Source organism: Arvicanthis niloticus, chromosome 23, assembly GCF_011762505.2.
Source record: "Arvicanthis niloticus isolate mArvNil1 chromosome 23, mArvNil1.pat.X, whole genome shotgun sequence".
Classification (NCBI taxonomy): Eukaryota; Metazoa; Chordata; class Mammalia; order Rodentia; family Muridae; genus Arvicanthis; species Arvicanthis niloticus.
This window is the reverse complement of record NC_133430.1, coordinates 46,493,093-46,637,271: the sequence shown is the minus strand read 5'-3', so window position 1 is coordinate 46,637,271 and position 144,179 is coordinate 46,493,093. Positions and strand designations below refer to the sequence as shown.

General features: G+C 49.3%; 1 pseudogene; it reads left to right on the top strand.

Annotated features, from left to right (window-relative positions):
• The first annotated feature begins 42,025 nt into the window (after positions 1–42,025).
• LOC143436596 (Y-box-binding protein 3 pseudogene) lies at positions 42,026–116,996 on the top strand (annotated as a pseudogene).
• The last annotated feature ends 27,183 nt before the right edge of the window (positions 116,997–144,179 follow it).

Here is a 144,179-nt window from a genome sequence, read left to right as displayed (position 1 = left end):
AGGGGGGGTGGGCATGTGACAGAATGGAGACTGGGGATGCATGGCAACAGGTCCATGTGCTGAGATTGCCCTCCATCTGGGGTCTTGGGTTACTGGCAGGATAGAGGCAGGGGAATGCACAGCGTGCATTGAGAGAGGACCAGGAGAGCTCTGGCACTATGCCTCACAGGAAGTATCTTTGCTTAGCAGACTCAGTCAGGATTGTTCTTGTAGACGCATGGGTGTTTGTGTCACACATTTGTCATGCCAGCTGTAGGAAACAAAACCTCGTGCAGGAGAGAGAGGTCCAGCAGCGGAGTCCCATGGTGGTCCAGTAGCAGAATCTCATGGCAGGCTTCTCACATTGCTGGCAGAGGGTCCCCCATTCACTCAGCTGCTGTGGGCAGGCCATCAGCTCCATCAACAAGGTTCAGGGTTCCAAAGGCTGGGAACCTGGTGGCGGCAGGCCAAGGAGACGTGTGGAGTCTGTTTTTCCAAAGCTTTTATTGTTCATGGCATCATGAATGGATGTAGATAGTCTCACATTCCCCCCAAAAGTAAGCGTACCTGGTTTTTTATAGGGAGGGAAAAAGGGGGAAGGAATAACGTAATTAGCTATGACCCCCAGCCTTTAGATATCTCATTAATATTTTAATTTCTGGAGGTGGAGAACTGCTAATCACGCCATCTACCTGTGTGCTACAAGACTGAAAGTCGCAGGTTGAATGGAGTTACCTCGTCCAAGGTTCAACAGACAGTGAGGAGGACATTCCTGTGGTGCACAGGAGGATGCCTTTGTTGTGGACAGTGGGGAGGACGTCCCTGTGTTACACAGGAGGACATTCCTGTTGTGGACATTGGGGAGGACATCTCTTTGGTGAACATTGGGTAGGATGTCTCTGTGGTGCAATGGAGGACATTTTTGTGATGGACAGTGGTGAGGACATCCCTGTGGTGGACAGTGGGGAGGAGTTCCGTTTGGTGGAGAGTGGGGAGGATATCCCTGTGGACAGCAGTGTAAAGGACATCTCTGTAGTGTTCAGTGTGGAGGATGTCCCTGTGGTTGTCAGTGGTGAGGAAGCCCCTGTGGTGGACAGTGCTGAGGACTGTTGTGGACAGTGGGGAGAATTTCCCTTTGATGGACAATGTGTAGGATGTTCCTGTGTGGTCATTGGGGAGGACATCCCTGTGGTGGACAATGGAGAGTATGTCCCTGTGGTGGACAGTTTGGAGGACATACCTGTGGTGGACAGTTTGGAGGACATCCCTGTGGTGGACAGTGGGGAGGACATCTTTGGGGGACAGTGGGGAGTATTTCCCTGTGGTGCACAGGAGGATGTCCCTGTAGTGTACAGTGGGGAAAATATTTCTGTGATGGACAGTGGGAAGTATGTCCTTGTGGTGGACAGTGAAAAGAACCATTCTTGGTGGACAGTGTTAAGGATGTCCCTGTGGTACACAGGAGGATGTCCCTGTGGTAGACAGTGAGGAGGATGTCTCTGTGGTACACTGGAGAATGTCCCTGTGGTAGATAGTGAGAAGAATGTCCCTGTGGTAGACAGTGAAGAGGAAATCACTGTGGTGGTCAGTTGGGAGAAACACCCTCTGGTGGACATTGCTGAGGATGTCCCTGTGATACACAGGAGGATGTCTCTGTAGTGAACAGTGGAGATGATGTCACTATGGTGGAGAGTGGAAAGGATGTTTATGTGGTGGACAGTGGGAACGATGTTCCTGTGATGGACAGTGGTGATGACATCACTGTGGTGCACAAAAGCACATCCTTGATTTTTGAAGTGGGGAGAATGTCTCTGTTTTGGACAGTGGGGAGGACATCTCTGGTGAACAGTGTGGAGAAAGTCCCAGTGGTTGTCAGTATTTAGGATACACATGTTGTGGAAAGTGGTGAGGAAGTCCCTGTGGTAAACAGTGGGGAACACTTTCCTGTGGTGGACAATGGGGAGCACGTCTCTGTGGTCGAAATGGGGAGGATATTGCTGTGGTGGACATTGAAGAAGACATCCCTGTGGTGGAGAGTGGAAAGGAATTTCCTGTTGTGTACAGTGGGAAGGACTTCTCTGTGGTGGACAGTGAGGAGAATGTCCCTGTAGTGGACAGAGGGGAGGATGTTCCTGTGGTGGACAGTAGTAATGACATCCCTGTGGTGGACAGTGGAGAGGATTTCCCTGTTATGGACAATGCAGAAGAAATCTTTGTGGTGGATAGTGAAAAAGACATTCTTGTGGTAGACAGTGGGGTGAACGTTCCTGTGGTGGACAGTAGGAAGGACTTTTCTGTGGAGGGCAGTAAGGAGGATGTCCCTGTGGTGAACAGTGGGGAGGACATCCCTGTGGTACTCAGTGGCGAGAATATCTCTGTGGTGGACAGTTAGTAGGACTTCCTGTGGTGCACAAAAGGATGTCCCTTGGTGGAAACCTGAGAGGATGTCCCTGTTTTGGACAGTGGGGAGGACATTTCTGAGGTGGACAGTGTAGAGTACCTCCCTGTGGTGTTCAATTTTGAGGATGCACCTATGGTAGACACTGGTGATGAAGTTCTTGTGGTACATATGATGAAATCCCTGTGATGGACAGAGGTGAGGACATCCCTGAAATGGACAGTCGGGAGCACTTCTCTGTGCTAAGCAGTGGAAAGGACATCCTTGTGGTGGACAGTGTGGAGGACTTTCTTGTGATGGACAGTGGGAAGAACTTCTCTGTGGTGGATAGTGAGGAGGACGTTTCTGTAATTGATAGTGAGTTGGATTGTCTGTGGTGGACAGTGGGCAGGACATACATGTTGTGGACAGGGCTTACGAATTCTTGTTGTGTACCATGTAGAGGACATTCCTGTTGTGCACAGGAGGACCTTTCTGTAGCGGACAGTGAGGAGGACTTCCTGCAGTGAGAGTGGGGAGGGACGTCCTCCTCACTGTCGACCACAGAAAAGTTCTCCCCACTGTCCACAAAAGGGAAGTCCTCCCCACTGTACACCACAGGGATGACTTCCCCACTGTAAACCACAGGAATGTCCTTTCTACTGTCCACCATGGGTAAATCCTTCGCACTGTTCACCACAAGGACGTCCTCACTTTCTACCACAGAAATATCCTACCCATTGTCCACCAGAGGGATGTCCTTCCCACTGTTTACCATAGGCATGTATTTTCTACTGTCCATCACAGAAATGTCCTCTTCACATTTTACCCCTGGTATGTTTGCTCTACTGTTCACCACAGAGATGTTCTTCCCACTGTCCCTCACAGGGACATCCTCCTTACTGTCTGCCACAGAGACGTCCTCCAAAATATCCACCACAGTGATGTTCTCTCCACTCTCTAGCAGAGGGATGTCCTCCACACTGTCCACCACAGGGATGTATTCCTATGCACCGCAGGGACGTCCTCTTAAATGTCCACCACAGAGATGTCCTCCTATGCACCACAGGAATATCCATCTTACGGTCAAACATAAGGATGTCCTCCCCACTGTTCACCTGTGAAATCCTCCCTACTATCCACCAAAAATGCCTCATCCTCACTGTCCACCACAGGGACATCTTTCTCAATGTCCACCACAGAAATGTCCTCACATCTTTTGACCAGAGGGATTTCATCCCCACTGTCACTGAAGGAATGTCCTTCCCACTGTCCACCACAGGAATGTCCTCCTCACTGTCCAACACAGAGACATCCATTCAATAGTCCATCGCAGGGACGACCTCTAATGCACCACAGGAATGTTCTCCTCATGATTCAACAAAAGGTTGTCCTCCCCACTGTCCACCAGAGTGAAATCATCTCTACTGTCCACCACAGGGATATCCTCAGCACTGTTCAACACAAAACGTCCTCCTCACTCTCCAACAGAGACATCCTCCCCACTGTCCACTAGAGTGATGTCCTCCCCAATGATCACCACATTGACATCCTCACCACTCTCCACCACAGGGACATCCTTTTCACTGTCCGCCACAGGGATGTCCTTTCAAATGTCCACTACAAGGATTTCCTATCCACTATCCACCACAGGGATGTCCTCCTGTGCACCACAGGAATGTCCTCCTCACGATCCACCACTAGGGCGTCCTCCCCACTGTCCACCACAGTGAAATCCTCTCCACTTTTCACCACAGGGACATCCTCCCAACTGTCTGCCACAGGGACATCCTCCTGTGCACAAAAGGAACATCCTTTGCACTGCCAACAATGACATCACCCCACTGTCCACCAAAGATGTTTTTTCCAATGTCCAACACAGTGATGTCCTCCCCACTGTCCACCCCAAGTAAATCCTCCTGTGTGCCACAGGGACATCCTCCCAACTGTCCAACACAGAGAAGTACTCACTACTCTCCGCCACAGGGATGTCCTCCCCATTATGCACAAGAGTGTCCTCACCACTGTCAACCACAGATTTGTCCTCCCCACTATCCACCACAGAGCCATCCTCCTCACTGCCCATGACAGGATTGTCCTCCTCACTATCCACCACAGGACATATCCATATCTTGTGTTTATTGATGAACAGTGTCCTTGGTTTATGCTTGACGGTCCTATCATACACCCTAAGAAATGGCAAAAAGTGGGTCGTGAACTAAATGAAAAAATTAAATGTGAAGGTGATGGTGCAGTTAATCCAACAATTTTTTCATTCTGGGTATTATTAGGGACATTATTGAGGATGCAGACAAAAATTCGGGTAAGCGCCAGCTCTTGTCGGTCGCAGAATACTGCTTATCACAATCGTGCCCTGGCTCTGCTGGTTCCTCCTGCCCGCCATCTCAGGCCTCTGTTCCTTTTACACTTATTGATATGCCTCATAAGTCTCAGCTTCCCTCCTCATCCGATTCTCCCCACATTTATCCTGATTTGTCAGCTTTGGATTCTTCTCCCCTGGCCTCGCCTGTGCGCCCTTGTCATAGTTCTGTGCCCACGGCTCCTTTGCCCCCACAATATGTGCCCTTTAGCCACTGGCGACCCTTACATCTCTCACTCTCAAACTTCCTACTGTAATCCTGTTCTTCGGAAGCCCCTCCCCCCTCGCCTCTGTGTTCGCCTTCCCCAGCTTCTTGGAGTTCCCTGCCACCCCTGCCTCCATCTCCCACCGCTGTCACCATGGCTGCATGACATTTGCTCTCTCCCCGCCCGACTTGCTTTGTCTCCGCCCTCACCCCTTCAGCTGCGGCTTCAGCGCACCCTGCCCCCGCCCCTCCAGCCACAGCTTCATCCTGCCCTGCCCCTGCCACTCCAGCGGCAACCACTTCTGATTCACAGCCTTTGAATCCTGACATTACTGCCTTTCCCACACTAACGCCAGTTCCCTCAGTTTCCACATCACTCCCTACTTCTGCGGTTTTGCCTTTCCCTGCTACCCTGCCTGTTTCTCTCTCTGACATGAAAAATCGCCTTTCTTCCCAGGTTCATGACTTGGCAGAGATCCTCCACCTTCAGGAGCAAATTTCACAGCTCGCAACCCTTGGTTTTTCCTCCTCTCCTGAGCAGGGCTCTCAATGTTTGGTTTTCCCGGTCACTCGCTCTCAAGGTATCCCTCCCCAGACCCCCGCAGCTCCTGATTCTAGCTCCTCACAGACCCCACCGCTCCCTCCCTCTTCCTGGTTTAGTACTCGGTGTCCACACAGTCACACACCTGCAGCTCCTTCTTCTTCTTTGCGACCCGTGCCCCCTTCCTCTTCACGTTCCTCTCATAAACCTTCCCAGCCTTCCTGTGCCCAATTGGGGACCAAGGCTGAGTCTTTTGGAGACGAGGATGACACAGAGCTGGAGGATGGAAGCGGTGACAAGGTTGGAGCCGGGACAGAAACTGTAAATGTGGACACTGCGGAGATTCCTACATTCTATAAAAAACTCCGCTTTAAGCAGTTAGAAAAATTAAATTTGGCTGTCAGGAATTATGGGCCCAATGCTCCCTTCACTCTTTCCCTTCTTGAAAGCCTTGGGGCAGGTGGCTATTTAACACCCAATGAGTGGTTGACAGTTGCCCAGGCCATATTAACTCGGGGACAATTTCTCTCCTGGCAGGCTTATTGGGCAGATCGTTGCAGGTCTCAGGCGCAAGTCAATCTTTCAAGCTTACGCTTGCCCTCCAATAAATGGACACTTGATAAACTCCTAGGTCGAGGGAAATATGCCTCTAACCAAATACAGCAAAATTTTTCTCTAGGTCTCTTGGTTCAGTCTTTCTCAGCAGCTATGGGTGCCTGGAGAGCCATTCCCATGAAAGGCTCTGTCCTTTCCCCATTGACTAAGATCATTCAGGGCAATTGGGAAGAATTTCCAGAATTTGTTGCCCACCTCTTGGAGGCAGCTGAGAGGTCCTTGGGGCCTGGCCAGGGAGACAATAAACTTCTTCAACAGCTTGCTTATGAAAATGCTAACTCTGCCTGTAGGGCTGCCCTTCGAGGGAAATATAAAAATAAAGATTTGGATGAGATGATTCGTATTTGCAAGGATGTAGATCTCTTTGCCCAGAGGGTCTCACAAGCAATCAATCTGGCTGTGGGAGCAGCCACTTCAGCCACTAATAGTGGGGCAAATGTATCCACCTGTTTTAGATGTGGTCAACTGGGTCATTTTGCTAAACAGTGCCCTCAGGGTAAACCCATGGCTCAGCCCCCACCTCAATGGAGGGGGGAGCATTCACTTCCAACGACCCTTTGCCCTCGCTGCAGGCAAGGCAAACATTGGGCTACTGCCTGCTGTTCCAAAACTGATATTTTGGGCAATCCCCTCCCTCCCCTTCAGGGAAATGGGATGCGGGGCCAGCCCCGGGCCCCTCAGCCAGCCTCCTCCCTGCTGGCCTCAGGGAATAGCCAGGCAGGGCCACATCAAACCTTCCATCAACAGCTCCCAAACCAGCCTCAGCCCTTTGTAGGGCCACACCAGGGAGTGCAGGATTGGACCTCTGTGCCTCCTCCAATACAATATTAGTAGCTGGAGAAGGAGTTCAGATAATCTCTACTGGTGTCTTTGGGCCTCCCCCACCCCAGACTTATTATCTTATTCTTGGCAGAGCTTCTGCCACACTCCAAGGCATTACCATCTTTCCTTCAATCGTTGATAACGATTACTCTGGAGAAATTAAAGTATTGGCCACTAGCTCCAGAGTGCCCCTTCACATTCGCCAGGGGCAGCGACTTGCACAGGCCCTTCCCCTTCCATTAGACACCTCCACATCCTCCTTGGGCCTGTCTTGGGGTGATTCCACCCCGGGGTCCTCTGATGTCTATTGGGTCCAAAAACTTTCACAAGAGCGCCCACAATTAAAACTTAAACTTAATGGCAAAACCTTTGAGGGCATTCTTGACTCAGGAGCAGACTCCACAGTTATTTCACAGGCCTTTGGGCCCTCCTCTTGGCCCTGTCAACCTTCTTTAACTCACCTTCAGGGCATTGGCCAGTCCAACAACACCCTTCAAAGCTCCCAATTGCTCACTTGGGAGGATCCTGAGGGTAATACTGGACATGTTAGACCATTTATTGTACCTGGCCTCCCTATAAACTTATGGGGTCGAGATATAGTGAGTCAAATGGGAGTTCTTATGTTTAGCCCCTCTGCAATTGATACCCACCAGATGCTGGACCAGGGGTTCATCCCTGGACAAGGCTTGGGCAGACGCAACCAAGGGATCCCCACCCCAATTGCAATTACACCAAAGACCTCACGCTCAGGACTAGGTTATGATTCAAATTTTTCCTAAGGACCATTGCTCCTCCTACACGCCAGGTAGATAAGATCAACTGGAAGTCAGATTCCCCTGTGTGGGTCGACCAATGGTCCCTCCCTCAACACAAACTTTCTGTGGCCATGCAGTTGGTGCAGGAACAATTAGATGTTGGCTACATTGTTCCCTCCACTTCCTCTTGGAATACACCCATTTTGTTATACAAAAGAAAGGGGGCAGATGGAGACTGCTCCAGGACCTCAGAGAAATTAATAAGACTATGGTTCCAATGGGAGCCCTCCAGCATGGCCTCCCCTCCCCTGTGGCAATACCTAAGGGTTACAATAAAATGGTTATTGATTTGAAAGATTGCTTTTTCTGCATTCCCTTACACCCAGAAGATTGTAAATGTTTTGCCTTTAGCCTTCCCGTTGTTAATTGCATTGGGCCATCTCCACGATTTCAGTGGAGAGTCCTACCTCAAGGCATGGCCAATAGTCCCACCCTTTGCCAAAAGTTCGTGGCTCAGGCCATCGATCCTTTTCGCATTAAATACCCTGAGTTATATATTGTCCATTATATGGATGACATTCTTCTGGCTAGCCCTTATGAGACCTCCTTGCTCAGGATGGGCCAGGAGTTGGTAACTGCCCTCCAAGACTTCGGGCTGCAGATTGCCCCCGAGAAGGTCCAGCTACAGCCCCCACATTTATTCTTGGGTTTTGAGCTTCATCCCTCTAAGGTTCTCTCTCAAAATATTGAACTTAGAAAAGATTCCTTACAAACACTTAATGATTTTCAACGCCTCTTGGGAGACATAAATTGGCTGCGCCCTTATTGAAAATTAACAACTGGAGAACTTAAGCCTCTATTTGATATTCTTCGAGGAGATTCTGACCCCTCCTCCCCTCGAGCCTTAACCCCTGAGGCCACCTCTGCCCTTAAGCTTGTAGAGAAAGCCATTCAACAACAAACTGTTACCTATTATTCTCCAACCTCCCCCTTGTGGCTATTGGTTCTTCCCACCATGTTTGCCCCCACGGGATTATTGTGGCAGACTAAACCTTTATATTGGCTTCATTTGCCTGCCACCCCTTCTAAAGTGCTACCTGTTTATCCCTCCTTGGTGGCACAGATCATAAGGATGGGAAGAGAGACCTCCCTGAAGCTTTTTGGTACAGATCCTGACCTTGTCAGCATTCCCTATGATGCCGCTCAAGTTCGGTGGCTACTTCAGACCTCAGATGATTGGGCTATTGACTGTATTTCATTTCAGGGAAAGATAGATAACCACTATCCCTCTGACAAACTTGTACAGTTCCTTGAACACCAAGCGGTGATTTTCCCTAAAGTGACTAAGAACATTCCCATTCCTCAAGCACCACTGATTTTTACAGATGGATCCTCCTCTGGGGTTTCAGCCTTTAATATAGGTGGACAGGTCTCTAAGTTTCAGACCAAATTCTCCTCAGCACAGTTGGTAGAATTGGTTGCTGTTATTCAAGTCTTTAAGACCTTCCCAGATTGTGCCTTTAATCTTTTTACTGACAGTGCATATGTAGCTCAATCAGTGCCTTTGTTAGAGACCGTTCCCTTTATAAGGCCATCTACCCACCCTTCCCCCCTCTTTTCTGAGCTTCAAGAAATAATTTTGGTTAGGTCCCATTCATTCTTTGTGGGTCACATACATGCCCACTCTGGTCTTCCTGGACCCTTAAGTGAGGGAAATGACCTCGTAGATAGGGCCACCCGAGGGTCTCCACTTACCTTGGCGACTTTGGCCTTGCCTTCTGATCCTGTACAACAGGCACAAAAAGCCCACCAATTGCATCATCTAACTGCCCAGACCCTCCAACAGATGTTCTCTATTACCAGAGAACAGGCACGCCAGATAGTGCGTCAGTGCCAGGGATGTCTCACCAGCCTACCTGAACTACATTTAGGGGTTAACCCTCGTGACCTTAACCCAGGAGAGATATGGCAAATGGATGTTACTCATTTTGCCCCTTTTGGTAAGCTTAAATATATACATGTTTCTATTGATACCTTTAGTGGTTTTCTTTGGCCTCACTACAATCTGGTGAGGCTACCAAAAATGTTATTAGTCATATGATTTCTTGCCTTGCCTTTATGCCCATACCTAAGATACTTAAGACTGATAATGGCCCTGGGTATACCAGTGTCTCCTTTAAACAGTTCTGTGCCCAGCTTAATATTAAACATGTCACTGGTATTCCATATAATGCCCAAGGACAAGGCATTGTAGAAAGGGCACATCAGACCTTAAAGAACATGCTCTTAAAATTACAACATTCAAGGGGCATTTTATACCCACAAAAGGGGAATCATAGAATTTTGTTAAATCATGCACTATTTGTTCTCAATTTTTTGACCCTTGATGAAAAAGGAAAGTCTGCAGCAGATAGGTTCTGGCATCCTACTACAGCAGGCTCCTATGCCAAAGTCATGTGGAAAGATCCATTGACATACAAATGGAAGGGTCCTGACCCAGTCCTTATCTAGGGGAAGGGACACGCATGCATATATGATTCAAAGGAACAAAACGCCAGATGGCTACCAGAAAGACTGATAAAGTTGGCTAACTCTACCCCAGGGATACCCCCTGAGAATGGTTCTTAACTGTGCTTCCTTTCAGAAAGTTGCATCCAGTCTCCTTATTTCTCCTACTCCTCCTGCTCATACTTCAGATTTATCCAACTGTGAGTATTAAATCCCAACACTTCCCATATCAGATTTATAACTTTACTTGGGTCATAATAAATCAAGCAGGAGACATTGTTAATTCCAGCTCTTCACTTGGAACCCAACCTTCATGGCCCTCTTTGGAGGTGGATCTTTGTGCTCTTGCCCTGGGAGCCAGTGCAGATTGGGGGACCCCCTCTTATTATTGGCCCCAAAGTCAGCTTGTTGATGCACCTAACCCCAATTATGATGGCCACCTTATAGGATGTAATTCCTTTGATAGGAGAGTCTCCTTGGCGAATGATCCATCTGGCCTTTATGTATGCCCTGGGCCTACTCACCGTGATCGCTCTCAAAATTATAAATGTGGCTATAGCTCTGATTATTATTGTGCATCTTGGGGCTGTGAAACCACAGGAGATGCATATTGGAGACCCCATTCTTCCTGGGATTATATCACTTTAAGGAGAAAGTTTCTACATACATATTTACAGGATAAACTAGGAATTAAGACCGCCCAACCATTTAGATCCTGGTGTGCATTCAAATGGTGTGTCCCTCTTCTTATATCCTTTACTGATGTAGGAAAGAGTAAAGACTAGACAGGCCAAGGGTATGAATGGGGTCTACGTCTAAGAGAATGCTCGACCTTTTCACTCATCTGCTCAGTCCCGGGACTCATTTTTAGAATTAAGCTCCTTAAGAGTATCCCTAAGAAAAATGTTGATGCTGTGGGCCCTAATCCTGCCCTACAGCACCCTCGGCCACCGGCCAAAGCCGTCACCAGGCCTGGAACTATTGCTCCAGCCATTTTATCTCTCCCCACCTCCCCCCAGGTTACCTTATTCCAGCCCACTATACCTGCGGGTCCTCCCAATTCTGCTGACCTTATTATTTCTTTGGCAAATGCCTCCCTTGAAGCTATTCATAATACCAGTGAATATCATTATCGAGAATGTTGCATTTGTTTTTCACCTACTCCCCCTTTTTATGAGGGAATAGCTGTTTTTACCCCTCCCTTCTTTTCTAATAATAGCAATTTGTTATTATGGGCCACTTCACCTGAGGGAGGTCTCACTCTTGGTTCCATTTCGGGCATGGGCCTTTGCCTTTTGGGGCCCTCTATGCTTCCCCCCAAGATTTGGTCCCTATTTGCAATCAGATATTGATTTTAAATAATACATTTTTATATACCATTGCATCCAATGGTACATATTTTGCCTGTGCCACTGGATTGACATTATATATTTCCAATTTTGAATTTTTAAGGACCAGAGATTATTGTGTAGTTGTTATCATTCTTCCTCATTTTCTTATTCATGATTCAGAGTCTTTTCTTAATATTCTAGATCAAGGCCCTTCTCTTAGCATCAAATGAGAGCCTCTGACAACCCTTACGTTGTCTGTCATATTAAGAATCAACACTGTTGGCGCAGGAACGGGCATTGCTTCTCTAGTCACCTCCAATAATCATTATGCCCATCTTCAGTTTCTCATTGATAAAGATTTAAATAATTTGAGAGAAGGAATACAAGACCTTAAGGACTCTGTGGCTTCTCTTTCCAAGGTGGTGTTACAGAACAGGAGAGGACTTGACCTTGTCTTCCTTAAGGAAGGGAGTCTCTGCGTAGCCCTCAGAGAAGAATGTTGCTTTTACTCTGATAAGACAGGCCTTGTCCAAAATAGACTGGACAAGGTCAAAAAGAGTTTAACGGAAAGAAAAAGAGACAGAGAACAACAAGAATCATGGTATCAAAATTGGTTCTCTACTTCGCCTTGGCTTACTACCCTATTGCCTAGTTTATTAGGACCTTTTGCTGGTATTTTATTGCTTTTGTCTTTTGGCCCTTGGGCCTTTAACCGTCTCACAAGTTTTGTTAAGAACCATATTGATGCTGCCATCAAGAAGCCGGTTGGAGTTCATTACCATCAACTGAAGACTGAGGGAGATCCAGAAGTGACTCTGCCGGAGACAGGCGCACCTGCCAGTCCCCCTGCCTCCCCCTATGGCCGACCCCTAGATTTCCACACCCTCAAGAAAGGTTCCTGGCATACCTGGCTCTGCCCTCGTTTCGTTTCTCTCACTAGGGAGCCTGGCCTCTTGATCATCCTGACAAAAATTGGCCTTTTCCCTAAACTAAGGCCTGGCTTTGATGTGGCCCTCTAATATCGGGGAGTCTTCCATTATGACAATAATACACACCAAATGACAAATGGCTGATAACCTAGACATTCACACAGGGATTAGGATGGCTGTGAGTTAGCCCAATGACGGGATTATTGTAGGTCCACTTCCCAGGGGCCCACCCAATGCAGCCAGAAAGGAGTGCGTGGTGCTGGGAGTGGGTGCAGCCTACATAGCCTAAGGCAGGGTCCTCACCCTCCTTTCACCCACCTTGGGGTCCCTTGATGTTGCCCATTGTCGCTAGCCTAAAGCCTTTGATCATCAATGTGACTCGTCTCACATTAATGTCTTGGGGTTGTGAACTCGTCTAAGACACCCCCACAATTTGACCTCCAAATTCTAAACTCATGTAGTTGGGATTGATCACAGGATGCTCTCTCCATCTAAACAGAGAAGGGGGAGATGTCAGAAGCCAGGACCCTTGCCTCTTACCCTCACCCCCTACTTCTCCCCACCTGCACAATGTCTCCTGCAGCTTCATCTCCCTAGCAACCGCAAGGTTCTGCTTGATAGTTACAAATAGATTTTTAGGTGTAAAGCAGTGTACTGTATCTTTTGAAGTAGGCAGTTGGACCGCCATTGTTTCAGGGCATAGGCCAAGAAGATTCTGTACTTTCCCATCACGTGGATCCCTCTTACCCCTCCCTTTGAAAAATGTATTATAAATAAGCACTTGGTGCCCAAATATATGACTCTTGACAAGCATTTGCTTCCTTGAGTCCATTCTCTCTCTCGCCCGTTCTTCCAGGTTGCAATCCTCCTCGTCCCTCGCGAATAACCTAGGGCCCACAGGTCGGGTCAGACATCTGTTCCACTGTCCACCATAGGGATATCCACCACATTGTCCACCACAGGAAAGTCCTTCCAACTCTCCACCAAAGAGACATACTACTCACTGTCCGTTAGAGGGATGTCCTCCCCACTGTCCCCACAGGGAAGTCCTTTCCACTGTCTACCAAAGGAAAGTCCTCCTCACTGTCCACCACAGGGATGTCCTCCCCACTGTCCTTTGTACCACATGGACATCCTTACACTGTCCAACAACAGTGGTCCTTTCCACTGTCTACCACAGGGACATCTTCCCCACTGTATACCACAGGGACATGCTCCTCACTGTCCACAACAGGGATGTCCTCCCCACTGTCCACCACAGAGACATGCTCCCCACTGTCCACAAAAATTAAATCCTCCCCACTGTCCACCACAGGAATGTCCTCCTCACTGTCCACCAGAGATATGATCCCCACTGTCCACCACAGGGATATCCTCCTGGGTTCCACATGATCATCCCCCCCAGTTTCCACCACAGAGATGTCCTCCCTACTGTCCATCACAAGGACATCTTCCCCATTGTCCACCACATCAATGTCCTCCCCACTTTCAACCACAGAACAATCCTCCCCACTGTCCACCACAGAAATGTCCTCTGCACTGTCCAACACAGGGGTGTCCTCCACATTGACCTCCAAAGGGAAGTACTACACACTGTCCAAAACAGTGATGTCCTCTCCACGGTCCACCAGAGTGACATCCTTCCAACTGTTCAACACAGGGACATCCTTCTCACTGTCCACCACAGAGGTGTCCTCCCTACTGTCCACAACAGAGATGTCCTCCCCACTCTCCACCAAAGCGATGTCCTCTTCACTGTCCACCACAGAGATGTCCCACCACTGTACAACTTAGAAACTTGCTCCCCAGTGTCCACCACAGAAACATTATCCCCACTTACCACCAAAGTGAAATCCTTCACATTGTCAACCGCAGAAATGTCTGTCCCACTCTAAACCACAGTGATGTCCTTTCCACTGTCCACCACAGGGACATTCTTCCCACTGTCCATCAAGGGATATCCTTTCCATTGTCCAGCACAGGGATGTCCACTCCAATGTCACCACAGAAAATTACTCACAGTCCACCACATGGACATCTTCCTCACTGTCCAACATAGGGACATCCTTCCAACTATCCACCACAGAAACATCCTCCTGTGGTAGACTGTTGGGAGCAATTCCCTGTGGTGCAGAGGAGGATATCCCTAAAGTGGACAGTGGGGAGGATATCTTTGTGGTGGACAGTGTGAACGATATCCCTGTTGTGATCAGTTGGGAGGATGTCCCTTTGGTGGACAGTGGGAAAATGTCCCTGTGGTAGAAAGTGGGGAGGACGTCCCTGTGGTAGACAGTTGGGAGAACATCTTTGTGGTGGACACTGGGGAAGACATCCCTGTGGTGCACAGAAGGTCATCCTTGTGGTGGACAGTGGGGAGAACATCTTTGTGGTGGACACTGGGGAAGACATCCCTGTGGTGCACAGAAGGTCATCCTTGTGGTGGACAGTGGGGAGAACATCTTTGTGGTGGACAGTTGGGAGAACATCTCTGTGGTGGACAGTTAGGAGGACATCCCTGTGGTGCACAGAAGGATGCCCCTGTTGTAGACAGTGGAGAGGACGTCCTTGTGGTGCACAGGAAGACATTACTGTGGTGGACATTAGGGAGGACATATCTTTGGTGGACATTGGGGTGGATGTACCTGTGGTGCACAAGAGCATGTCCCTCTGGTGGAAGTCCCTGTGATACACAGGAGGACGTTTCTTTTTTGGACAGTGGAAAGAATGTCTCTATGGTGAACCGTGGGGAAGACATCTCTGTGGTAAACAGTGGGGAGGACGTCCCTTTGGTGGAGAGTGGGGAGGATGTCCTTGTGGTGGGCAGTGGGGAGGACATCTCTGTGGTGGACAGTGTGGAGGATGTCACTGTGGTGGTCAGTAGGGAGGATGTCCTTGTGGTGGGCAATGATGAGGATGTTACTGTGGTACAAAGGAGGATGTCTCTGTGGTGGACAGTGGTGAGAATATCTCTGTGATGGACAGTGATCAGGATGTCCCTTTTTACACAGGAGCACATCACTGTGGTGGACAATAAAGCAAATGCCTCTGTGGTGGACAGTAAAAACAACATCTCTGTGGTGGACTGTGGGAAAGACATCACTGTGGTGGACTGTGGGGAGAACATGTCTGTGGTGGACAGTGTGAAAGACGTCCCTGTGATGGTCAATAGGAAGGATTTTACTGTGATGGACAGTGAGGAGGACATCCCTGTTGTGGACAATGGGTAGGACATCCCTGTGGTAGACAGTGGAAATGACAGCCCTGTGATGGAGATTTGAGAGGATTTCACTGTTGTGGACAGTTGGGAGGAAACCCGTGTGTTGCACAGGATGTAGTAACTGTAGGGACAGTAAGCAGGACATCCCTGTGGTGAACAGTGGCAAGAACATCTCTGTGCTTGACAGAAGGGAGGATGTCTCTATGATGGACAGTGGGGAGGACGTCCTGTGATGCAAAAAAAAAACTTCCCTGTGGTAGACAATGAGGAGGACATCCCTGTGGTGAATATTGGGGAGGAAATCTCTGTGGTAAACAGTAGGTAGGATGTCCCTGTGCTGGACAGTGAGGAGTATATCCTTGTGGTGGACAGTGGGAAGAATGTCCCTGTGGTGGACAGTGGAAAAAATGTCCATGTGGTGAAACTTTGGGAGGATGTCTCTGTGGTGGACTGTGAGGAGGATACTCCTTTTGGTGGACAGTGGGGAGGACATTCCTGTGGTGCACAAGAGATTGTCCCTGTGGTGGACAGTAAGAGGATGTCCCTTTGGTGGACAGTCTGGAGGATATGTTTGTGGTGTACACTTAGGAAGACATCCCTGCAGTGGACAGTGGGGATGCCATCACTGTTGTGGACAGTGGGAGAACATCTATGTCATAGACAATTGGGAGTATATTCCTGTGATGCACAGGAGGATGTCCCTGTGGTGGACAGTGGGGAAGAGGTCCCTAGAGTGGACGATGGGAAGGATGTCCTTGTGGTAGACAGTGATAAGGAAATCTCTGTGGTTGACAGTGGTGAGGACGTAACTGTGGTGGAAAGTGTGGAGGATGTCATTGTGGTGGATTGTGGGGAGGACATCCTTGTGGTTAACAGTTTGGAAGACATCCCTGTAATGAACACTGGGGAAAACATCACTTTGGTGGACAGTTCAGAGTACTTCCCTGTGGTGGACAGTGAGGAGGACTTCCCTGTTGTGGACAGTGAGAAGGATGTTTCTGTTGTGGACAGTGGGGAGAAGATCCCTGTGGTGGACAATAGGGAGGAATTTTCTTTAATGGAAAGTGGGAAAGATGTCCTTGTGGTGGACATAGGAAATGACATCTCTGTGGTGGACAGTGAGATGCACATCCTTGTAATGGACAGTAGGGAGGATGTACTCGTGGTTGAAAGTGGGGAGAACATTCTTGTGTTTTACTGTATTGAAGATATCCCTGTGGTGGACAGTGTGGAGGACTTCCCTGTGGTGAACAGTGGGGATGACTTCAATGTGGTGGACAGTGAGGAAGACATAACTGTGGTGGACAATATAGAGGATGTCCTAGTGGTGGACAGTTTGGAGGACTTCTCTGTGGTGGACAGTGGGGAAGACAACATTGTGGTGGACAGTGGAGAGGACATTACTGTGGTGGATGGTGGAGAGGATATCTCTGTAGTGGACAGTGGAGAAGACATCCCTGTGGTGGACAATGGAGAGGACATCCCTCTGGTGGACATTGGGGAGGATGTCATTTTGTTGGACAGTGGGGAGGACATCCCAGTTGTGGATAGTGGGGAAGACATCCCTCTGGTGGAAAGTGGGGAGGATGTCCCTTTGGTGGATGGTGGGGAGGACTTCCCTGTGGTTGACAGTGAGGAGGACCCTTCTGTGTGGACAGTGTGGAGGATGTCTTTGTGGTTTACAGTGGTGAGTATTTCTCTATAGTGTAAAGAGGGGAGGACATCTTTGTGGTGTATTATGAGAAGGAAGTTACTGTGGTGGACAGTTGAGGATGATGTACCTGTTGTGGAATGTGGGGAGGACATCTTTGTAGTTTACAGTATGGAAAACATCCCTGTGGTAGACAGTGTGGAGGACTTCCCTGTGGTGAACAGTGGGGAGGATTTCTATGGTGGACTCTGAGGAGGACATCCGTGTTGTACACGGTTGAGAGGATATCCCTGTGGTAGACAGTAGGGAAGATATCTCTGTGGTGGACATTGCAGAAGACTTCCTTTTGGTGGATAGTGTGGAGGACGTTCCAGTGGTGGATAGTGGGGAAGACATACCTCTGGTGGCCAGTGGAGAGGATGTCCCTTTGGTGGACAGTGGGGAGGACCTTCCTCTGGTTGACAGTGAGTAGGACATCCCTGTGTGGACAGTGGGAAGGATGTCTTTGTGGTGGACAGTGGGGAGGACATTCCTTTGGTGAACAGTGAGGAGGACATCCCTGTTGTAGACAGTGGGAAAAACATACCTGTGGTGATCTGTGGAAAGGACATTTTTGTGGTGGACCAGGGGGATGAAATATCTTTGTTGGACAGTGTAGAGGAACTCCCTGGTGTGGTAAGTAGAGAGGATGTTCCTGTAGTGCACAGAAGAACATCATTGTGATGGACATTGAGGAGGACGTCCCTGTGGTGGACATTGTGAAGAACCTCTCTATGTTTGACAATGGGGAGAACATATCAGTTGTGGACTGTGGGGAGTATGTCTCTGTGGTGGACAGTAAAAAGAATATCTCTGTGGTAGACAGTGAAAAGGATTTCCGTGTGGTGCACAAGAGGATGTCCAAGTTGTGGACATTGTGGAGGATGTCACTCTGGTGGACAGTGGGAAGGACACCTTTGTGCTAGACAGTTTGGAGGACATCCCTGTGGTGGTCAATGAGAAGGATGCCCCTGTGTTGGAAAATAGGGAGGATTTCCTTGAGGTGGAGGTTTGGGAGGTCATTTCTGTGGTAGACAATGGGGAGGACATCCCTGTGGTGGACAGTGAGGAGGACGTCCCTGTGGTGGACATGGAAGGGGAAGACTCTGTGGTCGACAGTGGGTAGGACATCCCAGTGGTAGACAGTGTGGAGTATATCCCTGTGTTGAACTGTTGGGAAAACTTACCTGTTATGGACAGTCTGGTGGACATCTCTGTTGTAGACAATTAGGAGGACTACTTTGTGGTGTACAGTCAGGAGGACTTTTCTATGGTGGACTGTCGGGAGCATGTCTCTGTGGTGGAAGGTGGGAAGGACATCTCTGTGGTGGACAGTGAGGAGGATGTCCAAGTTGTGGACAGTGTGTAGGACATCTCTGTGGTGGACAGTGAGATGATATCCCTGCAATACACAGAGGGATGATGTAACTGTTGTGAAATGTGGGGAGGACATGTTTGTGGTTTACAATGCGGAAGACATCCCTGTGGTAGAACTTTCCTGTGGAGAACAGTGGGAAGGATTTCTATGTGGTGGACTGTAAGGAGGTAATCCCTGTGGTGGAGGGTGGGGAGGACATTCCTGTGATAGACAATAGGGAGGACATTCTGGTGGTGGACTGTGGAAAGGACATCCCTGTGGTGTACAGTGGGAGAAAGTCCCTGTGGTGTACACTTTGGAGCAAGTCTCTGTGGTTTCCAGTAGAGAGGACATCCCTGTGGTGGACAGTGAGAAGGACATCCGTGTTTAGACAGTGGGGAGGACTTCTTTGTTGTGGACAGTGAGGAGGACATCTCTGTTGTGAACAGTGGGGAGGATATCCTTTTGCTTGACAGTAGGGAGGACATTTCTGTGGTGGAAAGTGAGGAGGATGTTCCTGTGGTGGACTGTATGGAAGACTTATTGTGGAGGACATTGAGGAGAAAATCCCTGTGTTGGACAGTGGTAAGACATATCTGTGGTGGACAGTGTGAAGAACATCCCTCTAAGGACAGTGGGAAGGATGTATCTGTGGTGTAATGTGGAGAGGACATTCTTGTGGTTTACAGTGCAGAAAATATCCCTGTGGTGTAAAGTGTGGAGGACTTCCATGTGGTGAACACTGAGGATGACTTCTGTGAGGTAGGCAGTTAGGAGGATGTCCCTGTGGTAGACAGTGGGTAGGATGTCTCTGTGGTGGTCACTGAAAAGACATCCCTCTGGTGGACAGTGGGAAGGATATCCATGTGGTGGACAGTGGAGAGGATGTTCCTGTGGTGGACTTTGGAGAGGACTTCACTGTGGTGGACAGTGGAGAGGAAGTCCCAGTGGTGGACAATGGTGGGATGTTTCTGTAGTGGACAGTGGTGAGGATGTCCCTTTGGTAGACAGTTGGGAGGACTTTCTTGTGGTTGACAGTGAGGAAGACATCTCTGTGTACAGTGGGAAGGACCTCTTTGTGTTGGACAGTGAGGAGGATTTCTCAGTGGTGGAAAGTGGAGACTACATCCTTGTGGTTTACAGTGCAAAAGAAATTCTTGTGCTGGACAGTAGGGAGGATACCCCTGTGGAGGACAGTGGTGAAGACATCAGTGTGGTGGTCAGTTGGGAGGACACCCCTGTGGTGGACAGTAGTGAGGACATAGCTGTGGTACACAGGAGGAGTCCCAGTAGTGGACAGTGGAAAGGACGTCTATGTGGTGGACAATGGGAAGGTCATCTCTGTGGTGGTCAGTGGGGAGGACATCACTGTGGAGGAGAGTTGAGAAAACATCTCTGTTGTGGACAGTTTGGAGGAAGTCCATGTGATGCACATGAGGACGTCCCTTTGGTGGACAGTGGGAAGACATCTCTGTGGTGGAAACTGTTGAGGCTGTTCCTGTGGTGGTCAGTGGGGAAGATGCCCATGTGGTGGAAAGTGGTGAGGACGTCTCTGTAGTAGTAGAAAGGAGGATGTCCCTTTGGTGGACAGTGTTTAGAACTTCCCTTTGGTGAAGAGTGGGGAGGACATTTCTGTGGTAGACAGTGAAGAGGCCAAACCTGTAGTGACAGTGAGGAAAATATCCCTATGATGGACAATGAAGAGGATGTTTCTTTTGTGGACAGTAAGGAGTATGACCCTGTGGTGGACAGTGAGGAAAATATTCCTGTGGTTTACAGTGTGGTGGACTTATCTGTTATGGACAGTTAGGAGGACTTCCCTGTGGTGGACAGAGGAAAGGATTTCCTTGAGGTGGACAGTGAGAAGGATGGCATTGTGGTGGACAGTGGGTAGGAAGTCCCTGTGGTGGATATTTGGGAAAACAGACCTGTGGTAGACAGTGTTGAGAAATTCCCTGTGGTGAACTGTGAGGAGGACATCCCTGTGGTGGACAGTGGAAAGGACATCTCTGTAATTGACAGTGAGGAGGATTTAAGTGTGGTCGACAGTGGGGAGAACATCCTTTTACTGGGCAGTAGGGAGGATGTTCCTGTGGTGAACAGGAGGATGCCCCTTTGGTAGACAGTGGGGAAGATGTCCCTGTGATGAACAGTAAGAGGACGTCCCTGTTGTGGACAGTTGGGAAAATATTTAAGTGGTAGACACTTAGAAGGATGTCACTGTGGTGCACAGGACAACTTCCCTGTCGTGGACAGTGGGGTGAATGTCCCTGTGGTACACAGGAGGATGTTCCTGTGGTGGACAGTGGTGAGGACTTTCCTATGGTACACAGGAGGATGTCCATATGGTTGAGAGTGGGGAGAAAGTTTCTGTGGTGGACAGTGAAAAGGACATCCCTATTGTGACTGTCACAAAGGCATCCTTGTGGTGGACATTTAGGAGAATGCCCCTGATGTGGAGAGTGGGGAGGATTTTTCTGTGGTAGACAGTATGGAGGACTTTCCTGTGGTGGACAGTGGGGAGGATATTTGTGTGGTAGACAGTGAAAAGGATGTTACTGTGATAAATTGTGGGAAGAATGTCCCTGTGGTGGACAGTGGGGAGGATATCCTTGTGGGTTACAGTTTGGAAGAGATCCCTGTACCTGACACTGGAAAAATGTTGCTGTGGTGGACAGTTGAGAAGACTTCTCTGTGGTGGACATTGAGGAGGACTTCCCTGCTTTGAACTGTGAGGAGGTTGTTTCTGTGGCAGATTTTTCTGGTGTAGATAGTATGGAGGAAGTCCCTGTGGTGGACAGTGGGGAGGATTTCACTGTTGTGGAAAGGATGTTCCTGTAATGCAAAAGAGAATGTCCCTGTGGTGGACAATAAGAGATTGTCCTATTGGTGGATAGTGTGGAAGATATATTTGTGGTGTACAGTGAGTGTAATTTCCCTGTGGTGGACAGTTGGGATGACATCACTGCGGTAGACAGTGGGGAAGATGTCCTTGTATTTGACAGTGGGGAGCACATCCCTGTAGTGGAAAGTGAGAATGACATTCCTGTGGTGGACCACAGGGAGGACTTTTCTGTAGTGGAAAGTTGAGAGCACATCTATGTGGTGGGCAGTGGTGAGGATATCTCTGTGGTGGACAGTGAGGACGATGTCCCCATGGTGGACATTGGTGAGGACTTTCTTGTCATGGACAGTGGGGAGGATGTCCCAGTGGTGGACAGTAGGGAAGACATCCCTCTGGTGGACAGTGGGGAGGATGTCCCTTGTGTGGATGTTGGGGAGGACTTCCCTGTGGTTGACAGCGAGGAGGAAATCCCTGTGAGGACAGTGGGGAGGACGTCTTTGTGGTGGACAGTGAGGAGGATTTCTCTATGGTGTAAAGTGGGGAGGACACTTTTGAGGTGTTTTATGGGAAGGACGTTCCTGTGTTGTACAGGAGGGAAGATGTTTTTGGTGGACATTGGGGAAGACATTCCTTTGGTGGACAGTGAGGAGGATGTCCCTTTGGTGGACAGTGGAAAAATTTTCTCTGTGGTGGACAGTGAGGAGGACATCACTGTGGTGAACAGTGGGGAGGAAATGCTAGCTTGGACAGTGAAGAAGACGTCCCTGTTTTGGTCATTATAGAGGATGTCTTTGTGTTGCACTGGAGGACTTTCCTTGGTGGACATTGAGGAGGATTTCTCTGTTGTTAACATTGTTGAGGATGTCTCTATGGGACAATAGAAAGGACATACCAGTGGTGGAATGATGAAATGACATCCCTGTGGTGGACAGTAAAAAGGACATTTCTGTGTTGGACAGTGAGAAGGACATCCCTGTGGCACAGTAGAGGATGTCATTGTTGTAAACAGTGTGGAGGATGTCCCTGTGGTGGACAGTTGGAAGGACATTTCTGTGGTAGATAGTTTGGATGACATCCCTTTGGTGGTCAATGAGAAGGATGCCCCTGTGGTGGACAGTGGGGAGGACACCCTTGAGGTGGACAGTGAGGAGGATGTCCATGTGGTGGACATGGGGGAGCAAGACTGTGGTGGACAATGAGAAGTACATCCCTGTGTTGGATAGTCAGAAAAACATTCCTGTGATGGACAGTGGGGTGGAAATTCCTATGGTCGACAGGGAGGAGGGCTTTTTGTGGTGGACAGTCAGGAGGATTTTCTGTGTTGGACAGTGAGGAGGACATCACTGTGGTGGATTGTGGGGAGGATGTCACTGTAGTGGACAGTGTGGAGGACATCTCTGTGGTGAACAATGAGAAGGGTGTCCCTGTTGTGGACAGTGGAAAAGAATTCCCTGTGGTGGACTTTGTGAAGGACATCCCTGTGGTGGACAGTGGGTAGTGAGGAGGACATCCCTGTGGTGAACAATGGGGAGGACATACCTGTGGTGGAAAGTGGGGGTGAGATCTATGTAATGGACAGTGGGGAGGATGTTCCTGTTCTGGTCAAAAAGGAGGAAGCCCCTGTGGTGGACAGTGACGAGGATTTTCTTTTGGTGAACAGTTGGGAAAACTTCCCTGTGGTGGAAAATTGGGAGCGTGTCTCTGAGGTGGACAGTTGGAAGGACATCACTGTGATGGACAGTGAGGAGGAAATCCCTGTGGTGTACAATAGGCAGGACACCTCTGTGGTGAAAAGTGAGATGGACAACCCTGTAATGGACTGTGGATAGGATATCCCTGTTGTGGAAAGTGGGGAGGACTTCCCTATGGTGGACAGTGAAAAAGACATCCCTCTTGTGGATAGTGGGGAGGACTTTCCTGTGGTGGACAGTGCAGAGGACTTATTTGTGGTGGACAGTGAGGAGGATGCCATGTGATGGACAGTATAAAGGATGTCCCTTTGGACAGTGGGGAGAACATCACTGTGGTGGACAGTGGAGAGTACATCACTGTGGTAGACAATGAGAAGATGTTCCTGTAGTGGACATTTGGGAGGATGTCCTATTGGAGGAAAGTGGGGAGGTCATCTCTGTGGTAGACAGTGGGGAGCATGTCTCTGGTGTGAACTGTTGGGAAGACATCCCTATTGAGACAGTGATTAGGACATTCCTGTGGTGGGCAGTGGGAAAAATTCTCCATTGTAGACAGAGTGAAAAAATTCCTTTGGAGGACAGTGGGTAGGAAATCTCTGTGGTAGACAGTGAGAGGGACATCCCTGTAATGGACAGTGGGGAGGTTGTCCCGGTGGTAGAAAGTGTGGAGGGAATCCTTGTGGTTTACAATACAGAAGTCATCCGTGTGGTGTACAGTGGGAAGGACCACACAGTGGTGGATGTTGGGAAAAACATCTTTGTGGTGGACAGTGAGGGGGATGTCTCTGTGATGGCCAGTGGGGAGGATATTTCTGTATTGGACAGTGGGGAGGACATCCAAGTGGTGGACAGTGGGGAGGACATGAAAGTGGTGGAAAGTGGGGAGGATGTCTCTGTGGTGGACTGTGAGGACGACTTTCATGTGGTGCACAGTCAGAAGGTCTTTTCTGTTTTGGACAGTGGGAAGGAGGTCCCTGTGGTAGACAGTGAGGACAATGTCCCTGTGGTGGACAGTGGAAAGGACTTCTATGTGAAACCAGTGAGGAGAAAGTCCATGTGATGGACCATGTGGAGGACGTCCCTGTGGTGGAAAGTGAGGAGGACGTCCCTGGGGTGGACACTGGGGAGGACATTTCTGTGGTGGATAGTGGGGAGTATTTCCCTGTGGTTTACAGTGAAGAGGACATTCCTGTGGTCTACTGTGAGGAGGACGTCTTTTTGGTGGACAATTGGGAGGATATCTCTTTGGTAAAAAGTGGGTAAAACATCCTTGTTATGGACCATGGGGAGAACGTTCCTGTGGTGCAGAGGATGTTTCTATTGTGGACATTTGTGAGGATGCCCTTGTGTTTTACAGTGAGAAAAATGTCTCTCTGTTGGACAGTCGAGAGGACATCTTTGTGGTGGACAGTAAGGAGGACATCCCTGTGGTTGACAGAGATGAGGACGTCCCTGTGGTGGACACTAGAAAAAAGTACCTGTGGTGGACAGTGGGAAAGATATACCTGTGGTGGACAATGAGAAGGACATTCCTGAGGAGGACAGTGGGGAAAAATTTTTGTGGTGGACAGTGGGGAGGAATGCCCTGTAGTGGAGAGTGGGTAGGATATCTCTGTGGACAGTGAGGAGGAAATCCATATGGTGGTCAAATGAAAGGATGCACCTGTGATGGACAGTGGGGAGGAAATTTCCTTGGTGGCCAGTGGTGAGGATATCCCTGTGGTATACAAGAGGATGTCGATGTGGTGAACCGTGGAAAGGACAACCCTATTAAAAACAGTAGGTAGCACATCTCTGTGGTTGACAGTGGTGACAACATACCTGTTGTGGACAATGGGGGGAATGTCACTATGGTGGAGAGTAGGGAGGACATGTCTGTTGTGGACAGTGTGCACGATGTTTCTGTGGTGCACAGGAGGACATCCCTGTGGTGGACAATGAGGCAGACATTCCTGTGTTGGACAATGGGGAGGACATCATGTGGTGAACATTGGAATGGAAGTCCCTGTGGTGGACAGTAGAAAGGACATCACTGTGGTGGACAGTTGGGAGAACTTCCCTGTTGTTGACAGTAGGGAGGACATCACTGTGGTGGAAAGTTGGGAGGACATCCCTGTGTTGGATGGTGGAAAGGACTTCCCTGTGCTGAACAGGAGGTCATAGCAGTGGTGGACAGTGGGAAGAATATCTCTGTGATGAACAGTTGGGAGGATATCCCTGTGGTGCACAAGAGAATGCCCCTATGTTCAACAGTGGGGAGGAGGTTTCTGTGGTACAGAGGAGGACATTCCTCTGGTGGACACTGGGGAGGACATCTCTGTGGTGGACAGTGTGGAGGACATAGTTGTGGTGCACAAGAGAGTGTCCCTCTGGATGACAGTGGGATTTACATCCCTGTGGTGCACAGGAGGACTTTCCTGTGATGGACAGTGAGGAGAACATCTCTGTGGTGAACAGCGGATAGAATATTTCTCTGGTGGAGAGGGAACGACATCTCTTTGGTGGACAGTGGGGAGGATATCTCCATGGTGGACAGTGGTGAGGACATCTTTGTGGTGGACAGTGTGGAGGATGTCCCTGAGGTGGTCTCTGGGGAGGATGCCCCTATGGTAGACAGAGATGAGGATGTCCCTTTGGCACAGAAGAGGACTTCCCTATAGTGAAAAGAAGTGAGAATATCCTTATGGTAGACAGTGGGGAGGACGTCCCTTTGGTGGTCAGTTGGAAGGACAGCCTATGGGGGACAGTGGTGAGGATGTTCCAGTGGCACACAAGAGGATGTCCCTGTGGTGGACAGTTTTGAGGACGTACCTGTGGTGGACAGTGTAAATCAGGTCCCTGTGGTGGAAAGTGGGGAGGATGTCCCTTTGCTGGATAGTGGGGAGAACAACACTGTGTTGGACAATGTGAAGGATATCCTTGCGGTGGACAATGTGGATGATGTCTCTATAGTAGACAGAGGGGAAAACATTCCTGGGGTTCACAGGGGGTTTTCTCTGAGGTGGAGAGTGGTGATGATGTCCCTGTTGTGGACAGTGAGGAGCATGTCCCTGTGGTGGACACTGTGGAAGGACATAAATATGTTGGACAGTGGAAAGGACATCCCTGTGGTGGACAATGAGGAAGACGTTCTGTGGTTTACAGTGGGGAGAACTTCCCTCTAGTGGACAGTGGGAAGCACCTCTCTATGGTGGACTGTGAGGAGGACATACCTATGGTGAATAGTGAGAAGGGCATCCCTGTTGTGGACAGTACAAAAGATTTCCCTGTGGTGGACTGTGTGGAAGAATTCCCTGTGGTGGACAGATGTTTGGACATCTCTGTGGTGGACAGTGAAAGAGACATCCCTGTAATGGACAGTGAAGATGATTTCTTCTTGGTGGACATTAGGGAGGACATCCTTGTAGTTCACACTGTGAAAGACATCCCTGTAGTGCACAGTAGGGAGGGCATCCTTGAGGTGCACAGGGAGAAGATTTCTCTGTGGTGGAGAGTGAGGAGGATGTCTCTGTGGTGGATAGTGGGGAGGACATCCCTGGGGTGGACAGTGGGCAGGACATCCTTGTGTTGGACAATGGGGAGGACATCCCTTTGGTGGACTGTGATGAGGATGTCCCAGTGATGGACAGTGAGGAGGACTTCATTGCAGTGGACTGTGGGAAGGACATTCTTGTGGCTGACATTGAAAACAACATCCCTGTTGTGACTGTGGACTGCTGTCCTTGTTGTGGATAGTGAGAAGAACATCCCTGTGGTGAAAAATGGGGAGGATGTACCTGTGGTGGAAATTGGGGATGACGTCTATGTGGAAGACAGTGGGAAGAACATCTCTGTGTTAAACAGTGGGGAAAATGTCTTTTTGGTGGACCATAGTGAGGACATCAATGTGGAAGACAGTGTGAAGGACGTTCATGTCATAGACACTAGGGAGAAAATCTCTGTGTTGGACAGTGGGGAGGATGTCCTTGTGGTGGACTGGTGTGGAGGACATCCTTTTGTTGGACAGTGGAGAAGAGGTTCCTGTGGTGTACAGGAGGACACCCTTCTGGTGGATAGTGTCCAGGACATCCGTGTTGTGGAAAGTTGGGAGGATGTCACTTTGGTGGAAAGTAGGGAGGACATCTTTTTTGTGGACACTATAGAGAATGTCCCTTTGGTTGTCATTGGGAAATACATTCCTGTGCTGGACAATGGGAAAGAGGTTTTTGTGGTACACAAAAGAATGTCCATGTGGTAGACAGTGTGGAGAACAACTCTGTGCTGTACAGTGCGGAGAAAGTCTCTGTTGTGGAGAGTGGAAAGGACATAACTGTGGTAGACAGTGGGGAGGATGTCTTTGTGGTGGACTGTGGAATAACATTCTTGTGGTGGACAGTGGGGAAGACGTCACTGTGTTGCACAAGAGGATGTCCCTGTGGTGAACAATGGGAAAGATTTCCTTGTGGTGGAAAGTGGGGGTGAGATCTATGTAATGGACAATGGGGAGAATGTTCCTGTTCTGGTCAATAAGGAGGAAACCCCTGTGGTGGACAGTGATGAGGATTTTCCTGTGGTGGACAGTTGGGAAAACTTCCCTGTGTTGAAAAATGAGGAGCATGTCTCTGAGGTGGACAATGTGTAGGAAGTCCCTGTGATGCACAAGATGATGTTCCTCTGAATTACAGTGGGGATTACATTCCTGGGGTGCACAGGAGGACGTCCCTATGGTGGACAGTGGGTCGAATGTCACTTTGGTGGACAGTAAGTAGGACATTTTTCTGGTGGACAGTGGGGAGGATGTCCCTTTGGTGGACAGTGGGGAGGATGTCCCTGTTGTGGTCAAAGGAGAGGATGCCCCTGTGGTAGACAGAGGTGAGGATGTCCCTGTGGTGGACAGTGTAGAGGATGTCTTTTTGTGGACAGTGGAGAGGACATCCCTGTGTTGGACAGTGTAAATGATGTTTCTGTGGTGGACAGTGTAAAGGATGTTCTTGTGGTGGACAGTGGGGATGATCTCCCTGTGTTGAACAGTGGGGAGGACATCTCTGTGGTGAACAGTGTGAGCATGCCCCTGTGGTGGACAGTGAGGAAGATGTTTCTGTGGTACACAGGAGAATGTCCTGGTAGTACACAGTTTGGAAGACTTCTCTGTGCTATAGAGTGAGGAGAAGGTCTCTGTTGTGGACAGTGAGAAGGATGTACCTGTGGTGGACAGTGTGCAGGATTTACCTGTGGTGGACAGTGTGGAGGACATCCATGTGTTGGACAGTGGGGAGGACTTTCCTGTGATGGAAATCAAGGAGTACTTCTTTGCTGTGGATAGTGAGGAGGACATATCTGTGGTGGACATTAGGAAGAATTCCCCTTTGGTTGACAGTGGGGAGGACATCCATGTGGTGGTCAATGGAAAAGGTGCCCCTTTAGTGGACAATGGGGAGAATGCCCCTTTGGTATACAGGAGGACACCCCTGTAATGTACAGAGGATAGGAAATCTCTTTGGTGAACTGTCGGGAGGTTGTCACTGTGGTGGACAGTGGAAAGGATATCTATGTGTAGGACAGTGTCGAGGACATCCCTCTGGTGGTCAATGGGGAAGATGCTCCTGTGGTGGACAGTTGAGGAAACACTCCTGTGGTGGAGAGTGAGGAGGACATCAGTGTGGTACACAGGAGGACATCACTGGGGTGGACAGTGGGGATGATAACACTGTGGAGGAAGTAAGGAGGACATCTCTGTGGTTGATAGTGGTGCTGATGTACCTGTTGTGGACAATGGGGAGAATTTCCCTATAGTAGACAGTTGGGAGGACATCTTTGTTTTGAACAGTGGGGAGGACATTTATGTGGTGCACAGGAGAACTTCCCTGTGGATGATAATGAGGTGAAAATTCCTGTGGTGGACATTGGGGAGAACATCACTTTGGTGAACAGAAGGGAGAAGTTCCTGGGTTGGACAGTAGGGAGGATGTCCCTGTGGTGGACAGTGGGGACGACTTCCCTGTGGTTGACAGTGGGAAGGATTTCACTGTGGTGCAAAGTGGGGAGGACGTCCATGTGGTGGACAGTAGAAAGGACATTCCTGCTGTGAACAGGTGGTCATCGCTGTGTTGGTTAGTGGGAAGGACATCCTTGTCATGGACAGTGTGGAGGACATCTCTGTAGTGGACAGTGTGGAGGACATCCTTGTGGTCCATAAGAGAACTTCCCTGTGGTGGACAGTAAGGAGAACATCACTGTGGTGGTCAATGGGAAGAATATCTCTGTGGTGGACAGTGGAGAGGACATCCCTGTGGTGCACAGTTGGGACTATGTCCCTGTTGTGGACATTGGGAAGAACATCTCTGTGTGGGACAGTGTGGAGGATGTCCTTGTGGTGGACCTTGTGGAGGACGTCTAAGGTGGTATACAGATGTGATGATGTCCCTTTGGTAGACAGTGTGGAGGATGTCCCTGAGGTGGACAGTGGGGAGGGCATCTCTCTTGTGGACAGTGTAGAGGATGTCCCTGTGATGGTCAGTGAGAAGGACACCTCTTTAGTTAACAGTGGGTAGAATGTTTCTGTGTTACACAGGAGTATGTCCCTGTGGTGGACAGTGGGTAGGACGTCTCTGTGCTGTACAGTGGGGAGGTGGTCTCTGTGGTGGACAGTGGAAACGATGTACCTGTGGTGGACAATGTGGAGGATTTATCTTTTGTGGACAGTGGGTAGGATTTAACTTTAGTGGACAGTGAGGAGGACTTCTTTGTTTTGCACAGTGAGGAGGATATCCCTGTGATAGTCAGAGGGGAGGATGTCCCTCTTGTTGACAGTGGGGAGGACATTTCTCCACTGAAATGTGGAAATGTGAAATGTGGAAAGTGAGGATGATGTTCCTGTGGTTGACCATCAGGAGGACTTCCCTGCGATGTACTATGGGGAGCACATTTTTGTGGTGGACAGTGGAGAGGATATCTCTGTGGTAGACAGTGAGGGGCCTACCCCTCTCATGAACAGTGGAGAAGACTTCCCTGTGGTGGAAAGTGGAAAGAAAATCCTTGTGGTGGACAGTGCGTAAGACTTCTCTGTGGTGGACAGTGAGATGGACATCTCTATATTGGACAGTGGGGAGGATGCACTTTTGTAGGAAAGTGGGGAGGACAATATGTGGTTTATAGTGCAGAAGATATCCCTGTGGTAGACAGTGTGGAGGACTTCCCTGTGGTGAACTGTGGGAAGGACTTCTCTGTGTTGGATAGTGAGGAGGATGTCCCTTTGGTGGATAGTGGGGAAGATATCACTGTGTTGGACAGCGAGGAGGGCATCCCTGTGGTGGACAGTGAGGAGGACGTCCCTTTGGTGGATAGTGGGGAAGAAATCACTGTGGTGGACAGTGGGGTGTGCATCCGTGTGTTGGACAGTGAGGAGGACGTCACTGTGGTGGACAGTGAGGAGAAGATTCCAGTGATGGATGGTGGGGAAGACTTCCCTGTGGTTGACAGTGGAGAGGACCTATCTGTTGCGGCAATATTGAGGATGTTCCTATTGTGGATAGTAGGGAGGATATCTCTGTTGTGGGGAGTGGGGAGGACATTCCTGTGGTGGACAGGAAGACTTCTCTGTGGTGGAAAATGAGGCGGACATTCCTGTGGTAGACAGTTGGGAGGACATCACTGTGACGAACATTGGAGAGGAAGTGGTAGACAGTAGGGAGGATGACCCTGTGGTGGACAGTAGGGAGGACTTCTCTGTGGTTGACAGTGGGGAGGATTTTACTGTGGTGGAAAGTGGGGAGGATATCCCTGTGTTGGACAGTGGGAAGGACATCCCTGTGGTAAACAGGAGGTTATCACTGTGGTGGACAATAAGGAGGACATCCTTGTCATGGACAGTGGGGAGAAATATCTGTGATAGACAGTTGGGAGGACATTCCTGTGGTGCATAAGAGGATGCTCTTATGATGGACAGTGGAGAGGATGTTACTGTGGTACAGAGGAGGACATTCCTGTTGTGGAATTTGGGGAGGACATCTCTTTGGTGGACAGTGGGGAGGACATTTCTCTGGTGGACAATGGAGATGATATCTTTTTGGTGGACAGTTAGGGATATACCTGTGGAGGACTGTGAGGAGACATCTCTGTGTTGGACAGAGTGATGGATGTCCCTGTGGTGGTCAGTGGGGAGGATTCCCCTTTGGTAGACATAAGTGAGGACATTCCAGTGGTACACAAAAGGATGCACCTCTATTGGACAGTAGTGAGAATGTAACTGTGTTCGACAGTGTGGAGGACATCTCTGTGGTAGAAAGTGTAAAGGATGTCCCTTTGTTGGTCAGTGGGGAGGACACCCCTTTAAAGTACTCAGGTGAGGATGCCCCTGTAGTACTCAGGTGAACATCCCTGTGGTGGACAGTGTGGAGGACGTCTTTTTTGTGGACAGTGAAGAGGATGTTTCTGTGGTGGACAGTGTAAAAGGCTTCCCTGTTGTGGACAGTGGGGAGGGTGTTTCTGTAATGGAGAATAAGAAGAACATCTTTGTGTTAGACAGGTTGGAGGATGTCCTTGCAGTTGACCATGTGGAGGACATCTCTGTGGTGGACTGTGGGGAAGATGTTCCTGTGGTGGAGAGGAGGACGTCCCTTTGGTGGACAGTGGTGATGATGTTCCTGTGGTAAAAGTTGAAAGGATGTTCCTGTGATGGACACTGGGGAGCACACCTCTGTGGTGGACAGTGTGAAGGATGTCCCTGTGCTGGTCAGTGGTGAGTACACGCCTGTGGTGGACAGTGGGGAGGAAATTTCTGTGGTACACAGGAGGATGTTCTTGTAGTAGACTGTGTGTAAGACATATCTGTGGTGGACAGAGAGATGGATATCCCTGTAATGCACAGTGTGGATGATGTACATGTTATGGAAAGTTGGGAAGACATCTTTGTGGTTTACAGTGTGGAAGGCATCACTGTGGTAGACAGTGTGGAGGTCTTCCTTGTGCTGGACAGTGTGGAGGACTTCTATGTGGTGGACTGTGAGGTGGACATACCTGTGGTGGATGGTAGGGAAAATGACCCTGTTGTGGACAGTGGGGAAGACATCCCTGTGTGGACAGTGGGGAAGACTTTCCTGTGATTGACAGTGTGGTGGACTTCTTTGTTGTGGAGAGTGAGGAGGACATCCATGTGGTGGACAGTTGGGAGGATGTCCCTGTGCTTGATAGTGGGGAGGACTTGCCTGTGCTGGACAGTGGGGAGGATGTCCCTCATATAGACAGTGAGGCGACATCAATGTGGTGGACAGTGGGTAGGATATCCCTGTGGTGGACAGTGGGGAGGACATCCCTGTGGTTTATGGTGGGGAGGATGTCTCTATAGTGGACAGTGGGAGGACTTTGTTGTTATAGACAGAGGGGAGGAATTCCTTATGCTAGACAATGAGAAGGATGTTCTTGTGGTGGACAATAGAAAGGACTTCCCTTGAACTTATCTTGAGAGGTCAATGGGGAAGACTTATTTTGGTGGACAGTGGCGAGGATTTCCCTGTGGTTTACTGTGGGTAGGACATACTTGTGGTGGATTATGGAGAGGACATTCCTGTGGTGGACAGTTGGGAGGAATTCTATGTGGTGGAAATTGGGGAGGACATCCTTGTGGTTTACAGTGTGGAAGAAATCCCTGTGGTGGACAGTGGGGAAAATTACCCTTTGGTGAACAGTGGAGAGGACTTCTCTGTGGTGGACAGTGAGGAGAACATCACTGTGGTGGATGGTGGTGAGAACATCACTGTAATGGAAAGAGGGGAGGATGTCCCAGTGGTAAACCATTGGGGAGGATTTCTCTGTGGTGGACAGTGGAAAGGACTTCTCTGTGAAACCAGTGAGGAGGACATCCCTGTGGTGGACCATGTTGAGGATGTCCCCATGGTGGACAGTGGGGAGGAATTCCCTGTGGTTGACATTGAGGACATCCGTGTGGTGGACAGTGGGGAGGATGTCATTTTGGTAGATAGTGGGGAGGATTTCTCTGGTAGAAAGTGGGTAGGATGTCCTTGAGGTGGACCATGGGGAGTATGTTCCTGTGGTACAGAGGAGGACTTCACTGTGGTGGACATTTGAGAGGATGTCCTTGTGTTGTACAGTGAGAAGGACATCTCTGTGGTGGACAGAGAAGAGGACGTCCCTGTAGTGAGCAAAGAGGAGGATGTCCCTGTAGTGAACACTGGAAAAAGTACCTGTGGTGGACAGTGGGGATGGCGTCCCTGTGCTGGACAATGAGAAGTACATCCCTGAAGAGGACAGTGGAGAAAATTTTTTTGTGTTGGACAGTGGGGAGGAAATCCCTGTGGTGGAGAGTGAGTAGGACATCTCTGTGGTGGACAGTGAGGAGGACATCCATGAGTTGGTATATGAAAAGGATGCCCCTGTGGTGGACAGTGGGGAGGAAGTCCCTGTGGTATACAGGAGGATACCCCTGTGGTGGAGAGTCATGAGGACATCTTTGTGGTGGACAGTGAGGAGGACATCCCTGTGGTAAACAGAGAGGAGGCATCCCTGTGCTGAGCACTGAGAAGGAATTCCCTGTGGTGAACTGTTGAGAAAACTCATATATGGTGGACCGTGGGGAGGATGTCCCTGTAGTGGACAGTGGAAAAAAATCTATGTGGTAGACAGTGTGGAGGATGTCCCTGTGGTGGACAATGGAGAGGACATCCCAATGGTGGACAGTAGGGAGGACTTATACGTTGTGGACAGTGGGGAGGACATTCCTGTGGTGCACAGGAGGACTTCCCTGTGGTAGACAATGAGGTGGACTTCCCTGTGGTTGACAGTAGGGAGGATTTCACTGTGGTGCAAAGTGGGGAGGACATCCCTGTCGTGGACAGTGGAAAGGACATCCCTGTGGTGAACAGGAGGTCATCACTGTTGTGGACAGTGGGGAGGACATACTTGTTGTGGACAGTGGGGAGAACATCTCTGTAGTGGACAGTTGGGAAGACATCTCTGTAGTGCACAAGAGGACAATCCTATGTTCCACAGTATGGAGGACGTTTCTGTGGTATAGAGGAGGATATTACTGTTGTTGACATTGGGGAGGACATCTCTGTGGTGGACAGTGTGGAGGACGTCCCTGTGATTCACAAGAAGATGTCCCTCTGGATGACAGTGGGGATGACATCCCTGTGGTGCACAGGAGGACTTCCCTTTGGTGGACAGTGAGAACATTCCTGTGGTGGACAATGGGGAGGATATTTCTCTGATAGACACTGGGGAGGATGTCCCTTTGGTTGACAGTGGGGAGGATATCCAAGTGGTGGACAGTGAAAAGGACATCTCTGTGGTGGACAGTGTAGAGGATATCCCTATGGTTTTTAGTGGGGAGGATGCCCCTGTGGTAGACAGAGGTGAGAATGTCCCTGTGGTACATAAGAGGACATCCCTGTAGTTGACAGTGGTGAGGAAATTCCTCTGGTGTACAGTGTGGAGGACATTCCTGTGTTGGACTGTGGAAAGGAAGTCCCTGTTGTGCACAAGATGATGTCGATGTGGTGGACAGTGTGGAGGTTGTCCCTGTGTTGGACAGTGGAAAGGGCATCTATGTGGTGAACAATGTAAAGGATATCCCTTTGGTGGTCAATGTGGAGGATGCCCCACTGCTGGACAGTTGGGTGGACACTCCTTTGGTGGACAGTAAGGTGTAAATTTCTGTGGTTCACAGGAGGACATTGCTGTGGTGGAGAGTGGGGAGGACAACCCTGTATTTAAATTGGGGAGGACATCTCTGTGGTTGACTGTGGTGATGACGTACCTGTAGTGGACAATGGGCAGGACGTTCCTATGGTAGATAGTAGGGAGGATATCTCTGTTGTGGACAATGAGGAGAATGTTCCTGTGGTCCACAGGAGAACTACCCTGTGGTGATTAATGAGGTGGACATTCCTATGGTGGACAGTGCAGGTGACATCACTTTGATGAAGAGTGAAGAGGAAATTCCTGTGGTGGAAAGAAGGTAGGACATTCCTGTGGTGGACAGTGGGGAAGAGGTTCACGGGGTACACAGAAGGATGTTCCTGTGGTGGACAGTGGCGATGATGTCCCTGTGGTGGACAGTGGGAAGGACATCACTGTGGTGGACAGTTGACAAAACATCTCTGTTTTGGACAGTTTGGAGTAAGTCCAAGTGGTATGCAGGAGGAAATCACTTTGGTGGACAGTGGGGAGCATGTTCCTGTGATGGTCACAGGAAAAGTTGCCCCTGTGGTTGATAGTGTTGAGGACATCCCTGTGCTACACAGGAGAATGTCCCTGGGGTGGTCAGTGTTCAGAACTTCCCTTTGTTTAAGAGTGGGAGGATGTTTCTGTGGTAGATAGTGAAGACCACAACCCTGTGGTGACAGTGAGAAAAACATTTCTGTGGTGGACAATGAGGAGGATATTTCTATGGTGGACAGTATGAAGGATGACTCTGTGGTTTAATATGGGGGAGGACGTCCCTGATGTGGACAGTGAGGAGGAGGTCCCTTTGGTGGACAGTGGGGAGAATTTCCCTGTGTTGGATAGTGGGAAGGATGTCACTGTGGTGGACAGTGGGGAGGACGTCGTTGTGGTAAACAGTGTGGAGGTTGTCCCTCTGTTTGACAGTGAGGAAAATATCACTGTGTTGAGCAGTGCTGCGGATGTTGCTGTGGTGGTCAATGGGGAGGATGCACCTATAGTGGACAGTGGAAAGGACATCACTGTGGTGGACAGGGGAGGATATCACTGTGGTGGACAATTGTTAGAATATCTCTGTTTAGGACAGTTTGGAGAAAGTCCACGTGGTGCAAAGGAAGATGTATCTTAGTGGACAGTGGGAAAATGTCTCTGTGGTGGACATTTGGGAGGACATCTCTGTGGTGGACATTGGGGAGGATTTCCCTGTGGTAGACAATGGGAATGACGTTCCTGTGGTGGAAAGTGGGAAGGACTTCCCTGTGGTGGACATTGGGGAAGATTTTACATTGGTGGACAGTGGGGATGACATCCCTGTGGTACACGGGTCATCCCTTTGGTGGACATTGGGGATGGCATTACTCTGGCGGACACTGGGGAAGATATCACTGTGGTGAACCATTTGAGAGAACATCTCTCATGTTGACAATTTGGAGGAACTCCATGCGGTGGACAAGAGAATGTTCCTTTGGTGGACAGTGTTTAGAACATCCCTTTGGTGAACAGTGGGGAGTACATTTCTATAATGGATAGTGAAGTGGACAACCCTGTAGTGACAGTGAGGAAAACATCCCTGTGCAGAACAATGAGGAGGATGTTTCTTTGTTGGACAGTAGGAAGGATGAGCCTGTAGTGGACAGTGGGGAAGACATCCCTGTTGTGGATAGTGAGGAGGACCTCCCTGTGGTGGACAGTACTCAAGGATTTCCCTGTGGTGAAGAATGGGAAGGATGTCACTGTGGTGGACAGTGGGGAGGATGTCCCTGTGGTGGATAGTTAACAGGAAAGACTTGTGATGGACAGTGTTGAGGAATTCCCTGTGATGAACTGTAAGGAGGACATCCCTGTTGTAGAAAGTAAGATGGAAGTCTCTGTGGTGGACAGTCAGAAAGATTTCACTGTGATGGACAGTTGAGAGAACATCCTTTTACTGGGCAGTAGGAAGGACTGTTCTGTGGTGAAGAGGAGTAGGTCCCTGTGGTGGTCAGTAAGGAAGATGTCCCTGTGGTGACAGTAAGAGAACATCTCTGTGGTGGACAGTGAGGAGAACCTCTTTATGACGGACAGAGGGGAGCATCTTTCTGTGGTGAACAGTGGGGAGGACTTCCCTTTGGTGGACAGCGGGAAGGATATCCCTTTGGTGGACAGTAGGGAGCACATTCCTGTGTTGGACAGTAAGGAAAGCATTCTTGTAATGGCAAATGGCTAAATATTCCCTGTGGTGGACACTGGGTTGGACATCTCTGTGGTGGACACTGAGAGGGACATCCTTGTAATAGACATTAAGGTGAATTTTTCTATGGTGGACAGAGGGATGGATGTTCTTGTGTTGAACAGTGAGGAGGAAATTTCTGTGATGGACATTGTGGAGGATGTCCCTTTGATGGTCAGTGGGGAGGACACCCCTGTAAGGGACAGTGGTGAAAATGTCCCTGTGGTACATAGGAGGACATCACTTTGGTGGACAGTGATGAGGACATCCCTGTGGTGGACAATTTGGAAGATGTATTTTTTTGTGAATATTGGAGAGGACGTCCCACTTGTGGACCTTGTGGAAGATTTCTCTGTGGTGGACAGTGGGAAAGATGTTCCTGTGGTGCAGAGAAGGATGTCCCTGTGGTGGACAGTTGTGATAATGTCCCTGTGGTGGTCAGTAGAGAGGATGTCCCTGTGGTGGTCAATGGGGTGGACACCCTTGTGGTGGACAGTCAAAAGGAAGTTTTTGTGGTACACATGAGGACATCCCTGTGGTAGACAGTGTGGAGGACGTCTCTGTGCTGTAGAAAGGAAAGGACATCTCTGGGTTGGACAGTGGTGAGGATCTACCTTTGGTGGACAGTGTGGAGGATTTACCTGTGGTGGACTGTGGGGAAGACATCCCTGTGAAGGACAGTGAGGAGGACATCACTGTGTTGGACCATGCGGTGGAATTTCCTGTGATGGACAGTATGGAAAACATCTTTGTTGTGGACAGTGAGGACATATCTGTGGTGGACAGTAGGGAGGATATCCCTGTGGTTGACAATTGGGAGGAAATCACTGTGGTGGAAAGTGAGGATGATGTTTCTGTGGTGGACTATCAGGAGGACATTTTGTGTGGACAGTGGGGAGGACGTCTTTGTGGTGAACAGTGGGGAGGACATTTCTTTGGTTAACAGTGAGGAGGATGTCCCTGTGGTGGACAGAGGGAAGGAAATACCTGTGGTTGACAGTGGAAAGGACATTTTTGTGGTAGACGATGATGATGAAATCTTTATGTTGGACAGTGGAGAGGAACTCCTTGTTGTGGTCAGTAGAGAGGATGTCCCTGTGGTGCATGGGAAAACATCCCAATGGTGGAAATTGAGAGGACATCCCTGTGGTGGATAGTGTGGAGAACGTCTCTATGGTTGACAATGGAGAGGACATTCCAGTGGTGGACTGTGGGGAGTATGTCTCTGTGGTGGACAGTGAGATGGATGTCCCTGTGGTGCACAAGAGGATGTCCAGGTTTTGGACATTGTAGAGGATGTCTCTCTGGTGGACAGTGGGAAGGACATCTCTATGGTGGACAGTTTGGAGGATGTCCCTGTGTTGGTCAATGGGAAGAGTGCCCCTGTGGTGGACAGTGAGGAGGATGTCCCTGTGATGGACATGGAAGAGAAAGACTCTGTGGTGGACATTGGGGAGGACATTTCAGTGGTAGACATTGAGGAGTACAGCCCTGTGTTGGACTGTTGGAAAAACTTACCTGTTATGAACAGTCTGGTGGACATCACTGTTGTGAAAAATTAGGGGGATGTTTTTGTGGTGTACAGTTGGGAGCAGGTCTCTGTGGTTAACAGTTGGGAGGACATTCCTGTTGTAGACAGGGGGAAGCAAGTCTCTGTTGTTTCCAGTAGAGAGGACATCCCTGTGGTGGACAGTGAGAAGGACATCCCTGTTTGGACAGTGAGGAGAACTTTCCTGTGATGAAGAGTGGGGAGGACGTCTTTGTTGTGTACAGTGATGTTGGGGGCCAACTTTTAGCAGAAAGTGGCTGTCAGCTTTGCAGTCATCTTGAGCCATATACCCTGACATGAGACTTGTATTATAATAGCCTACAACAGCTGAGCACACTCTGATAACATCTTGCTTTGGATACCCAGGACTTTCCTTGGGTGTGTGAGATTAAAGGTGTGTGAGATTAAAGGTGTGTGACTTAAGAGTGTGACCTAGAGATCATATTTAGAGACAAGACCTAAGGGCATGATTAAAGGCAAGACCTGAAGTCGTGGCTTAGAAGTGAGACATATAAAAGGATAGAGGCAGACAGAGAAATTAACAGATTACTTGACATTAGGTAGAAGACACTTGGCTCTAGAGAGAACAATTTGGAGTAACAGAGATTCAGAAACTAGGAGTAGGAGTAGACATTAGACACTGGGAAGAGAACAGAAGTACAACTAGGAACTAGAAGGAGTACAGCTAGGAACTAAGAACTAGGAACTCAAGACTTGGGACTTGGACTAGGAAGAGAGACTGAAGAATAAACGGGACTGAAACACACTCTGTCTGGTCTCCATTCTTCGAGTCAGTCCTCACTCTCTCTCTCTTGCTGAACCCCAACCGTCGGACTGGAGCGGCAGCTTGGGCTAAGATACAGTGGCCGCCAAACGAGGGGCAGCCCGGGCCTAAACATTTTGCTCGGGCCGCGACATTTTTGGCCACCCAAAGTGGGCCAACTTAGTCCTCAACATTTTTGGCACCTGAACGTGGGACTAGTTGCGGTCCTTGATAGTTTTTGGTGCCCAACGTGGGGCTAGTGTGGTCCTCAATATTTTTTGGTCGCTCAAAGTGGGGCAGCCTAGGCCCCAACATTTTTGGCACCTGAACGTGGTACTAGTGAGGTTCTCAACACAGTGAGAAGGACATTTCTGCCCATGCCTGCTGGGATTCGATGAGACCCTAGTACGGGGAGAGAAATAATGAAAGAGACAAGAGACACAAGGAAGATGCACCAGTCTGAATGTCTGATCTAGTGCTTAAATTTTATTTGTCAGGCTGCCATTATAAAGGTAAGCAGGCAGGAGGGTCATCTGACAGTCAGGGTCCAGGGTCATCCAGTAATTGCAGAGTTCTCGAAGCCCACAAGAATTCCTAACCAAAATTACTTATCTAAATATTTTCTCACAAGAAGGCAATTAAAACATTTCTCAGCTCTAGTTGCTTATCTGATTAATATTTTTTCCCTGGCAGAAGGGCAATAAATAAAGTATTCCTTAACTCAGGCTGTTTACTTAACTGACGGTTGCTCTCAGGCAGAAGGAGGTCTTGGCTCCCAGCATCTCCCCCTTTCTAACAATTTTTAAAGGAACTGGTCTGAGAAATCAGAAATTTGTGAATCTCATTGATAAATTAGTGGGCATTAACCAGAGGGGGGAAGATTGACCTGATCCTCCCATTATCATTAGAAATGGTGTTTTTTGGGGGGAGGGGAGGGTTAAATGTCTCATGGCTTCATAGGATATTGAGGGTCCTAGTCAGCTGCTTTGAGACACAAGAAATTAACACTAACCTCTATGCAATCAGGTTTGCTTCATGGGGGACTCAGATGCAGACAATTTTGGTCCTCCCCCTGTGGTACCTCGTCACACACCCCTTGCAGGTACCCACACTGTGTTCGTGGCATGTGAACCAGCATGCGTATATCTGAGTTCTATGCAGCTCCTAAAGGAGATATGTCAATGCAAGTCTCAGCCATGTCTCTATCAGCCAGATCAAGTCTGTGATAAATACTTGTAGAGGTTTAGATGCCAAGGAGTCAATTTGTTATTTTACAAAGCCAGTAAGTCTGTTAAAGGCCCAAGAACTGAAAACCAAAAGGAGAAAGGGACTGAGCACAGGGCCCAGGATGAAAGGGAGAAAGGTGGTAGGCCAAGGGGAAACAGAAAAGAAGTTTTTAAGCCACCCTTCTTCTTGTTCTCACTGTTTCTTTTGCCATTTTAATCTCTGTCTGATCTTGGCTATACTCTCTCTAACTACCACAGTGTGGTAAGTATAAAGACAGCATTCCTCCTTGAGGGCAGCAAATAGTCCCTTGTTGAAGGAAATCCAGATCCAGCCCTCTGTGTTTTGGGGGGACAACTTCAGACAGCAAAATAAGAGATTTTTCCAGATTAGTGATGTCAATCTCTAGCTCTCTGATATCCTTGTCAGTGGCCCCTCAAAGTTCCAGTAGTAGAAATCCTGACCCTGGCATCAGAATTAGAACTTCCAACAGCAGATAGCGTGGGTGGTCTCTTTATCTGGAAAAGAAAAATGAAGGGAATTCTCAGGGAGATCTCTCTTCCCTGGAATTGTCATCATGATCTAAGGCATTTTTCTCATTATCTATTTGTTTTATCAAGCATTCAGGGAGCCATCAGGCTCCTCCTTCTTTTGTGTCAAAAATACAAGCAGAGCCCCTGCCCCAGATAAGGACAGGGTCAGGGCCATTCCATCTAGATGTAAAGGGGTCTCTCCACATAATTGTGGCATAGTTTTTATTGGTCTCAGTATGCCAGAGGCAATCAGCAGCAGACTTGCCAGAAGCATCCAGATTTAGAAAATTGAGAACAAACAAGTCATGATGAAGAATATTTCTGGGAGACCTCTTCTGGGTGTATAACTGTTGGGCCTATCAAGAGGTCTAATCTCTATTCCACCTTCACCCTTCAGTCACATACACTGGTGGAGGGGCGAAGAGGCCCTAGAGAGATTTACATACTAATGAGGTACCTGAAGGCCAGAGGTGGAGCCATTAAACATTCCTCCCCAGCCCCTCACCCCTTCTCCCCTCTCCTTTTAACTCAGGTTGATCCTGGGTTTATGGGGGTATGCATCCAGATCCATCCACCATCAGCCATGTGAATAAAACAGTTTTGGAAAACCAAGGGCTTCCTCGTGTGTTGGGGCTGTACCGCTATGAGGAACTGTGAGGAGCCAGGAAGAGGCTTTTAGTTAATGAACAGCCATGCCCAACTTCCAGCTGGAGGAACCCAGAGTGTTCCCAGCCGACTACCCACAGCATGGCGGGAAAAAACCTGGGATCCCCAGCCTTTATTCCCAACATCTGGCACCTCAAACGTGGGGCCTTGGAAGCCACACAGCCATGCAGCCACTGATACCATGGGAAAGGTAAGACACCCAACTCTTGAAACAAGCAATCTGTTTTTTCCTCCTGTGTTTTAGTCCAAAGCCATCACGTGGATTTAAGTAAGCCAAAGGAGCTTTTGCTACGTCCTGGCCAGAGCCACTCTGGTGTTGGTTCAAGGCTTCCCTGGCCTCTGCTTAAATCCTGACAACCCACAATGGGCATTGGCAAAGACTCTCTATCTAGACTCTCTTTAAAACAAAAAGGAAACTGGTAATGAAGCAGCCATTTAAAAGCCATAAGGGCGGCTGCCAGTTCTTAAATCTGCGGGAAGGCTTGGCACTCTTGGACCATTGTGGAATCCCCCAAAGCCAATAGGCCAAAGGAACGTTCCCATTGGACAAGGCGTTTCTCCTCTTTTTCTATTGAAGACCCTCATACTCGGGAGACCCTTCCTCAAGCCTCCGGAAATAGAGACCACCCAAAGATCACAAGAAACCATACCAGGATGCAATCAGCAGAGGCTTTATTAGGGAAGTAAGCCAGCGGTCAAAACGACAAGCTCTTTAGCTCCAAGAGCAGGGTTTTGGCCTAGAGTGGTGGGTTAAAAGGTCTTTTATAGCATGGGGTGGGGGAAGGAAGGCATTTTCGTGTGCTTACACATGAATGGTTGCATTTTCGCGTGGTTACATATGATTGGTTATTTCAAACATCAGCAACTTGCAGAACTGGCAGAACTTGCAGAACCTCAGACCTCCCAGAAAGGGAGGGAGAGAGAGGTAAACACCAGATAGCCCATTACTCACTTGGGCTTCTTGGACTTGTCTGGGCACGCCCTTGCATACCTTTATTTTTGGTCACCCTGCCCCTGCAGGGACTTAACATTTTATTTTGACTAAATTTAAAATTGTTGGTGGTCTTTGCTGACCACGATTTTTTTGTTATTGTTTCAACACTACTTTCAAATTTTATTTTCACACTATCATGGGAAACTCCACCTCATGTAAATGTTCATCTCAGGCCAGGCAAATATACTCCCTACTAAAGACCCACGGGATAAGAATAGGCAAAAAGCAAGCCTCCTTGTTTTGGGAGGAAGTTCTTCAGATAGCACCATGCATGTCAGAGGATAATATTTACAGTCCAGACTCATGGAGCAAAGTAGCTTCCCTTATCAAAAACAGAGATAAAAAAAACCCTTGTGAGTTTTTGCCGATATTAGCTGCAATTCAGCAATGTATAGGACCATCAAAAATAGGACAGACTGAGAACAACATAGTTCCTGAGGCCCCTCAGTCAAATGAACCCAAAGATCAAGGTCCCAAAAATCACCTTGTTTCAGACCTCTAGGCCCTTACCCAGCTAATAAGAGAGATAAAATCCATATACCCACCCCTCCCCACTTATGCCTTGGAGGAAATGAAACCATGTGCTCCTCCTGTCCCTCCCTCCCCCATCCAAAGGCAAGGCTCCATTAAAATACCAAAGGAGCTCTCCCCTGCCTTCCCACTTACCTCCCAACCAAAGAGAGATAAGTCCCCTCCCCCTCCTCTTAGCCACAAAAGTATCAGTCCTTCAAAATCCGTAGCTAAAACCCAAACGGCTCAAACATTCCCAGTTAATATCCACCCCACTCGAGCTAAACCACTTAACTAGTACCCAATCCAAGCCTCTGACATAAAAGAACTCAGGCAGGCAGTGAAGGAAGATGGCATTCACGCACTGTGGACAAAATCCCTCCTACAGAGCCATATTGTCAACTTAAACACCCCCCAAGATTGGAGAGATATTTGCCGTTCTGCCCTTCCTGATCCAATGTTTCTAGAATGGGAGGCCTACTATCATGATAAGTGTCTTCAGCAAGTCAGGCAAAACAAGGGAAGGGAAGATGACACTCCATGGGGTTTTAAAGAACTCTTTGGCCAGGAAGATTTCTCTACTGGGGCACAACAGGCAAGTCAGCCAGCAGGCTACTATGACCAGGTCCACCTCTGTGCCATTCAAGCCTGGAATAGGCTTACTCCACCTTCAGGGTCACAAGACCCTGCCCACTCCCTGCTCTCCCTTCATCAGAAGCCTGAAGAATCTCTATCTGATTTTATCCTTAGAACTAAAATGAGCTTAGAAAGAAAAATCTTCAACCCCACTGCTCGAGACCTTCTTCTTAAAACCATTGTTTGGGAAGGCATGACTTCTGAGTCTAGGCTACCTTGCCAGGGTCTCCAGGAGGAGCATCATGAGAGGTGGATTGTAGCAACCAGAGAAATAGGAACCCCATCAAATCAGGTCGCATCCATCGCTCAGGCATTTGTGGCAGCAATAAAAACAGAAAAATCTGCCTCAAATGTGGGGAGACAAGACACTGGAAGGATGAATGCCCTACAACCTGCCATCCCTGGGGCCAGGAGACAAAGCGAGACTGTGAACGCTTGCCTCCCCTTCCCTCGAGCTACATAAGCCAGGCTGGCGGGGCCACCACCAGTGGCACCATGCTCCCACAGGCTGCAGCCAACACCGCGACATCTGTGGCACCCCCAGAACCAGCGCCTAAGAGCCCTGTGGCCAGTGGTGTGCCCCAGGCCCCGGCGCCCACCAGGATGCTTGCAGGGAGTCCCGGAGGAGACACAGTCCCCAGGCCCGCCCAGACTTCATCACCACCCACAGGCAGCGGGGATGCAGAGAAAAGGGTTCTCGCCACCAAAGTCCTTGGCACTGTCAAATGGTTTAATGTCAAAAACGGATATGGATTTATAAACTGAAATGACACTGAAGATGTGTTTGTACACCAGACTGCCATCAAGAAGAATAATCCATGCAAGTATCTGTGTAGTGTGGGGGAGGGAGAAATTGTAAAGTTTGGTGTGGTTGCAGGAAAAGGGAGTCCTAAAGCAACAAATGTGACTGGCCCAGATAGAGCTCCAGTAGAAGGGAGCCACTATGCTGCTGATCGGCGCCGATATGGCAGGCGCCATGGACCTCCCCATAATGCTGGTGAGATTAGACAGATGAAAGATGGAGTCCCTGAGGGAACACAACTCCTGGTCCATCGGAATCCAACCTACCTCCCGAGGTTCCACAGGGGACCCGCTCACCCACGCACGAGCCCATATCGTTCCCTACAGGTGGTAGAGGACACAGAAAGAGCCAGCTGCAAGAGTGTCCCCCCCAGTTGTTGCCCACAGAAATCCTCTCTGCGAAACTCCAGGACAGTGAGTAATCCCCAGCCTAGTTCACAAGACTAGGCAGGCTTCTTTCTGTCTCCCCTCTCTCTTTCTCCACATGTTTCTTGTTAGTTTCTTCTAATTTTTAGCTACCACTAGCTCCTGCCTAGTTCAAAACACTAGGCCCCACTTTTTCTCCATGTGTTCCTGGTCAACTTCTCTACTTTAACTCCTCCTCCTCTTTCTCTCTGTCTGTCTCTCCCACTCCACATGCTCTCCAGCTCAAGGGCAAGATGGCGGTGACCCCCTAGCCTCCACTTTGCCCATCCCCCAGCTCCACAGAGAGGGCTCCTTCACAGTCAACAGCTGTCTTTCAAGTCACAGTGCCTGCTGTGACTCTCCTAAGACTCCTTCCTTAGGTGAGAGATTCTTACAGCCTTTCACTCTCTGACTCTTGGCTCTCCTATCAAGCCTATGTGTCTCTCCCTATAAACTTTCTTCAAGTTAGCCTTTTGATCCTTCTCTACATTTAAAATTTCTAAGAAAAAGAAAGGTAGAATACAGGTCCTCTGCCAGAGCACCTAGACACCACATGGCACAGCAAGGCCCCTCCCCACTGCTTCTAAACCCGCCATACTGCTTATCCCCAACAGGAGGACCTGCAACAAATTTTCCTGTTTTTCAACCAAAAATTTTGAATGTTTCCTTTTCTTCCTAAGAGGAACACCTAGACCAAAAATGCTTATGCCTTTCAACCAAAAATTTTCTTATTTTTTTTTATTTTAATGCTGCCTTTTCTCTCTAATACTCGTGATATATGTCCAACATTATTTTTTCAACCTTTATAATTTCTTCAAGGTTTAAAAGCCATCTGATTTCCTTCCACAGTTTAAGTCAACATGCTGATCACCATTTCTTGAGTCTTAGTTAACAACTAATTTCTTTTACAGGCAAACTAACTGTTGCTGCCAATCCCAGATACAAAATTAACATTGTTTTTCTCCTTCAGTCATCCAAAAACAGACTCAAACATACCTTCCAGGACTAAACTTTCCTCAAACACCTTTGCTTTTCCAGGATCTTAATGACAGGCCATAAGGTGCTTGTTCCCAAGCAATTTAATGCTCAGTATCCAGCATACAGATATGTCCCTGCTGGAGATGCTGCTTCCCTACTGTGATTATCCTACAGGTATACCCACAGATCCAACAGAGTCCAGCCATCCTCTGGAACCTGCCTAAGATGCCAAGCTGCTTTCTCCCAGCCACCTCATCTGACTGCAGACTCCAGAGACATGCTGAGATCCAGTGACAGCTCCACCTCCTGGAACCTGCCAAGCTGCCTTCTTCCAGCCATCTCATCTGACCGAAGACCCCAGAACATGCTGAGATCCAGAGACCCACACCAGGCTCCAGAAATGCACGCCAGAACCCAGAGATGTTCACTACAGAAGACAGATACAGACCTTCCAGCTACAAATGAACTCTTTTGCCAAAGTCACATAGCTAAAGTTACATGTTAGTGAGGAAAACATAATGTCTATTTAGATTAATCAGATATCATTACCCTCAAACTGTACAACCTGTATTTAATTGTTTCAATGATCCCCTGCCTTCCAAACCCTACCCTCAATTCCCATTACCCTTGACTTAGTTATGCTACACCCTCTGGCCTACATAGTGTTTTCTTTTGACCACCTCATTCAAAATTTTCACTAAAAAAGACTGAGATGTTGGGCCGTGAAGAGATGGTTTGGACATAGCCTGGTTGAATGAGCTTTGAACCTCTGAGACCCTTTAAGGGATGGTAGGATGTTCAGCTCTGTTCCTAGGCCCCCTTGATAGATTACTGGGTTTGAGATAGCCAGGGAACCCAACAGGATATTGCCTGTCAGGGATGGCAATTATCTCCCCATGCTCCCAGATTCCAGACTACTCCACAGGGTCCACATCTCTCATTAACCTGCACCTTGCAGACTACAGATGATACAGAGCTGCCCCTCTTTTTATGAAAGAAAAGTGAGTGGGATGCTGGGCCTTGGACGAGGTAACTCCATTTTACCTGTTACCTTCAGTCACGTAGGACACAGGTAGAGGGCGTGATTAACAAGTCTCTACCTCCAGAGATTTAAATATTAATGAATTATCAAAAGGCCAGGGGCATAGCTAATTAAGTTATTTCCTCCCCTTTTTCCTTCCCTACAAAATTAGACTCCCCTGGCTTTTGGCGGGGGAAGTGCGTACCACCTACATACATTTACCATGTCATGAACAATAGAAGCTTTGGAAACCGGACTCCACATGTTGCATGGTCTCTGCACCAGATTCCCACCTTTTAGAACCCTGGAACCTTGCCGATGCAGCCGCCAGCCCACCCGCCAACAGCTTCGTGAATGTGGGACCCTTTACTGGTGATGTGGGAAGCCCGCCCAGGACCCTGATGCTGGACCACCCTGGGACCAGGCTCCGGACTCCCTCTTCCCCCCACCCACGAGATTTCTTCCCCACATATAACTTCCCCTTTTTTAATTCATTTAAAGTTTTCTTGATAGTCTGGTGGGCACGTTCACCAATGCCTTGCCCTTGAGGATTATAAGGGATGCCAGTAATATGTCTGATTTGTAATTGGTGGCAAATCTTTTGCAATTTTTTTTCCAGTGTAGCTGGGACCATTGTCAGTCTTAATGATCTTACTCTTACCCATGACAGAGAGACAATTTAAGACATGGGCTATAACGTTTTTTGAAGCCTCTCCAGTATGTAAGCTAGCAAAAATAAATCCACTAAAGGTGTCTATGGTCACATGAAAATATTTAAGACTACTAAATTCAGGAATGTGTGTGACATCCATTTGCCATATTTCATTTGGGACCAAACCTCTGGGGTTAACACCCAAGAGTGGGGCGGCAAAAGTGTGACACAGGCGGGACATTGTTTAAAAATCTGGCATGCCTGTTCATGAGTGATCTTAAAAAGAAGGCAAAGGGTCTGAGCATTTAAATGATGGAAAGCATGGCTCTTCTGGGCCTGTTCTACAGAACCTAACAACACTGTAAAGGCCAAGTGGGTGGCAGCATCTGCACAGGCATTTCCTCTAGAGAGGGGACTACGAGCACGGAGATGTCCAACAAAAAAGATGTGGCATCTAGAGGCAGTCAGGTTTTGAAGCTGAGAAAAAAGAGGGGCAGCATTTGTGGAGGGTCTAATATATGGGATTGTTTCAAGAATGGGAACGGAATGAGCAATATAGGCACTGTCAGTATACAAATTAAAAGGGCAATCTTTTAGTAATTGAAAAATCTTTATTACTGTAAAAAGTTCTACAAGTTGGGCTGATTTAAAGTGAGAACAAATAGGGGTAACCTGTCCATTTATAACGTAAGCTGCTGTTCCATTAGAGGAGCCATAAGTAAACACCAAACAAGCATTTCCTATTGGTTGAGAAGAGTTAAACTTTGGGAAGATAAAGGGATGAATATTAGCAAATTGAAGCAATTTATCAGCAGGGTAATGATTATCAATTATTCCCAAGAAGGAAGAGCAAGCTTTGGGCCACTCATCTGTGATTTGCATGGCATAATTATCTTATCAGGATCTTTTCTAAAAAAAACTGGCGACTCTGTTCCCATCCTAAAAGAATAAGCTTAGCAACCAGAGAAGTATAAGGGATGAGTACTTTAGTGGAAGAAGTTGAAAGGTGGACCCTTAGAAGAGGGCCATGCTGCCAAAACACTCCTGTAGATGTATTCGAGGTGGCACAGATAACAAACAGGAGTGGTGTTTCATAAGAAATAAAGAAATGTCTCTGTTCTTGGATGTCTTTTTCTACCAAGCACAAGGCACATGTGGCTGCAGGGGTCAAGGTATGGGGGGAGGAAGGATTGGAATAACCCTTAAGAACATCAAAAGAGGCTTAAGCTCCACAGTTGTAAGTTTAAGATAAGGTCTGATCCAATTTATATCACCTAACAATTTTTGAAAATGATTAACTGTTTTCAAATGGTTTACTTGGAGCTGGAGTTTTGGGGTAATAATTTTTTGATGACAAAGCTCAAAGCCTAAATAAAAATAAGGTTCTTGTAGCTGAATTTTATCAGGGGCAGTCTGGAGTCTTCTATCTGCCAGCTTCTGTAATAGTTCTTGACAACAATAAAATAATTCTGTACCATCAGGTCCAGCCAGAAGAATGTCATCCATATAATGGACAATGTAAATAGAGGGCCATTTTCAAGAAAGGGATCAACCACTTATGCTACAAATTCCTGACATAACGTTGGGCTGTTAGCCATGCCCTGGGGGTAGGACCTGCCACTGGAAACATGGCATGGGCCCTTTGAAGTTGGTTACTGGCAGGCTAAAGGCAAACCGCTGTTTATCTTCAGGGTGTAAGGTAATGGTGAAGAAGCAATCTTTGAGGTCTATTACTATCTTAAAATATCCAGCAGGAATGGCCACAGGGGTGGGCAATCAAGGTTGTAAGGCTCCCATAGTGAGCACAGTTTTATTAATCTCTCTCATATCTTGTAACAGTCTCCACTTGCCTGATTTTTTCTTAATAACAAAGATATGTGTGTTCCAAGGGGATGTGGTAGGTTCTATATGGCAAGCAGCAAGTTGTTCCTGTACTAACATTGTTGCTGCAGCCAGTTTTTCTGAGGTTAATGGCCATTGACTAACCCACACAACTTCATCTGATTTCCATGTAATCTTGTCTGCACGGGGTACAGAGATGTCAACAGTCATTAGTTTAAATTTTCAGCACCAAACCCCAGGTGGTTAAATTTTTGTCACTTTGATAGGTTCTTTTATTCCTTGTGATGTTTTCTGAGCCCTTGTCGGGGTCGAAATCCATGTTTTAGCATTTGATGAGTAACTATCTCATTAGGGCTACACATGATAAGATTCAACTGGCCAAGTATGTCTCTGCCCCATAGATTAACAGGTAAATCAGGCACAACATAAGGCTGTACTGGACCAGAATTTCCTTCTTCATCTACCCATGTGAGGATCTTAGAGCTTTGTTGGGGATTAGAAGTTTGTCCAATGCGTTTTAAATGTGTTAATGAGGCTGTCAGAGGCCAGGCAGAAGGCCAGTTTTTTCCTGAGATAATTGTGGCATTGGCTCCCATGTCTATAAGGCCTTCAAAAACTTTTCCTTCTAATTTTAATTTAAAGAGGGGTCTATCTTGGGTAATATGTCGGACCCAATAAGCATCAGTTGAACCAAGGTTGTTAGAGACCCTAGACTCTAGAAGGAATCTTTGATTAGGATGTTTAAGGGGGACTAAAAACAATTGAGCAATTTTCTCTCCTGACTTAATAGTCAAGGGACCAGAGGTGGATGAGACCAGGATCTTTATTTCACCTGTGAAATCATTATCAATCACTTCGGAGGAGATATTTAAACCCTCATGAGTGGAGCTGGCATGCCCAAGAAGTCCAAAAGTATTGGGGGGCAATAGGCCAAAGACCCCAGTATGTGGAACTTGTGTCCCCATCTCAGGTTTTAATATTGTATCAGTGGAGGAACAGAGGTCCAATCCTGCACTGCTTGCAGTTGCTCATTGGAGGGAGGTAATGTTTGAGTCTGGGGGGTTAATGTTTAAGGGACAAACCTGATAGCCCCAGGGTTTTGTCTCAGATTTGGGGCCAGGGGCTGGACGCTCTGGGAGTTTCCCTGCTTCTGAGGCAAGGTATTATTTTGTGTTTTTACCTTAGTACAGCACTCTAAAGCCCAATGTCTATCTAGATGGCAGCAGGGACACAAGGAGGCAGGGAGAGTATGTTCTGCCTTAGGGGCTTTGCACTCTTTAGAAAAATGTCCTAGCAGTTTACAGTTAAAGCACTTTTTCTGGTGATCATCCTGCTTGAAATCCTTAAGGGCAGCTCCAATGGCAAGTCCTATTGCATGAGCTGAACCAATGCCTACACACAGTTTTATATTTCAGCACCACTATGATGGGGTCGTATTGTAGCCTGGCAGGCAGGATTTGCATTCTCAAATGCAAGGTGTTTGAGAAAAGCACTTTTGTTTTTCTCATGATCAACAAGTCTTTCAGCTGCATCAATAAGGCAACTGATAAAGTTACTATAAGGCTCATCTGGGCCCTGGCAGACCTGGGCAAGGGAAGTGGTTTCTGATGCTTTAGGAGAGAGTTGTTTCCAAGCCTTAAGACTTGCATTTTGAATTTGGGCTAGAAGGTAGGATGGAACCGAGCCTGTTTTTCATTAGTATCATAAGGACTCCACCCCAAATGCTTATCTTTGGTCCATTTCTTAGAGATTTTACTTTCAGAATTTCAAAGCACCATTTCTCTGCAGTTTTCAACAAAATCTGTCTTCCAAAGAACATAGTCACCTCCAGCCAGGGTGGCATGGGCTAAAAAATACCAATCATTGGGAACAAGCTACCATTCACTCAATTTTTTAGTTAAGGATAAAGTAAAGGGAGCTGTTGGTCCATAATTTGTTACTGACATTTTTAAGTCTTTCAGGTGACAGAACCCTAGCTTGCAATACTGTTGACTTTTTATTTCATCTTCCTCAATTTCTGAGTCCCCTGAGGCTTTGTTTTTATTATCAGAGGCCTCACTGCCTGAAATTGTATCCTTACTGTCTTCCCCAGCAGGGGAGTCATACTTATTGTCTTCCCCAGTAGGAGAGTCATTTCCTCTTTTAGAGGGTGAGGCAGTGTTTTTATTTCTGCTATTGGAAGAGACAGCAGATTTGCTTCTGGTAACAGGGAAGGCCAGTACAGGTTTTTGAGGATTTGGATTAGATTTATTCTTAGATATAGCAGGCACTGGGGAGAGGGGAGTTAATTCTAAATCAAGAGCTCACAGTTCTTTTACTAACTGCAAATGTTCCCATTTTTCCTCTTTCTAAGAGAAGCCATTTTTTGTGAAAGTTGGGCCTTAGCCTTGGTGGTATGATTGTTAATATCGGCCAAGTTGAGGACTAGGGCACAAAATGGAGTAGTAATAGTATATGGAGGTGGTTCTGGCATAAATGAGCCCAGGAACAGCAAGTCAGGATTAGGGTATTTAGCTGCCCCCTCCTCTAGGGACAATGTCTCTGCAGGAGAAAGGTTATTGTCAGGCCCATTCTTGGCCAGGGAATTTAAGGATGCAAGGGAGGGGTAAATGTTAGCAGGAGGGGTTTTTGCAGTTACTGGCTCAGCTGCAGAGTCCTTAAGGGGAGCAGCAGGGATGTCTGAATCAGGCATGGGAAACAGGTGGTCTAGAGTGTCGCTGTAAGACCTTTCCCCCTTCTTTCACTAACTCTTGAATATCTGGAAATTGTTTATAGATTTGAAGTATATTGTTCCCCAGGTTCCAATAGGAAAAAGCCTGAACAGGGACTTTCTCAGGACCAAAGGTTTCATTAAAATCTTTTAAGCAATCTCCAACCCTAGCCCATCTTTTTCTCATCAATAGTCCCCTCATAGGGAAACCATGGACAAATATCACCAATGAATTAAAAAAATCTTTTAAGATCATTTTTCTTAACCCTTACTCCTCATGCCATGAGGCTCTCTTTGAGACCCTGTAAGAACAAATCATGTTTGCTCAATGCTAGTCCCATGACTGTGTTGCTTTTACTTACCTTCACCAGATCAATCCCACAGGCAGGCTACTCTGTGGCGATCACAATGTTCTACCTACTGTCCACCACATGGACATTCTCTCCACTGTTCACCACAGGTACATCCTTACCACTGTCTACTACAGATATGTCCTTTCTACTGTTCACCCCAGGGACATACTTAGCACTGACCACAACAGAAATGCCTCCCCATGCACCACAGAAACATCTTCCCCAGAGTCCACCACAGAAACGTCCTCCCCACGGTCCCCCACAGGGACATCTTCCCTACGGTTTAACACAGAGATGTTCTTCCCACTGTCCTCTACATGAATTTTCTCCAAACTGTCAACCACAGGTACACCCTCTTCATTGTCTACCACATGGATGTCTTCCCCACTATACACCACAGGGATTTCCTGTTCACTGTCCAACACAGGGACATACTCATAACTGTCAACCATAGTGACATTCCTATTTGCACACCTGGAACATCATCCTTATAGTCCACCACAAGGACGTCCTCCCTATTGTCCACCACAGTGAAATCCTCCCCACTGTCCATCGCAAAGACATCCTCTCCATTCTTCACCACAGAAATGTCCTCCTCAATGTAAAACACAGGGAAGTCCTCCCCACATTCCACCAAAGGGAAGTCCTCCCCACTCTCCAGCTCAGTGATGTCGTCCTGATTGTCCACCACAGGGATGTACTCCCCACTGTCCACCAAAAAGAATTCCTCCTCACTGTCCACCACAGGTGTGGGAAAAAACTCGAGGGGGAGGGGAGTCCAGCAGCAGTGTCTCACAGTGGTCCAGCATCAGGGTCTTATGGTGGGCTTCCCAAGCCACTGGTGGAGGAAGGTTCCACATTCACACAGCTGCTGTGGGCTGGTGGCTGCAGTTCAAGGTTTCAAGGTTCCAAAGGCTGGGAACCTGGAGGCTCCAGGTCCAGGCGACCAGTGGTGTCCAGTTTTCCAAAGCTTTTCATTGTTCACGGCTTGGTGAATGGATGTAGATGGTTCGCGTGTTCCCCACCAAAAGCCAGGCTCCCCTGGCTTTATAGGGAGGGGGGAATGTGGGATAACTTAATTAGCTATGTCTCCTGGCCTTTAGATAACTCATTAATATTTTAATCTCTGGAAGGGGAGACTTATAATCACACCCTCTACCTCTGTGCTACGTGACTGAAAAGCACAGGTTAAATGGAATTACCTCGACCAAGGCCTGACATCCCACTCTCTTTTCTTTCATAAAAAGAGGGGCAACTCTGCATCATCTGTAGTCTGTAAAATGCAGGTTAATGAGAGTTGTGGACCACAGAGAGTGGTCTGGAATCCAGGAGTGTGGGGAGATAATTGCCATCCCTGACAAGCAAAGTCCTGTTGGGTTCCTGGCTACCTCAAACCTAGTGCTTTATCCGGGGGGCCCAGGAACAGAGCTGAACATCTTCAATCCCAGTAGGTCTCCAGCATTCAAAAGTGTGTTTGACCAGGCTATGTTCAAACGATCTATTTATGGCCCAAATCTCACTCCTTTTAGTGAAAATTTTGGATGAGGTAGTCAAAAGAAAACACTATGTAGGCTGGAGGGTGTAGCATAATTAAGACAAGGGTAATGGGAATTGAGGGTAGGGTTTAGAAGGCAGGGGATCATTGAAACAATTAAATACAGGTTGTACAGTTTGAGGGTAATGACATCTGATTAATCTAAATAGACATTGTGTTTTCCTCACTAACATGTAACTTTAGCTATGTGAGTTTGGTAAAAGAGTTCATCTGCAGCTGGAAGGTCTGGATCTGTCTTCTGTAGTGAGCATCTCTGGGTTTTGGTGTGCATCTCTGGAGTCTGGCATGGGTCTCTGGATCTCAGCATGTTCTGAGGTCTTCAGTCAGATGAGGTGGCTGGAAGAAGGCACCTTGGCAGGTTTCAGGAGGTGGCGCTGTCTCTGCATCTCAGCATGTCTCTGGAGTCTGCAGTCAAATGAGATGGCTGGGAGAAAGCAGTTTTCCATCTCAGACAGGCTCCAGAGGATGGTGTGGACTCTGTTGGATCTGTGGGTATACCTGTAGGATAATCACAGCAGGGAAGCAGCATCTCTGGCAGGGAGATGTCTGTAAAGGCCGGATATTGAGCATTAAATTGTTTGGAAACAAGCACATCATGGTCTGTCATTAAGACCCTGGAAAAGCAAAGGTGTTTGAGGAAATTTTAGTCCTGGAAGGTATCTTTGAGTCTGTTTTTTGATGGCTGAAGGTGAAAAACAATGTTAATTATGTATCTGGAATTGGCAGAAATGGTTTGTAAAAGAAATTAGTTGTTAATTAAGACTCAAGAAATGGTGATCAGCAGCATATTGACTTAACCTGTGGAAGTAAATTAGATGGCTTTTAAACTTTGAAGAAATTAAAGGTTAAAAAAATGTTGGAAGTATTTCACAAGTGTGAGAGAGAAAAGGAAGCATTAAAACAAAAAATAACAAAATTTTTGGTTGAAAAGCAAAAGCATTGCTCTTTTAGGTGTTCCTGTTATTTTATTTCCTCTCGACTGTCCACCACAGCAACATGCTTTCCACTTTCCATCACATGGATGTCATCCCAACATTCTACCACCAGGAAGTCATCCCCACTGTCCACCACAGGTATGTCCTTCCCACTGTGCACCACAGAGACGTCCTCTCCACCCTCCAGCAAAGAGACATGCTCCACACTATCTACAACAGGGATGTCCTTCTGTGTACCTCAGAAATGTCCTCCCCACTGTCCACCACAGGGGTGTGTTCCACACTGACCAATACAGAAATGTCCTCCCCAATGTCCACCACAGAGACATCATTCTCACTGTCCACCACAGGGAATTACCCCCCCCACTGTCCACCTCAGGGATATCCTCTCCAATTTCACCACAGGGAAGTCTTCTCCACTGTCCACCACAGGCACTTCCTCCTCATTGTCCACCACTTGGACATCCTCCTCACTGTCTACCATTTGGACGTCCTCCTGTGCACCCCAGAGAAGTCCTCCCATCTGTCCACAACAGGAACTTTCTCCCCAATTTTACCACAAGAATATCCTCCACACTGTCCAACACAGAGATATACTCTTCACTCTCCACCAGAGGGACATCCTTTCTACTGTCCACCACAGGGATTTCCTCACCACTGTTCACCACAGGGTCATCCTCCTGTGCATCACAGTAACGTCTCCCCCAAAGTCCATTATTGTGATGGCCTCCAGACAGTCCACCACAATGATATCCTCCAAAATGTCCAACACAGAGATAGTTGTTCTACATACTGTCCACCACATGGACATCCTCTCCGCTGTCCACCACAGGTACTTCCTTCCCACTGTCTACAATAGAGACATCCTCCTCACTGTTCACCACAGGGAAGTCCTCCTCACTGTCCAAATTTGTGACGTCCTCCTCACTGTCCACCACAGGAATATCCTTATCACTTTCACCACATAAACATCCTCTTCACTGTCCATCACAGAGATATTCTCCCCACTGTCCACAAATAGGACATCCTCCTGTTCACCATAGATATGTCCTCCACACTGTCCTACATAGGGACATCCTCCCCACCGTACACCAAAGTGGCGTCCTCCCCATTGACTCCCACAGGGACGTCCTCACCACTATCCACCACAGGAATGTCCATTGGGCACCACAACAAACTCTTCCCCACTGTCCACCACTGTGATGTCCAACATACTGTACACCACAAGGACATCCTCCCCACTGTTCAAAACAGAGATGTTCTCACTACTGTCTACCACATTGAAGTAATCCCCACTGTCCACTAGAGGTATGTCCTTCTTACTGTCCAACAAAGAAATGTACTTTCCACTTTCCACCACATTGACATCCTCCTGTGCACCACAGGGACATCCTCCCCACTGTTCACCACAGGGAGGTCCTCCCTTTGGTGCACCAGAGGGACATCATCCCCACTGTTTAACACAGGGATGTTCTTTCCACTGTCCTCCACATGGAAATCCTCCAACTGTCCACTACAGGGATGTCCTCCCCACTGTCCACCACTGAGATTTTATCCCCACCGTTCACCACAGGGACTTCCTCCCCACTGTCCACCACAGGAGCAATTTCCCCATTGATTACCACAGGAATGTCCTGAACACTGTCCACCACAAAGATGTCACCCCCCAATGTCCACCAAAGGGATATCCTCCCCACTGTCCACCACAGAGACCTCCTTTCCATTGTACAGCACAGGGATGTCCTCCACACTGTCTACCACAGGGTTGTCCTTTTTTGTACCACAGAAATGTAATCCCCACTGTCTACCACAAGGGTGTCCTCCCAAATGACCACAACAGGGACCTCTGCCATAGTGTCCACCACCATTATATCCTCCCCACTGTCCACCAAAGGAACATACTCCTGACTGTCCACCACATGGATTTCCTCACCACTGTCCACAGCATGGTTGTCCTTCCCACTGTCATCACAGGGAAGTCCTTTCCACTGTCCACCACAAGTGTGTCCTCACCACTGTTTACCACAGGTATGTCCTTCCCACTCTCCACAACAGAGACATCCTTTCCATTGTCTATCACAGGGAAATCCTCTACACTGTCCACCACAGTAATGTCCTATCTTTTGTCTATTTCAGGGACATTCTTCCCATTGTCCACCAAGAGGACATCCTACTGTGCACCTCAAGAACATCCTCCCCACATTACACCACAGAAATATCATCTCTAATGATCACCACAGGGATGTCATTCCCATTGTCCACCATAGTTATGTCCTTCACACTCTCACCACAAATATGTCCTCCTAACTGTCCACCACAGGGATGTTTTCCTATGCACCAAAGGGATATCCTCCCCAGAGCCCACCACAGGGACCTCCTCCCTACAGTTTACCACAGGGACATCCTCCCCATTGGTTAACACAGAGATGTTCTTTCCACTGTCCTCCATGTGGATGTCTTCCCCACTGAACACTACAGGTACATCCTCCTCATTGTCCACCACAGGGATGTCCTGCTCACTGTCCAACACAGGGATATACTCACAATTGTCTATGAGAGTGATATTCCTTTCTGCATCACTGGAACATCCTCCCCACGGTCCACCAAAAGGATGTCCTCCCCATTGTCCACCACAGTAAAATCCTGCCCACTGTTCACCACAGAAATGTCCTCCTCAAAGTCAACCACAAGAGAGTCCTCCAAACTTTTGACCACAGGGATGTTCATCCCACTATCCACCACAGGGACGCCCTCTTCACTGTCAACCAAAGGAAAATTGTCCCCAGTGTCCATCACAGAGACGTCCTACTCACTGTCCACCAAAGGGATGTCCTTTACAGTGTCCTCCACAGGGATGTCATCCCCATTGTTCACCACAGTGATGTCATCACTGCCCACAACAGGTATATTCTCTCCACTGTCCACAATAGGGATGTCCCCCCTGTCCACTACAGTGACGTCCTCCTTACTGTCCACAACAGGGATGTCCTTTTAACTGTCCATCACATAGAAGTCCTGTCCAATGTCCACAAAAGAGATATTTTCCCGACTGTCCACCAGAGAGATGTGCATTCCACCATCCACCACAGGGATTTTCTCCCCACTTTTTACAACAGTCAAGTCCTCCACAATGTCCAACACAGGTACTTGATCTCTACTGTGCACCACAGAGACTTCCTCTCCACTCTCTACTACAGAGATGTCTTCCACACTGTAATCATCAAGTATGTCATCCCCACATTCCAACACAGGTACATACTCCACACTGTCCAACACAGGGATGTCCTCCTCACTGTCCACCACATAGATGTCCTCCCCACTGTCCACCAGAGGGATGTTTTCCCCACTCTCCACAACAGGGATGTCCTCCTCACCATCCACCACATATAAGTCCTCCCTACTGTCCACTACAGGGATATCCTCCCTGTTGTCCACTACAGGGATATCCTTCTCAGTGTTCAGAACAGAGAAGTCCTCCCCACTGTCCATTACAAGAAAATTTTCCCTACTGTCTACCACAGGAATGTCCTCCTCACAGTCCTCCATAATTATGTCCTCCTCACTGTCTACCACTGAGATGTGCTTTCCACTATTCACCACAGGGATGTCCTTTCCACATTCCACCACAGGGAATTCCTTCACACTGTCCACCACAGGTACTTAATCTCTACTGTGCACCACAGAGATATACTCTCCAGTGTCCACCACAAAGATGTCTTCTGCACTCTAAAAAACAATCATGTCCTACCCCATTCCACCACAGGTACATACTCTCAAATGTCCATTACAGTGATGTCTATCTCACTATCCACCACAGAGATATCCTACCCAAAGTTCACCACAGAAATTTTCTCCCCACTGTCCACCACATGGAAGTCTTCCCCACTGTCCAACACAGGGACCTCCGCCTCACTGTATACCCCAGAAATGTTCTCACCACTGCCCACCACAGAGTCACGCTTTCCACTGTCCACTACGAAGAAGTCCTCTTGACTCTCCACCACAGGAACCTCCTCCTCACTGTCCATAAAAGAGAAATCCTCCCCAATTTACATCACAGAAAATTCCTCCCCACTGTCCAACACTGGGATGTGCTTCTCACTGTCAACTGCAGGAATATCCTCTCCACAGTCTACCACAAAGACTTGCTACACACTGTCCACCATAGGGATGTCCTCTTCACTGTCCACCACAGGGAAGTCCTCCCCACTGTCTACCAGAGACGTTCTTCTTACTTTCCGCCATAGGGATGTCCTCTCCCCTGTCCATTACAGGACAGTCTTCCCCACTGTCCACCACCATAACGTCCTCCTCACTGTCCAACACAGGGGCATCCTCATTACTTTTCACCACAGGGACATACTTCTGTGTACCACAGGAACTTCCTTAGCACTGTCCAACACAAGTGCATCCTCAAAACTGACAACCAAAGGGATGTCCTCCACACTATCCAACTCAGAGATGTCTTCTCATCTGTCCAGCACAGGGACATCCTCCCTTCTGTCCACTACAGGGGTGTCCTTCTGTGCAACACAAAAACATCCTCCACACTGTCCACCACAAAAATATTCTCCCCACTGTCCACCACAGGGAACTCTTCCACTCTGTCTACCACAGGGATGTCCTCCCCATTGTCAACCACAGGGATGTCTTTTCCACTGTCCACCACAGGTATGTCCTTCTCACTGTTCACCAAGAATATATCCTCCTCACTGTCCACCAACATGGAATGCTTCTCAATATACGACACAGGGACATACTTGTAAATATACACCACAGGGATGTCCTCCTCTACACCATAAGAATGTCCTCCCCATTGTCCACCACAAGGACGTCCGCCCCACTGTCCAACACAAATATGTCCTTTCCACTGTCCACCACAGACATGTCCTCCTCATTGTCAATCACAGGAAAGTCCACCCAACTGTCCACCACAGGGACATCATTTACAATGTCTACCAAAATGACGTTGTCCTCCCTGTCCACCAGAGAAAAGTCCTCACTGTCCACCACAGGGAAGTCTTTCCACTGTCCTCCACAGGGATGTCCTCCTCACTGTCCACCACAGGGACCTCCTCCCCAATGTCCACCATAAAGAAGTCCTCCCTTAGTTTACCAAAGGGACATCCTCCTCACTGTCCACCACAGGGACATCCTTTACACTGTCTACCAAAATGACATTGTCCTCCCTGTCCACCAGAGAAAAGTCCTCACTGTCCACCACAGGGAAGTCTTTACCACTGTCCACCGCAGGGATGTACTCCTTAATGTCCTCCACAAAGAAGCCCTCCCCTTAATTTATCAAAGCGACATCCTCCTCATTATCCACTACAGGGACGTCCTTCTCATGGGCTTCCATAGGAAAGTCTTCCCGACAGTCCAACATTGGGCATTTCTCCCCACTGTCCACTACAGAGATGTCTTCCACACTCTAAACCACCAGTAAGTTCTCCCTACTGTCCATCACAGAAACATCCTCCCCACTGTCCATTACAGAGTTCTCCCTCTCACTGTCCACCACAGTGATGTCCTACCTACAGTCCACCACAGTAAATTTCTTTTCACTGTCTGCTACTGAGAATTCTTCCCCACTGTCCACCACAGGGATGTCCTACTCACTGTCTACCACAGGGATGTCCTCCCTACTGTCTACCACAAAGACATGCTCCCTACTGTCCACCACAGGTAAGTCATCTCCACTGTCCATTACAGCACAGTCTTCCTCACTGTTTACCACAATGATGTCCTTTTCACTGTGCACCACTGGAATGTCCTCCCCACTGTCCACAACAGGGATGTTCTCCCAACTGTCTCCCACAGAGAATTCCTCCATAGTGTCAACCACTGGGACATCCTACTCACTGTCCACCACAGGAAAGTCCTCCTCATTGTCCACTACAGGGACTTCCTCCTCCCTAATGACCACCACAGGGACATCATGCTCATTGTCCACCACAGTTACATCCTCTCCATTATCAACCACAAATACTTCCTCCCCACAGTCCACCACAGGGCTCCTCCCTTCTGTCCAACACAGGGGTGTCCTCCCAATTGACCCCCACAAGGACATCCCCCTCACTGTTCATCACAAGGGCATCCTCTTTTGCACCACAGGGACATCCTCCCCACTGTCCACCACAAAGACATACTCCCCACTGAACACCACAGTTACATCCTCACCACAGTCCATGACAGAGACCTCATCCTCACTGTACAGCAGAGAGACATCCTCCTCATTGTATACCACAGGGAGGTCCTCCTTTTTACTACAAAAACATACTCCCCACTGTCCACCACAAGTGCGTCCTCCCCACTAACCGTAACACAGACGTCCTCTACACTGTCCACCACTGAGATATTCTCCACACTCTGCACCACAGGAACAGCCTAGCTACTGTCCATCACAGGGACATCCTCCTGTGCACAACAGGAAAGTCTTCCCCACTGCCCACCAAAGTGATGTCCTTCACACTGTTCACCACAAGCACATCCTTCCCACTGTTTTACTGCCTTTGTTCAGCAAATGGCATACTCCTGTGTACCACAGGAACATCCTCCCTGAGGTCCATCATAAAGATGTCTTTCTCAATGTTCACCACAGTTAAATTTTCCCCAATGTCCACCACAAAAACATCCTCCCAATTGTTCAACATAGGTATGTCCTCCTCACTGTCACCAAAGGGATGTCCTCCCCACTCTACCACATGGATGTCGTCATTTCTGCAAACCAGAGGAATGTCCTATTCACTGACAACCACATAGATGTCCTTCCCACTGTCCACCAGAGGGACATCCTCCCCACTGTGCACCACAGGGACATCCTGTCCACTACAGATATGTCCTTTCCACTGTCCACTACAGTAACATCCTCTTGTGTAATACAGGGACTTCCTCACCACTCTCAACCACTGGTGAGTCCTCAATGCTGACCACAACAGGGATGTGCTCCACACTGTCTACCACAAAGATGTCCTTCCAGTGTCCATCACAGGTACATCTTCCCAAATGTCCACCACAAAGATTTCCTCTGCACTTTATACCACAGGGACATATACCTGTGCCCTACAGGAACGTCCTTACCCGTGTCCACAAGAACATCCTCCCCACTGTCCAGTACAGTGAAATTCACCCCACTATCCACCATAGGGACGTCCTCCACACTGTCAACCACAGGGAAATCCTCCCCACTGCCCACTACAGGGAAATTCTCTCCACTGTCCACCACAGTGACATCCTCCCCACTGTCCACTAAAGAACATCCTCCTGTGCACCACAGGGGTGTCTTCCCAATGGTCCATCACAGAGATTTCCTCTTCACTGTCCACCACAGAGACATAAACCTGTGCATAACAGAAATGTCCTCACCTGTGTCCACAAAAACATCCTCCCCACTGTCCATCACAGTGAAATCCTCCCTACTGTCCACCACAGGGATGTCCTCCATACTGTCCATCACATGGAAGTCCTCCCCACTGTCCACAACAAAAACATCATCCCAACTGTCCACCAGAGGGAAGTTTTCCCCACTAACCACTCCTGGGACGTCCTTCCCACTGTCCACCAAAGGGAAGTCCTCCCCACCCTCCAGCACAGGGACGTCCTCTTAAATGTTTGCCACAGGGACTTCCTTCTGTGCACCACAGCAACATCCTCCCTACTGTCCTCCATAGATGTCCTCCACACTGTCCACCACATGGATGTCCTTCCCACTGTCCACCAGAAGGATGTCCTCCAGTGCACCACAGGAATGTCCTCCAAATGTCCACAACAGGGACATGCTCCCCACTCTCCAACACAATGAAATCCTCCCCAGTGTCCACCTCAGGTACATCTTCCCCACTGTCCACTAAAGGACATCCTCATGTGCACCAAAAGGGTCCTCCCCACAGTCCACCAAAAAACATCATCGCCACTGCCCACCACAGTGAAATCTTTCCCACCACCCACCACAATGACATCCTCCCCACTGTCCACTATAGGTATTTCCTCCTCATTGTCAACAACAGAGAAATCCTGCCCACTGTCCATGACAGAAATATCCTTCCCATTGTCCACCTCAGGAACATCCTCCCCACTGTCCACTAAAGACGTCCTCCTCTGCACCACAAAATGTCCTCCCCACTGTCCACCACAAAATGTCATCACCACTGCCCACCACAGTGAAATATTCCCCACTATCTGCCACAATGACATCCTCCCCATTGTCCACCATAGGTATATCCTCCTCATTGTCAACAACAGAGAAGTCCTCCTCAGTGTCAATGACATGAACGTCCTTTCCATTGTCCAAAACAGGGAAGTCATCCCCACTATCCACCACAGGTATGTCCTCACCACTGTCCACGACAGTGGTGTCCTCCCCATTGACCACCACAGGGACGTCCTCCTGATTGTCCACCATAGAAATTTCCTCCCCATTGTCCATCACAGAAAAGTCCTCCCCACTGTACACCACAGGGAATTCCTCCCCACTGTCCACCACAGGTGTTTCTTCTCCACTGACCACATCAGACTTGTCCATTTCCCTGTCCACCACAGGGATGTCCCCCCACTGTCCACCTCACAGACTTGCTCCCCGCTGTCCACCACAGGACCTCCTACCCACTGTCCACTACAGGGACATTTTTTGTAACACAGGGTCTTCCTCACCACAGTCCACCAGTGGTGTGTCCTCAATGTGACCACCACAGAGATGTCCTCACACTGTCCATCACAAATATGTCCTCCACACTGTTCACCACAGGGACATCATCCAGTACATTATAGGAACGTCCTCCCAACTGTCCACCACAGGGATGTCCTCCCCGGTATCCACCAGAGGGATGTCCTTTCTTGCACCACAGAGATGTCCACCCCACTGTTCACCAAAGGAATGTCCTCACTTGAACCACAGGGATGTCCACTCCACTGTCCACAACAGGAACATGCTTCTCACTGTCCACCACAGTGAAATCCTCCCCAGTGTCCACCACAGAAATGTCCTTCCAACTGTCCATCACAGAAAAGTCCTCCTCACTGTCAACCACAGTGATGTCCTCCCCACTGTCAACAACAGAGACAACCTTACCACTTTCCATTAAAGTGACTTCTTCCTGTGCACCACAGAAACTTTCTCCCCAAAGTCCACCACAGAGAAGTCCTCCCCACTTCCACCACAGGGACATTCTCCCCAATGTCCACCACTGGTATGTACTTCTCACAGTCCACCACAAAGATGTCTTTTACACCGTCCACCACAGGGACATACTTTCCACTGTCCACCGCTGGTACATCCTATGCACTGTCCACCACAGAAATGTTCTCCACATTGTCCACCACAAGGACATACTCTTTTTACCAGAGGGATGTCCTCCCCACTATCCACCACAGGGTAACCCGCCCCAATGACCATCACAAGGATGTTTTTCCCACTACATGGACATCCTCCCCACTGTCAACCACAGGAACATCCAACACACTGTCTATCACAGGGACATTCTCCTGTGCACTACAGGGATGTCCTCCCCACTATCCATCACAGAGACATCCTCCCCATTGTTTACCACAGGAACTTCCTCCTCATTCTCCACGACAGGGACGTCTTCCGCACTGTCCACCACAGGTACATTCTTCCAACTGTCAACCATATAGATGTCCTCTCCACTGTCCACCACAGGAACATCCTACCCAGTGTGCACCACAGGGACATCCTCCTGTGTACCACAGGAACATCTTTAACACTGTCTACCACAGATGCATCTTTTCCATTGTCTGTTACAGGGACGTTCTTCCCAATGTAAACCATAGTGACATCCTCCTGTGCACCATCATGATATCCTTCCACTGTCCAACACAGAGATATCCTCCTCACAGTCCACCACAGATGAATCCTACACACTGTCCACAAGAGGGATGTCCTCCTGTGCATCACTGGAACATCCTCTGCACTGTACACAAGGACATTCTTCCCACTGTCCACCACAGCGAAATCTTTTCCATGATCCACCACAGGGACATCCTCCCCACTGTTCCACACAAGGGCTTCCTTCCAATTGACCACCACAATTATGTCCTTCACACTATCCAAACAGAGATGTCATTCCCACTATCCACTACAGGGATATTCTCCCCAATGTCAACCACATGTTGGGAGCCTCAGTAAAATCTGCCACCCCAAGTTGGCGCTAGCCTCGTGTTTTCCCAGAAGTAAACAATTATCTGCGCAGATGCTAGGCAGAGAGCCTGCCAAAGTCACTGAATATTGGGTGGTGAGCAAACAGCCAATCAGAAGTGAATACGTCACTCTAGACTGTATTTAAGCCAGGCCCCTTCCACATCTCAGCCCTTCCGCGTTTTCCACGTGTGTGATACAGAGTAAAGCCTTGTTCTGCAGTAACTACCCAATCTCTGCCTCTCGTGTTTTCTCTTCCATGGATGGTAAAGGGCTCGGGGGGGGGGGTGCGTGTTAGAACCACATGGAACTCCATCCCACTGTCCAATACAGGGACGTCCTCCTATGCATGACAGGGACATCCTCCCCACTGTGCACCCCACTGTCCACCACAAAGACCTCCTCCCCATTGTTTACCACAGGAATGTCCTCCCCACTGTACACGAAAAAGACATGTTCCCTACTGTCCAACACAGTTATGTCATTTCCACTATCCACCACAAAGATGTCCTACCCACTGTCCACCACAAGTATGTCTTGCCCAGTGTCCACCACAGAGATATCCTGGTGTGTACCACAGGGATGTCCTTAACTCTGTCCACCACAAGGATCTCCTCCCCACTGGCCACCAGAGGGACATTCTTGACACTGTGCACCAAAAAGACATCCTCCTGTGCACCACAGAGACATCCTCCCTACTGTCCAAAAATGGGATATCCTCCTGTGCACCATGGGGAAGTCCTTCCCACTGTACACCAGAGGGATGTCCTCCTCATGCTTCACCACAGGTAAGTCCTTCCCACTGTCTACCACAGAGATGTCCTTTCCACTGTCCACCACAAGAACACTTCCCTCTCTGTCCACCACAGAGATATCATATGCACTGCGCACCAGAGACATCCTCCCCACTGTCCAACAAAGGGATGTCATCCTGTTCACCCGAGGGATGTCCTCCTCACTGTCCACGACAGGGAAGTCCTTTCTACTGTCCACAACAAGAACGCTTGCCTCTCTATCCACCAGAGATGTATTTACAGTGACACCCACAGGGCCATCCTTTTTACTGTCTACCACAGAAATGTTTTCTGTGCACCACAGTGACATCCTCACCACTGGCCAGCACAGGAACGTCCTCCCAATGATGCACTACAGAGACATCCTCCCCAATGCCCAACACAAAGATGTCCTCCCCATTGTCCATCACAGGGACCTCCTTTACACTGTCCACCACAAAGTTATCCTTTCCACTGTCCACCACAGGGATATCCTACCCACTGTTCATCAAAGGGACATCCTTCTGTGCATCATAGGGACTTCCTCCTGACTGTCTCTCACAGAGATATCCTCCTCCCTGTCCACCAATGAGATGTCTTTTTCACTGTCCATGACATGAATGTTCTTCTGTGCACCACAGGAATGTCCTTACCACAGTCCATCAAAGGGAATTTGCTTCTTACTGTCCTGCATAGGGACGTCCTCCTGGGCACCACAGAGACATCCTCTACATTATCCACAAAAGGGACATTCTGCCTACGGTTCACCACAAAGACGTCCTTTCCACTGTCCAAAACAGAGATGTCCTTTCCATTGTCCACCACAGGTACGCCCTCCCCACTGTCCACCACAGAGACATTTTCTTTTGTACCACAGGGAAATCCTCAAAAAGGTACAACAAAGGGGCATGCTTCCCACTGACCACCACAGGGACATCCTGCACACTGTTTATCACAGAGATGTCCTCCCCACTGTCCACCACAGGGACATCCTCCTAACTCTCCACCAAAAAAAAACCATCATCCTGTGCCCCACAGGGGCCTCCTCCCTACTGTCCACCACAGAGACATTCTACTTACTGTCCACCACAGGGATGTCCTCCACACTGTCCACTACAGGGATGACTTTCTGTGCACTACCTGGATGTCCTCTACACTGTCCAACATAAGGACATCCTTCCAAATGTCCAACAAAGTGAAATCCTACCCACTGTCCACCACATGGAATTCCTCTCCACTGTCGAAAAGAGAGATGTCCTCCCCACTGTCCACCAAAGAGGTGTCCTCCCCATTGAGCACCACAGAAATGAAATCCACACTGTCCACCACAGAGATATCCTCCACCCTGTCCACCACAGGGAAACATCCCTACTGTCAACCTCAGGTACTTCCTACCCACTGTTCAACAAAGAAATATTTTTCCCCTGTCCAACACAGAGAAGTCCTCCCCACTGTTCACCAGAGGGATCTCCTTCTCACTGTCCACCACAGAGACATCCTCCAAACTCTCCACAACAGGGACATCTTCTTTCCTTTTCATCACAGAGTTGTCCTCCACAATGTCCACCATAGGGACATCCTCCTTACTGTCCACCACAGGGACATCCTTTCCATTGTCCACAACAGGGATGTTCTTTCCACTGTCTACCACAGGTGCATCCTCCTGTGTACCACAGGGACATACTCACCACTGGCCAACCCATGGGCATCCTTCCCACTGACCACCACAAGGATGTCCTCCACACTGTCTACCACAGAAATTTCCTCCCCGCTGTCTACCACAGGGACATGTTCCACACTTTCCACCACAGTGATGTCATCCTGTGCATGACAAAGACTTCTTCCCAACTGTCATCACAGAGATATCCTCCCTTCTTTTCAGCACAGGGACATCCTCCGCATTGTTCACAACATGTATGTCCTCACTACTCTCAAAGACAGATATATCCTTTCCACTTTCCACCACAGGGATATTTACCCCACTGTCCACCACAGTCGTGTCCTCCATATTGACCACCACAGTTATATCTTCCACACCGTCCACAGAAATGTCCTTCCCAATGTCCACCACAGGGACATCATTGCCACTGTCCACCAAAATGACATCCTCCCCAATGTTAAAAACAGGTACTTCCTCCCCACTGTCCACCACAGAGACATTTTTCCAATTTCCAAGACAGAGATGTCCTCCCCACTGTCCACCACAGGGAAATCATTATGTATACCACAGGGATTTCCTCCCCAGTGTCTACCACAGAAACGTCCTCCTCATTGTCCACCACCTGTATTTACTCCCAACTATCTACAACAGAGAGGTGTTTCCAACTGTCCACCAAAGGGTATTCCTCTCCACTGTTTACCCCAGGGATGTCTTCCTCACTGTCCTTCAGAGGGATGTACTCCACACTGTCCACCACAGGGACCTCCTACTCAAAGTCCACAACAGAGAAGTCCTTCCCACTGTCTACCACAAGAAAATCTTCCCCATTGTCCACCACAGTGATGTCCTTTTCACTGTGCACAACAGGGATGTCTTACCCACTGTTCACAACAGAGTTGTGCTCCCCAGGGTCCATCAAAGGAACATCCTTACCTCTGTCCACCCCAGGAACATTATTCTGAGTACCACAGAGACTTCCTCACCACTGTCCACCAAAAGTGTGTCCTCAACACTGACCACAAAGGGATGTCTTCCACACTGTCCACCACAGAGATTTCCTCAACACTATCCATAACAGAAACATCTATGACACTGTCCACCACAGGGACTTCCTCCTGTGCACCACAGAAACATCCTCTCCACTGTCCAACACAGTGTTGTCTTCCCTACTAATCATCACAGGGACGTTCTCCACACTGTCCACCACATAGATGTGCTCCTTACTGACAACCACAGGGATATCTTCCACACTTTCCATCACAGAGATATCCTGCCCACTGTCCACAACAGGGATATCATCTTTACTGTCAACCACAGAGTCATTCTTCCCACTGTCCACCACAAAAATATTGTCACCACTGTCCACCACAGTGATGTCATCCTCACTGTCCACATCAAGAATGTCCTCCTGTGCACCACAGGAATGTCCTCCCCACTGTCCAACACAGGGATGTCCTTCCCAATATCAGCCACAAAGTTTCCTTTCCACTGTCCACCACACTGATGTCCTCCCTACTGTCCACCACATGGATGACCTCCTGTGCACCACACAGATGTCATCCCCACTGTCCAACACAGTGAAATCCTCCCACTGTCCACCACAAAGAAGTCCTTCTCACTGCCCACCACAGGAACATCCTCCAACTGTCTACCATAAGGACATCCTACCCGCTGTCCACCAGAGGGATGTTTTCCCAATGTCCACCACAGGGATGTCCTCCCATTTTGACCACCACAGGGATGTCCTCTCCACTGTCCAGAAAAAGAATGTCTTTTTGTACACCAAAGGGAAGTTCCCCCCCCCACTGTCCACCACAGGGATGTCCTTCCCACTGTCCATGACAGGAACATTCTTTTCATTGTCCACCACAGGGACATCCTCTCCACTGTCTACTACAGGGACGTCCTAACCACTTTTCACCACAGGGATTTCCTCCCTACTGACCACTACAATGACGTCCTCCACATTGTCCATCACAGATATGTCCTCCTCAAGTTCCACCACAAGGGATATCCTCCCAAATGTACACCGCAGGGACATAATTTTGTGCACCACAGGGACATTCTCCCAACAGTCTACCACATAGATTTTCTTTCCACTGTTCACCACAAGGATGTCCTTCCCACTGGCCACCACAGTGATTTCCTCCTCACTGTCCACCACAAGGATATCCTCAGCACTGTCCACAAAAGTGACATCCTCTTACTTTCTACCTCAGGGATGTCCTCCTGTGCACCACAGGAACATCCTTCCCACTGCCCAGCACAAGGTTGTTCTCTCCACTGTTCACCACAGTGAAATCTTCCCTACTGTCCACCACAGTGACTTTTTCCTGTACACCACAGTCATGTCCTCCAAACTGTCTACTACTTAGATGTTCTCCACACTGTAGCCACCAAAGGGACGTCCTCCCCACTGTCCACCTCAGAAACATCCTTCTCACTGTCCTCCACAGGGATGTACTCTCCACTGACCAAAACAAGGACATTCTTTTGTACACCACAAGGACATCCTCCCCACTGTCCACCACAGGGAAGTCCTTACCACTGTCTATGACAGAGACATTCTTTTCACTGTACACTGCAGTGACATCCTCTCCAATGTCAAATAAAGAGACGTCCTCATGTGTACCACAGGGACATCCTCACCAATGTCCACAACAGGGGTGTCCTCCCAACCGACCACCACAGGGATATCCACCCACTGTCTACCACAGGGATGTCCTCCTCACTGTCCACCACAAAGATGTTTTTTTCACCACAGAGACATTCTTTTTACTGTCCACCAGAGGGACTTTCTCTTGTACACCACAGGGATGTGATCTCTAATGTCCACCACAGAGATTTCCTTCCCAAGGTCCACCACAGGAATGTTATCTTTTGTACCATAGAAATGTCCTCCCAACTGCCCACCACAAGGGCATCTTCCTGTGCACCTAAGGGATGTCCTCTCAACTGCCCAAAACAGATATGTTCTCCAGACTCTCCACCACAGAGATGTCTTCCCCATTGTCCACCACAGTGAAATCCTCCCCACTGTCCACCACAGAGAAGGCCTCATCACTGTACACAACAGGAACATCCTCCAAACTGTCTATCATAGGGACATCCTCTCCACTGTCCACCACAGTGATGTCCTCCCCATTGTCCACCACAGGGATGTACTAATCAATGTTCACCACAGTGTAGTCCTCCTGTGCACCACAGAAACATCCTCCACATTTTCCACCACAGGGGGTTCCTCTCCTTTTACTACCACTGGGATGTCCTCAACACTGTACTCCACAAATATGTCCTCCACTATCGACTATACGGATGTACTCATGATTGTCCACCACAGGAACATCATCTGTGTACCACAGGTATGTCCTCACCACTGTCCACAACAGGGGCATCCTCCACACTGTCTACCACTGAGATGTCCTCCCTAATGTCCAACACATGGATGTCCTCTTCACTGTCCATCACAGGGATATACTCCTGTGCACCACAGGGATGTCCTCCCTATTGTCCTCCACTGGGACGTTCTCTAAACTGTCCACCAGAGAGATATCTTCCCCACTGTTTACCACAGTGACTTTCTCCACTCTGTTGACAACAAAGATGTCCTCCTGTGCACAACAAAGACATCCTCCCACTGTCCACACTAGGGACATCCTCCCCATGTCCACCACAAGGAGTTCCTCCTGTACACCACAGGGATGTACTCCCAACCATCTACAACATAGATGTTCTTTCCAGTTTCCACAACAGGCACATCATCCCCACTGTCTGCCACAATGATGTCCTCCAAATTATTCACAACAGGGACGTTCTCCCCACTTTCCACCACAGGGCCATCCTTCCTACTGTTTACCACAGGGAAATCCTCCCTACTGTCCACCATATGGACATACTTTTCACTGTCTACCACAGGGACATCCTTTGCACTGTCCACCAAAGGGATATTCTTCCCAATGTCCACCACAGGGACATACTACCTCCTCTACACCACAGGTATGTCCTCCTCACTGTCCACCACAGAGATGTCCTACCCACTCTCCACCACAAGGATGTCCTCCTCACTGTCACCACAGAGATGTCCTACCCACTCTCCACCAAAAGGATGTACTCCTCACTGTCACCACAGAGAAATTCTCCCCACTGTCCACAGGGACATCCTGCCCACTGTTCACCACAGTGATGTCCTGCCCACTGTCCACAACAGGGATGTCTTTCCTACTGTCCACCAGAGTGATGTCCTCTCCACAGTCCACCATAGGGGCTTTTTAGTGACCACCACAGGGACATCCTCCTGTGCACCACAGGGACTTTTTCTGAACAGTCCTCAACAGAGATGTCCTTTCCACTGTTGACCAGAGTGATGTCCTCTACACTGTCCACCACAGAGACATCCTTCCTCAGTCTAACACAGGGATATCTTCCCCACTATCCACCACAGGGACATCATCTTGTGTACCACAGGAACGTCCTCACCACTGTCCACCACATGGGAGTCCTCTCTTATGACCACCACAGGGATGTCCTCCACACTCTCCACCAAAGAAATGTTCTCCCAACTGTCCATCACGGTGACATCCTCCCCACTGTCCACCAGAGGGAGGTCCTCCTGTGCACCACAGGGAGGTCTTTCCAACTGTCTACCACATAGACTTTCTCCCCACTGTACACCACACAGATATTCTCCCCACAGTCTAGCACAGGCACATCCTCTTACTGTCCAGCACAGGGAAGTCTTTACCACTGTACACCACAGGGACATCCTCCTGTTCATCACAGAAATGTCCTCCCTACATTCCACTACAAAGATGTCCTTCCTACTGTCCACCACATTGATTTCCTCCTTATTGTCCATCACAAATATGTCCTCCACACTGTCCACCACAGGGATGTCCTCCTCACTGTCAACCACATGGAAGTCCTCCATAGTGTTAATCACAGGGACCTCTTGTCCATTGTCCACCAAAGGGAAACCCTCCCTATCATCTACCACAGGGTTTTCTCTACAATGTCCACCACGGGGATGTTCTACTGACTGTCCACCACAGGGCTCTCTTCCCCATTGTCCACCACAGGGAAGTCTTCTTAACTGTCCACCACAGGGACATCCTCCTCACTTTCCACCACAAAGACGTCCTCCAAAATGTCCACCACAGTGATTTTCTCCCCACTTTCCGCCACAGGGACGTACTCCTGTGCACCAGAGGGATGTACTCTTAACTGTCGAAAACAGAGATGTCTTCCTGTGCACCACATTAATGTCAATCCCACACTCAAACACAAGGATGTCCTCCCCACTGTTCACCTGTGAAATCCTCCCCACTATCCAGCACAAATGCATCCTCTCCACTGTCTATCACAAAGATGTCTTCCCCACTGTCCACCACAGGGACATGCTCCCCACTGTACAAATCAAGGATGTCCTCCTGTGCACCAAAGGGAGGTCCTCCCCACTGCCCACCACAGGGATGTCTTTCCCAATGTAAGCCACAGAGATGTTCTTTCCACCACAGAAACATCCTCCCCACTGTCCACCATAGGGATACTCTTTTTTGTACCACAGGGACGTCCTAACCAATGTCCAGCACAGGGGTGTCCTCCCTACTCACCACTACAATAATGTACTCCACATTGTCCTCTACAGTATGTCCTCCCCACAGTCCATCACAGGGAAATCCTTCACAGTGTCCACTACAGGGACATCCTCCACAATGTCCACCACATGGACATACCCTTGTGCACCACAGGGACATTCTCCCAACAGTCTACCACATAGATTTTCTTTCCACTGTCCATCACAGGGGTGTCCTTTCCACTGGCCGCCACAGGGATTTCCTCCTCACTGTCCACCACAGGAATATCCTCAGCACTGTCCACAAAAGTGACATCCTCTTACTTTCTGCCTCACGGACATCCTCCTGTGCACCACAGGAATGTCCTTCCCATTGCCCAGCACAAGGTCGTTCTCTCCACTGTCCACCACAGTGAAATCTTCCCCACTGTCCACCACAGGGACTTTTTCCTGTACAGCACAGAGATGTCCTCCCAACTGTCCACCACAGGGGCATCCTCCCCACTGTCCAACTCAGAAACATTCTCCTCACTGTTTACCACAGGTCCTCTCCACTGACCAAAACAAGGACATTTTTTGTACACCACAGGGACATCCTCCTTACTGTCCACCACAGGGAAGTCCTTCCCACTGTCCACGACAGATACATCCTTTTCACTGTACACCACAGTGATGTCCTCTTTACTGTCAAATACAGAGACTTCCTCCTGTGTACCAAGGTATATCCTCCCCACTTTCCACCACAATGGCATTCTCCCCATTGATGACCAAAGGGTTGTCCTAACCACTGTACACTAAAAATATATCCTACACACTGTCCACCACAGGGATGTCTTCCTCACTGTCCACTACAGGCAACTCATCTTATGTACCACAGGAACATCCTTCCCACTGTACACCAAGGAAGATGTCCTTCACACTGTCCACCACAGAAACATTCTCCCCACTATCCAACACAGGAGCATCCATCCCAGTGACCACCACAGAGACATCTTCCACACAGTCCACCACAGATATGTCCTCTCCATGGTCCAACAAAAAGACATTGTTTCCACTGTCCAACAAAAAGATGTCCTCCTATGCACCACAGAAACTTTGTCCCAACTGTCCACCACAGAGATATCCCCATTACTGTCCACCACAGTGATGTCTGCCACACTGTCCACCACAGGCATGTCTTCCTGTGCACCACAGGGATACCTTTCCCACTGCCAACCAAAGAAATGTTCTCACTGTCCACCACAGCAAAGTTTTCTACATTGCCCACCACAAAGATGTCCTCCCCACTGTCCAATACTAAAGGTCCTCTCCACTGTCCACCACAGTGACATCCTTTCCACTGTCCACCACAGAGATGGCCTTCTCACTGTCTAACTCAGGGACATCTTCTCCACTGTCCACTATAGGTAAGTCCTCCTGTGCAACACAGGAACATTCTCCCCACAGTCGACTACAAGGATGTCCTCCCTACTGTCCACCAAATTTACATCCTCGTTACTGTCCAACACCGAGACTTCCTCCCACTGTCCACATCAGAAATATCCTCCTTACTGTGAACCACAGGGAAGTTTTTCACACAGTAAAGCACAGGGAAATCCTCCCCACTATCAAACACAGGGACATACTCTCCACTGTCCACCACAGGGACATCCACCTCACTGTCCTCCACAGGGATGTTTTTAACTCTTCCACAATAAAAACGTCCTCCTCACTGTCCACCAGAGAAATCTCCTACCCACTGTCAACCACAGCGATTGGTTCCCCACTGTCACCACAGCAAAGTCCTCCACACTTTCCAACACAGGGACATCCTCCTCAATATCCAACACAGGGACATACTCCCAAAAGTCCACCACAGGGATGACCCACTATGCATGACAGGAATGTCCACCCAAAGATTCACAACAAGGATGTCCTCTTCACTGTCCACCACAGTGAAATTCTGCACAGTGTCCACCACAAAGATGTTCCCAGACTGTCTACCACAGGGATGTCCACATCACTGTCAACCACACAGAAGTACTGCCCTCTGTCTACCACAGGGATGTCCTCCCCCCTGTACACCACAGAGACATCCTCCCCATTCTCCACGACAGAGACATTCTGCCCACTGTCCACCTCAGAAATGTACTTTCTACTGTCAAACACAGGGATGTCCTCCCCACTGTCCACCGCAGAGACATCCTCTGCATTGTTCACCACAGTAATGTCCTCTTCACCGTCTACCTCAGGGATGTACATGCAACTGTCCCCCAAAGGGATGTCTTATTCACTGTCCAGCACAGGAACAGCCTCCTGTGCACCAAAGGAAATTCCACCCCACTGTCCACAAGCATGTTTTTCCCACTGTCTACCACACTGAAATACTCCCCATTGTACACAATATATACATTCTTCCCACTTTTCCCAACAGAGACAGCCTCACCACTCTCTGCCACAGGGATGTCCTCCTCACTGTCCACCACATGTATGACCTTCCCTTTCCAAAAGAGGGGCGTCTTTCTCACTGTCCACCACAGGGATGTCTTTTCCACTTTCCACCTCAGGGACATTCTAACCACTGTCCACCACAGTTATTTCATGCCCACCATCCACCACAGGGATGCCCTCCCCACTCTCTAACACAGAGATGTCATCTCCACAGTCAACCAAAGGGACATCCTCCTTAGTGTCTTCACAGTGAAATCCTCCCCAGTGTCCAACACAGGAACATCCTCCTCACTGTACAACACAGAGATGTCCTCCCCACTGTTCATGACAGAGATGTGCTTCCCATTGTCCACCACAGGGATGTACATCCCAGTGTCCACCACAAAAAATTCTCCGTAATGCCCAGCAGAGGGACATCCTCCTCATTGTCCATCACAGGGATGTCCTCCTCACTGTCATCATATCGATGTCCTCTTCACTGTCCATCACAGAAACATCCTTGCCACTGTTTACCAAAGGGACATTCTAAACATTGTCCACCACTGGGACATCCTCCTGTGTACCACAGTGATGTCTTCACCACTGTCTACCATAGAGGCATCCTCCCCACTGAACACCACAGGAACATCCTCCACAGTGTTCAACACAGTGATTTCCTTTCCACTGTCCACCTCAGGGACATCCTCCCCACTGTCCACCAAAGGGAAATCATCCTGTGCGCCACATGGACTTCCTCCAAACTTTTGACAACAGAGATGTACTCTACACTGTCCATCACAGTGATGTCCTCCCCTCTGCCCAGCAGAGTGATGTTCTCCTGTGCACCACAGGAATGTCCTCCCAACTCTCTACAAAAAGAAAGTCCTCTTGTGCACCACAGAAATGTCTTCCACAGGGGCATCCTCCTTATTGACCATCACAGAAATGTCCTCCACACTGTCCACCAAAGAGATGTCCTTTCCACTGTCCACTACAGGGATGTCTTCCACAATGTCCAACACAGGGACGTTCTTTTGTGCACCAGAGTGACGTCATCCCCACTTTCCACCAAAGGGACATCCTTCCCACTCTCCACAACATGGACACTGGAAAGTGTCTACCATAGTGATGTACTCTCCACTGTCCACTACAGAGACATCCTCCTGTGTACCACAGGGATGACCTCACTACTGTCTGCCAAAAGGGTGTCCTCCCAACTGACCACCAGAGTGACGTACTACCAACTATCCACCACAGAGAAACTCTCCACACTGTCCAGCACAGTGACATCCAGCACACTGTCCACCACAGAGATACACTCCCCACTGCCCACCAAAGGGACCTACTCCCAAATTTCCACCACAGGGATGTCCACAACACTGTTCACCACAGGCATGTCCTCCTCACTGTCCACCACAAAAAATGTCCTCATTTGCACCACAGTGACTTCCTCCCCATTGTCCACCACAGTAAAATCTTCCCCACTGTGCACCACGGGGAAGTCCTCCCCACTGTCCACCACAGGAACGTCTTTCCCACTGTCCACCAAAGAAACATCCTCCCAATTGTTCACCACAGGGATGTCCTCCTCACTGTCTACCAAAGGGATGTCCTTCTCACTGTCCACTGTCCACCACAAGGGCGTCCTCTGCACCACAGAGATGTCCTTCGAACGGTCCACCACAAAGATGTTCTTACCACTGTCCACTACAGTTACGTCCTTTCCAATGTCCCCCACAGGAATGTCCTTCCGACTATCCTCAACAGAGATGTCGTCCCCACTGTCCACCACAGAAACATCCTGTTGTGCAACACAGGGATGTCCTACCTACTGTCCAACACAGAGATATCATCCACACTGTCCAACACAGTAATGTTCTCCCCACTGTCCACCACAGAGACATCCTTTTCACTATCTACTACAGGGACATCTTCTCCACTATCCACCACAGGGACATAATCTTGTGTACCACGGTGATTTTGTAACCACTGTCCACCACAGGGACATCTTCCTGTGCACCACAAAGACATCCTTACAACTGACTACTACATAAATGTTGTCCCCACTGTCCACCACAGAGTTTCTCCCCACTGTCCACCACAGGGACCTCCACTTACAGTCCACCAAAGGGACATCTTCCCCACTGTACACCACAGGGACCTCCTCCTGTTCACCACAGGAACACCCTCCCCACAGTACACCCCAAAGAAATTCTCCACACTGTCCAACAAGAGGATGTCCTCCTCACTGTCAACCACAGAAAAATCCTCCACACTTTCACCAAAGGGACATTTTGTCCACTCTCCACCACAGGAAATCCTTCCCATATTGCACCACAGGTTTTCCTCCTCAGTGTCCACCACAGAGATGTCCTAGTGACTCTCCACCACAGGGATATCCTCCCCACTGTCCACCACAAGGAAATTTTCAACACTGTCCACCACAGTGACATCCTCCTCACTGTCCACAGCAGAGACATCCTTCAAACTGTCCACCACAGTGATGTTCTTCCCACTGTCTACCACAGAAACCTCCTTACAACTGTCCACCACAGGGATGTCCTCCTGTGCACCACAGGATGTCCTCCTAACTGTCCACCACAGAGATGTCCTCCTCATGCTCTGCCACTAGGACATCCTCCCTACTGTGCACCGCAATGAAAATCTTTTCACTTTTAACCTCAGGGACATCCTCTCAACTCTCTACTACAGGGATGTCCTTCTGTGCACCACAGGAACATCCTCCCCTCTGTCCACAAGGACGTTGTCCCCACTGTCCACTACAGTGAAATCCTCCCCACGGACCACCACAGGGATGTCCTCTCCAGTTTCCACCACAGGGAATTTCTCCCCAATGTCCACCACAGGGACGTCCTTTCCACTGTCTACCAAAGAAAGGTCCTCCTCACTGTTCAAAAACAGTGACATTTTTCCCACTGTCCATCACAGTGACATCCTCCCCTCTGTGTACCCCAAAGACATTTCCTCATGGTCCACCACAGGGACATCCTTGCCACTGTACACCACAGAAACTTGCTTCTCACTGTCCACCACAAAGATGTTTTCCTCACTATCCACAACAGAGATGTCCTCCCGACTGTCCACCATAAGGATGTCTTTCCCAATGTCTACAACAGGTACTTCCTCTCAACTATTAACCACAGGGAAGTTTTCCCCACTGTCCCCCAAAGGGACGTCCTCCCCACTGTCCACCACAGGGATGTCTTCCCTACTGTCCACCACAGTGACATCCTGTCCATCGTCCACCACAGAGACATTCTCTCCTGTGTCCACCACAGAGAAGTCTTCACCACTGTTCACCACAGGCAAGTATGTCACACTGTCTACCACAGGGATATCTTCTGCACTGTAAACAATATGGATATCCTCCCAACTTTCCACAAGTACAGCCTTTCCACTGTCCACCACAGAGATGTCCATCTCACTGTCCACCACAGAAATGACTTACTCACTGTTTACCACAGAATTTTCTACCCCACTGTCCACCACAGAAAGTCTTTCCCATGGTCCACCACAGAGATGTGCTCTCAACGGTCCACCACAGGAATGTCATTCTCACTTTCTGCCACAAAGATGTCCTCCCTACTGTCAACCACAGGGATATCCAAGCCACTCTCCACCACAGGAATGACCTCCTCACTGTCCACAACAAAGAAGTCCTCCTCACAGTCATTTTAAAAGATGTCCTCCACAAGTCCACCATGGGTAAATCCTCAACAATGTCCACCACAGGTACATCCTTTCCAAAGTCCACCACAGAGATGTTCTCCCCACTGCCTGCCACGGTGATGTCCTCTCCACTGTCTACCACAGAAACACCATTGCCACTGTCCACCACAGAAACATACTCCACAAGGTCCACCTCAAGGACATCCTCCACACTGCCCATAATAGAGATATTCTCCCCACTGTCTACCACAGAAACATCCTTCCCACTGTCCACCACAGGGACATCCTTTACATTGCCCACCACAGGGACATACTCTCCACTGTCCACAAAAAAGATGTCTTTCACACTCTCCACAACAGGGACATACTCACCACTGTTCACCACAGGGATGTCCTCCTGTGTACCAGAGGGACATTCTCACCACTGTCCCCCAAACGTTGTCCTCCCCACTGACCAACAATGTAACATCCTCCACACTGTTCACCACAGGGTGGTCCTCCCCACTGTCCACCACAGGAATGTTCTCACCACAGTCGACTACAGGGATGTCCTCTTGTGTACCACATTGACATCCTCTGTCTAACACATCGGCATCCTCCCCATTGTCCACCACAGGGATATCTTCCTCAATGTCCACCAAAGGGACGTCTTCCCACTGTCCACCAGAGAAATGTCCTTTCCACTGTCCACCACAGGGTTGTTCTCCACACTTTCCACCACAGGGAAGTACTCCTGTGCACCACAGGGATATCATGCACACTGTCCACCACAGGGACATCCTCCCATCTGTCCACCACAGAGATGTTCTCTCCACTGTGGATGACAAGGATGTCCTTCCCATTGTCCACCACAGAGATATCATCCTGTTTACCACAGGATGTCCTTTCCACTGTCAACAACAGGGACTTCCTCCCTACTTTCCACCACAGTGAAATCCTCCCCACTGTCAACAACAGAGAAGTCCTACCCACTGTCCAAAACAGGTATGTCCTTCCTACTGTCCACCACAGGGACTTCCTCTCCAGTCTTCACCACAGTGATATCCTCTCTACTGTGCATGACAGGAATGTCTGCCTCATTATCTACCACAGGGAAGTCCTCCTGTGCACCAAAGGAACATCCTCCCCACTGTCCACATTAGAGATGTCCTACCTACTGACCACCATGGGGACACCCTCCCCATTGTCCACAACAGGTACATCATCACCACTGTCAAACACAAAGATGTCCTCCCCACTTCCACCATCGGGTTGTCCTCCCCACTGTCCACCACAGAGATGCCCTCCTCAGAGTCCACAACAAAGAAGTCCTCCCCACTGTCCATCACAGGAAAGTTCTCTCCACTGTCTAACACAGTGATGTTCTCCTCACAGACCACCACTGGGATGTCGTCCTCACTGTCCACTACAATTAAATACTCAAAACTGTCCTCCAGAGGTACATCCTCATCACTTTCTACCACAGAGATATCCTTCACATTGTATAGCACAGAGACATTCTCCACACTGTCTACCACAGGGACATCCTCCTGTGTACCAGAGAAACATCCTCCCCACAGTCCACCACGGGGGCATCCACTCCACTGACCACCACAGGGACATCCTCCACACTGTCCACCACAGAAATGTCCTCCCCACTCTCCACCACAGGGACATCCTTCTCACTGTCCACAAAAAAGTCTTCTGCCACACTGTCCACCACAGGGATGTTCTCACCACTGTCCACCACAGGGACATCCTCACCACTGTTCAACACAGGGGTGTCCTCCCCACTAACCATGAAAGGGACATCCTTCACATTGTCCAACACAGAAATGTCCTTTTACTGTCCACCACAAGGACATCCTCTCCACTGTCCTCCGAAGGGACGTCCTCCCTACTGTTTACCACAGAGATGTCCTTCCCACTGTTCACCACAGGGATATCCTCCTCATTGTCCATCACAGGGAAGTTCGTTTGTGCAGCACAGGGATGTCCTGCTTATTGTCCACCAGAGGTACATCCTCTTGTGCACCAAACTTATGTCCTCCCCAAAGTACACCACAGAGAAGTCATTCCCAATATCCATCACAGGAATGTCTTTCTATGTACCACAGGGACATCCTTCCCACTGTCCACCACAGCATCATCTTAATTACTGTCCACCACAGAAACGTCCTCCTCATTGTCCACCACAGGGATATTTTCCTCACTGTCACCACAGGGTTGTCCTCTTCACTGTCCACCACAGGAATGTCCTCTTCACTGTTCACCCAAGGGATGTTCTAAAGAGTGTCCAACACAGGGACATCCTTCTGTGTACCACAGTGACATCCTCACCACTGTGCACCACAAGGGCATCCTCCCCACTGACCACCACAGGAACATCTTCAACATTTTCCTCCACAGAGATATCCTCCCCACTGTCCGCCACAGTAACATCCTCCCCACTGTTCACCAAAGGAACATCCTTCTGTGCAACACACTGAGTTCCTTCAAACTGTCCACAAAAGAGATGTTCTCTCAACTGTGACCACAGTGATATCCTCCCCATTGTCTACTACAGTGATGTCCTCCCCACTGTCCATCACAGGAGCATCTGCCTCTTTGACCACCAAAAGGGACATCCTCCACACTGCCCACCTCAGTGATGTCCTCTCCACTGTGCAGCACAGTTACATTCTCTCCACTGTCCACCAGAAAAACATCCTCTTGTGCACCACAGGGACTTCTTCCCCAGTGGTGTCCTCCTTAGGGACTACCTTAGAAACATTTTCCACCCGGTACATGACAGAGATATTCTTCCCATTGTCCACCACAAGGATGTTTTTGCAACTATCCACCACATAGACATCCTTTCCACTGTCCACCACATGGGTCCTCTTCCAACTGACCACCAGAGTGATGTCCTCCCCACTGTCAACCACAGGGACTTGCTCCTCGCTGTCCAACACAGGGATGTCCTCCAGTGTACCACAGAGACATACTCAGCACTGTCTACCACAGGGGCACTCTCCCCACTAACAACCACAGGGACATCTTTTACACTTTCCACCAAAGAGATGTCTTCCCAACTCTTGACCATAGGGGCATCCTTTTAACTGTCCACCAAAGGGACCTCCTCCCCACTTTCCACCATAGGGATGTCCTCACCACTGTCCACCACAGGGATGTCCTCCTCACTGTCCACCACAATGAAGTCCTCATTTGCAAAACAGAGACATACTCCCTACTGTCCACCAGAGAGACATGTCTTGTGCACCACAGAGGCATCCTCCGCAATGTCCACCAAAGAGATATCCTCCACAATGTCCACAACAGGAATGTCCTCCTGTGTACCACAGGGATGTCCTCCCCATTGTCCACAACATGGGCATCTTCCTGTGCACCACAGGGATGTCCTCCCTACTGTCCACCACAGAGATGTTCTCCTGATGGTCCAACATAGGGATGTCCTCCCCACTGTTCACCACAGAGGAATCCTCCTAATGACTACAACAGGGATGTCCTTCACACTGCCCACTACAGTGATGTTTTCCCCACTGTCCAACACAAGGACATCCTCTCCACAGTCCACCACAAAGACTTCATTTTGTGCACCACAGGGACGTCTTCCCCAGGTGCATCCTCCTTACTGACCACCAAAGAGACATCCTTCATACTGTCCTACACAGAGATGTACTTTCCCCTGTCCACCACAGGGATGTCCTCCCCACTGTCCACAACAGGGAGGTTCTTCCTACTGTCCAGCACATAGACATTTTTTCCAATGTTCACCATGGTGACATCCTCTCAACTGTCCACTACAGGGACGTCCTCCTGTGTACCACAGGGATGTCCTCACTACTTTTCACCACAGGGGTGTCCTCCCAACTGACCATCACAGTGATGTTCTTCCCACATTCCACCACAGGTACGTTCTCCTCCCTGTCCACCACAGGGGCATTCTCCCCATTGACAACCACAGGGACATCCTTCACTCTGTACACTACAGCTATGTCCTTTCCACAGCCATCCACAGGGACATCCTCTGCACTCTCCATCAAAGGGACCTCCTCCCCAACTTCCTCTACAGGGACATCCTCCCCACTTTTTACCACAGGGATGTCCTCCTCAATGTCTACCACAAAGAAGTCCTCAATTGCACCAAAGAGATATCCTCCCAACTTTCCACAAGAGGAACATGCTCTTGTGCATCATAGGGACATCCTCCCCAATGTCCACCAAAGACATGTCCTTCCCAATGTCCACCACAGTAATGTACTTCTGTGTACCACAAGGACTTCCTCCCCACTGTCTACAACAGGACTTCCTCTTAAACACCACAGGGATGTCATCTTCACTGTCCACCACAGGGATGACCTCTTGTACACCACAGAGATGTACACCACAGTTCTTCCAACTGTTCATGACTTAAGTGTCCTTTCTCCTGTCCACCAAAGGAACATCCTTCAAACTGCCCACCAAAGGGACATCATGTTCAACACAGGGATATTCTTTTCATGTCCACTAAAGTTGGTAATCCCCACTGTCCACCATAGGGACATCCTTCCCTATTTCTTCCATTGATGTCCTTTCCACTGTCTACGACAGAAATGTTATTCCCACTATCCACCACAGAAAGGTCCTCACCACTGTCCACCACAGGGATGTCCTTCCCACTGTCCTCTAAAGAGAGGTCCTCCCTGCTGTCCACCACAGTGACGTCCTTTCCACTTTCCTCCACAGAAACATCTTCAACACTGTCCACAACAAGGACGTCCTACCAACTGTCCAACAAAGGGATGTCCTCAACAATGTCCACCACAGGTACGTCCTACCCACTGTCCACCACAAAAACCTCCTTCCCACTGTCTACCACAAGGACGTCCTCCCCACTGTCCAAATCAGTGACATCCTGACCTATGTTGACCACATTGACATCCTTCCCAATATCCACCAAATTGATGTCTTTCCCACTGTCCACTACAGGGACATCCTCCCTACTGTCCACAACAGGGACGTCCTTCCAACTGTCCATCAAAGAAACCTCCTCTTCATTGTACACAAATGGGACCGGAGGGACATTCTCCTGTGAACCACAAGGATGTCTTTACAACTGTGCACCACAGGGACATCCTTACCACTGTCCACTGCAGCGACGTACTCCCCACTGTCCACCAAAGAGATGTCTTCCTGAATGTCCACCACAGAAACATCCTTCCCACTGTCCACCAAAGAGACGTACTCGCCACTGTTCAACAAAAGGACATCTTTATCACTGTGCACCACAGGGACTTCCTCATGTACACACCAGGGACTTCCTCACCACTGTCCACACAAGAGATGTCCTACACACTCTCCAAAACAGGGACATCCTTCACACGGTCCACCAAAAGGACTTTCTCCTATGTACCACAGTAACGTACTCACCACTGTCCACCACAGGGACGTCAACCCCACTGTCATCCACAGAAATGTCCTCTCCACTGTCCCCCACAGGGAGGTTCTCTCTACTGTCCACCACAGGGACATCCTGCCTACTGTCCACCACAGGGACATCCTGCCTACTGTCCACCACAGGGATATCTTTCCCACTGTCCACCACAGAGAAGTTTTTTCCACTGTCCACCACAATAATATTCTCCTTACTGTCCACCACAGGGGCATACTATACACTGTCCACCAGAGGGACATCCTCCCCACTGTCCTCCACAGGCACATCCTCCTCACTGTCTACCACAGGGACATCCTCCCCACTGTCCACCACAGAGAGTTCCTCCCTGCTGTCCACCAAGGGACGTCCATACCACTGTCTACCACAAGGTAATCCTCAACAATGTCCACTACAGGGACGTCTCTCCTACTGTTCACCACAGGGACATCCTCCCCATTGTGCATCACAGAGACATCCTCCTAACCACAACAGGGACATTTTTGGCACTGTCTACTAAAGAGAGATCCTCCCCACTTTCCACCACAGGGATGTCCTTCCCACTGTTTACCACAGGGACCTCCTCCTCACTTTCCACCACAGGTACGTCATCTAATGGTCCACCAAAGGTAGGTCCTCCATACAGTTCACCACAGGGATGACTTTCACACAGTCCAAAAAAGGGATGTGCTTTCCACTGTCACCACACAGAAACATCCTCCCAACCGTCTGACATAGGGACATCCTATCCACTGTCCACCAAAGGGATGTCCTTCCCATTGTCCACAAAAGGAACATCCTCCACAATGTCCACCCCTGGGACGTCCTTCTCACTGCCCACCACAGGGAGGTGCTCCCAATAGTCCACCACAGGGATGTACTTTCCAATGTCCACCACAGGGACGTCCTCTCCAATGTTTAGCAAGGGACATCCCTCTCACTGTCCACCACAGGGATGTTTTCTCCACAGTATACCACAGGTACATTCTTCCCACAATCTACAAAAGAGATGTCCATCCCACTGGCCACAACAGGGATATTTTCACTAATGTCCATTACAGGGATGTTCTCCTGTGCACCACAGTAACTTCTTCACCACAGTCCACCACAAAGATTTCATCCACAATGTCTACCACAGGGAGTTCCTCTCCACTGTCCTCCACAGGGTTGTCCTTACCAATGTCCAGCACAATAACGTCCTTCCCACTGTTAACCACAGGGACATCCTCCTGTGCACAACAGGGACATCCTCACCACTGTGTACCACAGGGACATCCTCCTGTGCACAACAGGGATGTCCTCACCACTGTGGACCACAGGGACATCTTTTCCACTTTCCACCACCAAAGGGATGTCCTTCACACTGTCTACCACATGGACGTCTTCCCCACTGTCTACCACAGTGATGTCCTTCCCACTGTCCACAAAGGGTCGTCCTCATCACTGTCCACCACAGGGACATCCTTCAAACTGTCCAACACAGAAACATTCTCCCCACTGTACAAAACAGGGACATCCTCCCCACTGTCCAAAGCAGGGACTTCCTTTTCACTGTGCACAAAAGGGACGTCCTTCCCACTGTCCACCACAGGGACAGTCTCCAAACTGTCCACCACTGGGACATCCTTCCCAATGTCCACCAGAAAGACATACTTCCCAGGGTTCACCACAGGGACATCCTCCCCAATGTGCACTACAGGGAAATTTTTCTGTGCACAACTGGGACATTCTTACCACTGTGCACCATAGAGACTTCCTATTGTTCACACCAGTAACTTCCTCACCACTATCCACACCAGAGATGTTCTACACACTCTCCACTATAGTGACTTTTTTCCCACGATCCACCAAAGGGACGTTCTCCTGTGAACCACAGAAACATCCTAACCACACTCCACCACAGAGACATTATTTCCATTGTCCACCACAGGGATGTCCTCTTTACTCTCCACCACAGGGAGGTCCTCTCCACTGGTCTCCACAGGGACTTCCTTTCCACTGTCCACCACAGTGACATCCTCTTAAGTGTCCACCAGAGATACATTCTCCCCACTGTTCACCACTGTGATATCCTACCTACTCTCACCACAGGGACGTCCTCCCCACTGTTCACCACATGGACATCCTCCATAATGTCCACCATACTGACTTCCCTCCCACTGTCTACCACAGAGATGTTTTCCAATGTCCTCCACATATACCTCCTCCCCACTGTCCACCAGCGGGAGTTCCTCCCCACTGACCACCAAAGGGACATCTTCCAAACTGTCTACCAAAGATACATCCCTCACCCTGACCACCACATGGATATCCTCTCCACTGTCCACCACAATGATGTCCTCCCAAATATCCACCACAGGGTAGTCCTTACCAATGTCCAGCACAGTGACATCCTTCCCACTGTTCACCACAAGGAAATCCTCTCCAATGTGCACCACAGGGACATCCTCTCAACTGGCCAGTAGAGAGACATCCTCCCCACTCTCCACCATAGAGATGTCCTTCCCACTGTCCACAACAAGGACGTCCTCTCCACTGTCAACCACAGGGATGTCCTTCCCACTGTCCACCACACAGAGGTCCTACACACTGTCCACCACAGGGAGGTCCTATCCACTGTCCAACACATGGAGGTCCTTCACAATGTCCAACACAGGGATGTCTTCTCCACTGTCCACCAGAGGGAAATACTTCCTATTATCCACCTAAGGGACATCCTTCCACGTGTGCACCACAGGATGTCCTTCCAACTGTCCAACACAGGAACATCCTCTGAACTGTCCACCACAGAGACATCCTTTCCACTGTCCACCACAGAAACGTCCTACCCACTGCTCACCAAAGGGACGTGCTTCCCACTGTCCACAACAGGGAGTGTCCTTTCAATTGTCCCCAACAGGGACATCCTCTCTACTGTCCACCAAAGGGATGTGCTTCCCACTGTCCACCACAGGGACATCCTCCCAACTGTCCACAACAGGGACTTCCTCTACACTGTCCATCACAATGATGTGCTTCCCGCTGTCCACTACCAGGATTTCCTTTCCAATGTCCACCACAGGAAAGTCCTCCCCACTATAAACAACAGGGACGTCCTTTCCACTGTCCACAACAGAGACATCCCCATCACTGTCCACCACAGGTACATCTTCCCACAGTCCACCAAAGGGACCTTCTTCCCAGAGGGACATTTTCCCAACTGTCCACCACAGGGATATCTTCCCCACTGTACACAACATTGTCATCTTTCCCACTGTCCACTGCAGGGATGTGCTTCCCAATGTCCACCACAGGGAAGTCCTCCCAAATATCGACTACAGTGACATCCTCATAACTGTCCACCACAGGGATGTCCCTTGAACTGTCTGCTACAGGAATGTCCTCCCCACAGTCCACCAAAGGGACATCTTTCACACTGTCCAACAAAGGGACGTCCTTCCAACTGTATACGACATGGAATGTCTTTCCAACTGTCCACCACAGGGACATCCTTCCCACTGTTCATCACAGGCATGTCTTCCAAATTATTCACCAAAGGGACATGCTTCCCACTGTCCACAAATGGGATGCCCTTCCTACTGTCCACAATAGGGACGTTTTTTCCACTGTCCACCAATGGAATGTCCTTTTTCAATGTCTACCACAGGAAGGTAATCTCCAGTGTACACCACAGGAACATGCTTTCCACTGTCCACAACAGAAGCGTCCTCATCAATGTCCACCACAGTGATGTCTTTCCAACTTTCCACCACAGTGAGGTCCTCCCTGCTGTCCACCACAGTGACGTCCTTGAAATGATCCAACACAGAAAGGTTCTCCCTACTGTTGAAAAGAGGAATGTCCTCCCCACTGTCCATCACAGTGACGTTCTTCTCACTGTCCATCAAAGTGATGTCTTTCCCACTGTCCAAAACAGAGAGTGTCCTTCCAACTGTCTCCAACAGGGACATCCTCTCCACTGTCTACCACAGGGATGTGTTTCCCACTGTCCTCCACAGGGATGTTCTTCCAACTGTCCTCCACAAGGATATCTTCCCCACTGTCCACCACAGAAACTTCCTCCCTACTGTCCACCACAGAAACGTCCTCCCCACTGTCCACCAGAGGAAGTTCTTCTCCACTGTCCACAACAATGACATGTTCCACACTGTATATCAAATGGACGTCCTTCACCCTGTCCACCACATGGACATCCTCCCCACTGTCTACAACAATGATGTCCTCCCCACTGTCCACGACAGGGTGCTCCTCTCCAATGTCCACCACAGGGTCGTCCTCACCAAGGTCCAGCACAGTGAGATCCTTCCCACTGTTCACCACAGTGATATCATCCCCAATGTGCAGCACAGGGACATCCCCACCACTCTTTACCACATTGACGTCCTCCTGTGCACAACAGGAACATCCTCACCACTGTGCACACCAAGGACATCCTTTCCATTGTCCACCACAGGGATGTCCTCCCTACTGTCCACCACAGAGAGGTCCTCTCCACTGTTTACCAAAGGGACATCATTCCCACTATTCACCACAGGGAGGTCCTCTAAACTGTCCACCTCAAAAACAGCCTCTGCACTGTAAATCAAATGGACGTTCTTCCCACAGTTTACCAAAGGGATGTCCTTCCCACTGTCCAGCACATACACATCCTCCCAACTGGCCAGTAGAGGGACATTCTGCCCACTCTCCATCACAGGGACGTCCTTTTCACTGTCCACAACAAGGAGGTCCTCTCCACTGTCAACCACAGGGAAGTCCTTCTGACTGTCCAGCACAGAGAGGTGCTACACACTGTCCACCACAGGCAGGTCCTACACATTGTCCAACACATGGAGGTTCTCCGCACTCTCCACCATAGGGATATACTTCCCACTGTCCACCAAAGGGACATCCTTCCAAGTGTCCACAACAGGGACATCCTTCCCACTGTGCACCAAAGGGACATCCTCCCCACTGTCTACCAGAGAGTCATCCTTCCCACTGTCCACCACAAAACATCCTACCCACTCTCCATCACACGGACATTTTCCCCAATGTCAACCACAGAGACATCCTTTCCACTCTCCACCACAGAAACGTCCTACCCACTCTGCACAACAGGGAGTGTCTTTTCAACTGTCCTCAACAGGGACATGCTCTCCACTGTCCACCACAGGGACGTCCTCCCAACTGTCCACCACAGGGACATCCTCTCCACTGTCCACCACAGGGATGTGCTTCCCACTGTCTACTATCGGGATTTCCTTCCCAATGTCCACCACAGGAAAGTCCTCCCCAATGTACATCAAAGAGACATCCTCCCCACTGTCAACCACAGAGACATCCTTCCCACTGTCCACCACAGAAACATCCTACCCACTGTCCACCAGAGGAAAATCTTCCCCACTATCCACCAGAGGGCATTCCTCCCCACTGTCCACCACAGGGATGTCCTTTCCATTGTTCACAAAAGGGACTTCCTTTCCACTGTCCACCACAGTGACATCCTACCAACTGTCTACATCACGGACATCCTCTCCACTGTCCACCACAGTGATGTGCTTCCCACTGTCCACTACCAGGATTTCCTTCCCAATGTCCACCAGAGGAAAGTCCTCCTCACTGTTCACCACAGGGACGTCCTTTCCACTGTCCACCACAGAAACATCCTCATCACTGTCCACCACAGGTACATTTTCCCACTGTCTACCACAGAGAGGTCCTTCCCGCTGTAGACAACAGAGATGTCCATCAAACTGTCCACCACAAAAACGTAATCCCAACTGTCTATAACTGTGATGACCTCCCCACTGTCCATCACAGAGATATCCTTCCCACAGTCCAACAAAGGGACCTCCTTTCCACTGTCCTCCACATGGGCATTCTCCCAACTGTACACAACAGGGATATCTTCCCCAATGTCCACCAGAGGGAGTTCCTCCCCACTGTCCAACACAGGGATGTCCTTTCCATTGTTCACAAAGGCACTTCCTTCCCACTGTTCACCACAGTGATGTGCTTCCCAATGTCCATCACAGGGAAGTCCTCCCAACTGTGGACCACAGGGACATCCTCATCACTGTCCAACACAGGGATGTCCCTTGAACTGTCTGCCACAGGGACATCCTCCCCAAAGTCCACCAAAGTGACATCTTTCACACTGTACAAAAAAGGCACTTTCTTCCCACTCTATATGACATGGAGTGTCCTTCCCACTGTCCACAAAAAGGATGTCCTTCCAAGTGTCCACCACAGGGACATCCTTCCCATGATCCACAAAAGAGACATCCTCCCCACTGTCCACCCCAGAGACATCCTTCCCATTGTCCACCACAGAAACGTCCTACCAACTGTCTACCACAGGGACATCTTCCTAACTTTCCACCAGTGGTAGTTCCTTGCCACTGTCCACCACAGAAACGTACTTCCCGCTGTCCATGACAGAGATTGTCCTTCTAACTGTCCCCAACAGGGACATCCACTTTCCACCACAGGAATGTGCTTCCCACTGTCTACCACAGGGACGTCCTCCCAACTGTCCACCAAAAATACATCCTACCCAATGTCCACCGCATTGACATCCTTCCCACTGTCTACCCCAAGGTTGTCCTCCCCACTGTCCATGACAGGGATGTGCTTCCCATTGTCCACCACAGGAATGTCCTCCCTGCTGTCCACCACAGGGACGTCCATCAAACTGTCCATGACAAAAACATCCTCCCCACTGTCTCAAACAGAGATAACCTCCCCACTGTCCATCACAGGAATGTCCTTCCTAGAGTCCACCAAAGGGACCTCCTTCCCACTGTCCTCCACAAGTACGTTCTCCCAACTGTCCACCACAGAGATATTTTCCCCACTGTATACCACAGATATGTCCTCCCCACTGTCCACCAGAGAAAGTTCCTCCTCACTGTACACAACAGTGACATCTTCCCCACTGTCTACCACAAAAATTTCTTCCTCTTGTCCTCCACAGGTACCTCCTACCCAGTCTCCACCACAGGGACATCTTCCCCACTGTCCACCAGAGGGAGTTCCTCCCCACTGTCCAACACAGTGAAGTCTTACCCACTGTCCAAAAAATAGATGTCTTTCCAACTGTCCACCACATGGACATTATGTTAATGTCCACCACAAGGACATCCTCCCCACTGTCCAACACAGGTACATCTTCACCACTTTTTACCAAAGGGATGTCTTTCCCACTGTCCACAAGAGGGATATCCTCTTAACTGTCCACCACAAATACACCCTCCCCACGGTACACCATATTGACGTCCTTCCCAGTGTCCACCACAGGGAAGTCCTCCCAAATGTCGACCACAGGGATATCCTCATCACTGTCCACCACAGGGACATCCCTTGAACTGTCTGCCACAGGGACGTCTTCCCCACAGTCCACCAAAAGGATGTCTTTCAGACTGTCAAAAAGGGGACATCCTTCCCACTGTATATGACATGGAGTGTCCTTCCCACTGTCAACCAAAGGGACATCCTTCCAAGTGCCCACCACAGGGACGTCCTTCCTACAGACAACCAAAGTGACATCCTTCCCACTGTCCACCACAGAGACATCTTTCCCACTGTCCATCACAGAAACATACTACACACTGTCCACCACAAGGACATCTTCCCCACTGTCCACCAGAGGGAGTTTATCCCCACTGCCCACCAAAGGGACATCCTTCCTACTGTCCACACTGGGAGTGTCCTTCCAACTGTCCTTAACAGGGACATCCTCTCCACTGTCCAACACATGGATGTGCTTCACACTGTCTACCACAGGGACATCCCCCCAACTGTCCACCACAGGGACATCCTTTCCACTGTCCACCACAGGAAAGTCCTTTCCACTGTACACCAATGGAACGTCCATCAAACTTTCCAACAGAAAACATCCTTTCCACTGTCTAAAACAGGGAATACCTCCCCACTGTCCATCACAGGAATGTCTTTCCCACAGTCCACAAAAGGGACCTCCTTTCCACAGTCCTCCACAGGGACATCCTCCAAATTATCCAGGAAAGGGACATGCTCCCCACTGTCCACTGCAGGGATGCCCTTCTTACTGTCCACAACAGAGATGTCTTTTCCACTGTCCACCACCGGGACATACTTTTCAATGTCCATCACAGGAATGTCCTCTCCAGTGTACACCACAGGGATGTCCTTCCCACTGTCCACCACAGGAAGGTCCTCTCAACCTTCCACCACAGGGAAATTTTTTCCTGTTCACCAAAGAAACCTGTCATCACTGTCCACTACAAGGACGTCTTTCCCACTGTCCTCCACAGAGAGATCATCCCCGCTCTCCACCACAGGGACGTCCTTCCCACTGTCCACTACAGAAATGTCTTCTCCACTGTCCAATACAGGGACATTCTCCCCAATGTCCACCAAAGAAACGTCCTACCAACTGTCAATAACAGGGAGGTCCTACCCACTGTCTACCACAGGGACGTCCTCTCCACTGTTTACCAAAAGGATGTCCTTCCCACAGTTCATCGAAGGGATGTCCTTCCTACTGTCCACCAAAAGGACGTCCTACCCACTGTGAACCACTGAGAGGTTCTTCCCACAGTCCACCACAGTGACATCCTTTCCACTGTCCAACATAGGGATGTCTTTCCAACTGTCCACAAAAAGAAGTTCTTCCCACTGTTCACACAGAGACCTCATTCCCATTGTCCAACAAAGGGTCGTTTTTCCCTCTGCCCACCACAGAAACAAACGCCAAACTATCCACCTCAAGAACATCCTCCCCACTGTCCACCACAGGGATGTCCTTCCCACTGTCCACAACAAGGATGTCCTAACTACTGTCCACTACAGTGCTGTCCTTCCCACTGTCCACTACGGGGAGGTCCTCTTGACTGTTCAGCACACACATGTTCTTGCAACTGTGTACCACATGGACATAATCCCCACTGTCCACGAGAGGGAAGTCCTTCACCCTGTCCACAACAGAGACATCCTCCTCACTGTCCTCAAGAGAAACATCATTACCATGTCCACCAAAGGGAGTTCCTACACACTGTCCACCACAGGAATGTCCTACCCACTTTCAACCACAGGGAGGTCCTCCCCAAAGTCAACCACAGGGATGTCTGTCCCACTGTTAAAAACAAGGATGTTTTTCCACTGTCCTCCACAGGGACATGCTTCCCACTATCCACCACAGTGATGTCCTTCCAACTATCCAGAACAGGGACTTCCTAACCACTGTCTACCAAAGTTAAGTCCTTCCCACTGTCCACCACAGGGATGTCCTCCCCATTGCCCATTACAGGGACATCCTTTCTTCTTTCCAGCAAAGGGAAGTCCTTCCCAATGTCCACGACTGGGACTTCCTTCCCACTTTCCAACACAGGAAGGTCCTCTCCACTGCTGGCCACAGGGACATGTCCACCAAAGAGAGATCCTACACACCGTCCACCACAGAAATATCCTCATCACTGTCCACAAAAGTGACATCATTACCACTGTTCACCACAGGGACATCATCCCCACTGTGCACCACAGGGACATCCTCCTGTGCAAAACAGGGACGTCCTTAACTCTGTGCAACACAGGAACATCCTTAACTCTGTGCAACACAGGAACATCCTCTTGTGCACACCAGGGACGTCCTCACCACTGTCAATCCCAGATATGTATTATGCACTCTCCACTACTGGGAAATACTTCCCACAGTCCACCAAAAGGATGTTCTCCTGTGCACCACAGAAACTTCCTCACCACTGTCCACAACAGTGACATTGTCAGTACTGTCCACCACAGGGATGTCTTCCCCACTGTCCACTACAGGTTTGTCCTCACCAATGTCCAGCACAGTGACATCCTTCCCACTGTTTCCCCCATGGACATCCTCCCCACTGTGAACCACAAGGACATCCTTCTGTGTACAACATGGACGTCCTCATGAGTGTGGATGACAGGGACATACTTTCCACGGTCCACAACAGAGACATCCTTCCCACTGTCCACCACAGAGAGGTCCTCCCCACTGTCCACCAAACAGATATCCTTTCCACTGTCCACCAATGGGATGTCTTTCCCACTCTCACCCACAGGGACATTCTCCCTATTGTCCACAAGAGACATGCCCTTCCCACTCTTCACCACAGGGATGTCCTCCCCTCTGTCCACTACATGGACATCCTTCCCACTGTCCACCAGAAAGAGTTCCTCCCCACTGTCCACCACAGGGACGTCCTCCTGTGTACCACAAGGACATCCTTACATCCACCACAAGGTTGTCCAAAACAATGTACAGCATAGTGACTTCCTTCCCACAGTTCACCACAGGGACAACCTCATGTGCACAACAGGGACGTCCTCACCATTGTGTACTACAGGGACATTCTTTAAACTTTCCACAACAGGGACATCCTTTCCACTGTCCACCAAGGGACATGCTTTCGAGTGTTCACCAAAGAGACATACTTTCCAATGTCCACCACAGGAACCTCCTTCCCATTGTACAAAAAAGAGACTTACTTTCCTCTGTCAACCACAGGGGCATCAGAAAAACTGTCCACCACAAGATCATCCTCCCCACTGTCCACCAAAGGGACGTCCTTCCCACTCTCCACAACAGGGACGTCCTAACCACAGTCCACCAGAGTGATGTCCTTCCAATTTTTTACTACAGGAATGTCCTCTTCACTGTCCACCACCATGATGTTCTTTCAAGTGTCCACCACAGAAACATCCTCATCACTGTCCACCAGAAGGATATCTTCACCACTGTCCACCACAGAGACTTCCTCCCCACTGTCCACTACAGGGATGTCCTTTCCACTGTCCACCACAGGGATGTCTTCCCTACTCTCCACCATGGGGACGTCCATTCTACTGTCAAACAAAGCGACGTTTTTATCACTTTCCACCACAGGGACGTCCTTCCCACTGTCCATCACAGGGTCATCCTCCACACTGTCTATCAGAGGTAGGTCCTCCCCATTTTCCACCCCAGAGACATCTTCACCACTGTTTACCAAAGGGACATACTTCCTACTGTCCACAAAAGGAAAGTTCTCCCAAATGTCGACCACAGGGTCATCCTCCCTATTGTCCACCAAAGGGACATCCTTCCCATTGTCCACAACAGGGACATTCTAACTACTGTCCACCACAGTGACATCCTACCCACTGTCCACCACAGGGAGGTCCTCTATACTGTGCACCACCAGGACATCCTCCCCCCTGTCCACCACTGGGACTTCCTTCCCACTGTCCACGACAGTGACGTCCTTCCTACTGTCCACCACAGAGATGTCCTCCTGACTGTCTACCACAGGGACGTCCTCCCCACTGTCTACCACAGGGACTTCCTACCCATTGTTCACATGAGGGAGGTCCTTCTTACTGTCCACCACAGGGCCATCCTCCTGTGTACCACAAGGACATCCTTACCTCTGTCCACCAGAAGGTCATCCAAACCAATGTGCAGCACAGTAACATCCTTCACACTGTTCACCACAGTGACATCTTCCCCCCTGTGCACCACAGGGACAGCATTCTGTGCAAAACAGGGATGTCCTCACCACTGTGTACCACAGGGACATCCTCCCCACTGAGCACTACAGGGATATTCTTTCCACTGTCCACAACAGGGACTTCCTCTCCACTGTCTACCACAGAGACGTTCTTTCCACTGTCGACAATAGGGACGTCCTTCCGAGTGTCCACCAAAGAGACGTACTTGTCCAGCAAAGGTATCTCCTTCCCATTGTCTAACAAAGGGACTTACGTCCCTCTCTCCACCACAGGTAAATCTGCAAAACTGTTTACCACCAGGACATCCTTTCCATGTCCACCACAGGGAGCTCCTCTACACTGTGCACCACAGGGACAACCTCCCCACAGTCCACCACTGGGACTTCCTTCCCACTGTCCACCACAGGAAAGTCCTCTCCACTGTCCACCACAGTGACATTCGTTCAACTGTCCACCACCGAAACATCCTCATTAATGTCCATTAGAGGGATATCTTTCCCATTCCCCACCACAGGGACTTCCTCCCCACTGTCCACCACAGGGACGTTCCTTCCCATTGTCCACCACAGGGATGTACCATGCACTCTCTACCAGAGGAAGGTTTTCCCTGTCTTCCACCACAGGGATGTCCTCCCCACTGTCTACCACAGAGACATCCTTTCTACTGTCCACCAAAGGGATATCCTTCCCACTGTCCACAACAGGGACATCCTCCCAAATGAACACCACAGAGACACCTTCCCCATTGTCCACCACAGGGACATCGTTCCCACTGTGCACCAAAGGGACATCCTCCTGTGTACCACAAAAACATCCTTACTTCTGTCCACTACAAGGTTGTTCACACTAATGTCCAGCACACTGACATCCTTCCACCTGTTCACCACATGGACATCTTCTGCATTGTGAGCCACAGGGACATCCTTCTGTGTACAACAAATATGTCCTCACCACTGTGGATCACAGGGACATCCTTTCTACTGTCCACAACATGGACATCCTTCCCACTGTCCACCATAGAGAGGTCCTCCCCACTACCCACCAAAGGGATGTCCTTTCATCTGTCCACCAAGGGACATCCTTCCCACTGTCAACCACAGGAATGTCCTTTAAACAGATTATCACAGAAACATCCTCCCCAATGTCCATCATAGTGATGTCCTTCCCACTGTTCACCACAGGGATGTCCTTCCTACTGTTTACCAAAGTGACGTGCTTCCCACTGTCCACCACAGGGACATCCTCCCAACTGTCTAAAAGAGGGACGTTCTTCCCACTGTTCACAACAGTGACATCTTCCCCACTGTACACCACAGGAATTTCCTCTCCACTGTCCAACACAGAGATATTCTTACCACTGTCCACCACAGAGTCATCCTCACCAATGTCCCACAGTGACATCCTTCCCACTGTTTGCCACATGGACATCTTCCCCACTGTGAACCACAGGGACATCCTTCTGTATACAAAAAAGATGTCCTCACCACTGTGGATCACAGGGACATTCTTTCCACTGTCCACAACAGGGATGTCCTTCCCACAGTTCACCACAGATTGGTACTCCCCAATATCCAACACAGGGACATCCTTTCTACTGTCCACCAAAGGGACATCCTTCCCACTGTCAACCACAGGAATATCCTTTAAACATTTTACCACAGGTACATCCTCCCCACTTGCCAACATAGGGACATCCTTTCCACAGTCCATGACACAGACATCCTCTCAACTGTCCACAACAAGAACGTCCTTCCCACTGTTCACAACAGGGATGTCTTTCCCACTGTTCACCACAGGGACGTCCTCTAAAATGTCCACTAGAGGGAGCTCCTCCCCACTCTCCACCACAGGGTCGTCCTCACCAATGTCCAGCACAGTAACCTCCTTCCCACTGTTCAGAACAGGGACCTCCTCCCTAATGTGCACGAGAGGGACATCCTCCTGTGCAAAACAGGGACATCCTTACTTCTGTGTACCAAAGAAATATCCTCCTGTGCACACCAGGGTCGTCCTCACCACTGTCCACCCCAGAGATGTCCTATACACTCTCCACTATGGGGACATACTTCAAAGTGTCCACCAAAGGAATGTTCTCCTGTGCACCACAGAAACGTCCTTACCACAGTCCACAAAAAGGACTTCCTTAACACTGTCTACCACAGGGTCGTCCTCACCAATGTCCAGCACAGTGACATCCTCCCTACTGTTCACCACATGGATGTCCTTCCCACTGTCCATGACAGGGACATCCTTCCCACTTTCCACCAGAGAGAGTTCCTCCCCACTGTCCACCATGAAGAGTTTCTACCCACAGTCCACCACAGGGACGTCCTACCCACTGTGTACCACAGGGACGTCCTCACCACTGTCCACCACAGGGACATCCTCTCCAATGTCCACCAAATTTACGTACTTCCCACTTTTCAAAAGAGGGATATTCGCCCAACTGTTGAACACAGGGACGTCCTCCCCATTGTCCACCAAAGTGACTTCCTTCCCACTGTTCACCACAGGGACATCTTTCCCATGGTGCACCATAGGGACATCATCCTGTGTGCCACAAGGATGTTCTTACATCTGTCCACCACGAGGTCGTCCACACCGATGTCTAGCACAGTGACATCCTTCCCTCTGTTCACCACAGGGACATCTTCCCTACTGTGCACCACAGGAACATCCTCCTGTGCACAACAGAAATGTCCTCACCACTGTGCACTACAAGGACATCCTTTCCACTCTCCACCACAGAAAGGTTGTCCCTGCTGTCCACCACTTGGATGTCCTTCCCACTGTACACCACACGGATGTCCTTTCTACTTTCTACCATAGGGACGTCCTTCTGACTGACTGTCCATCAAAGTGATATACTTCCTTCCCATTGTCCACTACAGGTCCCTCCTTCCCATTGTCCAACAAAAAGACATTTTCCCTCTGTCTACCACAGGGACATCTGCCAAACTGTCAACCAAAAGACATCCTCTCCACTGTCCACCAAATGGATGTCCTTCCCACTGTCCACAACAGGGATGTCCTAACAACTGTCCACCACAGTGACGTTCTTCCCACTGTCCACCACAAAGATGTCCTCTCCACTGTCCACCACAGGGATGTCCTCCCCACTGTCGACCATTATGAGTTCCTTCTTACTCTCCACCACAGGAAGGTCCTATCCACTGTCCACCTCAGTGACGTTCTTTCAACTGTCCACCACAGAAATGTGAACATCACTGTCCACCAGAGGGATATCTTCCGCACTGTCCATCAAAGGGACTTCCTCCCCGCTGTGCACCACAGTGATGTCCATTCCACTGTCCACATCAAGAATGTCCTACCCACTTTCCACAACAGGGATGTCCTTTCCACTGTCCACCAAAGAAACGTCCTTCCAAATGACCACCACAGGGGTATCTTTTCTACTGTCCACCACAGGGACTTCCTACCCATTGTTCACCAGAGGTAGGACATCCTCACTATCTACCACAGGAACGTCCTTCTGTGTACCTCAAGGACATCCTTACCTCTGTCCACTACAAGGTCGTTCACACCAATGTACAGCACAGTGACATTCCTTCCCACTGTTCACCACAGGGACATCCTGCCCACAGTGCACCACTGGGTCATCCTCCCCACTGTCCACCAAAGGGACATCCTTCCCACTTTTCACCAAAGGGACATATTCTCTAATGTGCACCAGAGGGACATCCTCCTGTGCAAAACAGAAACATCCTTACCACTGTGCACCAAAGAAACATCCTCCTGTGCACACCAGGGTCGTCCTCACCACTGTCCACACAAGAGATGTCCTATGCACTCTCCACTACAGGGATATATTTCAAATAGTCCACCAAAGGGACATTCTCCTGTGCACCACAGAAATGTCCTCACCACTGTCCACAACAGGGACTTCCTTACCACTCTCTCCCACAGGGTCGTTCTCACCAATGTCCAGCACAGTGACGTCCTTCCCACTGTTCCCCACATGGACATCTTCTCCATTGTGAACCACAGGGATATCATTCTGTGTACAACAAGGATGTCCTCACCATTGTGGATCACAGGGACATTCTTTATACTGTCCACAACAGGCCGTCCTTCCCATTGTCCACCACAGAGAGGTCCTTCCCACTATCCACCACAGGGATGTCCTTTCAACTGTTTAACAAAGGGACATCCTTCCCACTGTAAACCACAGGGATGTCCTTTAAACACTTTACCACAGGGACATCCTCCCCAATGTCCCCCATAGGGATGTCCTTCCTACTGTCCACAACAGGGATGTCCTTCACACAGTCCACCACAGAGAGGTCCTCCCCAATATCCATCACAGTGACATCTTTTCAACTGTCCACCAAAGAGACGCCCTTCCCACTGTCAACCACAGTGATGTCCTTTAAACAGTTTACCACAGCTACATCCTCTTCACAGTCCACCATAGTTACGTCCTTCCCACTGTCCACCACAGGGACGTACTTCCCACTGTTCACACAGGGACGTCCTCCTCACTTTCAATTTGAGGAAGTTCCTCCCCACTGTCCAACACAGGGATGTCTTTACGACTGTCCACCACAGGGTTGTCCTCACCAATATCCAGCACAGTGATGTCCTTCTTACTTTTCACAACAGGGACATCCTTTTGTGTACAACACAGTCATCCTCACCATGATGGATGACAGAGACATCATTTCCACTGTCCACAACAGGGACGTCCTTTTCACTGTCCACCAGAGAAACGTCCTCCCTACTGTTCACCACATGGATGTCCTTCCCACTGTTCAATAGAGGAACGTCCTTCCCACTGTTCACCAGAGGGAGTTTCTCCCCACTGTCCACCATGAGGACTTCCTACCCACAGTCCACCACAGGGACATTCTACCCACTGTGCACCACAGGGACGTCCTCCCCACTGTCCACCAGAGGGAGGTCCTTCCCACTGTCCACCACAATGATATCCTCCCCAACATCCACCAAAGGTACTTACTTCTCACTTTCCACAATACGGACGTTTTCCCAACTGTCAAACACGGGGACATCCTCCCCACTGTCCACCAAAGTGACGTCCTTCCCACTGTTCACCACAGGGACATCTCTCCCACTTTGCACCACAGGGATATCCTCCTATGTAACACAAGGATGTCATTACATCTGTCCATCACGAGGTCATCCACACCGATGTACAACACAGTGAAGTCCTTCCTTCTGTTCACCACAGGGACATCCTCCACACTCTGCACCACAGGAACATCCTTCTGTGCAAAACAGAGACATCTTCACCACTGTGTAACACAGGGACATCCTCTTGTGCACAACAGGGACGTCTTCACCACTGTGCACTACAGGGACATCCTTTCCACTGTCCACCACAGAGAGGTCCTCCCACTGTCCACCACAGGGATGTCCTTCCCACTGTCAACTACGGGGATGTTCTTTTCCACTTTCCACCATAGTGACGTCCTTCCAACTGACTGTCCACCAAAGTGATATACTTCCCATTGTCCACCACAGGTACCTTGTTCCCATTGTCCAACAAAAAGACATTTTCCCCTCAGTCCACCACAGGGACACCCACCAAACTGTCAACAACAAGACATCCTCTCCACTGTCCATCAAAGGGATGTCTTTCCCACAGTCCACAACAGGGATGTCCAAACCACTGTCCACCAGAGTGACGTCCTTCTCACCGTCCACCACAAAGATGTCCTCTCCACTGTCCACCACAGGGATGTCCTCCCCACTGTCCACCATTGAGACTTCCTTCTTACTGTCCACCACAGGGAGGTCCTCTCCCCTGTTCACCACAGTGACATTCTTTCAACTGTCCACCACAGAAACGTGAACATCACTGTCTACCCGAATGATATCTTTCACACTGTCCACCAAAGAGACTTTCTCCCTGCTGTCTACCACAATGATTTCCTTCCCACTGCCCACATCAAGTATGCCCTACCCACTGTCTACCACAGGGAAGTCCTTTTCACTGTCCACCAAAGAGATGCTCTTCCAACTTTCCACAACATGGATGTCCATCCAACTCCCCAACACCGAGACTTCCTACCAATTGTTCACCAGTGGTAAGACCTCCTCACTGTCTACCACAGGGACGTCCTCCTGTGTACCACAAGGATGTCCTTACCTCTGTCCACCACAAGGTCCTCCACACCAATGTCCAGCACAATGATGTCCTTCCCACTGTTCACCACAGGGACATTCTCCCCACTGTGCACCATAGGGACACCTCCCTGTACACAACAGGGATGTCCTCACCACTGTGTAGCACAGGGACGTCTTCCTGTGCACAACAGGGACATCCTCACCATTGTGCACTACAGGGACATCCTTTCCACTGTCTAAAACAGGGACATCCTAACCATGTCACAGTGATGTTTTTCACACTCTCCACCACTGGGACTTCCTTCCCACTGTCCACCACAGGAAGGTCCTTTTCACTGTTGACCACAGGAATGTTCTTTTCACTGTCCACCACAGAAACATCCTCATCACTGTCCACCACATGGATGTCTTTCCTACTTTTTACCACAAGAACTTCTTCCCCCCTAACCACCACAGGGACGTTTTCCCCATTGTCCACCACAGGGATATCATCCCCATTGTCCACCACAGGGAGGTCCTTTCCTCTGTCCAACAAAGATATATCCTTCCAAATGTTCACCTCAGGGAAGTACTCCCCACTGTCTACCACAGGGAATTCCTCCCCACTGTCCATCATAGGGATTCCCTTTCCACTGTCCACCACAGGAACGCCTGTCCCACTTTCCATAAAAGTGATGTCTTCCCCACTGTCCACCACAGAAACGTTTTTATTATGTCCACAAAGGGACGTCCTTCCCACTCTCCATCACAGAGTCGTCCTCCCAACAGAACACTACAGGGATATCCTCCCCACTGTCCACCATGGGAACGTCTTTTCCACTGTCCACCTCAGGGACATTCTCCCACTGTCCACCACAGGTACATCCTCCCCACTGTCCACCAAAACGTGTCCTCACCTCTGTCCAAAATGGGGACATACTTTCCACTGCCCACCACAGGGACATCCTCCCCACAGTCCACAAAAGGGACATCCTCCTCACTGTCCACGAAAGGGACATCCTCCCCACTGTCCACCACAGTAATGTCTTTTACACTGTCCACCACAAGGACTTCTTCCCTGCTGTCTACAAGGATGTTTTTCCCACTGTCCACCACAGTGACATCCTCCCCACTGTCCACCACAGGGAAGTCTTCCCAACCTTCCACCACAGGGATGTCCTCCTCACTGTCCATCACAGGGACATCTTTTACTCTGTCCAACAAAGAGACATCCTTCCCAATGTCCACTACAGATATGTACTCCCCACTGTCCACCACAGGGAGGTGCTCTGCACTGTCCAACACAGGGACTTCCTTTCCACTGTCCACCACAGCATCTCCCTTTCCACTGTTCACAAAAGTGATGTCCTCCCAACTCTCCACCAGAGGGACGTCCTTCCAACTGTCAACAACAGTGACTTCCTTCCCTCTGTTCACAACAGCGACATCCTCCACACAGTCCACCACAGGGATGTCATCCCCACTGTACAGCAGAGGGAGTTCCTCCATACTCTCTACTACATGGACTTCCTTACCAATGTCCAACACAGGGTCATCCACACCAATGTCCAGAAAAGTGAAGTCCTTCCCACTATACATTACAGAAACATCCTCCTCACTGTGAACCACAGGGACATCATCCTTCTGTGTAATACAGTGATGTCCTCACCACTCTGGACCACAGGGACATTCTTTCCACTGTCCAAAACAGGGATGTCCTTCCCACTGTCCACCACAGAGAGATCCTCCCCACTTTCCACCACAAGGATGTCCTTTCCACTGTTGACCAAAAGAACATCCTTCCCTCTGTCAACCACAGGGACGTCCTCAAAACTGTCCATCAAGGGACATTCTCCCAACTCTCCACCACAAAGACATACTTTCCACTGTCCACCAAAAACATGCCCTTCCCACTCTCCACCACAGGTACGTCCTCCCGAATGTTCACAACAGGGATGTCCTTCCCACTGTTCACAACAGGGACAACCTCCCCACTGTCCACCACAGGGAATTCCTCCCCATTGTCCACCTGATGGAGTTCCTCCCCACTGTCCTCCACAAGGACATACTTACCATTGTCCACAACAGTATCACCCTCACCAATGTCCAGCACAGTGACATCATTCTCACTGTTAACCACAGGGACAGCCTCCTTACTGTGCACCACAGGGACATTCTTCTGTTTACAACAGGGATTTTCTCACCATTGTGGACCACAGGGACATCCTTTCCACTGTCTACAACAGGGTTGTCCTTCCCACTGTCCACCACAGGGATGTCCTGTCTAATGTTCACTACAGGGACGTACATCCCACTGTCCACCACAGAACCAACCTCCCTACTATTCACCACAGGGATGTCCTTTCCACTGTCCAAAACAGAGATGTCCTTCCCACTGTCCACCACAGGGAGTTCCTAAACACTGTGAACCACAGGGACATCCTCCAGTGAAAAATAGGGACATCCTTACCTCTGTGCACCACAGGAATATCCTCCTGTGCACACCATGGACGTCCTCACCACTGTCCACCCCAGAGATGTCCTCTGCACTCTCTAGTACAGGGACATACTTCCCACGGTCCACCAAAGAAACGTTCTTCAGTTCACCACAGAAACATCCTCGCCACTGTCCACAACAGGGACATCGTCACTACTGTTTACCACAGGGACGTCCTCCCCACTGTACAGCACAAAAATATCCCCTCCACTGTCCACCACGAGGACCTCCTCACCACTGTCCAACACAGGGACATCCTTCCCACTGTCTACCAAAGGGATGATCTACACACTGTCCACCAAAGTGACATCCTTCCAACTGTCTACCACAGTTAGGTCCTCCCCAATTTCCACCACAGAAATGTCCTCTCCACTGTCCACCAATGGCACGACCTTCCCACTGTCCACCAAAGGGACATCCTTCCCACTGTCCACCATAGGGACGTCCTCACAACTGTGTACCATAGGGAATCCTCCCCACAGTCCACCACAGGAAAGTCCTTCCCATTGTCCACAACAGGGACATCCTTTCTACTATTCAACAAAAGGGTGTTTTTCTCACTGTCAACCACAGTGAGGTCCTAACCACTGTCCAATACAGAGACGTCCTACCCACTGTCAAACACAGAGAGGTCCTCACCACAGTCCAACACAGGGATGTCCTTGCCACTGTCCACCACAAGGACGTCCTATCCACTGTCCACAATAGAAACATTCTTCCGACTGTCCACCAAAGAGACTTACTTCCAACTGTTCACCACAGGGGCCTCCTTTCCATTGTCCACCACAAGGAATCTGCCAAACTGTCCTCCACAAGGACATCCTCCCCACTTTCCAACACAGGGACGTCTTCCCACTTTTCACCATAAAGTGGTCCTACACACTGTTGATCACAGGGACATCTTACCTACTGTCAACCACAGAAACTTCATAACAGTCCACCACAGGGACGTCCTTGCTACCCTCCACTACACGGACATCCTTTCCACTGTCCACCAAAGAGACATACTTCTCACTTTCCACCACAGGGACCTCCTTTCCATTGTCCACCAAAGGGACGTTCTTCCCACTGTCCACCAAGATACATCTGCCAAACTGTCCACCACAAAGGCATTCTCCCCACTGTCCACAACAGGGACGTCCTGACCACTGTACAACAGTGACATCCTTCCCACTGTCCACCAATGGATCTTCTTTCCCACTGTCCACCACAAGAATGTCCTCTCCACTGAACACCACAGGGACGTCCATTCAACTGCCCACCACAGAAACGTCCTCATCACTGTCCATAAGACAGATATGTTTTCCACTGTCCAACACAGAGACTTCCTCCCAGCTGTCCACGACAGGGACATCCTTCCCACTCTCCACTAAAGGAATGTCCTACCCAATGTCTACCACAGAAAGGTCCTCCCAACCTTCCACCACAGTGATATCCTTTCCACTGTTCACCACAGTGACGTCCTTTTTACTGTCAACCAATGGAACGTCCTTCCCACTGTCCACCTCAGGTAGGTTCTCATAACTGTCCAACACAGGGACATCCACCCACTCTCCACCACAGGGATGTCCTCCATGCTGTGTACCACAGGGAAATCCTTCTGTGTTCAACAGGGACGTCCTCACCACAGTTGAACCCAGGGGTAACCTTTCCACTTTCCACAACAGTATGGTCCTCCCCACTGTCCACCACAGGGATGTCATTTTTACTGTCCACCACAGAAATGTCCTCCCGACTTTCCACCACAGAGATTTCCTACCCACTTTCTACAACAGGGAGGTCCTAGCCTTAGTCCACGACAGAGATGGCCATCCCACTGTTCACCACAGAAACACCCTCCCCACTTTGCACAACAGGGGCATTCTTCTGTGTACAAAAGAACATCCTCACTACTGTGGACCACATGGACCTTTTTTTCACTGTCCACAACAGGGACATACTTCAGACTGTCCACCAGAGAAATGTCATTTTTACTGTCCACCACAGAAACGTCCTACCCACTGTCCACCACTGTGACGTCTTTCCCACTGTCCACCACAGAAAGGTCCTACACACTGTCCACCAGAAGGACATCCTACCAGATGTACACCAGAATGATGTCCTTTCCACTGTCCACCACAGAAATGTCCTTCCCACTGTTCAAAACATTGACATCCCACTGTCTACCAAAGGGAGGTCTTCTCTGTTGTTCACCACAGTGACGTTCTTTCCACTTTCCATCACAGAAATGTCTTCTACGCTGTTCACCACAGGGACGTCCTATACACTGTCAACCACAGGGATGTCCTCTCAACTGTCCACCACAGAAACCTCCTCCCCACTGTCCACCACAGGTCATCCTCCCCACTTTCCAAATCAGGGACGTCCTCAACTCTGTCCACCACATGGACATTCTTCCCAATGTCCACCAAATTGATGTCCTTTCCACTGTCCACTACAGGAACATTCTCCCTACTGTCAGCTACAGGGACATGCTTCCCACTGTCCACAACAGGGATGTCCTTCCAACTGGCCAACACAGAAAGCTTCTCCCCACTCTCCAAAACTGAGCCATCCATTCCACTCTCCACCACAGGACGTCCTTACCACTGTCCACCACAGAAATGTCTTCTCCACTGTCCATCACATGAACGTCCTTCCCACTGTCCGCCAAAGGAACATCCTTCCCACTGTCCACCACAGAGAATTCCTTCACAGTTTCCACAACAGGGACATCCTCCCCACTGTCCACAACATGGATGTCCTTCCCAATGTCCACCACAGAGAGGTCCTACCAACTGTCCACCACAGGAATGTCCAACCCACTGTCAACCTCAGGGGAGTTTCTCCCCATGAGTTCACCACAGGGACGTCCTCCCCACCATCCAAAACAGGGACCTTTTTCCACTGTCCACCATATGGGCGTACTTCCCACTGTCCAACACAGGGACGTCCTTCACACTGTATACCAAAGGGCAGTCCTCCCCACTGTCCACCACAGGTATGTCCTTTCCACTTTCCACAACAGAGACAGCCTAACTACTATCCACCACAGTGATGTCCTACCCACTGTCCACAACTGGGACTTTCTTCCCACTGTCTACCACAGGAAAGTCCTCTCCACTGTCAATCACAGAAACATTCATCCCACTGTCCTCAAGAGAAATGTCAACATCAGTGTCCACCACACGAATGTTTTCCCACTGTCCCCCACAGAGACATTTTCCCACGGTCCACCACAGAGACAGTTTTTCCACTATCCTCCACAAGGATGTCCTCCCCACTGTCCACCACAGGGAGGTCCTCCCCAAATATCCACCACATGGATGCCATTCCCATGGTAGACCAAAGTGATGCCATTCCCACTGTCCACCAAAATGATGTATTCTCAACTTTCCACCATAAGGACATCCTTTCCACTGTCCACCACATGGACATTCTTCCCACTGTTCACAACAGATATGTTTTACCCACTGTTCACCAAAGTGACATCCTCCACCACAGAAATATTCTCATCACTGTCCACCACAAGGATTTTTTTCCCACAGTTTACCACAAGGACTTCTTCCACGTTGTTCACCACAGAAACGTTTCCCCACTGTCCACCACAAGGACGTCATCCCCACTGTCCACCACTGGGACTTTCTTCCAACTGTCTGCCACAAGAAGGTTCTCTCCACTGTCGACCACAGGGACATCCTTTTCACTGTCCACCACAGGGATCTTTTTTCCCACTGTCCACAACAAAGACATGCTCCCCGCTATCAACCACAGGGACGCCCTTCATAGTGTCCACCAAAGGGACGTCCTCCCCACTGTCCAAAACAGGGCAGTCCACCCCACCTTACACCACAGGTATGTCCTCCCCACCATCCACCATAGGGACATTCTTTCCATTGTCCAACAAAGGGACGTCCTTCTTACTGTCCACCACAGGGTGTTCCTTTCCACAGTCTACCACAGGGACATTTTTCCCACTGAACATCTGAGAAAGTTTCTCCCCACTGCCCACCACAGGGGCTTCCTTACCACTGTCCACCACAGGGTCATTCTCACCAATGTCCAGCACAGTGACTTTCTTCCCACTGCTCACCATAGAGACATCCACCCCACTGTGAACCACAAGGACATCATTCTGTGTACAACAGTGACGTCTTCACCACTGTGGACCACAGGGACATCCTTTCCAATCTCCAAAAAAATTGATGTTCTTCCCACTGTCTACTACAGAGAGGTCCTCCCCAATTTCCATTACATGGATGTCCTTTCCACTGTTCACCAAAGGAATGTCCTTACAACTGTCAAACACAGTGACATTCTCTAAACTGTCCACCACAGCTACATCCTCCCCACTGTCAACCACAGTGACGTTCTTTCCACTGTCCACCACAGAGTTGCCCTTCCTACTGTCCACCAAAGTGATATCCTCTACTGTCTACAACAGGGAGGTCCTTCCCACTGTCAACCACAGGGAGGTCCTCCCACAGTACACCCCAGGGACATCCTTGCCACTGTCCACCACAGGGATGAACTTTCCACTGTCCACCATAGGTACATCCTTCACACTGTCCACCAAAGAGATGTACTTTCCACTGTACACCACAGGGACATCTTTCCCATTGTCCACCAAAGGGACATCCTCCCCATTCTCCACCACAGGGATGTTTTTCAAACTCTCCACAACATGGATGTCCTAAACACTGTGCACCACAGTTACATTCTTCCCACAGTCCACCACTGGGACTTCCTTCCCACTGTCCACCACAGGAATGTCCTCTCCATTGTACACCACAGAGACTTACTTTCAACTGTCCACCACAGAAATGTCCTCATCACTGTCCACCAGATGGATGTCTTTTTCACTGTCTACCAGAGACTTTATTCCTGCTGTCCACCACAGGGACATTCTTCCCACTGTCAACAACAGGGATGTCTTACCCACAGTCTACCACAGAGAGGTCATCCCCCAACTTCCACCACAGGGATGTCCTCCCCACTGTCCACCAAAGGGACATCCTTTCCATTGTCCACCAAAGGGACATGCTTCAAACTGTCTACCACAGAGATGTCCTTCAACTGTCCACCACAGGGACATACTTCCAAATTTCCACCAGAGGGACATCCTTCACACTGTCCACCACTGGGATGCCCTTACCTCTGTCCACCAAAGTAACATACTTCCCACTATCCACCACAGGGACATCCTCCCAACTGTCCACCACAGAAACATCCTCCTCATTGTCCACCATAGGGATGTCCTTCCCACTGTTTACCACAGGAATGACCTTCCCACTCTCCACCACATACAGGTCCTCCCCACTGTCCACCACCAGAAAGTTTTTCCCACTCTCCCCACATGGACATACTCTTAAATTTCCACCACAGGGACGTCCTACCCACTGTCCACCACTGGTATGTCCACTCCACTATCCATTACAGTAATGTTGGCCCCACTGTCCATTACAGTGATGTTCGCCCCACTGTCCACCACAGGGACTTCCTTCCTGCTGTCCACACAGGGACACCTTTCCCACTGTCTACTACAGGGCCATCCTCTCCAATATCCAGCATTGTGATGTTCCACAGTTCACTACAGAAACACCCTCCTCACTGTGCACCACAGGAAAATCCTCCAGTGCACAACAGAAATGTCTTCACAACTGTGCACCACAGGGACATCCTCTAGTTCACAAGAGAGGCATCCTTCACACTGTGCAGCACAGAGAGGTCCTCTCTGCTATCCACCACAAAAATGTCCTTCCCACTGTCCATGACTCAAAAGTCCTCCCTTCTGTCCACCAAATGAATATCCTTCAAACTGTCCACCAAAGTGATGTCCTCCCCACTGTTCACCACTGGTATGTCCTTCCCACTATATTCCACAAGTAGGTGATCTCCACTGTCCACCACAGTGACGTCCTTCCCACTGTCCAAAACATTTCATGTCCTTTCCATTGTCCATGACAGAAAAGTCATTCCCACTATCCACCACAGAAAGTCCTCCCTGCTGTCTACCATAGTGATGTCCTTTCCATTTTTCTCCAGAGAAACGTCTTCCACGCTGTCCACCACAGTGACGTCTTACTAACTGTCCACCACAGGTATATTCTCACCACTGTCCACCACAGGAATGTCTTACCCACTGTCCACAACAGTGTGGTCCTCCCCACAGTCCAACAAAAAAAAACTCCTCCTTACTGTCCAGCACAGAGACGTCCTCCCCACTGTCCAAATCAGGGACGTCCTCACCACTGTATACCACATGGATGTCCTTCCCACTGTCCACCAAATTGATGTGTTTACCACTGTCCACTACAGGAACATCCTCCCTACTGTCCACTACAGGGACATCCTCCCCACTGTCCACCAAAGGGACGTTTTTCCAACTGTCCTCCACAGAAACCTTCTACCCACTGTCAACAAATGAGACATCCATCCCACCCTCCACCACATTGATGTCCTCCCCACAGTCCACTACAGTTATGTCCTCCCCACTGTCCACCACAGGGACATCCTCCCCACTGTCCACCACAGGGATGTCCTCCCAACTGTCAATCACAGGAATGTCTTTCCACTGTCAAAAACAGGGATGTCCTTACCACTGTCCACCACAGAAATTTCCTCTCCACTGTCCACCACAGGGACATCCAACCCACTGTCCACCAACAGGACTTCTTTCCCACTGTCCACAACAGGGAGTGTCTTTCCAACTGTCCACAACAGGGACTTCATCCCACTGTCGACCACAGAGACGTCCTCCCCACTGTTCACCAAAGGGACGTCCCCCCACTGTCCACCATAGGGACATCCTTCCTACTGTCCACCAAAAAATGTCCTTCCTACTGTCCACCACAGGGACGTCCTTCCCACTGTCCACCTAAAGGATGTCCTCCCCACTGTCCACCACAGGGTCATCCTCACCAATGTCCAGCACAGTGAAGTCCTACCCAATGTTCACCACAGGGACATCCTCCCAACTGTGCACCACAGGGACATCCTTCTGTGCACAACAGGGACGTCTTCACAACTGTGCACTAAAGGGACATCCTTTCCACTGTGCACCACAGAGGGGTCCTTCCCGCTGTCCACCACAGGGATGTCCTTCACATTGTCCACCAAAGGTAGGTCCTTTCTCTTGTCCACCACAGTGACTTCCTTTCAACTTTCCTATACAGAATGTCTTTCATGCTGTCCACCACAGCGATGTCATAACAACTGTTCAACACACGGATGTCCTCTTCTCTGTCTACCCAAAAAAACGTCCTACCCACTGTCCACCACAGTGTGGTCCTCCCCACTTTCCACCACAAAAACCTCCTCCCCACTGTCCACCAGACTGACGTCTTCCCCACTGTCCAAATCAGGGACGTCCTCACCTCTGTCAACCACATGGACGTTTTTCCCACTGTCCACCAATTTGATGTCCTTCCCACATTGCATTACATGGAACTCCTCACCACTGTTTAACACAGGGACATCCTTCCCACTGTCCACCACAGGGACGTCCTCCTCACTGTCCAACAAAGGGACATCCTTCCAACTGTCCACCACATGGACATCTGCCAAACTATCCACCACAGTGACATCCTCCCCACTGTCTACCACAGGGACGTCCTCCTCACTATCCAACAAAGGGACATCCTTTCCACTGTCCATAACAGTGCCGTCCTCTCCACTTTCTGCACCAGGGACATCCTTCCCACTGTCCACCAAATAAAGGTCCTCTCCATTGTCCACCACAGGGACGTCCTCCCCACTGCCCACCACATGGAAGTCCTCCCCACTGCACAATACAGGGACATCCTACTATGCAGAACAAGGCCCTCCTCAATACTTTGTACCACAGGGACATCCTCTGGTGCACAACAGGGAGGTCCTCACCACTGTCCACCACATAGAGGTCCTCCTCATTGTCCACCAAGGTTATGTCCTACCCACTGTCCACCACAGGAACCTTCTCCCCACTTTCCATCATAGGGACATCCTATAATTGTCCACCAGATGGAGTTTTTTTTACATGGTCCACCATAGGAATATCTTCCACACTGTCCACCAAAGGGATGTGCTTCCCACTGTCCACCACAAGGACGTTCTCCCAAATGTTCAACATAGGGACATCCTCCCCACTGTCCACCACAGGTACATACTTTCCACTGTCCACTGCAGGGATGTCCTTCCCACTGTTCACCACAGAGATGTCCTCCTCACTGTCCACCACATGAATATCCTCCCCACTGTGCACCACAGAGATGTCCTCCTATGCACAACAGGGACATCCTAGACATTGTGTACTACAGGGACATCCTCCTGTGCACAACAGGGACATCCTCACCACTGTGCACTGCAGGGATATCCTGTCCACTGTCCACCACAAAGACGTCCTCCCCCCTGTCCACCAGAGGGAGGTTCTCCCCGCTATTCACCAACTAACATCCTTACCACTGTCTGTTGCGCGCGCCTCCCGTGTCCCCTTTTCACCCGTGGAAGAGAAACACGAGAGGCAGAATTCGGGTAGTTACCACAACGAGGCTTTACTCTTAAGTGAAGTCCGTGGAAGGGCCAAGGACAGGAAGAGGCGCAGCTTAAATACACCCTAGAGTGACGTATTCACTTCTGGTTGGCTGTTCACTCATCACCCAATATTACGCCTCGGGATTGGCCAGTGACTTTGGCGGGCTTTCTGCCTTTGCAGCTGCGCAGTTAATTGTTTACTAGTGGGAAGACACGATGCCAGGGCCATCTTGGAATGGCGGATACTGACATACTCACTACGGCTCCCAACATCTCTCCCTGTTTAAATTATTAATATGAAACAGCCTTTTGCCTTTAAGCACAGCACCAATCAAGATTTGAACTCAAGCCCGATCAAGCAAACTCCATCTTGGGGGAATAAGCGATCAAGAGCTTATAGCCCGAAGATTCTCCCTTACCCTACCAGGTGCAATGGAAACAAGTCCTCTGGGTGCAAGGGCTAAGGGGAATGTAAAGAGGAATTGACACCCATCCCTGTGCAATGGAGTATAGCTCCCAGGAGTGCAAGGGCTGTCAACCTACTATTCAGGTACCACAGTTATTCAGGCAAGGGCTGGCTGGACTTAGACCTCTCATCGACCCAGTGCAATGAGCTGAACCCTTGGGGTGCATCGACAGAGGGTCTCAGTCATCAGCTACTTTCTTAGCCTAGATAGCCAAATTTCAGGGGGAGATGGTTGCTCAAGGCTGCGAGTACTTGGGCAATAGCGGCCTTGTCATGTTTTTGTTGGGCTTTGAGCTTACAGACCAACCATCATGAACACTAATCCACAACATAGGGCTGCACCAAGCAGGCCTATCCCCACCCTTTAAGAAAGAAGGAAAGGCAGAAGAAATTCAAGAAGTAAAATCGCCAAGGGAAACAGGGTCCATTTGTGCTCCATCAAGGCTCGAAATCTGGATCTGCAATTGCTTTTGCACCTGGTCCAACTCCCCAGTCCAACTCCCTTTTAAATAAGCAGAAAGATTATGGCTTTGAATAAATGTATCATTCACAAATCTCAGAGGTGTAATACCTGGATGTGGGGTTGCTGACACGCAGCTTATTTGAACCACATCCGTGAGCTGCTCCACATGGGCTTGGAGCAAATCAACTCTCTGATTGACAAACAGGATGCCTAATATGCATCCATTTTCTGTAAAATGATCAAAGCCTCAGAAGTCTTTTCTGAGTTTTGATTAACAACAGTAGCTGCTGTACTTGATTAACCATGTCTAGGTCTAGTGATCCATTCCAACATTGTGCTAAAAAGCATGTAACATTCTTACAATCTAAGATATCAGAATTATTCTGAAAGTTGGATAACATAAAGAAAAATGGAGGGTCTACACACACTGACACCAGTTGTACAGATGTATTCTTAAACACCTTATTAATTTTAATGTTATTCAAATGGCTAGAGATATTAGATCATGTAGCCGAAACATTCTGCACTTCATGAAGCACACCATTCAACAAGACAAAGGCAGATACACCCTTTTTTTTAACATTCTAAACAGTGGCTACAACTCATAATTTAATTGTGTTGAAGCAGCGTAAATTCAAGAAAATACACATATGATTTAATTTAGGACTTGCATCCCTTTGAAAACATCAAACAGAGGTTTAAGTTCTCCTATGGTAAGCTTAAGATGAGGTTTTAGCCAAATAATATCTCTTAACAACTTTTAAAAATCACTAAGAGCAAATGAAGATTAAAAGTAAACCATTTTCTTTTTGCATGTACACTCACAAGCCAGAAGATGGCATTACATCCCCACCACAAATGGTTGTGAGCCACCATGTGGTTGCTGGGAGTTCAGCCTTTATATTTTTAAAAGTCTAGCCTTTATGGCTGAGCCATCTCTCTAGCCCCATCTGATTAGGATATAACTGAGGTCTCAAATATTGAAAGACACTGTCTTTGAATCCTTTTTTGGAGTAACAAGTACTCTAAAAAATTTTTTAAAGCTCGTTATATTGGAGCAATGGCTTGCAGAAAAAACTTTCTTTAGAGAAATCTACTAATAAAGTATCACACAATGAATAATATACACCAAAAGATTTAACCGCTTAATTTTTTGTATTAAAGCAGCAACAATATTTGCATATATATAAAATGTAAAACAATTAACCATTTTCTGAAGCAATTATTTCTAACAAATATCGCTTCATGGGCTCTTAAAAATTATGAATAAATTTACCAACTGTAAATCTCTCACCTTTACCAGAAACGTAAAGGGAAGGTATAAAACATCTTTTATATAAGCATTTACTGAAATGGCAGCTGGAGTAGGCAAGTTAGGCTGTATAAATCTTAAATTTGAACTTTATTTTGGATTAATTTAATAACCAATCTTCCCTAGTCTAATGAGAACATCGGAAAAAAGCCAACTTTATCTTCTAATAATTGTTACATACATTAGAGGAATCCAAAGCATCTCATTTTTAACAGCTTTGAATATAAAGAAATTAAAATCATAACTTTTAGTCCACAGACTGTTGTAAAGTCTTTGAGTCTTAGATTTATCTCTCTTCTCACAAGAAACAATGAAATTCTGGTAAGCACATTTCTAGGACCAGGTCTGAAGACTCAGAACAAAAGGAATGCTTAACACCTGAGCTTCTACAGGGCAGTCTGCATTGTCTTAATTCAAATGTAAATGCACTTAACCTCCCTCTGCCTGGTCTCTGAGGCTTGGCTACACCGAATTGTGTGGTTTTGATTTTAACTTAAAACCTTAAATTTAAACTGTGAACCTTAAAAGACACGTGTTGTATCTTTTCTCTATCTAAAATTAACACCAAGTAGATTACCTTTATGCTATAAAGTTTTGCTGCCACAAAACCAAGTGTAAAATTTAATGGAAAACTTGAAGCATTGTATAACTCAGGCTGCTGGCCTGTGTGCCCTGAGGACAGGCAACCAAGTAACACTCAATAGCTGTAAACAATGGAGGTGCTTCAGCATTTGAATGTACTAGCAAGGGAACAGGCCAAGATCTGACTATGGCCCACAGTGGTATACTTATCGCCAAATCGAGCGTCAGTGTCAGGAGAATCAGGGTCGTAATCTTGCAATCTGGCTTCCTTCTTCACAATCTGTACCAGCAGCGTAGGGACCCAAATGGAATTGTTTTCACCTGTGGAATAAGCACAAACAGCCTCCCACCCCGGGCCACAGCAGGCCCTCAGCCAATCTTGTAGCCTCTTGTTCTTACGAGGGACAATGGCTGCACGGCATTCAGCTGTGGCATTTTCAAAGATCATCTGTTCTATCACTGGCATTGCTTGCTCTAAGTTCGTGGGGCACTCCCCACGTGCCCGCCGCTGGAAGGCAGCTTCCCAGGGCAGACTGCCTCCCTCCTCTGCCTGCCTTTCCCGCCACACTCTCTTGCTCTGCTGGGATGCGAGCCGCCGCAAGTAGCAGAGCGCAGGCGCCCGTGCAACCGGTCTGACCTGGGCCCCATCGCAACATCTCTGTTTCCACAGCCCGAGCCGAGAAGCACGGCAGGGGACCCTCGAGCCCAAGCGAGCCGCTGGCGCTGGGACTGAGTGACTCAAGGTCTTTCTTAGTCTTATCCCAGAACGGCTATCCTTTGCACAAGCGGCTACTTCCTCCTCTATGCTATCCTCCTCGGAGCTGCCCAGTTCTATGGAGTCAGGCTCCTTAATGAAGTACAGGGGGGTCCTTTTGACCTCTGTTCTCTCTCCACCATTCGGTGGAGGGTCCTCAAGCTTAATGAACTCTGCAGTAGCCCTTGTTCCTTTTGAGTACTCTTTTCTATGGCCAGGCTCCTTGGCCTGCTTCTGTTGCCCAGGCTTTCTTGCCTGCTTCTCTTTTCCAGGCCCTTTGGCCTGATGCCGGCTAACACGCTCTGGTTCTGGTATGCTAGAGTGGCCCTCTTTCTCACAACACAAATAAGTTAAAAACAAATGCAATGCAAGCAAGAGGCTAGCTAGTGGAGCAGCAGTGGTGAGTTTAAATCCGCTTGCCACAAACACCACCCCAGGCATATCTTCCAAAGGTGTACCTCATCCTGTAGTGTTTTAACCCACCCCAAAACTTGGGGGCCTCCGCATCGCCTTGAAACTCCAGGGTTTCGGCTCCAGTTGTTGCGCGCGCCTCCCTTGTCCCCTTTTCACCCATGGAAGAGAAACATGAGAGGCAGAATTCGGGTAGTTACCACAGCGAGGCTTTACTCTTAAGTGAAGTCCGCGGAAGGGCCAAGGACAGGAAGAGGCCCAGCTTAAATACACCCTAGAGTGACGTATTCACTTCTGATTGGCTGTTCACTCATCACCCAATATTACGCCTCGGGATTGGCCAGTGACTTTGGCGGGCTTTCTGCCTTTGCAGCTGCGCAGTTAATTGTTTACTAGTGGGAGGACACAATGTCCGTGCCATCTTGGAATGGCAGATACTGACATACTCACTACGGCTCCCAACAACTGTCCAACTCAGGGTCATCCTCACCAATGTCCAACACAGGGACATCCTTCCTATTGTTCACAACAGGGAAATCCTCCCCACTGTGCACCAGAGTGAGGTCCTCCCCACTCTCCACCACAGGGATGTTCTCCCAAATGTCCACCACAGGCACATCCCCCCACTGTCCAACAGAGTGACGTCCTTACCACTGTCCACCACAGGGTCATCCTCACCAATGTCCAGCACAGTGACATCCTTCCCACTGTTCACCACAGGGACATCTTCCACACTGTTCACCACAGGGACATTGTCCTGTGCACAACAGGGACGTACTCAACACTATGTACCACAGGGCCATCCTTCTGTGCACAACAGGGATGTCCTCACCACTGTGGCCCACAGGGACATAATTTCTACTGTCCACAAAGGGACAACCTTCCCACTATCCAACAAAGATAGTTCCTCCCCAATTTCCACCACAGTGACGTCCTTCCAACTGTCTACCACAGAAATGTCATCCCCACTCTCCATCTCAGGAACATCCTTCACACTATTCACCACAGGGACCTCCTCCCAAGTGTCCACCACAGGGACATTCTCCACACTGTCTGCCAGAGTGAGGTCCTCCCCACTGTCCAACACAGAGACGTCCTCACTACTGACAATAACATGACTTCCTTCACACTATCCATCACAGGGAGTTTCTCCCAATGATCCACCACGGGGACATGCTTCCCACTGTCCACCAAAGAGACATTCTTCCCACTCTCCACAACAGGGATGTTTTTCCCACCGTCCACCCCAGAGAAGTCCTCTCCAATGAACTCCACAGGGATGTCCTCCTTACTGTCCAAGAGAGAGACGTCCTTCCCACTGTCCACCACAGGAACGTCCTTCAAACTGTCCACCACAGGGACATCTTCCCAAATGTCCACCAGAGGGACAACTTTCCCATTGTCTACCAAAGGGACATCCTCTCCACTGTCCACCATAGGGACGTCACTCCCACTGTCCACCACAGGGACAACTTCCCCATTGTCTACCAAAGGGGCATCCTCCCCACTGTCCACCATAGGGACGTCATTCCCACTGTCCACCACAGGAAGGTCCTCCTCAATGTTTACCACAGGGACGTCCAATCAACTGTCCACCACAGAAACGTACTCATCACTGTCCACCACAGTGTCATCTTTCCCACTGTTAACCACAGAGAGGTCTTCCTGTTTAAACCACAGGGTCATCCTTCAAACTGTCCACCACAGAAATGTCCTCCCCACTGTCCAAAACAGAAAAGTCCTCCCCACTGTCCACCACAGGGATTACCTACACACTGTTTATTTCAGGGAGGTCCTCACCAATGTCAAGCACAGTGATATCCTTCCCACTGTTCACCACAGGGATATCCTCCCCACTGTCCATGACAGGGAGGTCCTCCCCACTGTCCACCGCAAAGAGGTCCTTTCCACTGTCTACCAAGGGATATCTACTACAGGTTCATCCTCACCAATTTCCACTACAGGGTTGTTCTACCTACTGTTCCCCAGAGAAACATCACACTGTGAATCACAGGGACATCCTCCTGGGCACAACAGGGATGTCCTTCCCGATGTCCAACAAAGAGATGTCAACCTCACTGTCCACTACAGGGACGTCATACCCACTGTCCACCACAAGAACCTCCTCACCACTTTCCACCACAGGGATATCCTATAATTGTCCACCTGATGAAGTTCCTTCACACGGTCCACCACAGGGATGTCTTCCACACTGTCCACCAAAGGGATGTGCTTCCCACTGTCCACAACAGGGATGTTCTCCCAACTGTCCAACACAGGGACATCCTCCCCACTGTCCACCAAAGTGATGTTCTTCCCACTGTCCACAAAAGAGACATCCTCCCCACTGTCCATCACAGAGACATACTTCTCACTGTCCACCACAGGGAGGTCCTCCCCACTATCCACCACAGTGATATCCTAGCCACTGTCAACGAGAGGGATGTCCTCCCCATTGTTCAAAACAGAGAGGTCCTACCCACTGTCCAACAAAGGGATGTCTTTTCCAATTCCACTACAAGGATGTCCTCCCAACTGTTCACCACAGGGACATCCTCCCCACTGTCCACCACAGGACATCCTTTCCACTGTCCATCACAGAGAGTTCCTTCCTGCTGTCCACCAAAGCTACGTCCTTCTCACTGTCCACTCCAGAAACATCCTCCCTACTGTCTAAAACAGGGATGACCTCCCCACCAATGTCCATGTCAGGGACATCCTACACACTGTCCACCACAGGGAGGTCCTCTCCCCTGTCCACCACAGAGATGTCCTTCCCATTATCTACCAAAGTGACATCCTTCCAAACTGTCCACAACAGGGACATCATCCCCACTGTCAACCACAGTGATGTCCTTCCCACTGTCCACAAGAGGGATGTCCTTCCCACTGTCCACCACAGAGAGGTCCACCCCACTGTCCACCACAGGGACATCCTTTCCACTGTCCACCACAGGGACGTTCTCACAACTCTCCACCACACGGACATCCTCTCCAATGTCCACAACAGTGAAATCCTTGGCACTTCCACAACAGGGAAGACCTCCCCATGGTCCACCAGAGGGACATCCTTCCCACTCTCCACCACAGAGATGTCCTCCCCACTGTCCACAATAGGGATGTCCTTCCAATTTTCACCTCAGAGATATCCTCCCTGCTGTCCACCACAGTGATATTTTCCCACTATCCACCACAGAAACTTCCTCATCACTGTCCACCACAGTGACATCCTCCCCACTTTCCACCACAGGGATGTCTTTCCCTCTGTCCACCACATGGATGTCCTTCCCACTGTCCACCACATGGATGTCCTTCCCACTGTACACCAAAGGGACATCCTCCCCACTGTCTACCACAGGGACATCCTCCACACTGTTCACCACAATGACGTCCTCCACACTGTCTCCCAAAAGGACGTCATTTCCACTGTCTACAAGAGGGATGTCCTCCCCAATGTCCACCACAGGGACATCCCTACCTCAGTCCACCACAGGCATGTTTTTTCACTTTCCACCACAGGGATGTCCTCCTGTGTACTAAAAATATGTTTTTACCACTGTCCATCACAGGGTCGTCCTCAAAAATGTCCAAAACTGTGACGTCTTTCCCATAGTTCACCACAGGGACATCATCAACACTGTGCACCAGAGGGACATACACCTGTGCACAACAGGGTCATCCTCACGGTGCTCCCTTTCAACTGTCCACCACAGGGATGTCCTCCCCACTGTCCACCAGAGTAAGGTCCTCACTACTGTCCACCAGAGGGAGGTCCGCACCACTGTCTACCAAAGGGAGGTTTAACCCACTGTCTACAAAAATGTCCTTCCCACTTTCTACCACAGGGACGTCCCCCCACTGTCCATCAGAGGGACACACTCCCCACTGTCCACCAGTGGGACATTCTTCCTACTATCCAACACAGGGACATTGTTCCCACAGTCCCCAACAAATACATCCTCCCCACTGTCCACCACAGGGAGGTTCTCTTCACAGTCCACCACAGGGATGTTCTTTCCACAGTCTACCAAAGGGATGACTCCCCAACTGTCCACCAAATTGACTTACTTCCTACTGTCCACCACAGGGATGTCCTCCCCACTGTCCATCATAGGTATATTCTTCCTACTGTCCATGACAGTGCCGCCAGCCCACGGTGCAACACATGGATGTTTTCCCCACTGTCCACCACAGGAACCTCCTCCTGTATACAACAGGAATGTCCTTACCACTGTCCAAAACAGAGTCGTCCTCCCCACGGTCCACCACAGGGACATCCACCTGTGCACAAGAACATCCTCCCCAATGTCCACAAGGTTGTGCTCCCCAGTGTCTGCCACAATGAATTCCTCCCCACTGTCCATAAAAGGGATGGCCTCCCCACTGTCCAATATAAGGACATCCTTCCCACTGTCTACCACAGGAACATCCTTCCCACTGTCCACTACAGAGACATACTTTCCACTGTGCACCACAGGGACATTCTCCTGTGCACAGTTGGGATGTCCTCACCACTGTCCACAACAGAGATGTCCTTCAAACTGTCCAACACAGGGACATCCTTCACACTATCCATAACAGGGACATCCTCTTGTGTACTACAGGCCCCTCCTCCCCACTGTTCACCTCAGGGACATTCTCCCTACTGTCCACAACAGGGATATCCTTTCCACTGTCCTCCACAGGGATGTCCTCCCCACTGTTCACCACAGGTACATTCTTCCCACCATCCACCACAGAGACATCTGCCCCACTGCCCACCAAAAGAATGTTTTCCCCACTGTCCAACACAGGACATCCTCCTGTATACACCAAGGATGTCCTTACCACTGTCCACCAAAGGGGCATCCTCCCTACTGTCCACCACAGGAAGGTCCTTCCCACTGTCCACTACTTGGACATCCTCCCCACTGTCCACCACAAGAAAGTTTTTCCCATTGTCCACCACAGAGATGTCATCCCACCATCAACCACCTGGACTTCCTCTTAATTGTCCTCCACAAGGATATCCTTGCCATTTTCAACCACAGGAAAGTGGCAAACCACTTTCCACCACAGGAACGTCCCCTTCACTGTCCACCATAGGAACATACTCCCCACTGTCTATCACAAGGACGTCCTCCCCACTGCCCACCACAGGGACGTCCTTCCCTCTGTTCAGCACAGGGAAGTCTTCACCACTCTCCACCACAGGGACATTCTCCCCACTGCCCACCACATGGACTTCCTCCCCACTGCCCACCAAAGGGATGTTCTCCTCACTGTCAAACACAGAGATGTCCTCCCTACTGTCCACCTCAGGAATGTCCTCCTTCCTATCCATCACTGAAACATCCTCCCCACTGTTCACCACAAGTACATCCTCCCCACTGTCTACCACAGGGGCATGATACCAACTGTCCACCACAGGGATGTCTTTCCCACTGTCCACCAACTGGACAGTGCATGGCCAGCTAATACAGTGTTTATACCAAAATCAAAGGACACATCTTAACTCAAACTGCACAAGTAACGTGTATTTAGTGTTTTCAGCACTCTAATAGTTGTCTTTAACTCAGGTAGTACACATTCTTTTCTACTTGCATATTTATACAAGCATGCCCTCTTTACTTTCCACCATAGTAATGTTCTACAATCTGTTCACCACAAAGACGTCCTAGTCACTATCCACCAAAAAGATGTCTTCCTGTGTACCACAGAGATGTCCTCCCCACAGTCCAACACAGATGTGTCCTCCCCATTGACCACCACAGTTATGTCCTCTACACTATCCACCATAAAGATGTCTTCACACTGTCCCAACTGAGACATCCTTCACACTGTCCACCACAAGGACTTACATGTGTGTACAACAGGGATGTCCTCCCCACTGTCAAACACAGGGGTGTCCTCTTCACTTACCACTACAAGGACGTCCTTCACAATGTCCACCACAAGGACATCCTTCCCACTGTCCACCACAGGGATGTCCTTCCCACTGTTCACCACAGGTACATTCTTCCTACTGTCCACCACAGAGACGGCCACCACACTGCCCATCACAGGGATGTTTTCCCCATTGTCCACCACAGGGATGTCTTCCTGTGTACCACAGGGACTTCCTTGCCACTTTCCAACACAGGTAAATCCTCCCCACTGTTTACCACATGATGTCTTCCCCACTGCCCACCACAGAGATATCCTCCCCACTGTCTACCATAGAAACATCCTTTCCACTGTCCATCACAAGGAGGTCTACCCCACTGTTCACCATAGAGAAGTACTCCCCACTGTCCACCACAGTGATGTCCTCCCCACTGTAAACCACAGGGATGATCTTTTTACTATCCATCACAGGTACATCCTTCCCACTGTCCACCACAGGGACATTCTTCTCACTGTCCACCACAGAGATGACCTCCTGTGAATCACAGTAACATCCACCCAACTGTCCACCACAGAGATGTTTTTCCACTGCCACCACAGAAATATCCTCCCCACTGTCCACCACAGAAAAGTCCTCCTCACTTTCCATCACAGAGATGTCTTCACCAGTGTCCACCAAAGCGATGTTCTCCTGTGCACTACAAAGAAGTCTTCTCCACTGTCTACTACAGAGATGTCCTCTCCTCTCTTCACCACATAGACTTTTTTCCACTTTCCACCACAGCGACATCCTCCCCACTGTCCACCACAAGTATGGCCTCCTTGCTGTCCACCACAAAAATGTCTTTTCACTGCCCACCACATAGACTTTTTTCCACTTTCCACCACAGGGACGTCCTCACCAGTGTCCATCACAGGTATGTTCTCCACACTGTCCACCACAGGTACATTTTTCTCACTGTCCACCACAGAAATGTCCTCCCCACTGCATACTGCAGGGATGTCCTCCTCAAAGTCCGCGACAGAGATGTCCTCCTGTGTACCACAAGGTTGTCCTCTTCACTGTGCACCACAGGGAAATCCTCTCCACTGTCCACCACATGAACTTCCTCCCCACTGGGCACCACAGAGACGTCCTTCACACAGTCCACCACAAAGACGTTCTCCTGTGCAACAAAGGGACATCCTCCCCACTGTTCACCACAGGGACATACTTCCCACAGTCTGCCAAATGGAAAACCTCCCCATTGTTTGTCACAGGTTTATGTTCTTCCCACTGTCCACGACAGGGACATCTGCCCCACTGTACACCAAAGGGACATCCTTCCCACTGTGCACGACAGGGACTTCCTCCTGTGTACCACAGGAAGTCTTTACCACTGACCACCACAGGGGCATCCTTCCCACTCTCAAACACAGGGTAGAGTTTCCCACTGTCCATCATATGGACATCCTCTCCACTGTGCACCACAGCGACATCCTCCTGTGCACCACAGGATGTCTTACCCACTTTCTACCAAAAAAGTCCTCTGCACTGTCCACCACAGAAATGTAATTCCAAAGTGTGCCACAGGGAAGCCCTTTCCACTGTCCACCACAGGTATGTTCTTCCCACTGTCTGCCACATGGACGACCTCTCCACTGTCCACCAAAGGTATGCTTTTTTCCACTGTCTGCCACAGATACATCTTCTCCACTGCCTACCACAAGGACATTCTCCCCACTGTCCACCACAGAGAAATCTTCCCCATTGTCTACCACAGCGATGTCCTCCCCACTGTCCATCACAGAAACATTCTTACCACTGTCGTCCACTGAGACGTCCACCACACTGTCCACCACAGGGATTTACTCCTGTGTACCACAGGGACGTGCTCCCCACCCCCACCACAGCCGTGTTCTCCCCACTGACCACCACAAAGACATCCTCCATGCTTTCCTAGACAGAGATATCATCTCCACAGTTAACCACAGGGACATCCTCTCGACTGTCCACCACAGGAATATCCTCCCCACTGTCTACCACAGTGTTGTACTCCTGTGCACAACAGGGATGTCCTTTGCACTGTCCATGACAATCACTTATTCCCACTGTCCTTAACAGAGATGTCCTTCCCATTGTCCACCACAGGGACATCCTTTTCACTGTCCACAACAGCGATGTCCTCCTCACTGTCCACGACAGTTATGTACTTCAAACAGTCCACCACAGAGATGGGCACAAACTGTCCATCACAGGGATGTTTTCATCACTGTCCACTACAGGGACATTGTCTTTTGTACCACAGGGATGTCCTTTACACTGTCCACCAAAGGGGCCTCCTCCCTACTGTCCATACAGGGATGTCCTCACCAATGTTCACCAAGGGGACATTCTATCAACTGTCCAACACAGGAATGTCCTTTACACTATCCACCAGATTGTTGTCCTCCTGTGCACCACAGGGACATCCTCGCCACTGTCCACTGCAGGAACATTCTCCCCACTGTCCAAAACAGAGATGCCCTCCCCATCTACACAACAGGAAAATCTTATCGACTGTCTACCACAGGAATGTCCTAACTGAACACCACAGTGAAATTCTCTCAACCATCCACATCAGGCACATCCTCCTCAGTGTCCTCAACAAAAAAGTATTCACCACTGTCCCCTCAGGGCCGTCCTTTTTACTGTCCATCACAGGGACATCCTCCCCACTGTCCACCACAGGGTCATCATACCCACTATCCAACACAAAGACGTCCTCCTGAGTACCAAAGAAATGTCCTTCCCACTGCCCACCACAGAGGCATCCTCCCCACTGACCACCACTGGGTCATCCTCCACACTGTCCACTACAGAGATGTACTCCCAACTGTCCACCACAGGGATGTTCTCCCCACTGTCATCCACAGGAAAGTCTTCCCCACTGTCCGTTACAGGAAAATCTTCCCTACTGTTCACTACAGGGACATATTCCTCACTGTCTACAACAGGAAAGTCCCCCCAACTGTCCACCACAGTGACTTCCTCATATGTATCACAGAAACTTCCTCAGCACTGTCCTCCACAGGGGCATCCTCAACTATGACCACCAACTATGACCTCAACTATGACCACCACAGGTAAATCTTTCACACTGTATACCACAGGGACCTCCTCACCACTGTACACCACAGCGACATCTTCCCTACTTTCTGCCACAGGCACATCCTCTTCAGTCTCCTCAACAGAGAAATCCTCACCACTGTCCACTCAGTGATGGTCTTTTTACTGTCCACCACAGGGATGTCCTCCCCAGTGTCCATCACAGGGAAATTCACCCCACTGGCCACCACAGGGACATCATACCCAATGTCCACCACAAAATCATCCTCCCCACTGTCCACCTCAAATATGTCCTCCTGTGTACCACAGAGATGTCCTTCCCACTGTCCAACAGAAAAGCATCCTCCCTGTTGAACACCACAGGGACTTCCTCCACAGTGCACCACAGAAACGTCCTCCCAACTCTGAACCATATGGATGTCCTCCCCACTGTGCACCACAGGCAAGTCTTCCCTACTGTCTACCACAGGGATGTATTTCTCACAGTCAAACACAGGCATGACCTCCTCACTGTCTACCACAGATATGTGCTCCCCACTGTCCACCAAAGAAAAGTCCCCTCCAGAGTCCACCACAGGATATCCTCCCATCTGTCCACCACAGAAATGTCCTCTTCACAGAGAACTCATCCCCAATGTCCACCACAGGGATGTCATTTCCACTGTCCACCAAAGGAACATCTTTTTATTTACCACGGGGACTTCCTCAGCACTGTTCTCCACAGGGGCGTCCTCAAAACGGAACACCACAGGGACGTCTTCTTCACTGTCCATCAGAGGGACTTCCTCCCCACTCTCCACCACAGGGACATCCTCCCCAACTTCCACCACCAGGACGACCTCCTGGACACTACAGGGACATCCACCAACTGTCCACAACAGATATGTTCTCTCCACTGTCCACAACAGGAATGTCCTTCTCTGTCCACCAAAGCGACGTCCTTCCCAATGTCCACCACACGTACATCTTCCAATGTACCACATTGACGTCCACCTCACTGTACACCACAGAAATATCCTCCCCACTGTCCACATTAGGGACATCGTCTCCACTGACCACCACAGGTACATCCTCCCCACTGTCCACATTAGGGACATCGTCTCCACTGACCACCACAGGTACATCCTCCTCACTGTCCACCACAGCGACGCCCCCTTTGCAACACTAAACCTCCTCCCTACTGGCCACCACAGAAATGTCCTCTCAACTGTCCACCACAGGGACATCTTCCCCATTGTCCACCACAGGGAAGTCCACACCACAGTCTACCACAGGGATGTCCTCCAATGTACCACATTTACATCCACCCTCTGTCTACCACAGAAACGTCCTCCCCACTGTCCACTACAGGTAGTCTTCCCAACTTTCCACCAAAGTTAAGGACTCCTCACTGTTCACCACAGAGATGTCTTCACAACTGTTCATCACAGGGACGTCCTCCTGTGCCTCACAAAAACCTCCTCCCCACTGTCCAGCACAGGGTTGTCCTCTTTCCTGTCCACCACAGGAATGTCCTCCTCACTGTCCACCTAAGGGACGTCCTTGCTACATCCACCACAGGGACATCCTACCCACTGTCCACCACAGGGATATCCTCCCCACTGTCCACTACAATGACATCATCCTTATTGACCACCAAAGGGATCTCCACCTCACTGTCTAACACAAAGACAGCCACCCCATAGAAATGTCCATAGACATAGACTGTCTATGTCCATAGACAGTCCACCATAGTGTTGTCCTCCTGTGGACCACAGGGACGTCCTCCCCACTGTCCACAATAGGGACATTCTCCCCACTGTCCAAAACAAAGACGTCTCCCCACCGTCCATCACAGGGAAGTATTCCCCACTGTCCACTTTATGGACGTCCTCCCCACTGTCAACCACAGGTATGTCCTCACCACTGTCCATCACAGGGACATCCTCCTGTGCACCACAGGGAGATACTCACAAATGTCCACAAAAGAGATATTCTTGCCATTGTCCACCAGAGGAATATCCTCCACACTCTCCACAATAGGGACATGCTTCCCACTGTCCACCATAGAAACATCCTTTCCACTGTCCACCACAGGGACATCCTCCTCACTGTCCACTACAGAGAAGTCCTTCTCATTGTCCTCCACAGTTAATTCCTCCTCACTGCCCACCACAGTGACCTCCTACCACTGTCCACCACAAAGATATCCTCTGCACCGTTCACCACAGGAACATCCTTCTTATTGTCCACCCCAGGAACCTAAACCTGTGCACCACAGGAACATTCCCCCACTGTTCACTGAAAGGACATCCTCCCCAATGTCCACCCGACTGAAATCATTTTCACTGTCCACCACAGGGACGTTCTTCCCACTGTCCACAACAAGGATTTATTTCTCACTGTCTGCCAGAGGGAAGTCCTCCCCACTGTCAATCATAGGGATGTCCTCCCCACTGTCCACTACAGGGATGTCCTCCTCACTGTCAACAACAAGAAAGCCCTCCCCACTCTCGATCTCAGATATGTCCTTCCTAGTGTCCACCAGAGGGACATCCTCCCCATTGTCCACTACAGAGACATCATACCCACTGTTCAGCAAAGATATATCATTCCCTCTGTCCACTAAAAGGCCATCCTCCCCATGTCCAAAAGAGGAAAACACTCTCCACTGTCCACCACAGGGATGTGATACCCACAGTCCACCACAGTGATGTCTTTTCTACTGTCTACCACAGGGACCTCCTCCACACTGTCCACCACAGTGGTCTCCTCCTCACTGTCCATCACAGGCCAGTCCTTCTCAGTGTCCACCACAGGGACATTCTTCCCACTGTCCACCACAGGGACTTCCTCCTCACTCTCTACCAGAGGGTAGTCCTCCACATTATTTACAAAAAAGACCCACACCTCACTGTCCACAACAGAAACTTTCTCCCCACTGTCAACTACAGGGGTGTCCTCCCCATTTTCCACCTCAGTAATGTCCTCCTAACTGTAAACAATAGGGAAGGCCTCCTCACTGTGAATTTCAGGGACATCCTCAAAACTGTCCACCACAGGGATGTCCTACTCACTGTCAACAGCAGGAAAATCCTCCCCACTGTCCACCTCAGGGTCACCCTTTTTACTGTCTATCATAGGGACGTCCTCCCCACAATCCACCACAGGGACATTCTCCCCACTGTCCACCACAGGAATGTCATACCAATTGTCCACCAAAAGATATTCCAACTGTCCACCAAAAGGATGTTCTCCCAGTTGTCCATAACAGGTACATCAGACCCACTGTCCACCACAGGCCTGTCTTCCTCACTGTCCACCACAAGGACACCCTTCCCACTGTCCACCACAGGGACGTCATTCCCACCATCCAGCACAAGGACAACCTTCCCACTGTCCAACACAGTGATGTCCTTCCCATTGTCAACCACCGGGACGTCCTTTTGTGTACCACAGAGATATCCACCCCACTGTCCACCAAAGAAATGTCCTCTGCACTCTCCAACACAGGGAAGTCCTCCCCACTTTCCACCTTAGTGACGTCCTCCCCACTGTCCACCACAGAAATGTTTTCCCACTGTCCACCACAGGTACTTCCTTCTCACTGTCCACCACAGAGATGACCTCACTACTGTCTGAGTCCTCCTTTTTACTGTCCACCACAGGGACATCCTTTTTACTCTCCAACAGAGTGACATTCTCTCCACTGTCCATCACAGGGATGTGGTCCTCACTGTTGATGACAGACTTGTCCTATTCACTGTCCACCACAGGGACATCATCCTAATTGTCCACCACAGGGACGTACTCCTGTGCACCACAGGAATGTTCTCCCCCTCTACACCACAAAGATGTACTCTTCACTATCCACCCCACTAAAATCCTTTCTGCTGTCCACCACAGGGACCTCCTCCCCACGGTCAACCACAGGGATTTCTTCCTCACTGTCCACCAGAGCAAAGTCCTCCCCACTGTCCACCACAATGATGTCCTCCCTACTGTCCACCACAGAGATGTCCTCACTGTACTCCACATAGATGGCCTCTGCACTGTCCACCAAAGGAATGTTCTCCATATTTCCACAACAGGGATGTCATCCTGTGCACCACAGGAACTTCTTCCCTACAGTCCACCACAAGGATGTCCTCTTCAATCTCCACTACACTCAAATCCCCCCTCCACGGTCCACCACAGGGATGTCCACCTACCGTCCACCACAGAGATTTCCTCCTCACTATCCACCAGAGGGAAGTTCACACCACTGTTCACTACGGGGACATCTTCCTCACTGTGCACAAGAGGGATGTCCTCCACATTGTTTACCTAAGGGACACCCACTTCACTGTCCACCACAAGGATATCCTTCACACGTTTTACCAAAGAAACATACTTCCAACTGTTCACCACAGGGACTTTTTTTCACTGTCCACCACAGGGACATCCTCCCCACTGACCACCAGAGGGGCATCCACCCCACTGTGCATCAGAGAGACATCATCCCCACTGTCAACCACAGTGACATCTTCCATAATGTCCACTACACAGATGTCTATTCTCACTGGCCACCACAGGGATGTCCTTTTGTGCACTACAGGAATGTCCTCCCCACTTTCCACCCCACTGATATGTTCCCCACTGTCTAACACAGGGATGTCCATCTACTATCCACCTCAGTGAAGTTCTTTTCACAGTCCACTACAGGATGTCCTCCTCACTGTCTTCAATGCAGAAGTCTTCCCCACTGTCCACTCAGGGACAGTCCTACTTACTGTCCAAAACAAGGACATCATCCCTACTGTCCACTACAGGGATATCATTTTTTGTACCACAGAAACGTCCTCCTCAATGTCCACCACAGTGTCATCCTCCTGAGCACCACAGGGACATTCTCCCCAATGTCCACCACAGGGACATATTCACTACTGTCTACCACAGGGACGTTTTCCTCACTGTCCTCCACAGAAACGTCCTCCCACTGACCACAACAGGGACATCATCCCCACTTCCCACAAGAAAGACGTCATTGTCACTGTCCACAACAGTGAATTACTCCCCACTGTAAACCACAGGGACCTGCTCCCCACTGTCCACCACAGAGACATCCTTCCCACTGTCCAACAATGAAACATCCTTCCCACTGTCCACCACAGGGACATCCTCCCTGCTCACAACCACAGGGCATCCTCTCCTCTAACCACCACAAACCTGTCCTCCACACTGTCCATGACAAAAATATTCTCCTCACTGTCCACCACAGGGACATCCTCCCCACTGTTTACAACAGGGATGTCCTTCTCAGTGTCCACCACAGAGACGTCCTCTCCACTGTCCACCACAGGGGTGTCCTCTCAAAGGTCCACCACAGGGGAATCCTCCCCATTGTCGACCACAGAGATATCTTTCCCAGTGTCCACCACAGAGATGTCCTTTCAACTGTCCACCAAAGGGACATCCTCCACAGTGTCCACCAAATATACATCCTTTTCACTGTCTACCACAGGCCCGTCCATCCCACTGTCCACCACAGAGAAATCCTCTCCACTGTCAACCACAGGAACATTCTTTCCACTTTCCACCACAGGGACATCCTTTCCACTGTCCACCACAGGGATGTCCTCCCAACTGTCCACCAAAGGGGCATCCTCCCCACTCTCCACCACAGAGATATCTTTTCCAGTGTACACCACAGGAATGTCTTCCACAGTGTCCACCAAATTTACATCCTTTTCACTGTGCACCATAAGTCCGTCCATCCCACTGTCCACCATATTTACATTCTCCACACTGTCCACCACAGGGATGTCCTCATGGCTGTCCACAACAGGGAAGTTCTCCTGTGTACCACAAGGACATCCTCCCCATTGTTTACCACAGAGAAATTCTCCCCACTGTCCATCACAGGGACATCCTTTCCACTGTCCCCCAAAGAGACATGCTCACCACTGTGCAGCACAGGGATGTTTTCCCCACTGTCCACCACAGGAACATCTTTCTGTGTACCACATGAATGTCCTCTACACTTTTCAGCACAGGGACTTCCTCTCCATGTCCACCACATGAATATCCTCCCCACTTTCAATGACAGATGTCCTCCTCACTGTCCTCCACAGAAACTTCCTCACCACTGTTCACCAAAGAAACTTCCTCCCCACTGTCCATCAACGTGTCATCCTCCTGTACACCACAGGGATGTCCTCCCCACTGTCCACCACAGTGACATCCTTCGTACTTTCCACAACAGGGACTTTCTCCTCACTGTGCACCACAGAAATGTCCTCCCAATTTTCCACCACAGAAATGTCCTCACCACTGTCCACAACAGGGATGCTCTCACCACTGTCCACTACGAAGCATCCTTCCCTGTGACTACCATAAGCACATCCTCCACACTGTCCAAGACAAAGAGGTCCTCCCCACTGTTCACCACATGGACCTCTTCCACACAATACACCACAGTGTCATCCTCCTGTGCACCAGAGGGATATCCTCCCCACAGTTCACCATAGGGACATTCTCCCAGCTGTCCACCACAGGGCATTCCTTCTCACTGTCCTCCACAGAGATGTCCTCTCCAATGTCCACAACAGGTATATCCTCCCCACTGTCAAGTAGAGAGACATTTTTCATACTATCCACCACTGAGATATCTATTCTCATTGCCCACGACAGGGATGTCCTTCACAGTGTCTACTAAAGGGACATCCTCCTTATTGTCCAACACAGGAACCTCCTCCTCTGCACCACAGGAACATCCTCCCCACTGTCCACCACAAGGATGTCCTCCCCACTGTCTACCCCACTGATATACTCCCCAATCTCTAACACAGGAATGTCCATCCACTATACACCACAGGGTAGTTCTTCCCACTGTCCACCACAACAATGTCCTCCTCACTGTCTTCAATACAGAAGTCCTCCCCACTGTCCACTCAAGAATATCCTCCTTACTGCCCACCACAGGATGTTATCCCCACTGTACAAGAGAGGGACATCATTTTTTGTACCACAGAAATGTCCTCTACATTGTCCACCAAAGTGAAGTCCTCTCCACTGTCCACCACATGAACAGTATCCCCACTGTCCATGACAGAGACTTCCTCCACACTATACACCACAGAGATGTTCTCCAGTGCATGAATGGGACCTCCCCTTCACTGTCCACTACAAGGACATCCTTCCCACTGTCCAACACAGAAACATCCTCCCCACTGTCCACCACAAGCAACTTTTCCACACTGTCCACCACAGTGTCATACTCCTGTGCACCACAGAGGTGTCCTACACAATGTCCTTCACAGAAACATCCTTTCACTGTCCACCACAGAGATGTCATCCCCACTTCCCACCACAAAGACGTCCTCCTCAATGTCCACCACAGTGAATTCCTCCCCACTGTCCACCACAGAGACATCCTTTTCATTATCCACCAATGAAACATCCTCTCCACTGTCCACCACAGGGCATCTTCTCCTCTGACCACCACAAAACTGTCCTCCACATTGTCCAAAAAATTATGTCCTCCCCACTCTTCATCACAGGGACATTCACCCCACTGTCCACCACAGATATGTCCTCCACACTGTCTACCAAATGTTGTCCTCTGTCCACCACAGGGACATCCTCTTCAATGTCCACCATTGGGACATCTTCCCCACTGCCTACCACAGGAATGTCCTTCTCACTGTCCATCACAGAGATGTCCTCCCACTGTCCACCACAGGGATGTCATCCCCACTTCCCACCACAAAGATGTCCACCTCACTGTCCACCACAGTGAATTACTCCTCACTGTAAACCACAGGGACCTCCTCCCCATTGTCCTCCACAGAGACATTCTTCCCACTGACCACCAATGAAACATCCTCCTCACTGTCTACCACAGGTATGTCCTCCCCGCTCACCACCACAGGGCATTCTCTCCTCTGACCACCAAAAACCTGTCCTCTACACCTTCCATGACAAAAATATTCTCCCCACTGTCCACCACAGGGATGTCCTTTATACTGTCCACAAAATTGTCCTCCTGTGCACCACAGGAATGTCCTCTTCACTGTCCACCATAGGGACATCCTTCCCACTGTCTACCACAGAGATGTCCTTCTCAGTGTCCACCACAGAGTTGTCCTTTCCACTGTCCACCACACAGATGTCCTCCCAACTGTCTACCACAGGAACATCCTACTCACTGTCAACCACAGGGACATCCTCCTCACTGTCCATCCCACTGAAATCCTCCCCACTTTCCACTCAGGGACATCCTTCTTACTGTCCACACAGGGACATCCACCTTACTGTCTACCATGGGGATATCCTCCCCAGTGTCTACCACAGGGACATCCTCTCCAGTGTCCAGCACAGGGACATCATACCCACTGTCCAGCACAGGCATGTCCATCCCACTGTCCACCAAGGGACAATGAATGGCTGGCTAAAACAGTGTTTATAATAAAACCAAAGAACACGTTTTAACTCAAACTGCACAAGGAAAGTGCATTTAGTGTTTAAAGCACTCTAAGAGTTGTCTTCAACTCAGGTAGTACATATGCTTTTCTCCTTGGTTATTTTTACAGACGGGAACAGCCATCCATTGTATCATGCATTTTAGCTAGAATACAGGTACTTATTTGTACATGGTATACAAAACAGAGTGTGATGCTTGGCCAGCTACTACAGTGTTTATACCAAAATGAAAAGAATACGTCTTAACTCAAACTGCATAAGTAAATTGCATTTAGTGTTTCAGCTCTCTAGTGTTTCAGCTCTCTGTTTAACTCATGTAGTACACATGCCTTTCTCTTTGGGTATTTTTACAGACGGGAACTGCCTTACATTGTATCATGCATTTTAGCTGCCATACAGGTACTTATTTGTACATAGTATATAAAACAAAGGACAATGCATGGCCAGCTAATACAGTGTTTATACCAAAATCAAAATCACACGTCTTAACTCAAATGGGACACGTATTGTGCATTTAGTGTTTTTTGCTCTCTAATAGTTGTCTTTAACTCACATTGTACACATAATTTTCTCCTTCTGGATTTATACAGGTATGTCCCCTTAATTACAACCACAGAAACATCCTTCAAACTGTCAACCACACAGACGTCCTCGCCACTCTCCACCACAAAGATGTCCTCTTCTGTACCACAGAGACATCCTCCCCATTGTCCACCACAGGGATGCCCTCCTCACTATTCACCACAGTGACATCCTCCTCACTTTTCACCACAGAAATGTCCTCCCCACTGTCCACCACAGTGATGTCCTCCACACTGTCCACCACAGTGAAATCCTCCCCACTGTCCACCACAGGGACATCCTCCTCAAAGTCTACCACAGGACCACCCTCCTCACTGTCCAGCACGAGCACATCCTTCCCACTGTCCACCACAGGGATGACCTTCCCACTGTCCACCACAGAGACATAATTCCCAATTACCACTACAGGGACATTCTTGCCACTGTCTACATCTGGGATGTCCTCCTGTGTATGACAGAGATGTCCACCCCACTGTCCACCTTAGGGATCTCCTTTCCACTGTCAAACACAGGTAAGACATCAGCACAGTCCACCACAGGTACATCCTCCTCATACTCCACCAGAGAAAGGTCCTCACCACTGTCTACCACTGGGAACTCCTTTCCAAGGTCAACCACAGGTACATCATCCCCACAGCCCACCACAGTGACGTCCTCCTTACTATCCACCACAGAAATGTCCTACTCACTGTTCACTACAGAGATGTCCTCCACACTGTCCAGCAAAGAGATGTTCTCCTTATTGTCCAGCATATGAACATCCTCTCCACTGTCTACACCACTGAAATCCTCCTCACTATCCACCACAGGGACGTCCTTCCCACAGTCCACAACAAGGATATTTTTTCCACAGTCCACCACAAGGATGTCCTCCTCACTGTCCACCACAGGGATATCTTCCCCACTGTCAACAACAGGGACATCCTCACTCTCCACACCACTGAAATCCTCCCCACTGTCAACCACAGGGATGGCCTACAGTGCAGCACAAGTACATTCTCCCAATGTACACCACAGAGATGTCCTTTCCACTGTCCACCACAGAAATGTCCTCCCCACTGTCCAACACAGGGACATCCTCCTCACTGCCCACCACAGGACCATCCTCCTCACTGTTCACCACAGGGATATCCTTCCCACTATCCACCACATGGATCTTTTTTCCACTGTCCATCAAAGGGACGTATTCCACAATGTACAACACAGGGACATTCCTGCCACTGTCCACCATGGACACATCCTCCTGTGTACCACAGAGATGTCCACCCTACTTTTCACCACAGATACATCCTCCCCACTGCCCACCACAGGAATGTCCTGCCCACTGTCCACCTTTAGGATGTCCTCCTCACTGTCCACCAAATTTACATCCTCCCCATTTTTCACCACAAATATGTCCTCCTCACAGTCCAGCACAGAGATGTCCTCACCACTGTCCACCATGGGGACATCCTTTCCACTGTGTACCACATGGGCAACCTCTTCACTTTCCACCACAGAGACATCCTCGCCACTGTCCACCACAGAGATGTAATCTCTACTGTCCACCACAGGGATGTCATTCTCACTGTCCACCACAGTGCTGACCTCCACACTGTCCACCAAAGTGGCATCCTGTATATTGTTTACCACACGGTCATTCTCCTGTGCACCACAGGAACATCCTCCCCACTTTCCACAACAAGGATGTCCTCCCCACAGTCCACACCACTGAAACCTCCCCACTGTGCAGAACAGGAACGTCCTCTCCACCATCCACCAAAGCGGTGTACTTTCTACTGTCCACAAAAAGAATGTCATCCTCACTGTACACAACAGTGAAATCCTCCCCACTGTCCTAACAGGGACGTACTCATCACTGTCTACCACAGGGATATCCTTCTCACTGTTCTCAACACAGAAGTTCTCCCCAATGTCCACTCAGGGATATCCTCCTTATTGTCTATCACAGGGACTTCCTCCCCAGTTTCGACCACAGAGACATCCTCCTTACTGTCCACCACAGGGATGTCATACAAACTGTCCACCAAAGAAATGTCCTTCCCACTGTTCACCAAAGGGACAATTCATGGCCGGCTAATACAGTGTTTATACCAAAATCAAAGAACATGTCTTAACTCAAACTGCAAAAGTAACATGCATTTAGTGTTTTTTGTTCTCTAATAGTTGCCTTTAACTCAGGTAGTACACATGCTTTTCTTTTTTGTACTTATACAGACGGGTACTGCCTTTCATTGTATCATGCATTTTAGCTGCAATATATGTACTTTCGTGTACATGATATACAAAACTAAGCACAATGCTTGGCCGGCTACTACAGTGTTTATACCAAAATAAAAAGAATACGTCTTAATGAAAACTGCACAAGTAACGTGCATTTAGTGTTTTTTTAGATCTCTACTAGTTGTCATTAAATCACATAGTACACATGCTTTTCTCCTTGGGTATTTTTACAGATGGGAACTGCCTTACATTATATCATGATTTTTAGCTGTAATATGGGTACTTAATTGTACATAGTATATAAAACAAAGAACAAAGCATGGCCAGCTAATACTCTGTTTATACCAAAATCAGAAGAACATGTTTTAACTCAAACTGCACAAGTATCATTCATTTAGTGTTGTTAAATCTCTAATAGTTGTCTTTAACTCACTTAGTACACATGCTGTTCTCCTTTTGTATTTATACAGGTATGTCCTCCTCACTTTCCACCACAGAAACATCCTTCAAACTGTCCACAACAAAGATGCTGTCTCCACTGTCCACAACAAAAAATCCTCCCCACTGTCAACCACAAGGACATCCTCCCCACTGTCCACCACAGAGAGGTCCTCCCTACTTTCCTCTACAGAGGCGTCCTCCCCATTTACCACCACAAGGAAGTCCTCCACACTGTCCACCACAGAAAAATCCTCCCCACTGTCCACCACAGGGACATCCTCCACACAGTCTGCCACTGGTATGTCCTCCCCACTGTCCACCACAGAGATGTCCTCCACACTGTAAACCACAGGGACGTCCTCCACACTGTCCACCACAGGGACATACTCTTCTGTACCACAGGGACTTCCTCTCTAGTGTCCACCACACTGAAAACCTCCCCACTCTCCACCACAGAGATGTCCTTTTCAATGTCTACCAGAGATAAGTCCTCCCCACTGTCCACCACAGGGACATCATCCTCAAAGTACACCAGAGGGAAGTCCTTAACACTGTTTAATATACACGCAACTCACTGTCCACCACAGGAATATCCTCACCACATTTTACTAAAGGGACGTCCATCTCACTGTCCGCCACAGGCCTGTTCTTCCCACTGTCCACCACAGGGACATCCTTCCCACTGTCTACCATAGAAATATCCTCTTTAAGTTTACAAGAGGGAAGTCCTCTCCACTGTCCACCACAGGGATGTCATCCCCACTGATCACTACAGGGATATCTTTCTATGTACCACAGGGATTACTTCAGCACTTTTCTCCAAAGTGGCATCCTGAACACTGAGCACCACAGGGACCTCCTCCCCAATGTCCTCCACAGAGAAATACTCCCTACTGTTCATCACATGTAATTCCTCCTCACTGCCCACCTTAGAAACATCCTGTCCACTTTTCACCACAGGCCCGTCCTTCCTGCTGTTTACCACAGACACATCCTCCCCACTGTCCAATATACTGATTTCCTTCCCACTGTCCACCACAGAGATGTCCTCACCACTGTATACCATAGAGATGTCCTCCTGTGCACCACAAGGATGTCCTTCCCTCTGTCCACTACAGAGATGTCTTCCACACACTACACCAAAATGACATTTTTTCCATTGTTCACCACAAAGACATCTTTCCCACTGTCCACCGCAAAGGCATCCTCCCCACTGTCCACACACAGGAATGTCCTCTTTACTGTCTATCATAGGTAGTCCTCTACACTGTCCACCACACGAACTTACTACCCTCTGTACAACACAGAGACTTCCTCTCCACTGTCAACCATGAAGATGTCCTCCTTTGCAACAAAGGGAAAACCTCCCCAATGTCCACCACAGGGACATCCTCCAGTCTACCACAGTGATGTCCTTAACTCTGTCAACAATAGAGACTTCCTCCACACTATCCACAATACGTATGTAGTCCTCACTGCCAACCACAGTGAAGTTCTCCTTCCTGTCCACCACAAGGACGTTTTCCCACTGTACACCACAAAGATGTCCTCCACACTGTCCACCACAAGGACATTCTTCCCACTGTCCACCACAGGAACGTCATCCCCACTGTCAACAAGTGGGATGTCCTCCTATGAACCAAAGGGACTTCCTCACCAATGTCCTTTTAAGGGGCATTCTCAACACTGACCACCACACGGACTTCCTTCACACTGTCCAGTAAGGAGATGTTTTTCCCACTGTCCTCCACAGAGACTTCCTACCCACTGTCCACCACAAGGACATTCTTCTTACTGTCCACCACAAGGACATACTCCTTTGCACCACCAAAACATCCTCCTCATTTTCCCCCTCAGATGTCCTCTCCACAGTCAACCACAGGTACGACCTCCTCACTATCCACCACAGATAAGTCTTCCCATTTACAAAGTCCATTACAAAGTCGTCCTCACCACTGTCCACCACTCAGATGTCCTCCTGTATACCACAGAGACGTCTTTTTATCTTTTCTCCCCAGAGGCATCCTCCCCATTGACCACAACTGGACATCCTCCATAGTTTCCACCAAAGAGATGTCTTCACAACTGTCCACCACAGTGACATCCTCACCACTATCCACCACAAGTATGTCCTCCCCACTGTCCTCAACAGAGTTGTCCTCCAAACTGTAAACAAAAGAGGCAATCTCCACACTGCACTCAACAGTGATGTGCTCCTGTATACAACAGGGAGATCCTCCATACTGTTTACCACAGGGGGACCTCTCCACTGACCACCACAAGGACATCGTCCATACTGTCCACCACAATGTCATACTCCTGTACACCATAGGGATGTCCTCCCCACTGTCCACAACAGAGACGTCCTCCCTAATGTCCATCACATGGACATCCTTCCCACTGTCCACCACAGGGATGTCCTTCCCACTGTGCACCACAGGTATGTGCTTCCCACCATCCACCACAGAGACGTCCATGCGACTGTCCACCACAGTGATGTTTCCCCCTCTCTCCACCCCCAGAATGTCCTCTTCTATACCACAAGGACGTCCTTCCCACTGTCCACCACAGAAACATCCTCTCCACTGTGCACCAGAGGGACATTCTCCTGTGCACAACATGTATGTCCTCACCACTGTCTACAACAGAGATGTCCTCCACATTGTCCACCACAGTGACATGCTTAAAACTGTCCAGCACAGGGACGTCCTCCCCATTGTCCACCACAGGGACATTTTCCACACTGTTCACCACAGGCCCATCCTCCTCACTGTTTATCACATGGACATCCTTCCCACTTTCCACAGTGACTTCATTCACACTGTCGACCACAGTGACAATCTCCCCACTGTCTAAAACAGAAATATTCTCCCCACTCTCCACCACATGGACATCCTCCTGTGTACCACAGAGATGTCCACAACACTGTTCACCATAAAAATCTCCTCCCCACTGTCCACCAAAGGGAAGTCCTCCTCACTATCGAACACAAAGATGTCCTCACTACTGTCCACCACAATGATATCCTCTTCACTGTACACAACATGGAAGTCCTCTCCACTCTCCAAAACAGGGACATCCTCCCAACTCTCCAGCACAGGGATGTCCTTCTTATCCACCAAAGAGACATCTGCCTGTACACCACAGGAACTTTCTTTCCACTGCCCATCACAAGGACGTGCTTTCCACAGTCCACCCCACTGAAATCCTCCCCACTGTCCACTTTAGGGATGTCCTCCCCACTTTCCACCACAGTGATGACTTCCCCACTTTCCACCAGACGTATGTCCTCCTCTCTGTCATCCACAGAGATGTCCTCACTACTGTCCCTCATGGAATGTCCTTTCCACTGTCCACCACAGGGGCATCCTCCCCACTGTCCAACAGAGGGACATTCTCCCCACTGTCCACCATAGAAATGTCCTCCCCAGTGTCCAACACTGGGACATCCTCCTCACTGTCAACAATAGAGATGTCTTCTGCACTGTCCACCAAAGGGAAATCCTCTTCAATGCCCACCACACTGAAATCCTCCCCACTGTCCACCAAAGAAACATCCGCCCCACTGTCCATCACAGATATTTCCTCCTCAGTGTCCACCAGAAGGAAGTCCTACACACTGTTTACCTAAGGGACACCCACCTCACTGTTCACCACAGTGATATTCTCCGCACTGTTTATCACACGGATGTCCTTCTCAATGATCACCATAGAAACGTCTTCCCCACTGTCCACCACAGGTACCTCCTCCCCACTGTCCACCACAGGGACGTCCTCCCTGCTGTCCACCACAGGGATGTCCTCCCTCCCTGTTGTCCAACACAGGGATGTCCTTCTCACTGTCCTCAACACGGAAGTCCTCCACACTGTACACTCAGGGAGGTCCTCCTTACTGTCCACTACAGGGACATCTTCCACAGTGTCCACCACAGGGACATCCTTTCCACATTCCAGCACAGGGACATCATACCCACTGTCCAGCCCAGGGATGTCCTTCCCACTTTCCACCAAAGGGACAATGCATGGCCGGCTAATACAGTGTTTATACCAAAATTAAAAAAAAACATGTCTTAACTCAAACTGCACAATAACATTCATTTAGTGTTTTAGCTCTCTAATAATTGTCTTTAACTCACATACTACACATGCTTTTCTCCTTGGTTATTTTTACAGATGGGAACTGCATTACATTGTATCATGTGTTTTAGTGGCAATACAGGTACTTATTTGTACATAGTATACATAAGAAAGAACAATCTTTGGCCAGCTAATACAGTGTTTATACCAAAATGAAAAGAACATGTCTTAACTCAAACTGCACCAGTAACGTGCATTTAGTGTTTTCAGCTCTCTAATAGTTGTCTTTAAATCAGGCAGTACACATTCTTTTCTCCTTGGGTATTTATACAGATGGGAACTTCTTTACATTGTATCATGCATTTTAGCTGCAATACAGGTACTTATTTGTACATAATATACAAAACAAAGCACAATGCTTGGCTGGCTACTAAAGTGTATATACCAAAATCAAAGAATAAGTCTTAACTCTAACTGCAAAAGTAACATGCATTCATTGTTTTCCCCTCTCTAACAGTTGTCTTTAACTCACGTAGTACACATCCTTCTCTTTTTTGGTATTTATACAGGTATGTCCTCCTCGCTTTCTACCACAGAAACGTCTTCCCCACTGTCCACCACAAAGACATCCTCCTATGTACCACAGAGACGTCTTCTTCACTTTCCTCCACAAAGCCATCCTCCTCATTGACCACCACAGGGATATACTCCACACTGTCAACCAAAGAGATGTCCTCTGCACTGTCCACCACTGTAGTATCCTCACCACTGTCAACCACAGGGATGTTCTCCTCACTGTATACCCCAGGGAAGTCCTCCCCACTGTCCACCACAGGAATGTCCTCCACACTGTACTCCACAGTGACATCCTTCTCACTGTCCACAACAAGAAAGTCCTCCCAACTGTGCACCTTTGGACGTTCTCTTTGCTGTCTACCACAAGGACTTACTTCCAAATGTCTACCAGGAAAACATACTCCCCAGTGTCCAACACAGAGATATCCTTCCCACTGTCCAGCAAAGGTGCGTCTTTCCAAATATCAATGACCAGAACAACCTCACCACTGTCTACCACAGGGACATCCTCCACAATGTCCCCCACAGGGACGTCCTTTCCACTGGCTACCACAGGGACGTCCTCCTCACTGTATACCACAGAGATTTCCTCTGCACTGTCCACCAGTGTAATGTCCTCCTTATTGTCCACCACAGGGGCATGCTCCTATGCATCACAGGAAAGTTCTGCCCACTATCCCCCAAAAGGACATCCTCCCCACTGTCCACACCACTGAAATCCTCCCCAATGTACACCACATGTACGTGCTTTCCACTGTCCACCTCAAGGATTTCCTCCTCACTGTCCACCAGAGGGAAGTTCTCCACACAGTCCACCACAGGGATGTCCTACTTACAGTCCACCAGAGAAAAGTCCCCCACATAGTGTATGTAAATGACACATACCTCACTGTCTACCACAGAGATATCTTTCCCACTGTTTACAACAGGGATGTCTTTTACACAGTCCACCACAGGGACCTCCTCTCAACTGTCAAACACAGAGGTGTGCTCACCACTGTCAACCACAGGGATGTCCTTCTCACTTTATAAAACAGAGAAGGACTCTCCACTGTATACCTCAGGTATGTCCTCTTTACTTACCACCACAGAAACTTTCTCCCCAGTGTCCACCAGAGGCACATCCATACCACTGTCCACCAGAGGGATGTCCTACACACTCTCCCCCACACAAACATCTTCATCACTGTCCACTACAGGGACATACTTCCCACTGTCCACAACAGGGAGGTCCTCACGACTGTCCACCACAGGCTTGTCCACAACACAGTACAACACAGGCTTGTCTCCCACACTATCCACCGCAGGAAGGTCCTCTCCACTGTCCACCACAAAAACATCCATCCACTGTCCACCATAGAAACGTCCTCATCACTGTCCATCACTGGGACATCTTTCCCACTGTCAACCACAGAGAGGTCCTCCATTCTGTCCACCAGAGGGACGACCTTCCCAAT